This window comes from Tinamus guttatus, unplaced genomic scaffold, assembly GCF_059628265.1.
Source record: "Tinamus guttatus ecotype Peru unplaced genomic scaffold, ASM5962826v1 Tinamus_guttatus_pri_ptg000836l, whole genome shotgun sequence".
Classification (NCBI taxonomy): Eukaryota; Metazoa; Chordata; class Aves; order Tinamiformes; family Tinamidae; genus Tinamus; species Tinamus guttatus.
The window spans coordinates 105971-250149 of record NW_028289370.1 but is presented as its reverse complement, the minus strand read 5'-3'; the positions used below and the strand labels follow the sequence as shown (position 1 = coordinate 250149).

The 144179-nt window shown below is 41.0% G+C and overlaps 1 protein-coding gene across 1 annotated transcript; it reads left to right on the top strand.

The window, feature by feature from the left end:
- The first annotated feature begins 37740 nt into the window (after positions 1 to 37740).
- LOC148591392 (CUGBP Elav-like family member 4) lies at positions 37741 to 127113 on the top strand. Its single transcript, XM_088537656.1, has 2 exons — positions 37741 to 38337; positions 126980 to 127113. Exons 1-2 carry the CDS (start codon positions 38058 to 38060, stop codon positions 127111 to 127113), a joined length of 414 nt encoding a protein of 137 aa, XP_088393782.1. The 5' UTR covers positions 37741 to 38057.
- Positions 127114 to 144179: the final 17066 nt, after the last annotated feature.

The following is a 144179-nucleotide window of genomic DNA, read 5'->3' as shown; positions in this document are numbered from 1 at the left end:
TGAATACCATTAAGAAAGCTAAAAAGGGAAGGGGAAGAAACGGTGTATGGAGGTAATTTATAGAGATTTCCACATCTAAATCCAAACAAAGAACCAAGCTGTGTCTTTAAAGAGTAGGTATGGGCAAATGGTAATATATTAATGGCACCATCTCAGGAACAGGTCTCAAGCTATCATGGCTCGTGGTTCTCCATGGCTTTTTCCTTACTTTAATATAAGGCGATTTCTTTGTGAACCTACAGCAGCTCTGAAGAAGAGTGGATAGAGAGACAAGGCCAAGACTGTATCTATTCCCTGTCAACTGTATTGGATTTTGTTTGTCTTGAGTACATCCAGCATGTGTAAAAGTATTGATAAATAAGAACCATATATCCTAAGTCTCCATGAAGCAAAGGGCCATACTGATAGAGTAATCTAGAGGCATGACTGTGACTTGCACGGTACCTTTGCTGCTTTTTCACCTGGTGGGCCAGAATATTGGTAGTCATGGAGTTCACCCCAGGTCTGCAGGTATGCTAGATTTGGTGGATTCACATGTGCTATGCAATGTTTGTATTACTGTTGCTTAATTTCTGCCAGGATACAGGAATACTTGATCAAAGCATATTTGTTTTCAGTGAGCTGACCCCATTCCGTAGTCAAACTGAAGAAATCCCTTTTTCTTACACTCCTCCATGAGCACAGGAAACAGGAGAGCTAGATCTGGGTATCCTCAGTTGCTTTTTGAAGGTGTCTCTTTCCATCTCTCTCTCCATGAACAAGATATCTAGAGTAACTGCACTCCTAAATTAGATGTCTGAAACTGGGCAGGGTGTATCAGCCCCAAAGTCACTGCCATTTAAAGATGCTCACAATGACATTGCCAGGATGCTTGCTTGGTGATGAAAATGGCATATTTTAAAATGTATAAAAATGTATTGTTTTCAAGCAAATTTCATGTGAGACTGAAAAAAAATGAAACAGAATGATTATGACAAAATATTACACAACAATAATTTACGCCCAGCAGAGTTTGCTTTTAATTTCAAAATAACTTTTTTTAAAAAATCATCCAGTTCATTAAACCAGTTATACCTCGCTTTTCTCTGAATCACAGCAAAATATTTGGACTGACCTTCACTTCCTTCAATCTTTCTCTTTTCCTTCAGGGAATTTCATCTTTCAATCAGTTTATTTGTTTCTTCTCAGGGTTTGTTTATTCTACAAAAATGGGCCAACAATCAGTTTTAAAGTTTCCTATCTCACGGAAATATCTGTATGTTCTCTGCCCCTTGTTCTACTACCATCTTATAGTGTATCTAAATGAATTTCTTGCCCTCAATTTGTCTCCCATCAGACAAAAATAACATTCAAAGCTGTCCTGATATTCAAGAGCAGGGAAAAGCAGCATTTGTAATTGCATAATTTGTGTTCCTTACCTGTGTTGCACACAGGAATTCCCATTGTCTAAAGAGGGTTCCATTTGTGAGTGCTGGTGCAAGCAGATAAAAAAAAAATTAAAAAGACAATTTATAGTCTTTATAGTCAAGGTTCTGGAGACAAAAGGATAGGGTAGGTGCACAAGCAGGAGCAAGGATAAGAGAAAAAAGAAAAGTCACACTTTAGCTGTAAAATAGAGAGCTTTTAAAGCTGTTTGCATGACCAGTGGAGTTACAGATCCTGAGTCCTCTTCTGAGGCCATTCTTTCAGGTTAGAGCCCATAGGACAGGAGAGATTCTTGAGCTGTCATTAGCTGAGGCCGGAGATAAATACATGAGTTCAATTACCAGAGCTGTCAATCTGATGCATCTCATCAACACTAAATTTACTTTAAAGAGAGAAAAAAAATGCACGTAATTTATTACACCGAGAGGGTGAGGAATGCAAGCAACATGAATCTCAGCCCAAAGCGCAAGAGATAATTTCCAATGTGAATAAACAGAAGGTTTCTGGAGTGGAGGTGCATTCTCAAAGTGACTTTATAAAAGCTTTCTCCTCGCTCCAGCCTTCTCCCCCGCTCAGCAGATCTCATGTATCATTGTTTTGTGCACACCGCTTTCCATGAGATGAGTTTAATAGCATTATAAAAGTCACATTGTGCACAAATTGGGAACTTCAGCGCCTCGGTAACTGCTCTGATGCATACACACTTGCAAAGTTTTCAAAGCAGAAATGTTGAAGGCACTTCAAGGCACAAAAACATCCTTGGGTAAATTACTTCCTATTAGTATGTCACATATATCTTATATATGACTGTGGTTTCATGAAGTGACAGCCGCGCTTGACAATAAAACTTTGCACTCTTTTTTATTTATATTTTTCCTGATTTTTTTTTATTTCTTCCAAGTATATAATGTCTGATGCTAAACCACTCATCTTCCTGCTACCACTGAGACCTGAGCTGCTTACTTTGCTTACCAATAAGCTAGAGCATTTCCACCCCACCCTCCACCTTAACTCAAGGAGTCACTGTCTGAAATATTAAGCAATTCCAATCACTACAGGTTATCAGAGGCAGTAGAAAGCAGCATGGACAGCTTTAAAAGGTGGCAGGTTCTAATCCTGTGACCCATTTAACATTAAAGGGAAAGAAGATGAAAGTAAAGCTGAGTATCTAAAAAAGAGATGTTTCCTTGTCTGGATATATTCCTCCTTAGATCACAGAATCTCAACCTTTTCCAATACCAGGAAGCTACATAGAGAAAGCCAAAAATATCAAGACTTCGGTCTCACTTACAAAGAAAAGATTAGGTAGAAGGTTTCCTTATAGCAGTCCATCAAATTTCCTACAATCTCCCACAATTCTAGATAGTGACAGATGTGTAACCTAGTTGTCAATTTTTGAATGAGAAATCTGATTTTTTTGTTATGTTTTATGCTTCTCTGTAATGTGACATGGAGATTAAAAGGATCTGTTCCACCTCAGATTTGCAATCTATTTTACTTCCTCATTTCCAAAAGCAATTTTGGAATATTTTGTTGTTTGCATTTCAGATATCATGTGGTGATGTTTAACATATTAGATCTAGCAGGTTAAATGAAGCTTTGGATGCACTGTAGAAACATTTAGAAATACATTGAAAATGCAGGCAGAAATCCTTCTTTTCCACTTTTCTTCCCCATTGTCCATTTAAATACCACTTTGAAACAGAGAAATCCCATCTTAACAAGTTTTGGTCATTTTAATAGTCTGGAAAGTATTTCTTAAATTTTATGTTTGAAGTATGGATTATAGATAGCTAAATTGCAGAAAATAACCTGTGCATCAAAGCCATACCTTAATCCTGAATTAAGTTTACGAAGTCCACTTAACTGCATTGCTTTTACAACTAAGGGAAAGGTTTCCTAATTGGGTATGCTTTCAATGCACAGATCTGAAGGGAGGGGAAGATGAGAGAGGAAGTTTTCTCAATAACTAGCCACAAAGTCTGGCCTTTCAGATTCTCAGAAAGAGGTTCAAATGTGGATTTAGAACAGAATTTCACAACTATGTTTCATTTAAAAAAATACCTTTTTTTTTTTTTTTTTTTTTTTTTTTTTTAGGAAGTAGGCAATGATCCAATCCCAGATCTTGATATGTAGCAGAGCTGGGTTTGGGTTTTTTTTCAAGATTATATAGCATCATAAATCATATGTAAACCAATATCTGAAATATAAAAAGTCTTCTGTAGGCACACCAAACAATATAACTTCTTTAGATAAAGCTACAAAGATTTAATTTTATTTCCTTTTTAAATGGTGACTCTTTAAGTAAATCTTCAAGAAAATAGTGGCGAACTTAGGAAGGAAAGAAGGCAAAGAGACTAAGGAAGAAAGAAGAAAAGAGTAAAGAAGAAAAAAAAACCCAAAAGAATGAAAAGAAGGAATGAAGAAGAAAGAATGAAAGAACAAGAAAGAAAGAATCTCAGAGGCATTGCTGAATCCAGGGGGATTGCAATGGACTATAAGGCTCAACCTCATCAGAGAAAGTCTTATTCCCAGAGGGAGCTGCATTGAAAGGGAATAATTGACTACAGAATAGAAAGAACTGATTCATATTCTTTGAAGTCAAATCAAATTCCTCCTCCTGAAAACTTCCTTTCACAGATTAAGGACCAAGTTTTCTACTGCATCCTGTGAAGTACAATAAATTACCCCAATATGACTGAGAGGAGAACCTTCCTACAAACATTTGATTCCTAATTCAAGGAAACAGAATATTTCTATATCAATTATTCTGCTCACCATTTCAATGCAGCAAATTTCTATGTGGAAATATAGAAATCTACTCTCTATTTTTTTCCACACAGTTATATTGCCCCAAAGTATTTTTGCTCATTGAAGCAGCACTTAAGGAATATGTCCAGCAGGGGTAACTACCTGTGAGTGTTTCTTGCTCCCTCTTCTTGGAAGAAAATTGTAATTTTTTTAACTCACTATTTTGTATCAGGACAGAGCCAGTTGTTTGTCAGAAGAGCAGTAGGTATTTAGAACTGGACTTAACACACGAATTGGAAAGTGTTATGATCTATACAGGGGCTTTCTTCTTGCAGAAATTTGTTCCATATCAAAAAAAAAGTGCTGTACAAAAAAAGTACAAAACAAGCTTCACAGTATGACTCTATCTCACTAAAGACAAGTTTCTTTTTTTCATAAGAAGAGTTTTTCACTAATCAGCTCAGAGTGTTTATTAGTCCTCAATTTACCTTTCCAGATTTTATAATATAAAGCTCTTTGAACTTAACTTGACATTTGTGAGAAAGCAGAGTAAAAAAAAAAAAAAAAAAAGAGGACAGAGTCAGTTTTCTTCCAGCAGCTAGGGAATGGATGGTGTGGTGGTAATCCTTCTCTGTGAATTTAGGAAGTAACTGTCAAATAAGCTAGTTGTGCATTTGAAACAAGGCAGTGACTTTCCCATGGTGAGTAATGACATTTCCTGCACTGACTTTAACAGGACATCCTGTGGAATGAGACATTGCTCCATGCAAGCATGTCAAAATCTGGGCCAACACATCACAGCAAATGAAAAGGGAGACAACTGGCTTGAGCAAAGCCAGAACAACATTACTGAGCTCTGGTCTTTGGGAAATTAAATCCTTTTCCTATTGTTTATGTGGCCTTTGATATTACAGGCTCACCTTTGCAAAAGGCATTTTGCAGCAGACACTTCAGGTTGCCGTCCTTTTAAATCCAGACATGATAACCAGCTGGACATCCCACAGTAACCTCATCCATGGCATAGTAGAACAAATCAGTGACAGAATGCTTGAATCACTGCGAGACCAAAAGGGATCCCTCCCTCTCCTGCAGCCTGTGAGTATTTTCATCTCTTTAGATGGAATCCAGTTGTCCTGACTTAGGCTGCTAAAAGTGAGATATCTTAGGCTGGACTCATCATTTAGTATTCCTAAATAGTCAACATAAAGAAATATATACCCCCAGCAGGGCAGTTCACCTCATCCTAAAATAAGCCCCTGGAACGAATCAGCAGATTTGTCCTCTAAATTGCTACTGTTTTTCCAATGACAACAAGGGATGCTTGGGGTAAATCACATCTGTGAGGTTTAGATATCCATATTTATATATGAAAAGTTCCATTTTCCTGATGGTATCCCAGTTGTCATTTGTGCAGAATTATTTATCAAAGAGAGGGAACAATGAGGGCCACATATTCAAGCTTTACCTCTTATAAATACTTGAACAGGTAACATAATCACAGTATGAGTTGAGGACTGATTTGAACAGAAAAAAAAAAAAAAAAAAGACTTATGTTGGTCAACTTAGTTATTATGAAAAAAGTATACCATAAGCATAAAGCAACAATATTCATCTCACTTTTATGTTCACACACACAGGACCATACTCACACACACAAAGAAAAGGAAACAAGGTAAATTTGGTCTCAATTTACGTAGATGGATAATAAGACTTTCAATTATTGTTGCATTATTTGTTAGTATGTGGATGAAAGATTAGGTGACAATATGCAAAATATATTTTCTGCATATTATAATATTTAGTAATGTCATTTGATTTTTTATATGTTTCATTAAATTGTTTTGTGGCTTTATTATCTACCCAGATGCACAGCTCAGAAATACAATTATTCAGATTTAGAAGCTATAAAATTTGGCATGCATTTACTTGTATTCAGAATTCCTGCATGTTAAAGAGAAATTACTGCATTCTCCCCACATAGCTCTGTTCTCATGCCTTTGCCGAACCATTCATTAGGCGGAGCACATTATAGAAAATACACCATTTATGTTAAGGAACCCTCTGATAACAGATGTATTTGTACAAAGCAAATATTTCAATATATCATAGCCTTTTGATCATGACTATAATAGAAGCAAACTTATACACATTTTCTGTAATGCATATCTCTGTTATATGGTTATTGAGAGGGGGGAAATGAGTGCTATAGATTATACGTTGTAAGAAAAGGTACTTGCAGACAGAGGTTGACAATCCTTTGAAAACATTATTGAGTACAATACAAATTGTTCTGTTTTATAATAAATGTTTTGAGGCTGCATTTAAAAGCATGTTTCCTAGCTGAAGCACAGGGAGTTTTCCTTTGGACAAGTTGTTCCAGCTTTGGTTTACTGTGGCTGTCTTTCATAAATCAAGCACTCAAATATACAACACAATGTCCTGCAGTTGTCCCATGTCCCTTGCATTTGAGGTCAAATCCATTACTGATGGAGAAGAGGGCAGAGATCAAATCAGGGGGTCTGTCTCAACAGAATGGGTTTGAATTTCAGCATCTCCTACCCTCTGCAAGGCCACCCTACAGCTGAGGATCCAGGCTGGACCATGAGCAACAGTACTGAGCCTCAGACAAGATAAAAGCATCCCCACGTTACATGGGATATGCCTACCAGGTCCAGGATTCCTACCAAAAGCTAATATGAACCTCCACTGCTTATGAATGTGGAAATAAATAGGCAATGGAGAGTGCTCCACTTGCATCCCTTTCATCTTGCTGTCTCTACTGCAGGAACCACAGCACCACTGTGCTTTCCTTTCATCGACACATTCTTCCTCGCACCATCCCTGTCAGGTAGATGAATGCTGCAGTCTGTGCTTTGCAGCTTAGGGGCTGGGGTGCAGACTGCATCGCGCTGCGATGCCTGGATCATTAGCTCCATATTCACTGGGCCATGGTCCCTGCTCCCTGCTTTCACTTCAGGTCCAGCTCTGACCCAGATGGCACTCCTACAAGGAAAAATCCACATTTTTCATTTCAGAGAGTTCCCAAAGGCACTCTTGAGGACTACACCAAGGAGTGCCCCAGGGCTCTGGTCCTCTGTCTATCACAGCAAGACTATAATATGACTAATGTTATTGCAGATTATGGGTCTCTGAGCAGCCCAGCTGTCTCCCATCCTACATACATCCCCCGCATTGTATATGCTGGCAGACTGCACAGTGTAAGTATATATATAAGCAGAGACAAGGACAACCTTTGTGAGTGCATTTTAGGCTTCAGGCCACACAGTAGACAGATAAAAGAGGTGCAGGGTAGTCCCCAAGAGACGGGTCCTAGTGATGAGATAAGGTTATGGAGCATTATGAGAATACAGGAATTGCTCATCTTTCTACTACTTTTTGCTATAAGTAATCTGGCCTGCAAACAGTGAAGTTGGACTGAATATCTCTACTTCACAAAAGGCAAGGATTTGGTCCTCCCTCTTCTTCTTCTGCTGGAATTATTAAAATGTAGAATAGCTTTTTTTTTTTTTTTTTTTTTTTTGGTAAATGAATAACTTCTTCTTCTTCAAGGTTTCCAATTGGGGTATAAGAGCTTTATTACATGAATGAAATCAGTATAATATTTTTTGCCTCTTGTACACATGGAATACAGATCATTTTAATTCCCACTTCTGCAGAGGTATAGAATTTTTTTTTCTTTATCCTAATAGATAGAATTTCAGGCAATTATGTTGTTTATATTTCATAGGCTAAACCATATCTTTTTTTATGTTAATTTACAAAAACTCTATTGACTTCAACACAGTTACACTGGATTTACATTATATAAATGGCAATATGTGTTGGTCCTTAAATGACTATGGGGACTTTGGATTACCCAACGGATTTGGAAAACCACACTCAATAATTCTGCTAAAAATGTCTTTATTCCTGAGGCCATTTAATATTTATGCACTTGTTTCAAGCTTGTTTCTACACAGTACAATGATTTATTATGAACCAACACTTGCACAATAAACTATAATAACACAGCTATTTAGGTTTGCTTATGTTTACCACAGAATCAGCTCAAGGCATCTGAGAATCTTCTTTGGTTAAAATCAAGTATATCCAACATAACAGAGAAATCTGACTTGGTATAACCCACAAACATGAAGTACTGACAAAATAGCTGTTCTGGGCTGACTGACGCTGGTGGACAATTTTTGCCATCCTTTCCTTACTTTGTCTTTCCTATCTTTCCTTTGCTTTCCTTTCCTTAGGATGTCCTATTTCTTTCTCTCCTTTCAAATGCATTTTCTTTTGCAATTAGGGGTAAGGCTTACCAACAGTGAAGATGAAGGGATCTCAGCCCAGAGCTGAGCTATTTGACTCAAGGTTTTTCTAAACTGTGAGAGAAGTAGATGTCTCTCATATCTACATTATATTCTTTCTATCATTAATTAAAAAAAAAAAATCCGAACAATCCTCAGTGTTTTCAAACCATGAATCACCTTTTTCAATATCCATGCAGGTTTGTCTTATGAGAAAAGAAGCCTTGATTTTCATGCATGCAGTTATCCTCCACTTACATCATCCAATATTCTCCTTTTTGTGCTGCTTAACTAACTGAAGGTTGAATGAGGCCCTTAAGCATTAGTTTTAAAATCCTGTTTTTTCCTTTTTTTTTTAATTAAGAAAACTATGAACCTAAGTTCTATAGTTTCAGGAGAATATCATCCTGATGTATGAAATTTAAACTGAAAGCTGAAAAACTAAGAGCTCCCAGGTTCTAAATGTGTTTCCCTACTGATGTATAAAGTCTTTCAGGAACTACAGATGTCTCTAATTTAACTTTTCACCATATTTTATTCACCTTGGTTTGTTCTACATCAAAAAAGAAAGGTTAGTCATCACTCTATACCACATAAAAGGTGGATAAAATAAATGGTATATCATATCATATACGGCCAAGTTGCCTTGGTATATCATCAGCCACTGTTGTTCTTGTTTTAAATCAAAAGAATGACATTCCCACAAGTGTGCTCAGCCTTACATTATAACATCTCTTAGCCCAGGGCTACACCTGGGCTTTTCAAAGCCATATCATGGCATAAGGCCCATGGCTGGCATGAGAGAAGAAAAACAGGACTATTTATTAATATCTGCATGATGCACACACACTACCTCCCTTTAGCTTTAGAAACAAAGATCAAAATCAAAACTGGTTAAATTTGCTAAAAGAAGTGCCGTGGTCCAGCAGTAGGTGTTTAAACTCAGTAGAGCAATCACTGAGAGAAATTCTCCAGCTTCATTCTATGTAGTAAGACCAGCTGGCCATAGTGTAAGTTTATGGCCTATAAATCTATGACTTATTATTTCTGAATTCCTGTATTGCAGAATGAGAGGGAAGAATTAATAGAGACTTAGATACCTGGTTTACCAAAAGGCCTTGGGATGATGTAACTTCCTGTTCCTGATATATAACTGCATAAATAACAGCTATTATTGTTATTATTACTACGTAAGTGCATTGAGCTACAAAAAAAAAAAAAAATTAAAAATCACATACTGTCCCAACTTTTCATCTAAGTACTCTGCTCTCCAGTTGCCACAGAGGCACACAAGCATCTGGTACCCATGTTTACACAAATATCACATTCAATATTTAGCAGAAATCTGTGCTATACGATTGTCATACGCCCAGGAAAAAAGGCCCACTGATTACTGGGCTTAAAACTGGACAAGAACTTGGAGTCATCAAGAAGATACATGCACCATAGGAGGAGGAGATTAAAAGAACTTTGGAAGGAAACAGAGCTTTTTTGTTAAACAAGAGGAAAACTGAAGTTATTGGCCTGAGATGGCCTGAGTGAGTAAAATTGCCAAATTGGAAGACTGGGGAAGGTGACACCCTTCCTGTTCATAGATGCTCCCAAATGAAATAAAAACTGTAAAAGGAAGATGGCTCCTACTACTCCCAAAGAGGAAAAAATGCTTTATGTTAGGGCCAATGCTGAATATTTTCTACTTGAAAAGTCAGAGTTTTAACTTGTGCCTTTGCAAGAAATTCCACACATCTCTGAATGTTTTGCAGATAGTGTTTTCACAATCTGCCATTTAGGTTGCTTGACATCTGAACTAGCTCACTACAAATGAATCGCACAGTGGCCAGCAGAGAGGTCTGCACAGACAGCAATGATAACTCTAGGAAAGGACAGTGGAATAACATAATTGAAGGCTGGGGCATCCTCAAAACAGAGGAAAGTTTTCCAAGTTGCAAACTACGTCCCACAAAAGCAAATATATGAGTTGGATTCAACAAGATTTTTAAGCCAATCCCAGTAAGCCATCACTAGTCATCCTGTTGCAAAAGAGAGGGAAAATATAAGGATGTGCAATATTGAAGAATATCTGCCAATCTAAGTATTCAAACGAGTGCCAGGCAGAAATGTTCCATGAATATGTGATGCAAACCCCAGTAAAAAATTGCAGACACAGAGCAATCATTTAAAAGACCCGAGCCATAAGGTGCTATTAGAGTAAGTGTAGAATACAGTTGCTCAGGGATGGCACTACTATTATTCTCTTACAGCAACATGGTCAAAAGCAAAGGTGAGTGGCAATGGGTTCAATAGTGCTAGCAAAGAATATCACTGATGCACTTAAATGGACAATAAGACTTTAGTTTTTGCCGAGAGATGTAGTATATAACATGTATTTATTTATAAGAGGCAGTTATTCTCCATCTTGACCATAAACCACAGGTAAACATTTTGTGGCCTCCCACTCCCATTCTGAAAATAGTTTTCTCTTTTTGATATGATTTGCAAGTTAAAGACAGACTTGGCAGATAGCTAAAAGCTTCAGTGCCTCTCTCTTCAACATATATGGGAAGTGCAAAAAAGCAGAGTACAGAGGCATGATCTGAGCTCATTTTTTGATTTAGCACAAGCAAAGACTGACCGTCAGGCAAAATTCAGACCCGGCTTGTTAGATCGACCACGCAGGATGAGATCTGGGGAGATACAGGGTGATATCCAGTCCTGAAGAGACATTACCAGAATGACAGAGGAAGCTGAGTTGCTTAGTAACAATACCTAATGAGGGCCATGTAGGATAAGAGTAACTAGTCCCAAGCATTTCCTGATCCTTCTGGATTGTGCCTGCATCCAGATGCTGCAAGTAATTCTGGTCTGATCAACTAAGGCCAGTTAAGAATTGAAAAATCTAAGAAGAAAGAGAAAAGAGAAAAAAAAAGTATGCTAGACAAATATAAAGTGACATTTAAGAAGTTGTCAAGACTCACTATATGTGCCAAAAATATAAGCCCAGTCCAACTCAGAAAAAAACAATGTCAGTGACTCAGGAAAAAAAAAGAAAAAAAAAAGCTCTCTGGAGCAAAGCCGACATTGGTCTGATTATGCTGACAGGAAAAAAAATGTACTTGTTCTAGAATATTATTCTCACTTCCCTGAGAGCTTACTAGGAGACACTATGGCTAAACAGGTAATCAGGCATGCCAAATCTATTTTTGCTAAATATAGTACATCTGCCATCATAAAGTCTGACAGTGGGCTACAGTTTAGTAATTTACTGATGGGAATTAGTTGTCTCAAACAGTAAAGACGCCCCAAGCGTCCATCCCACGGTTTAATGAAGCTGCCACCTCGGGAAGACTGAGCAGGAGACATTTGCAGATGAAGGGGACAGGGGCTGGAGGGGAAATAAAAGGGACATTTTGCCAAAGAAGGGATCACACAAGCACCACACATGGCAAGACAAGGTGAACCCAAAGATGCAGCACTCAGAGCAGCTGCATCAGATCTCTCAGCAAAATGCCTCGGTATGTTGAAGAAGTCAGTCCCTGACATTAAGGGAAATTGGCAAAATAACACTAGTGAATAAACATACTTTCTAACTCCCAGTGACAATCCTAGTAGCGCTGGCATCTCAGGAGAAACTTAGTAATTTAAGCAACTAGAGATGAATCAATTAATTTAAAATTGTTAATGAGCGGAATATTATGGTTACAGATGTTTTTGATTGTATGTCATTTGCATACTCTCTGTCAAGTCTATTCTTATTTTTTGATTAAGAAGGGAAAGCAAATACTGTGTTGGGAACTGTACCTTTCAATGACATCAGGGGAGTCGATCATTCCTAAAATTAGGTGCCAAAATCTAAGATAGTAAAACAAGATCTATTTCTGGTCAGTAGAGAGGAACAGACACCTTCACAGGGGGATTCATTTTGCCCAAAAGATGGTATCTAAGCTAACAAATGTTTTTCTTTCTGGAGAGGTCTCCACCTCCCTGCTGGCTGTATGTGGGTCATGATGTCCAGGTGGTGTCCAACTTCTAGACATTTAAAGTCAAAAGGGCTGAATTCCGTCCTTAGGTTCAAGGATGATGTTAGATTAGAAGCATCCATAGTAGAGGTTGTCTTTGTGTTTTTTTTTTTTTTTAATGACCTTAGACCAGGCCTTCGATAAGGAAATTTTTATTGAGTTGCCATGGACTCCTATGCACTACAGGGACATGTCCTCCCGCCCTTCTGAAACATTAGATCCTTTTCCCGGAGAATTTCTATTGCAGTTAGTTTCCCGGCCCCAGATTAATTTCCTTGCTACTTTTATTCCTGCACACCTCAGAGTCCTTCTTTGCAGCTGTACCAACCCAAAACTTAGAGAATAAAATCAGGGACAGGACATCTGCGTTTCCCTTGGGCTTCATCTGTTCCCTCATGCATGTGGCTATTGGCTACAACTCTGTGCATATAAGATCAGATAGTTTTACATACCGTCTACCTCAGCAATAAAGCTGTGATCTGCAGCTTTCGTGTCCTCCGAAATGCTAAGATCAGAGCACTCTGGAAAGGCAACTGGGTGGTTGAAGGCACTGGCAGTAACGGCCTTCATTTCTGCATCCCGCTTTGAAGTTAGTGCATGGTAGATAGCAAACAAGCATTGCTACCATCTGATGGTTGCTTGAGGAAGTGAGTTTAGATGCTGCAAATGTTCATCTCAGAAAAAACTATCACTCCATTGCATCAAGAAGCATCGTGCTAGCAGCTTTCTGACTTGTAAAGGAGAAGTTTCCTAGGCTTAGTTTTATTTCTGTCTCTTCCCTTGTGATTTTAAGGAAAACAGGCAGAAAATATAACTAGAATTGAAAAGTAGAGCCTTTTGTGTAATAAAATATTTGTGTGAAGAATAGAGGTGTACTTTAACTTAGTCAGAGGCTTTTCTCTGAGGGAATTTAAAGAAGCATTATATTAAAAATTATTTTAATAACAAAATTAACAATGCTATTATTTTAATAAAACAGTTTTGCTGGAAAAACAAAATAGAACACTTTCATTTTAAAACCTTTAAAATAATTTTGCCTTCATTTTCAGTGCATGGCAAAACAGATATCACTTTACAGCCCTTCAGTGTTTTGTTTACATTGTCTATACTGTTAGAAACTGAGATACTGAGATATTAAGTCTTAAAATGTACTCTGTTGAGATAGCCAGTACCTGACTTTTCAGTGAGGCTCACTTTATGTGAGGTTTTGCATCTTCAGAACCTAACCCAATGAATTCACTGAATTCTTTCTTCACTGAATCCTCAGGAATTTGATAAAAGATATTAATTACCATTTCAAATATTCTCTGCCCACAATGTGTTTTTTTTTTTTGTCCTCAGCATCCATCCTTAGCCCCCTCTTGTCTCCCTGCCCTATACAATCCTAAAAGTTGTTATCATATGCAGCTTCACTCAGGTATCTAGTTTGCCCCCAAATTCAAGGTGTTTTTGTTTTGTTTTTGTTTTGTTTTTGTTTTTGTTTTTTTAACTTCTTCTGCCTCCCTGTCCACTCTCCATTCTAAAAATGTTTTGTCCTAAGCTATTTAAACCATTTGGGGGCCAATTTTTCTCTTATCTGCATTTGTATCAAGCAATTTTCTCCTCCAACTAGATCCAGGTAAGGAGAGCATAAAGGAAAGAGAAGCACAGGGCAGACAGTACTGAAATGGCAAACCTGTCCCAGCCCACAGTAGCTCTGACCTGCAACTGAAGTTAAAATTGAACTTCTCAGTTGAGATTTAAAGTATCTCTAATAAGCAAAAGGAATTTGTGAATTTTAAAAGTCTGTAGCTCAGTTAAGTCCTGAGCATATAAAGGGGCACATCTCCCAGACAAAGGTCTTTATCTGAGGTCTTGATTCCTTACATCAGCATCTCATAGAGTTGGAGATTAATTAACAAAACATTAACAGGAATTTCTAGGTAGGACAAGTAATATATTTTTCTGTAGTTATGTTCTCAGGAAGAGTTAGTGCTTTTAGTCAATATTTTTCTACAAAGGCTAACACCCAAGATGGAAAAGCTAGCAGGCACAGGATAGAGGGGCTTGTAATGGGAAATGTCATGAACCTTAACAGGAAACAGAGCAACCAGAGCTGCCTTTCTGAGAGAAAACGACCTACTTTTTAGATGCGACAAGATCCCACAACATCTAATGAATCCATTATCTGGGACTATTATCTACTGTATAAAGTGCCAACCCCTCCACTTAAGAAACGTTTAAAGTTGAAACTTGGCATCGTTTGCATAATTTACAAATCATATAGTTTAAAAATCTTAAGTAGTGAAAATGTGGAGACTCTCACATTGCCCACAAAATAGATAAATGCATGAGTCATGTTAGTTATCAAGCAATGGACATTCAAAAAGGTGCAGCAATAAAAACTCTGACTCAGGACTTGCTTTATTACTCATTATAATTTTCATAGCTATGTAATTTATACAGTAAGAAACAAAGGAATTTGTACGGTATAAATTAATAATCAAATTAACATATATGTGAAATCTCATATATAAGAGAAAACTTAATGAAACCAAGTCATGCAGCTAGCATAGAAGATGACCAAAGCCAGCGTTTTCAATGTAATGTGTCTATGACAACATGGACCATGATCGTTCTGTTTGCATAATGTCTAGAAACAAAGTGATGGGTTTACCTCAACACCTGGGATCCAACACCTGGGGTCCAGCAGTGACCATCTTTACTGGATGATGAACTTTTGTGGCTGAGACTGTGTAACTATCTCCGTCCCGTCTCATGTAACTATCCTTGAAGTAAGCCTCCACACAATTCTATCATGGAAAAGTGACAGTCCCTGCACAGGAGCCCATAAATATTACAAACTGATGAAAGTGTAGTTCTGGGAGACCCAACAAAACACTGGTGTTATCGAAAGAGCTGGTACTTGTTACCTTTACAAAGACGATCACTCTAGGTATCATATTCTGTAGTGTCTTTCATAAACTACAGTCAAACAGCAGAGGGAAACCCAGAAAAATAGGCAAAGTTAAAGGTAAAATCATTTCTATTTACAACAGTATGTGAAATAAACTTTCCGATACCTGAGGACGGCTGTATGTTTCATGTATTGTGATTTAAACACTATTTCAAGATTTTCTTTCTTTCTAGTTTACACTGTCATTACCTTTTCCTTGTGTTATTTACAATCAATTATCTACAATCAATCATAGATAGAGTTCAACTTTTTGATTTTTTCAAATACTGTTTTTTAAAATTTAAAAATAGGATTTTTTTACTTTTAGAAAAGAAAAAAAAGGTCAATACTGAAGGTTTTCTTAAAAAAAAAAAGAACAAACTCAAAGTAATGAAGAGACCCCTATACTTCATAACCCAACTACTGAAGAATTGTTCAATTACAATTTATGTCTTCAAACACTGCAAACACATGGATTCAATGAGGGATTCAATAGTACAGGATGTTAAATGATAACAGTAAACAAATTTTTAAATGGAAAAAGGCAGCAATCTCAGACAAAAAGCAGAAACACAACAACAGCTCCTGCTTTCCCATTTTCCTTCCAAAAAAAATTTTTCGTTTTCTCCCCATTTCTATCATATTAAATCTGAATACACTAAGCCAAACAGTATGCTAAAAGTGAAAGTGTTAGAATTGTAATTAATAGAGTAGCTGATTGGATTCAGATTTGTGTGAAACTCCTGGAGGAACAGCATCAAAGGAAAACTGAGAAAGAATTTAAAACACAAATATGACCCTAGAAAGCAAAGAAAAGTCAAGGTTTGGACCAAAAATAGTAGATCATAGCCAAAGCACTAGGCATATTGGCTGTTTCATTGTAATGCCATACATGTCCTGTTTGTTTTCAGAAGAAAATTTAAGGAATGGGTGCAGTTTGACTAGAAAGGTGGAAAATACCATGAGACAAGTTAATGTTTCTGCTGTTCAAAAGCTGCTAAGAAAGACAAGTGTGATGAATTGTACTTCAGAGTCACTGTGGATAGGAAAAGAAAGAATGGACTTAAATTACAGCAAAGCAGGTTTAGATTAGACATCAGGAAAATGTTCTCCTGACGGAGAATAGCTAAGCAACTGAGTAAATTGCTTAGAAATCTTGTAACATCTCCATTGTTGGAGGTTCTTTAGCATGCGATGAACAGCTATCAAGCATGCAATAAGCAGAGATAATCTGAGATTATTTTATGTTTCTATATTCACTAACCCTGAGCCACTTCCCAAGTATTATTAACTGAAGTTATCTTAGCTTTGATTTTCTTCTCAAATAACATAAAATCTCTAGAATATACAGAACTTGAGAATAAATGTATTATGGACACAGAAAGGACAGCTGCTCTTCATCAAACAGTATCTAGTTGCTTGACTGTTCTCTCTCCAAACTACTGTTCCCCAAAGTAAGAACCAGCAAAGAAAATAAAGCAGCCACTTATAAATAATGAAATAATCTAGTAAACTACAGACCTAATTTAGAAAATATTCATAAGATTTCAAGGCTGGGATATCTGAGGCAAAAATAGAACCATTCTCTTCAATGATTTATAAGATTGCTTTAGAGAGACAGGGTAGAACATACACAGTGAAGTAGTGAGTGAAAACGTCAGTAATTGTTGACATGTTGCATTTTAAAGAGTAGCAGCACCATTTGCCCTCCTGAATTTTGTATCAGTACTTCCATGAGCTTTCTGATCAGCACAGATGTGACTTTGGTAGGTATGGGAAAGGCATGACCTCAGTTATTCCCTTGACCTAGAAATGTCAGGGTTAATCTGATCTTCCACTTAGTATCTAGGTTGCCTGCCCTTCTTTCTGGGAGTACAACTTTGAAGACAAACACTAAGGAACAGTGATCTAACCACTAAGCTTTCAATTCAAAACTCTCAGCTGCTGTCTTGTCCTCTTTGCCAAACTCATGAGTTTTTTATGAATGTAAGTCTTACTTTGATTTTTGCCTACTGCATCAAACCCCTTGAATTAAGGGCTACGATTTCATGAGTCTAAAATAGCCCCAGAGGAGATAGGTTTCCAGGAGCATAGCATAAACAAAATGGCAGCTCTCCTTCAAATGCCCAGTAAAAGACATAGACTTTCTTACACACGCTATTGTAAGATGGTTGTCAGACGCTGGGTGATAAAGTTAGGTACTGTTTCATGCCATCTGAAACAGTTAAGTGAGTTTTTGGATTTTCCCCCTAAACTTATGGGTTTACCTCCACCTACGTTTCTCCTTTGACCTCTGAACAGTGCTATGGAAGTTATCACTAATGAAAGTCAATACTATTTATGCTTTGGAAGCAATTGGCAGCTTTTGAATACCACAGAACTAGTAATTACATTTCTTCACTCTCGTTGTACATAGTTGTATATAAGAGACCTTCAGGATTTCTGAAAATCTTTGCTAAGGGACCTTTAGCTTTCTGAGAAAATGTTATGCCAATGTGAATGTGTGGGAACATTCCTTCCCTAGGTCCCAAAGCAGTACAAGAAGCAGTACAATCATGTCTCACGTCTGGAACTAAAACAGGTCCACCACTAACACTTTGTCCATTCATTTGAAAAAATGGTACTGGAAGAAAATGTTTTCTGCTAGTTCTGCACGACAGTTTGCATGATTCTTGTTGAGCTTATTTTGTATGAAGAAATCTATGACTCTTTGAGTGTCATAAAAGGTCCATTTCTGTGGGGCAGAATAGGAAGGAGGGAAAACAGAGTATTAGTTATTTTCCTATAAATGCTAAATCCTACTAGTAGTCAAATCCTTGCAGTGCTCAGAACTTCAGCTTTTTTTTTTTTTAGTCCATTTTTCTTCACTGATCAGTTAGTCGTATTGTGCCACTGTCCTTCCTCACCTTTTCTTAATTCTTCCATTTGCACTGCCTGAGACCTATATCAGCATCCAGCAACTGAGATAGCTCAGTCTTGGAAACCCTTTCCCGTGCTCTTAGAAAGCTTTCAAGCACCCTTCTTGGGTCAGTACTTCTCCAGCTTTTAGTTCTATCTTCCCTCATCTTCCCTTCAGCACTCCTGATTTTCATCAAACAGTATTTAATTATTGCTTTCACAGCTCTGGGAGAGTTTAACCAAGAGCTGAACTTCTTTGTGCTGTATGAACACTTAAGAAGAGTTTCTGTTGCTGAAAAACTTTATGTCGAAAAGAGACAAAGAGTGTGGGAACACAGTATTTTTGTCATATTTTACTGAGGGTGAGTGGGAACATCAAACTATTGCCTTCTGTTCACACAAGAAATCTCTGATGTATTTAAAAACTCTGAGTGTCTGCCTAGGGTCTAAAAGCACCTTCCATTTCATCAAGGTGTCATATTATGCAAATTACATATATTTTAGAAGTTCCTTTTAATTCCCAACCTTTAACATTTAACAAATTTATTTGCTATTGTTGTTGTTGCCTTTTTTTTTCCTCACCTTTCAAAAAGGTTTGCTTTGATTTCATGGTGTCAAAAAATCTAGAATCACCTTTGCATAAAATTGGCCTGCACTCATGGTTTGGTTGTATTCTTTGTGTGTTGGCCACTAGAGGGTAGCACAAACAGCCTCCTGGAGATCAGGACCAAGTGCCCCAGCCGAAGTCCATGGGACATAGATCAGGCCTGGCAGAGTGATAGAACTCTACTGTGGATGCATGTACAAAAGACCAAAGTTCATCCCTTGCTTCTGTGCATTTCAACAGCAAGGCTGCCACTGAAGTGGGCAGATCTAGGACATGCATGATCACTGCCCATTAACATAGCTATAATGCCTCAGGGCTAAGGAAAAGTACATATGGACATATATTAATGAGATGCAGCAGATGTTTGGCTTAGTTTGAATGAGCAATGATATATGTTTAACACTTGGAGCAGCACACATGTAGGCCTTAATAAGAGCACACAGATACATCTGCGATATTTACAGGAACAAACTGGATAAATTCAAAGATGATTGAATTAACCAGCAGCGTATTAAAAAAATATATGTAAAAAGTAGGTATAAAACAATATGCCTTCATAAATTAAAGTCTACAATGGTCTAGGTACTCTGAATTGTTTAGAAACCTAACTCATACTGTTATGCCTTTGTCTCTTAAGTCTCATAAATGCTACTTGACTTTGCCTGGAGAAAGATGCAGTATTTAGACCTTTAGTACCAGATTTTCTGTACATGAAAGGTTTACAAGCCTACCTAACCTAGGCCTGGATAGCAAAAGACCATGGAAAAAGACAGCAGACAGATACTCTGTTGATACAGCACATTTCGTTTGCAGATACTAGGAAACAGATCAGGTCTACTGTAGCAATTTCCTAAATCTTAATGAAAAATAAAAGCAATAGAATTTCTAATAACCCACAGCATTTGGAAGTTACCTTGGCTGTCCTGACCAGAAAAGAAGGCAAAGAGGGTGAAAATGCAGCACAGTTATATGATGCACACTGACCTCCAGATAACACATTAACTAGAACTGCTGCACAGAGTACAGAAGGCAGCAGCAAAGTACTCAAAAGTGATCCAGTACAGAACAGGATGCAACAGCTGAGGAAGGCCTATTATAAAGCAATTTTCGTAAAGTCTCTACAGTAGGCCAAGGAACTGGAAAAAAAAAGATAAGAACGACAGACGGGAAAATTATATAACAGGTTGTAGATCATCAGTGATTTTTTTTTTCTTCTCAGCAGTAATGAATCTGGTAGTAAAATCAGCAGAAAAGCAGTGTACAGGTCCACTGAATGCAGGAATAAAGCAGACCCAGGGGAAAGCCTAAATGGACAATAATTGCAGGTTATTATATACTGTGCTACAGTGCAGGGGAAAGCTGGTCAGCTATTAGCAAGGTTGGAAGGAATAATCAAGAGGACAGGGAAGAAAGTTTATATTCTTTCAAATACTGCAAGTCAGAGCAAGGCACTGGAGCTGAGAAATGGTAAAAGAAGCCAGTGATGTGGAGAAGGAACAGCATTATACAACAGAGTCGTATCTCTCATGATTAGGGAAGAATTTGTAGGAGTTTCTAAAGATAAACTTTTTAAATACTTTGACTCCTATGCATCCTATGCAGCTTTAAACTAGCTGAGGTGCCTAGTTCAGGTGCAGAGGCATCCTAGGCACCTCTAGAGGGGTTCAGCCCACCATCTGAACCACTGTCTGGATCTCTCTGTCTCTCTGTTGACTTTACAGGAAGCTTACAGCAACAAGGCTATTAATTTCAGTTTCTTAAAAAAGATCAGCAATCAACTTAGCTGAGGGAGGTGCTCAGAGGCAAGGATGACCACAGATGCATCCACAGGGAGACAAATATGAACAACGTCCACAGGAAGCACCAGACAAGTGGGATTTCATGACATTCACAAGAATGATCTCAATTTTTCTGTATAGTATCTTTGCTAGCACTCACAGAGGCTACTGCAAGATCACACATGTGCACCCTCACCCCTTCTCAGTGGCACAGTAATATCTTTGAGACACAAATGAACACCCTGCACACACAGAGCAGCTGCCAGTCTGGGAGCAGAGGTATAGCAGACACTGTGCCTCCATGTCTTTCAAGACCAAGAGCACCTAATGGCCAGAAGCTGAGAGGAGGGGAGTTGTGTGCCATATGGTCTGCAGTGATGTCAGGAAATGCCACTTCTCTAATACTCCATTGAATAATCACTGTGTGATATAACTTAATCTTACCCACTTGATTTTTTATCAGTCCTTACACCTAACCAAGCTTATAGCTAATGTTGTTTAATTAAAACTGTCAGAAGCTAAAAGCTGAAAAAAGAAGGTGGATTGAACAGGAAAGATAATTCCTATGTTTGATACACTTTCCAAGATATGCACAATGTTTTCTATCAGCAGAAGTCTTCAACAGGGTGTTACTATGTCTAACTGAAAATCCCTTTTCAATTCCTAGGTGGCCTTCATTTGCGTAGTCCTTGAGGCCGGATGTATTCACCTATGTTAGACACTGAGCAGGACTGTGTTGCCTACAGATAGGCTTACAATGCCACATTAAAACTGTAGGACATTCCACCCTGCCTCTAGTTACCACTCCAGAAAGCTGCAAACCTCCTGAAAGTCCTGTCATATCTACCTGCCCCATACAAATGTTGCAGGGCATCTGATTTATTATTAGATACCTCTGTTCAGACAACCATATGCCATCCCTAGGTACATAGTTACCCTAGCTTCAAAAGAAAAAGATAAACAGTTCCTGTAGATGACTCACAACTCAAGCAGGCTGAATTGTCTTCTGCAGATGCCTGTCCTTCTGGCTTGACTCTATATAGCTTTGCATAAATAATCTTCTTCTTGGGTACCTCAGATAGGTGTCAGAGTTAAGTGGGATGAGTCTGGCCATGAGTACCTCCCAGTCCCCAATGTATTTATCCTACCAACATTCCTGCAAGGGAAAGAAATGCTATAATTCTTCCCTGACATATGGAGAACTAAAACAGTCACGCGGAGAGTTTGTACTTTAGGAGGAAATCAACTCTCCATCTTCTAGATCCTAGCTATTGAATTGTTCAATTTTATATTGTTAGAATTGGTTCCCTCACAACTGCCAGAGGTCTAAAAACAATATTATTATTAATTTGACTCTGGTAAAATCATTTAGTTTAACAGCATAGCCTATTTGTAACTTTTCTTTCTGCATCTTTGGCAAGTGGCTCATTTTCCTTGGCATATCTTGATTCAGTTATGACATTAGGAAAAAAAAAAAAGACAGAGGAGCCTGACTTTTCTGCTGATTATTTCAACTCCCACTGCACAGCATATGACTGAGAAATCCTAAAGATGAGTCAGAGGGTGAAATAGGAAGCATGGAGAGATTGTCTTAAATTAATGGGGACATTGAAAAAATATCTAAGAAAACAAAAATAAACAAACATATTCACATTTTTAACAGAACTGTCTTTAAAGATTTTCTCAGTAAAATGCCAGAATATTTTATTTTGTTTTTGAAGACAGAAAAAAAAAATAGAAAGCAAATATTTCTTTTGATGAATTTGTGCCAAATTTGGAGAAAGAATTCAATCACTCAAATGTAGTGCAGAGGAATTTACATTATAAGGTATCACAACCCAGCTTTAATTATGGCATTGCCACTAATGCAACGTTACAACAATGTTTCGATGGGAGACCTGCAAGGGAAACCCGAGTGACTCAGGAAATGGGAATGAGTCAGTAAAAGACCTCATTTTTTTCCACTTCATGCCAGTTAAAAGCAGGGCTCCGCTGAGGTCACAGAGAGCATCATGCTTCTGCAGATGCTGTCTTTCAAATCAAGATAACAAACCTTGTCCTGCCTATTTACAGTTATTGAAGTTCCCACAACCATTTTTGCTTTGTTGTCCTACTCTAATTCCAGCTAATATAATCACATTTTATCTACATATAATATTGCTGCAGTATCACTGAAGGAGAGATTTTTTCCTTCACTTCCAGATCTAGAAAATTGTCTGGTTGCTAGCTGATATTAAACAGATGCTGTTCTCAATGATCCCTGGCCTCTTAGGACCACAGTTTTGCATCTTATCTGAAAAAAACTACATTTTGCATTGCACTGCCAGCTAACGCACTGCTGGGCTACTGATTCAGCACAGAGAACTGAAACTTCATCATCTTTTCTACTGGAAGGAAACTTTTCTTGACAATTTGGACACCTTTCACTGAGTTCTTCCAAAGGTCCTGGCATGCTAAAGCTGGTGTTTTGCATGCAGAAGTTGAACATTTCAAGATGTTCCTTTTAGATAATAAAAAGAACAGTAGTTTGGTGCAAGATTTTAGTTCAGGCTCAGATGAATGTAGCCCTAGTTGCAGGGTGGGTGAGAAATATTGTATTATTCATAGGAAGGAGGCACACAGGGTACAGTTTGCCAAAGTGTTCTTTATCAAGACAGTGTTTTTCATCAGTGAGCACCTGGAAGAGTCTGGTAGAGGCTAAGAAGTGGGAGGCTTGGAGGATTTTGTTGGAAAAGTAGTACAAGGCTTTGCGGCAAAATCTTGGAGAGGTGACTGCTTGTCGCATGACTTGAGTGAAAGCCTGCCTGGTCTCCAAGCAGAATCAACTTCCTAAACCTTTTTTGACAGGAGTGCTTTGAAAGGTTTTGTTTTGGTTTGGTTTGGTTTGGTTTTTTTGTGTGTGTGTTTTTATTTACAGAAACATCTGTCATAAGCTTTGAATTTGATTCAGAACTGCCCATTCCAAAGAGGACAGGAGCACCTTTGTCTTTGCTGTTGGAATCAAAGGAGTTTTGCTTGGGTGAGGACTGGTAAGATAAGCTGATAAAGAGACTAGATAACTAGATTAGAGTGAATAGGATATAGCTGATAATGACAGTAAGTGAGAAAGCTGGCAACTGGGCAGGGATAACAGGATTTATTGGGGAAGTCAAATGTGACGACATATTTTTAGCTACCCAGAAGAAAAGAGAAAATGGGAAAAAAAAAAAAAAAAAAAAAAGCACAGAAGTCCTGAGTTAAAACAATATGCAATGGACATCAAGCCTTGAGACAACAGAATTACTGAGCCCAAGATGACAGAAGAGAGGCGTAAGATAAGAAGGAGTGGGAGAGCAGAGAGATGAGAAGTGATGCAAGGTGAGCAGGAAATGAAGAAGTGGAACAAACTCATTTACTTAGGTACTAGGCTAGGTTGTGCAAAATGGGCAAACACCATACTGTTCAAATTAGAACTGTCCATGCTTCGTTATCTGCATTTTCCCTTGACTACCACAGTACTAGAAGCAAAAGACTAGTGTTTGCGTATTTATTTAATTATCAACACATAAATTTTCAGTGATTTCAGTGTCCCCTTTTGGGTGAAAGCTATACGAATCTTACAATTGCAAAGGTGGTAAAAAGCATATTCAAGGCCTGGAAAGGCATCCAAGCTCTCCTGTTCAGCTCTGCACAAGTGAGACTGAGGGTGACCCAGGTGCACTGGTTCTGGAGCAAGAAGAGCTGATTCTCTGGCATAGAGAGGAGATGATAGACTGCAACACGCATATTGTCTGTATGTGTTTGTGCTTTTGTAGGAGAAAATAAGTTGATAAGTTGATTTGCTTATGGATTATTTTGTAGAGGTGAGGGTTGCATGTTTCTTTTGTAATGAAGAGGACTTAAGCATAGGAATAAGATGAGTTAAAGTTGAGAGTGCAGAAGTGAATCCAACCATACTGCTGAAGGAAAAAAACCTTAATAACAAAAGAGCTTTGCCACTCATGAGCAAGCTTCTCTTCTCAAGCTCATATGCCCAATAGCTTGCCTACATCTTTTTTTTTTTTCCCTAGACCCATCTGTTGGTCTAACATAATTTGCTTTGGTTCTAATGTTACAGGGAAGGCGAGAATACAGGAATACAAATTGCACCATCACATTCAGAGGGAGCTTTTTCTTTCTCTGTGGGGGGTATAGGATCACCCTCTTGAGACAATCAGTGAAATTCCATAGGCAAACATGCAGCCTTGAAAAAGACAATGGTTTTCTACTGAGTTTCATTGAACGACTCTGTGTGTGGCAGAGAGGTAAGGGCGAAATAATACTGTTCCCATTTTAGAGCTCATGAAACACAAAGCAAAGTGGCCTACAGCCACACCAAAAATCAGGAGCGAGAATGGAGTCCAAATCATCACACCCCAGGTGTGAGACAATAAGCTAAACTGCCTTGCCCTTTTGCTGAGACTGTTTCTCTGACATCATTCTCCAATGTTAAATGCACAAGGAGAGGATAATGAAGAGCCTGAGTGGAGGGACATAATGAAGAGTTGTGAGGTTTTGTTCAGTTATAACAATCTCACATGTTTATTAATAGAAGGTTGCCATGTATAAATATATAATCTTAGTTGGATATGGGCAGCATCTCTTTAATTATCTGAAGAAAGAGGGTACTTATTATGTAGATAGTACAGGAACATCATTCAGTGGAAAAGCAATGGAAAATTTCTAGCAAACAAAAGCATGAACTGATTTTTTTTTCATGTCTCCTGGTTTTCATTATGAGCATTATGAGTAATTTCTACAGACTCTATCTGTGTGTATGTATGGTATATATTTATATATGAAATATATAATATCTCTATGATATATGTAAAATCACCTGTGCTTCCTCAGTAACTCTGAAGGCAGGCAGAAACTGTAAATCCAGGAAAAAATATGTGAAATGAATGCAGAGCTGACTCAGCTCAGTGTGTGGTGACTGTGGATAGAATGGAATTTGGTTTCACAAATTGAACTTCTTTTCATAGCCAATGTGTCCCAAAGTGCTTTACATACAGTACAATGAGAGTGATGCCGGGAGTGGAGGCAAACACAACAGTCATTGTAGGCACAAAAATAGCTCACATGTAGCCTTCTGTATTAAAATCTGTTTCGGCAGAAGAATGATGGCCTTGGGAACATTATTAACTCTATATTCATCTGTTTCCTTGTTGACAAGGAATTCTGACCATCCCCCTGGACAGTCTATGGGAGGATGGATTCAAGGAAGAGTTGCACCTTCCATTCTCTTTAATAAATCCTGCTATTATCATGCCCAGGCTCCCATATTCCACCCTTCATTTCTGAAGGTATTTGTCTTTACAGTTTTATTTCATCTTGGACCTTGTCTGATTGATCAGGTAGAGGATTTCAGACTGTTCTTAAAACAGAAACTGGTAGTGGGCCAACAACAGCATTATGTTCAGTCCTTTGCATTCACTGTAGCTACAGAGCATTGAGTCCTGTTGCAGAAAAGTATTTCATTCTGCTAAGGTTACCAAGGACTTCAGTCCAGTAACTAAATTGTCTCCTAGAAAATTATTGCTAACAGGGGAACTCCTATGAGTTACACAGCATTTAGCAACCATAGTGATCTTTATTCTGTGCATTCATGGATCATTTACGAATTTTGGACTGACACCATCCCACCTGGTTTTAGGAATTCATTAGATATCTTAGGAGTCTAATCATGATAAACTTTGTATTTCATGGAGAGGCAGAAGCATCACCACTGGCCAGTTTTGACAAGTCAGGAATAGTCCTGACTTGTCAAAGACTGAACTCCAAAGAGTGAACTGAAGTTTCACCTCCTAACTTGTAAGGTCTTGCCACTTGTAGGAGGCAAAATATAAATTCATTCACGTTAAAAACACAGAATGACTCTCATTATTCAATCCATTGTACAGAGAGGAAACTGAAGGTCATCATATATAGGTGAAATCCCTATTAAGATTGGTGTTCGACACAGGGTTGAAACATAGTCCTCATCATTCATATCTCTCAATTTTAGCACAACACAAATGTGGGAAATCTTGAAAAGTCTACCGAGTGCTTTAGGATTCAGGGTAGGCCAACATATATCAAGACTGGGTCCAAACTGACGAGCAAACAAATATTTTTTATTACAATGTTGTGGCTCTAATCTCCTCATTGCCCAAATCAGAAGAGTCTAAATACAACTCACAATAATTCCCATCCAGGCTACGAGTCTCACTTTTTTTTTTTTTTCTTTTCCATGGAAATGGTGACATAGGAGCTTTGATAGAGTCCTGAATCTGATCCTGGTATGAGTTCAGGGACCTGGAAACACTTGGCAGTTCACAAGTCCTGTAATCTGTTAAAATTAGGAACTAATAGCATTCAGCATAGTCCCTACTTACATGTAAATTCATTAACAACAGCATCTTCCAGTTTACACAGGCTTAAGTAAAAGGAGAATATTATCCTACTAATGTCACCATAGAAATCAAGAGCAGTCAAAAGCTGCATGTGGCAAAAAGTGTCCCAGAATATTAAGGTCAATATTAGGGAGTATGCTGAGACTGTTCAGCTGATGAACTGATTCATCAGAAGACACATTACCCTCCCCAGCCCACCTGACTTTATTGACTTTTGATTTTCAAAGCTTTGATATGCTCTATTGCAAGAATAGCAAAATCAATGAGATGTGATAACTGGGGATAATTTGGTATAAAATCTACTGCTCACCAAGTCAAGTGTTTTGAAAGGATGGAAAGGGGATATGGCAGCTGGAGGAGTTTTTTAAAAATATATACTTATATATTTTAAATGTCAGGGAGAAAAAAAAAGAATAAAGAATTCCTGGAAACTTTCAATGCTTACAAATATTTGAGATGATTTTCAGTGTTTCAAGCAAAGGTGAATGCTGAGGGTTATGGTGGCTTTGGGTCTTGTGTGTTAAGACAGGTATTCCCACCTCACACATTTCCAATTTTAATAAAGAAAAGAAATAAAGGAACTGAAGAGTATTACAGTTTCTTATTCAATTGTTTGGTATGAAGGAAAAGATCCTTAGCTAATATAGGCAAAGATCTTTTACACAAATCAATGGAGATAAAACTCATATTTGCTTTAAAGAGCTTTCTCTTCAGATGAAAAAGCTGAGGTTTCCTGGGCTGTAATCCTCTGTAATCTGATCCAGGTTTTCTGTAAAGCTCAGGAGATGCAAAGAGACTGGAAAGTGATGGCCCTTGGACAGCAGTATATGCTCTCTTGGGAAGCAAATTTCCTGCAGAATACAATACCAAAAACTGCATTCCCATCTTCAGGCCAGCACAGACTCCTGTGTGTTCTCCAAACAGACAGGCCCTCTGTCTTTAATGGGGGCGTACAAAAAGAAAGCCTTAGTTTGACCCCTGAAGATGACTAGAGAAGACAATGAAGCTTATAAAATCTTATAGATAGGCTAGATCTAATGTAGGTCAGACTAAGCTTGCTTGGGCCTGAGAAACAGGAGACCAGGAATGTTCCAAAATCTCCATCTACATTAGCTGTGTGGATGCAAAGAAGATCCCTTGGTGCACATATCTCTTTTTCAGGACTGCTCTTTTTTAGTAAACAGATAGTAAATATGTTATGTACAGAGGAGTAATCTCATCAACTGAAGTTTTTCACAGATATTGGTCCAATGACCTACCTAGCTAGTTGCCTCTGGCCTTGTTCTAACTCTTCAAGGGAGCAGGGTTAACACCCACCCAGGCACCAGCAGACGTACAGCATGAGCCAATGAATGGAAGGAAAACCACTGGACAGGCACCCCCAGTTTTGATTCTGATTCTTAAATGATCCTCTTTGGGATACGAATAAGCCATTTGATTTTCTTCCATGGGATTGAGATGACTTTCCATTTGCATCTGTGCCTTACTGCCTCATACTTTCACACAAAAGGGCTGAATGTTGACTGTACATGCAACAGTAATATTGGCATTTCCTAACTTTCAAGTACTAGGCTTTTCATTCTTCATTGCATTATTTACTATTAAAATGTTAATATATGTATGCAAATATTTGTGCAAATTTCTCTGTTCATCTTACATGTTTTGATTTGTGTGCGTGTGTGATGTGCATAAATTCACATGGGTCATGACATCTTTAGACTCATTGCATTACTTTCTGTCACAACATTTCACACTGTAGACAATAGCAATAGAAGGCTTGCAGTCTATATGAGAAACTGCTCTGGATGGAGCTGGAACATTTTGGCAGTCTTCTACCTGAAAATAATGACAGTGTAGATATGACAGGAGTCAGAGACTATTGTTCCACTATGGAATCTGGAAGAGTCAACATATTTTTGGACATTTATCTCCAAACTCAACCTCTTTCATTTTATGCTTTTACCCTTCCAACCTATCTCATTTCTCATATCAGACTCCCCATCCTAATCCTATGAATCTAATTGACCTAATTGTTCAGATCTTCCTCAGAAAGGCTTCACCTTCTTGCCTTCTTGCCCACCTAGTTCTTCTCTGATAGCTCTGGGTTTTCTATCCTAGATTTTTCCCTCACCAAGACTTTTTGTTAATTTTTCCAGGAAACTGTAGCTCTTTTGCCATCTTTTGCCTTCTCTGTGAATCACAGGTTTCCTTTTACCTCTACATTCCCTCTTGATTTCCTCTTCTTCCCCCTTCTCCAGGCTCTTTCACTTCTCTCAAAACATTTTGTCTCACCTGCTGCCTCCTAGAAATCTGGCACTTCTTTCAGACTTCAAATCCAGCATTTCCTCTTCAGATGGTGGGAATGTGTGGCCCTTAACACCACTTTGATATCTTTCAGCATCAACTACAGGCATGACTGGTGGTCTTAAATTAAATGGATAAATGCTTAAACCATAAAGGGTGGGCAATCTCTGTTCTAACTTCAGTGCTGATCCAAGGCCCAGAACAAACTATCAGAGCTGAAGCTGAAAATACTGGAAAAGATCTGTTCAATTTCCTTTTACCTGCCTGGACAAATGGAGTCTGAATCTATATTCTGCCATCACTTATACTACACCTATCCTTTAAGAAGATTCTGGGGAGGTACACACAATATACAGTTTCGTTGAGATGTTAGAAGGATGTCTGAGATGAAAACAACTCCCAGCTGCAGCGGACATTTTAAGGTGACCAAGATTCTCCCCTAGAGAATTCACACTCGAGTAGACACAGAAACTAGACATTCTCCTGTGTTCATTCCATAAGCTGATTAAAGTTATGTTAGCTAAACAGGTAGCTAGAATCACCAGTAGTTTGTACCTTTTCTGTTGAAGCTTTGGGCAGTTTATATACCCTTTATTATTTCCTTTAGAGGTTCCATTTGCATGTCTTGCCTTTAAAAGGCAGCTGAAAGTATCAGCAATTTACCATTCTGGAAAGAAAAGGACAAGAGATATAAGAAGCAGAAATTAAAAAGGTAAAGAACCAGATCTAAAGTTTATTACATTCATAAATTCTAGAAAATTGACCATTAAGGAAAGTGAGTGTATTTGTAACAAAAATAACTAATAATACAGGTAGAGATATTAGACATAAGACAGCAGAAAACTGGCTAATAGGTAGATATACTTGCAGACAGAGAAGAAAAGAGATAGAGAGAAGTAATATAAAATAAGAAAATATTATTTTTTTAAGAATACAGAAAAATGCTAACAGGAAGCTGATGAACGTTTTTGCACACTTGGCTGTAGTGTTCCCTTCTCTGTCTACAATACTACAGTATTTCCATGCATGAGTATCCATGCATGCATACCTACACAAGGCACACGTACACACACTGTCAACACTTGGTCATCTGCCATGCATCGGCATTAGAATAAGGCTGCATGAAGTTGGCAATGTTGTTGCTGGACCCTGAGTGACAATCCCTCCGGCTACTTTCAGAATAAAATGGGAGCAAGAATAGGTTTAGTAAAACAAGTATTTATTCATGCAAGCAAATCCAATATTGAGGCTGTGCCTTCAACATACATTCTTCAAAGAAAGACTCAGTTTCAGAAGTTAAATATGCGACAGGATACCAAGACGTTCTGGATTTTGTCACTGACTTTGCCATTGTTTCCCTTGAAGTTGTAAACCCTCACTTTAAAAGTGGCCTCAGACTTGGATGGTAGTGATTCACACCTATTCTGCATGCTTGGTTGTCTGTAAATTCAGTGGGTAGCAAAAGGCCCAAATACAAATTAGCTGCTATGTTTGTTGCAGACATGGGCTTGATTTTCAAGAATATGTGCTGGCTGTGACTACAGTTATGGGAGGGCAACATGCATGGCTTAAATCCGTCTTTGACCTAAATTGAGTTAAAATCCTCAAATCCCAAGATGAAGATAACAGCAGCAGCAACAAAAGGCCCTAAATAGTGAAACTTTTTCTCCTTGCAGCGTTCTATCTCATAGTTATCATCTGGATAAAAAAGATAACTGCAAACACACACATAGATGGCCACACACACAAAAACATACATGTAAGCCCTAATTAGGAGAAAAGAATTCTGGTTGCAAAGGCAAGCACTTAAACATTAAGAAACCCCAGACTGGAGGTTTTACGCACAGCTTGAATTTGCCTTTGTTGTACAGATGCATCCTAATTTAGCCTTTAATTACATGATCCCTCACAGAAGGGATAGTGTGTGCAGTTCCGTCTGCTGACTGCAGAGGATGGGGGGGATCCTGCCTCCTATATGGAGCAGGAATGGATTTTGTTGGGCAAATATTCTCCTTGAGGCAGGAGCTCTTGTGCTTCTAGTTCATCCCTGTGCATCTCTTCCTCCTCCCTGCCAAGTCCTCTAGCTGGTTTCCTTGGGCCTCTCTCAACCTGCCTTTTTGTCTTGTTAATGCCTTGTCCCTGCGTTCTCCATCCTCACAGGCTCTCAGTTCCGCTGTGCTTTCCACTGTTTGTTCTCTGCCGTTTTCGTGCATTTTATCACTTATCCTGATTTTTCTCTGGCCCCTGTTATTCTACCACAGTCAGTTCTCCATTAGATATCTTCCTTCCCATTTCACACCATTTTTCCAGTTTTTCCTACTGAGAAGCACACTGATACACCTCAGCACAGCCTTCCCTCCCAGTCTCTCCTTGGCTAACTGTGTCAGCAGAAATAAATAATTGGTGATTTTTTTTAACCCTGGGGCCAAATGACATGGCACAGCATGCCCATATGGCTAAACTCTCTTTTTCCCGAGAACAGTCTGGCCTTGCCCATATTGCCTTTTGGGAATACCCTATTGGCCTGGGATGACCTCTAAATTGCACCCAGAGGGTGTCTGGGAGACTGATAGTTTGCATGGACCAAAACTATGCCAAAAAACTGCTAAGACTGGGCAATCAGTACCGTTCTTAACCCTGTGCTCCAGACCTGGTTAATTTGCAAGGGTAGATGCTACCCCAAGCCTGAACACCAGTCTCTGCTCCGTCTCTGTGTCTCTGGCCCCAGCCCATCCCAGTGTACTCTGACCTCCTTTCCCTTTCCAACTTTCCTGAATCCCCCCAGCTGTCTCTTTTCATATTCTGCTCTAGTCACACTCTTGGTTCTGCATGATGGTCCTAAAAGCAGAAGAAAGCCCAGCTCCCTGCTTATCTTGCAGGTATCCAGGCCCCAGTTGTTCCTGGCCTGTCCCAAAGCAGTGTTGCAAGAACAGGAATAACTCTCCACTGGCATGCACCCGGTGACAGCAGAGGCATCAGGGAATCTGCCCTTGGAAATCTGCATCTCTGGTGAGCATGTGAACATTGCCATTTTCCCAAGGCTTTTAATTGGCCACTTTGGGGCAGATTTTTCCAGAGATAGCAAAAGGACTCGAGAAAGAGCTTCACCTCCTGTCGGCTGCTGGTATTATGCTGTAAAGCATGGGGACAGGAGAGCTTTACAAAGCATCTCATTTGACAGAGTGCAAAGCAGCTCGCTCCTCCTCTGGGTTATTCTCAGGAACAGACAGATCACTCCATCTGAATTTTTCCCCAAATAAAGAATCTGAGCCTAATACAGGCACCCAACTTGGAGAATTTCAGCTGAAATCTGCACAGCTTATCAAAGCTGAAAAGGATTTTATTATAGGACGTCTCCGGCACCCTTTATAATTGGCAGCGCTACCAGCTCCTATTAAAGTAAAATCTCCCTTCCTCACAGGGGCGCTGTGAGCATTAATTTGTTAATGATTGCACAATGATTTGATGATGAAAAGGACCATATTAATGTGAAGCATTATTGTCCCTACAATACAAGCTTGCCTGCTTTCATTACTGATTATGTACAGAGACATACACACGATGGAAAGGGAATGGGGAGATAATAAACCTGATATTCTTTCCAAAGGACTATTACAACATGTTTACCGTGTTCACAGCATGAATAATAGGAATATTCTGGAGGTCTCTGTTTAAACAGGAGAATCCATTGGGTGGAATTTAATGACGTGTGTGTATGTATCTGCACAAATCCTATATCTAAACATACATGCGAACACACAAGCACATGGTCCTTTCTATTTTTCTGTCACCTATTAACCCCAAGTTCATACACAGCCTTCCCTTTATCACCTGAAAGGAACCAATACTCCTTTCATAACCAAAAGCTTCGATAAACAAAGCTCCTTTTTGTTACAACGGTGGCTTTTGTTGCTTATTTCATTGACTATAGTAAGCTCCTTTGGATGCAAATAGTTTTTCATTTCTCTCCTCAATCAACCTCCCTGATTCTAACTAATGCAAAAAAAAAAAAAAAAAGAGAGAGAGAGAGAGAAAAGAAACACCCACACTGATTCACACATTAATTCAGGGACAATCTTGCAAATGTTCACATGAGTAATCCTTCCTCAGATGAATAATCCCTCTGACCACAGCAGACTGATTAACAACAACACAGATTAAGTTTTTCAGGATTGGGCCTATCCCCGATGCTTGGGTTCTCACCCAAATTCTAGCGGATGATTTTTTTCCCATTTTGTTAGATGTACCAGAGGCCCCCTCTCAGATATTTTATCTGATTACCCAGCTAATAAGGCCCGATTCTGCCAGCACTCTCTAGAGAGCCTAACAAACTGAAGTGAAAAATCCCATTTGGGATGGAAGACTTTGCAGCATTGGGCCCTTTCATAGCGGTTGAGAGGCAGACCTTTTACTTGTGACCAGGATGTTTGTCTTTTCTGAATGGTCTGATATTTTATTTGAAAACCCTCAAAATAAGATGGTAGAGAGAACTTAAGAGACAGCCAATTTAGCTACTGAGGTTTAAAGATGGATGATTTTTTTTAATACCTGTTTCGTCTGTTTATTTGAAATAAAACTTCTCCCCGATGCATCTGATGTCATTCAGTAGCTGATGGCTCTGTGTGCTGAGTGTGGGTCCAGGGTTTTGAAGTTCTGCAGAAGAATCCCCCCTCCGGCAGCCTCTCAGCCTATTCCTGCCTTTCTTCTTTACTTGCTGGTTTCCGGGAGAATGAAGATATTCGGGACTGATGTATCCCCCCCCTTCCCCTCACCAAACAGCATTCATTAAAAACTTGCTGCCAGCAAGGGCCTGATCCAGCCCTCCTGGAAATTGGAAAGCTGTCTCCTGACGTCACCGGGACGAGGAGCATACTAATGCATGCAAGTACCTCTTCTAATGCGGGCAGTCCTGTTAACAACACCGGAGTTGTTCGCGGGATTAACAGCAATCAATCAAGCTCTTTGAAAGGCACATTAAAAGCCAAAGACGATCCTGCAAACCCTTTCTCCCGCGAGTTGTGCATATACCTGTGGCTGGTCCCATCGTATCTGTCTCTTCCTGTGTATGGCCTAGCCGTGCCGGTGCGTTTTTCCAGCTGTGCTGAATCGGCGCAGCATTGCTTCCGAGGTACTGCAATTCACCGACAGCCTATCCCAAAACAAATAGTGGGGCTGCTCCCAAAAAAGGCAGGGCTCAGAGTGAGGAGAAGGAGCAAAATGGGACCACAGACAGGCTTGGAAGGGATTGCTCTTTTTTTTTTTTTTTCCCCTGCAAGCAGATGCACAGAAAAGCATTTTTAATAATAATATTGGAATATTTCTTTTAACTCCTTTATTTCTCTTGTGAGCAGATAAATGGTTTTCACTCTCTGGAAGAAACTGGAGTCTGTTACTAAAGATCTTGTTCTTGAAAAATTCCTGTGGACTCCCCTGGTTATGGATTGTTGGACTGGACCCACTGTGATTACACTGGAAACGTTTCTCACTCAGGAACAGTTTGGCAAAGTCCAGTTTATATAAAACTCTATCTGTTTAAAATCCAGTACAGCCCCTTATACATGGAAAAAAGTGAAAACATAAAAGAAAAAAAAAAAAAGTGCTTATGGGGTATAGCTTGTTTCCAGCCACGGGAGCAGCTGTGTTCATCTCAGAGCCCTTGTAGCAATATTTGTGTCCATATTATTTCATCCTGCCACCCCTCACAGCTGTGCCTGTTCACCAGGGGGCTGTACTGGAGCGGCATCCATTTCCCAAAGCCTGCACTCCCTGCGCCAGGAAACCGGGGCACGGACCAGCCCGAAGTTTGTAAAAATATGTATCTAGGTATCCAAAAGCCACCCTTGCTGAGCAACAAAATGACTCGTTTCACTGTCTTGCTCTTTTAATTGGTTTTCATTTGGGATAAGCTGTGATTGCAGGCAGAGTGGCCTGCTTGTGGACAAGGTGTTAAGAGAGGTGGAGGTTTCACTTTCGGCTATAGCGAATACTCTTTTTAAATTAAAAAGTACTCTCTGAGCAAGCCTCCGGGCTCCATCGCAGGGGTGCTTTTAGGATTTGGAAGAAGCATATAATAAGATTTTCAGCGTCCTGGTTCAGGGTGAGGGGCGGGGTACCAGGAGATTTTTGTTCCATTAAAGCTTTTGTTGCTGTTGACGATTTGTTTTTTTTTTTAACCACAGCCCAAAGCAGGATTTGCAAGCGGAGGAGTCGCAGGGTTGAGAACGTAACAACCTTCCCGCAGCTCCCGGGCTGTCAGAGCTCCCCTCTCTCATCTTTTAAACGTCGGTACCAAATGCCCAGAAAGGGAGGGCAGGGAGCGCCCGGGCGGGCGCAAACAACGCGCTGCGGCTCCGCGGCCGCGCACGCGGCGCCTGGCGGCAGCTGCTTCCCCGCCGGTGTCCGGAGATCCTCAAAGAGCCGTAAAAAGCAGCGAGAGGCTCCGGGGCTGCCGGAGCAGCACCCCCAGGTGGGGGGCCGGCGTCTCCCACCCTTTCCTTCTTCCTCCCTCTCCCCCACTTCGGGGCCGCCCCCTCGGGACTGCCCCTGCCCTGCCGCCGCCTGCGGGAAGCGGCTCCGCGGCCGCCGCCGCCGCCTTTATCTGCCGAAGGGAGGAGGAGGAGGAGAAGGAGGAAGGCTGCCCCCTGCCCGCCCGCATCCCCGCACTCCGGATCCGGCCCCTCACAGGGGACCGTCGCTGGTCCGAGCACCGCAGCCGCGGGAGTAGTAGTGATATCTGCGCCGCCTGCTTTGGGTGGCTTTTTTGTTACAATTTTTTTTTTTTTTTTGGAAGGGAGAGGAAAAGGCAGGACGCCGCTCTGTTGTTAAAACGAAACCCCAATACATTTGAGAAGTGGCCCTCGCTACGTACAAAGATTGCTTTATTTTATTTATTTTTATTAATTTTTAATAAAAATAATAAAAAAAAATGCATGCCGGCCCATAGAGCATGCGGGAGCGTCGCAAATGTAAAGTAACAGCCACCCTCCTGCTGCTGCTGCCCCAGCCCGTCCCCGCTCGCACGAGTTAACGTCGCCCTCCCCGGAGGCACCGGCGGCCGCAGGGGGGGGGGGTCCCGCTCCCAGCGCCCCCCGCCTCGGGCCCCTCCGCCTCCACAGCCGGGAACAATAGCCCGGAGCCCCCTTTGTGCCCGCGGGGTGGTGCGGAGGGGGGCGCCGGTTCAGGCCAGGTAACTCGGAGGCTGCCTGGAGCTCTCGCCTGCCGCTGCTTCCCCGAGCTCCATCCCCGCACAGATTGAAGGGGAACCGGGGCGGGGAGATGCGGGCGGGGAGGCGGGGGGGTTGCTCTGAGCACACGCAGCGCCTTGTTTTGTTACCGTCCGGATTACTGTTATTATTATTTGGGGGACAAGGGGCAGTCGTGTCCTTAATCCGAGCCTGCCGGCCCTCCCCAGCCCAAATGCTGCTTTCCTCCCCACCGCACCGTGCACTTTGTCTGAGAGCTTTGTTAGGACAAGGGACTCCCGATCCCTCATGGCTACAAAATACGATTTATGTTTCCATCAGAGAGAGGCAGAATATTCTGATGTCTTGAGAGTTGGGCAAGGAAATCTTATCTAATCAATCCCTTTCCAATACACACATACACACACACACACGTAGCTAGCATAGGAGATAACGCCCGCGCTGCTCGTATGTAAAATAAATATCGGCAGTCTAAAAATTAACAATAGCCCTCTCGATTTTTTTTTTCTCTCCCTCTAAAGACCTACAATAATACAATTTGCGCCTTTCCTAGCTTGATGTCATTATCATCAGCGTAATTAAAGAAAAAAGAAAACATAAAGAGCATGCATTTTTTCTTAGATGCAACAAGAACAGATGTAGTAAAGAGAGCTTATAACATCACCACCACCACCACAGCAAAAGCAACCTCTGAGCCCGAGGATTCGTCCGTATCTGAACTGCTTTTATTATCAATTGCGAAACCGTATTAAGAGTAAATAATAAATAAGAGGCACCATCATAATAGGAAAAAGTCAGAACACCTTGCTTTTTTTTCCCCCCTCTCAAATAAAAGGCAGTTTTCCCGATGATCACTGAAATTATAACGACAGCGATTGATCGGAGGGCTTGCAAAGGAAAAGGAAAAAAAAAATCATCATCATTGGTCCTAAAAACGCAACCGTTCCCCTTTGCTCACTTGGCACAATAGGAATTGACTGTCTCTCAAAGAGCCATGCGCCTAGTGCTATTTATAGCCAGGGGCTGTGTTGGAAGATACCATTAAGCTTCTGGCAGGCAGGCAGACGGGGGGGTGCTGGGCTGGGAGGAGGGGGTTTCGGCAGAGTAGAGGCAAAAGCAAATCCCCCACCCCCAGCCTCCCTTCCCCGCACACACACACATCCCCGCACTCACACCCCACCCCCTAGTCTGGCTGGGAATTTGAACCGATCCAGCCTGTTTAAACGGAAAGGACACAGATCTTCAATGTAAAAAAAAAATCAGATCAGACCCAGAGCGAGAGAGAGACGGAGAGGGAGGAGTGTGTGTGTGTGTGAGTGTGTGTGTGTGTGTGTGAAAGAGCGAGAGAGAGAGAGAGAGAGAGGGAGGGAGAGAGAAAAGAAGAGGGGGGAAAAAAAGGAAAGAAGATTTTCTCTATGTATATAAAGATGGCCACGTTAGCAAACGGACAACCAGACAATACCAGCCTGAGTAGCAATCACAGCAACCCCAGCACCAACGGGCATATGAACGGATTAAACCATAGTCCCGGAAACCCATCCACCATCCCAATGAAGGACCACGATGCCATTAAGCTCTTTATTGGGCAGATCCCCCGTAACCTGGACGAGAAAGACCTCAAACCGCTCTTCGAGGAGTTCGGGAAGATCTATGAACTGACGGTGCTGAAGGACAGGTTCACTGGCATGCACAAAGGTGAGTTACCTCCTGAACTTTCCCGGGAGAGCTCGGGAGAGGAAGGGATCCTCTCGCTCCCTCTCTGCCTCTCTCTTCCCTTCTTTTCTTTCGATTTCATTTTATTTCATTTTCGGCTGCCCGGGGGCGGAGGCGGCTGGCTGGGGCGGAGGGAAAGAAATAATAGACCCTCCTGGAAAGAAAAGAGAGAGAGGCAAAGAAGGGGGTCAGTTCTGTTTTATTTCTTTATTACTATTTTTATTTATTTTCCCCCGTCCGTCTTTTTTTTCCCCTCTTCACCACTTGACAAAACCCCGAGAGTCCAGGCGCCAGAGCGGGAGGCTCGGCTGGCAGGCAGCTGTCCACAGCCTGTGGTGCTGAAAAAGATTAAGCCGATTTCTTTATTTATCTTCGGGAGCCGCACATTTTCCAGCGAGGTGTGTGTGTGTGTGTGGATGTGCGCGGAGCTGGGGAGCCCCTATTTTACAACTGTTGTGTGTTAGGCACTGCCGCTTTTTTTTTTTTCTCCTCCTCTTCCTCCTTCTTTTTTAATTTTTATTTTTCATGTCGTTCTATACTTTCAGTCCGCTCCAAAGGGCTGGAGGACAGTGAGTTGCTCAGGGCGTTCATTCCTTTTTCTTCTTTTTTTTTTTTCCTTCAGCGTGGGAACGGGGATATACGAACAGCAATAAAAAGCTCAAGCTGAAGTGGGGGGGAAGATGAAATTGCAAAGTATGTGTGTGTGTGCTGGAGGGGGAAAGCTAGGAGGCACGGGTTGCAGTTCAATTCCACCGGGAGAGAAGTCTCCAGGCAGGCATATTCAACGCGCTACTTTAATGTGCCCGAAGTCCATCCCGGGAACTTTTTGGGTTTCCTTTCAAAGAAGTGGAGACATGCTCCCCGTGCAATGCCTCACTCAGTTTGTGTCTGCCTGCTCCTCTCCCTGCTTAGGCTCTCCGGAGAAGCATTTCAGACCGACGATGCAACCTTTTAAGGGGTGGGTGTATGGAGTGGAGGGAGATGCTTGGATTCCCGGGTAGGAAAGTAGGACTCATGGGGAGGAAGTTGGATATAATTTGCATGGTAGCCCTTCTTAGGAGCAGGAGAGACCTGGGAGCAAATCAAGCCACATTATTAACTCAGGTTCTGTAAATGTGTGCAGCGATTTGTGCATCTAGTTCATTAAAAATGTAGTGTTTAAAAATAATACTAAAAAGAAAAATCAGACTCCAAAGTGAGTGGGGTGTGACTGCAGATTTAGTTCAGGAGGAGATACGTTTTTTTCGGGGGCTGCAGGGGAGTGGAAGTTGCTCTGTTAACGGAGAGGTTCTCTACAAGCTTCTACTCTATCCTGGTGGACTCCTGGCAGGGATAGTCACTGGGAACAGCATTATTGGCTTCCCAGGTTTCCAGCTGCCTTGGTGAGTTGTAAATCTTTAACTTAACGGCATGTTTAGAAGGCATCTCTTCCCCCTTTCCACTCACTCCCCTCCTCTCTCCCATCCTCAGGAAAAGCAAATGAAAATACTAGGCTGTGCAAACTACCAGTATCTCACAGGCTGGAGAAAACATCTAGGAATTGGAGACTGGGGATGCAGTCCAAGTTATAGGGTATTTCTTCCATCCGTCTTTGCCGGTCTCTCCAAACACCCGTCTCGTATTTGCAAGGAACAGTGTAACCCTTCAGAACCTCATTTTCCTTTTAGACTAGCTTCCCAGAAACAACATTCAGGTTGGATGAATATCACTTAAACAAGATATTCATACTATAATAATTATTAATAATGGCAATAAAAATAATAGTAAATAGAATGAGAAAGGAGAGGTCCTGGGAGGTTCTGCCTAATACGTGAAGCATAGTAAGAGTAGCCACTGAGCCTCTGTGTGTACGCATGTGTTTGTAAAAATTATCTCAGTTCTCCTTAAAATAAAAATAACAACAGTAAAAGCTACATCGAAGAGAACCTCCTCAATACAATGTAGCAGAAACCTCCTAACTAACATCTAGATAAGAGATTTCTTGGTGTGTGTGTGTATGAAGGGGAGATATTTTGCTTCACTGATGAGATTTTGTTCTTTTGTTTTGTTCTGTTTTAAATCTGCAATTAATCAAGCTATGCGCTAACTTTAATTTCTATTTCATTGATGTGATTCTGCTTCTTGCAGTTCAGTTTTTCTTGTACTGTGTGCCTGAATTCATAGATACAAACTCAGGAATGGGGGGAGGGACAGATAGAGAGAAAGAGGGGGATCGTTTATCTTGCTTGGATGTGTTTAACACATATTCCTGAATTAGGCAAGATCCTAACTTCATTTCCCTTCATTTCACTCTGCTTTAAAGCTGCAGCCTAGGAAAAAAGCCAGGTGGAAAATCTTTTCACCTCATCAAACCAAATTGCGTAAGTTCATCTTGAAAGAAACATAGTCATTTTTAACCTCCTAGAAGTTCTGGACTTTGGAGGGAAAAATGATGATGACGGTTGTTACATTGCAGGCAAGTGCTTGAGTGAAGCTTCAACAGACACCGAGTTGCCAGTGTTTCAGAGATCGGTTTTATTTAGTACATCCGAGAAGAGTTTGAACTCCTTTCTGGTGATGCTGCTGATTTATTAGCTAATCCTGATAAAAATGTGCCTCTGGCTACCTGGAAAAAAATTACTTTCTTGCCAGTAGTGATTAATTACTATTAAGTCAAAAAGCATGATGGGGCTTTGAAGGATGAGGTTTGTATTTGGCTTTATTTTATTTCATTTCATTTCTTTCCATTTTTAACACATTTTTTTCCTTTCCCTTCTCTAAATTCAGTCATGTGAAGCATAGTATTTTCTCAGATCTTATTTTTTGCTTTTCTTTGGAAGCATAGTTGAAAAAATGCATGAATACAACCCAGCTTGGCTCAAGGAGGGTAGGATAGCAATGTGAAACCCCAAGATGTTTCCATAAGCAATGCATAATGTTTATACATTAATTGATCCATCACTCTCAGTTAATTTCATTCCTAATCCAGGGCATGAGTTAGTGGTGTATCTTGAAGGGTTAATACTGCTTAATAGTTTATTTAAGTGTATGGAGAACTAGATGGTGTGTAGCGGGGAGAAGGTATGCTGGCATTGGGGGTAGAGAAAGGAGAAGGATTCACTCAGAGTTCAGATATAATCAGAGTAATTTCAGGTGTAAATCCACTGAAATGAGAGCGCAAGTTGTGCATGCTTCAAAATATTCTGAAGAGATTCTAGGGTGATGTTTATGTATAGCAAGAGGAAATTCAAAATTAAGAACCTGAAGACAAAGTAAAAGATCATTCTCCCCGCCCAAGAAACTACGGAAAAGGGAGCGCCAAGTCCCAGGTTCTGCCACCAGCAGCCCGGACCAATTCCAGGCCAGATAGCAGGGAAGAGGCAGGGGAGCTTGATCCTTCTGCAGGCACATGAAGAGAGAAAGGGGTGCGGGGGAAGCAGCCTGCCAGGGAAGGCGGGAGAGGATTGTCAGATCCCGGAGAAGAGAAGCTTTCCCAGCACGAGCTCAGCTGCTACAATCTCCCCAGCCCTCACTTCTCTCCACACGGGGCAGGGACGCGCTCCCGCTGTGGCACTTTGTTTTAGTGTTCGGAAGAGCTGCGATCCACGGGTAGGGATCTACCGGAGCTGAGCTGACCCACCCATGCGCTTACACACGCGCGCACACACACACACATACACGCACATATACGTGTGCGCATGGAGTTAACTAATCACACTTGAACAATTTAGCAAGCCATTCATTCATAACTTCCCCCCTTCTTATATCTAGCAGTGGAGTATGCTTAAAGGCTGAGTTACTGGGAGACATAAAGGTTAGTGCTCTCAGGACAGCCATATTACAATGCATTATCTTTGAAGTCATTTAAGGCCAATTTAAGTGGTATTTAGTATAATATTTATGAATTAATGCAATCTAAATATAGGACTGTCCCCAAAGGTTTAAACAGCCTTTTCTACTGAAGCACAATTGTACCCAAGCCCTGGAATTTGTTTTAATTTAAAACACACAGGTCTCCATAATATTCTATTTAGGAAGTCGGAAGAAATCAGTATTCCACACTTAACCAAGATTTACTGAAATGCACACGGGTGAGTACACTTAAAGAGTGGAGATAGCGAGCAGTGGAAAAACAGGAGTTTTTCATAGACCTGAAAGCCACGACATTCTTTCCACCCTTATTTAGGAGGAAAAAAAGGTATAAACCCCATAAAACCTTTGCAAAATCCACCACTGCAGCCCCGTGGCTAGGATGGTGTACCTATCTGACCCAAGTCTCACGCGACGGGCAGTCGATGCAGCTAGAAAAATGCAGTACGAGAAGAATAGTTTAGTTCTTCTATTGCCTATTCTTCTTGAAAGTATAAATAATTCTGGAATTTAAGACACCTGGAGGCAGGTAAGCAAAGCTTCCATTCATTATATTATATTGTGTTTGATTACAAAGGTAGATGATAGATAGATTAAATTCTTGTTAAGGCTAAGCATGATTATGAAGATTTTAGATACCTCAGAAATTCTAAGGTGCAGTGACAATGAACATTCAATTAAGAAGATATATTTGTATATACATATAAATGTATAGATTTGTGTGTGCGTACACATACAGAAAAAGAGGGTTGTATACATATTCATGCATATAGCCTTTGGGAAATGGAAATTTAGTTGAAAAGGAGCACAACGTAATACAGGTGCTGAATAAACTCCTCCATAATTGAAACATAAGGCTTGCCTGGCTGAAAGCAACACATACTGCATTTAGTATGGTAGTAAACCAAACAAGTTTTAGGGAGGTAAATGCACAAATAAACTAGAATAAAACAGAGGAGGTTTTATGCCTTAAGTCTGAAGAACAACCCCTTAAAACAATCAAAATGTAGTTGAATATCTTGATGCGAGAGAGAAAGAGAAAAAACAACCCCCTGTACATTTATAATCTCCCATACAGATGAGCATCTATGTATATTTGATAACGTCAAACAGCCCAGATTGCTTCATAAATTAGGAAGCTATATATTAACTCTTTTTTTTTTTCAGGGGTCTGGACATGAATTCTGGTATCTAAAACCAGCTGCAGCCAGTTATGATGCTGTTCTTGCGGTTATGTCAGCATTTCCAATACAAACTCCAGTTTTCAGGGATCTCTTGCTTGGCTGTTAAGTTTTGCGCTCAGCTGAAAGCTGTTCTCCAGCTAATCCTGCTACCATATCAACTAGCCATCCCTACGAGAATGTGTTTGTTTTAAAGTTACATAATGTGGAGGAAAGAAAGAAATTAAAGTTTGTGTTACCAGATCTTTTGTTTCTTCTTTTACTTTTGTTAGCTTAATTTTTCATTTCTTACACATTTATAGATTAAGATTATTCCTGCCAATCAATATCTACACATACTGGTGCCTTTAGCCATTTTATGAAAGGAAAAAAGGATATCTTTTCTTTTCTTTTTTTCTTTTCTTTTTTTTTTTAAAAAAAAATGCTTCTTTCTTCAGAAAAGAAAAACAGTGAGGACAACCAGGTCTCAGAGCATTTACCTGGTAAAAGAGGGTTTTAATTTGAGGGTGGAGCAGGAATTTACTAATTTCTGAAGAATAACAAATTAGACACAGGAGAGTTCAGATTTGTTTGTTTATTTGTTTTATTTTTTATTTTTTTCATATTCAGCCAGAAGAAAACAGGAATGACAGCACTAAAATAGGCGGGGGGAAATCAAGGATCCTTTACAACTTGGATGAAGACCTGATTCTGTATCCTGCATCTGCCAGTAACTAGTACTGCAGAGAGGACATTCTTTAGTAGAGGATTCACATATTACACTATTCACGTAGCATTATAAAAGTCAGGAAGCTGATGGAATAGTTTTTTTAAGTTGTCAGATAGTAACTGGAAATTTTGCCTGGATAGAGAGCGAGTAAGATTGTGGAAAGCGTTTTATTTTCAACGGAAGAGCAGACTGCACCCATAAGGAAAGAGGACATAGGACTTTCTGTGTGTGGTGTACAAAAAAGCAAGGAGAAAAAGTGGCTTGAGGACCAAAGAAGGCCTCCCAGAGACTTAAGGTATGGAAATGCATAGCCACATTTTTCAGCAAGATGTCAGGGTGTTTTTTATCATGCATACCCTGTGCACATGCATGCCAGCCGCACCGACCCAACAGACCATAACGACACTAAAGGAGCTGTTACCATCCTTCCCGTCAATCAAGTGTGAACTGAGGCGGGTTTATGTGACAGGAGGTAACGGTTCCAGAGGAGCAAAAGTCGGGGAGATGGTCTAGGCTCTTAGGGCAGTTACCTGCATCTAAAATAGAGCAGAAGAACATCGGGCATCCAAAGACACATGTAAGTGTTGGCTATAGCTTTAACAACAATATTCCGTAACAGCAGGAGGCTGTGGAGCCCAGTACGACCTGTCCATTGAGCGTTGTCAGGTCGGTGCCCTGTAAGAGTTTGCACTAACAGGTGAGATGTTAAGTGAGCTGAGTTGAATCCCGGCCTTAACAAATAGTCTGGAGTTTCGTTAACTGCAGCCTCCTCCTTCCTTAGGAAGAGAAGGCCTGCTGCCTGCTTTCGGGGCTGAAAAGGTGCAGCCACCACTCTAGTGGGTTCGTTTTCAAATATCCTGATGCGGGCCTATGCTTACTTACTCAGTGGCTCACACCTCCTTTAAAATTTGGGATTGTGGATTTACGTAGTGAAGCGCTTTCAGTTTGTGCTATTAGCTTCTACGCTTGCTGGCTCGTCCGCTGAAACTTAGCCTTCCTTCAACAAGAGAAACTAAAACTGAAAGTGTAGGAACATAACTATAAAGTGATACCCCTGCCACATTTCTCACTCACTTAACTGCTTCACCGATGCCTATACGATTGTTGCTGGGGCTTGTCATGGCGGACTGACCCTTATGTATTAAAATCCGCAGCAGATAGAGGGAAAAATAATAACCATGGTGAAGGAAAGTTATAGCTTTTCTTCCACCCTCGCTTCACTGGCTGAGCTGGGGTATATATTATAGGGACCTCTCTTGCTCGGCGTAACGCCTTGAGATGCATCATGGCATTCGGGGGATTGCAGGATATATCGAATCACTTTTTGCACGCTCTGTGCTGCATAGTTTGGTATGGGCTGGAGTCAGGACGTCACCGCAGAGATTGCATTTGTTTGCTTTTGTCACTGCGAGCCACAGCCTGAATGCACACACAGGTGAACACAGCTTTTAATGTGCATTTATTATATCCAACTGACATCACCTAGAAGGAAGAGAAGGCTTATTATTGTCGCACCTTAAAATAAAGATGGATGAGAGCTCTAAACCTCTCAAATAAAATGCCTGACCATACATAGTAGCTAAAAATAAATCATATACGGCCATCTATTCCATGTAAATGAATGGCAAGGCATATAGATATAGACATTGTGTTAAGTTTGTCAAGTAGAAGCAGCCAAAAATATTGATCAAGGCAAGGGGGAAAAATTGATAATGAACTGGACTCCAACAAGACTTTAATTGACAGTGACTTCTGTGAACCAGCTTTGGACAGTATATATAAACTGACCACGATGTAACTTTATTGCAATGCACTCTCCTTTAATTAATTGTCACCTTTGTTAAGACAGGCTACAGATCAAAGGTTTAAAGATACTTAGCAGGTTCTTAGTAACAAACCCTTCAGAAGCATTAGAAATATCCGACAGCTCAACCAATGAGGCATGCAGATTTCGATCTACCTCGCCCTTATCTGTTTATTTCTCCCTCCTTTGTTGAACATGGACAATCATTGTTTAACATTAACTATTTCATAGATGGCTTTGCTGGTGACTTTAACACCTCTGGGATCATGCAGTCGCCAGTGAGAGGGGCCTTCTCTGCAAAGTCTGTCACACTATTTTTACTACCAGAAACCTGTTTACAGTATGATAGACCGAGGTGCAGTAGAAACAGTGTTTGTATTACAGGCTCTCCTTTCTCTGCTCCATTACTGAGATTTGTAATTTCCTTATTTAAATTTGGAAAGCATAATGAGAAATAGCTTGCATGAAAGGTGCAGTCGAGAATGAACTTTTATCAGAAAGGTACATATGGAGAGAAATACAAGTGTGTCTGTCATGTTTCTCTACCACACATGCATACACATGCTTTCATTTACTATATGTGCATACTCACCAAAACATGCATTCAGTACAGCTATAGAAACGTACAGGTGCAAATATGTCTCTAAACACCTCCTTTCTAAAGGGCAGTATAGAAATCATATTCTTGCATGAAAGTGAGAGGTAACTTGCAGGCTATTCCCGGAATTATTTTAGGCAGAGTTTAATAGGATACATAGCCATTTGTTCATTATAGTAATTTGATGATACCGTCACACTTAATTAATCCATGTCTGGTTTATTTGCACATTGTGTCTGAGTCTCCAAAATATTTTGGAGACAACCCGACGGACTTCCTAGTGCGCTGGAGTAGACAACGCCGGACATGAAACTTCTTCAAAAAGAATAAAAATTTGCAGACAGAGTTGGTCTGATGAGATCTGACTGCATATTTTTCCTGTTTCTAATTCAAATACCTATCTAATACTCAGAGACTGTATATGCTTGTATGTATAGAAATGGCAGGCTTACATTTGCGCATAGTTCCTCTCCTTTTTAGTCCCTAAGGATAGATTCGCATCACATAATATGCATCACTCACTGCAAACGCACACAAATATCTTTGTCGGATTCAGTAGCTTTTTGCAGGTAGGTGTATAAAGCAGCATCAGCCTAATAATATCCCTATAAAACAGCGCTTCCTTCCTAGGATCCAGAGGGATGAAGGTTGTCAGAAGATCAAAAGATATATCACAGTGTGCTTGTAGAAATCCCCTGATTATGTTTCCTCTCTATAATGCTCTAATTCACTATTTGATCAATTGTAAAAGGGCCAATGCTTTGGGAAGCAAAAAAAAAGTATTAGGTTACTAGATGCTTGAGGGTGAGAGAAAATCACACCTAAAATTATATGTAGCAATACAGTAATGAGCTTATCAATACTTCTTTAAGGAATCTGACAGTCCTGTAGGAGAGATTCAGTTCTGTGAGCAAAGGTCACAATATAGATATTGCTTATTAAGACTATCGATAGCCTGGTTGACCAGTCTAACCAGAGACTCTATAATGTACCTGCTGTTAACAGGCAGGGAGGAGAACTATGAAGAATTTACAGAATTGCCCACATGTAATATTAATAATATTGATTGATTCTAATAATATAATAAGGTAAAGATGCACTTCTTTGAAATGGTGCATGAAAGACAGGAAAAAAAAAAAGAAAAAAAAAAACCTTAGCTGAGTAGACTGAACTGGCTTGAAACTCTTTGAAAGTCAACGCAGAGAAAACTCAGCTCTATTGTCTCTTACAGGCAGGACTCTGCTCCTTGCCCGTTATTTTACCTGATCCAGACAAAAATGGGATTCCTCTTTTTCTAGGATCATGTCTTTATCTGGCAGCTGCGCAGAAGCAAGAGGACTGGAGATACTGAACGGTCATTTTGGTTGACCGGTTCAGCCCTCGTCAAGACAGGATTGATCCCAGGGATCATCTTGCTAAAACACTGCAACACACGAAATGCTTTATTTATTTTACTTTTCCTACTTTCAGCAGCATTTAAGAAATAGGGGGAAGAGAAGGTAGAAGTAAGCGTATTCTATGATATATATAGTTTATAATTGATGGGAAAGGACTTTGTGAAGCACCTAGGGACTTTTTCCAAATGCAGCTAAGTCCTTAGTAAAACTGTGCCTTGTCTGCATCAGGTCTGGATTGGGCCCTAAGTAACGGACAATCCTGCAAGATATTGCTTGCTGAGACAGGACCTACCGATAATATGCAACGTGACTGCCTTAAGGTTGTTACCCGCATAAATCTAGACACCGAGACCTGCTTGCTTCAGGCTCTGCTAACTACTCCCTCTTCAGCAATCGGCTGCCTTATCTAGGTTTGCTAGTTCACTCCTTTCGCTATACCATTCAGCTTCAAGTGTTTCGTTCCATCGCCATACGGTAGTTTCAAGATGGTTTGCATTTCATTATTCCTTCTCTCAGTTTACAGGGCAAGTGTTTTTCTTTTATGAGCATTTAATTGCTTTTAAAAGCGATTTATTTGATCCTATTCTGCCTTCAATAATACATACATGGAGATGTGTTTTTTTCACCCTCTTTTATAAAGATATATTATGCAGTTATGCTGTTCTGCGGGTTTTGTTCTGTTTTGTGTACTCAAAGGGAGACTGGTCTTTTTTTCCTTTTTTTTTCTTTTTTTTTCTTTTGTTTTCTTTTGTTTTTCTTTGCTTTTTTCCTCTATTTTGGATGATAGTTTTTTAAATTTTTTCTTTTAAGAAAAAGAAGTCTCATTCAAGATACTGCCAATAAATTTAAAAAGTGGGAGCACAGAGAAGGAGCAGGCAAGACAATCAAAAAAAATCTTTAGACAAGGTCTTTAAAAGAATACCATTGCTGCAGAGTCTAATTCATCTGATTTTGATATCAAAGAAAAAAAAGTATCTTACAAATTATTTAACTCTAAGCTCAGTCATTGATAGAGAACAACAACAACAAAAAAAACCCCACAACCTATAGGTACACTGGAAGTTAATTTACACATAAAGATCTTGCAGGAGATAAAGGTGATAGAGTAGTGCTAGGTGTTACATCCTACTATTTGGATAATAAATATTAATACTAAATTAAACCAAAAAAAAAGAAAAAAAATAGCATTGCTTTTCCTGCTGGATTATTTGCTAGTGGTGAATGTACTTCAGAGCTGCCCCCTTTAAATTGCTTCCTGTGCTTGCAGTTTCATTCAATGGAAGGATATTACCTAGTGGGTGAGGACCCGCAGCAAGAGAGCCAGGATGACTGGGTCCTAATCACAGCTGGGATAATTACTCACCAACACACTCTGATGGAGTCACTTAAGCTCGGTGCCTTCAGGCCTGATCCAAAACCTGTTGAATCAATTGAAAGATTCCCCATTGGCTCCAGCGGACTATTGATCTTTCATTTCATCATCTGCAATATTAGACTGGTCAGATTTTTTTAGGAGAGAGGAGTTAATAGTATAAGTTTGACGTTTATTTTCTTTCAAGAAAGGATTTTGTACATCTGTGGTGATGAGTGAGTTACAGCTGAACACTTTTCAGTGCAGATCAGGAAAATGTGGTGAGGAGGTCGAAAACTAGTTTTGCTGATTTCATTTTTTAAATACACATTTGGCTCTGCTCTGCTATGAAAGGGTCAATGGCAATTTTGCCAATTTTGTTTGCGTGAGTAGGATTCAGCCTTTGTAATTTATCTGTCTCCAGGAATATCATTCACTGATTCAGAATCTTGGTGTGTTCTTTTTGTTCTTTTTTTTTTTTTTTTCCTTTTTTTTTCTTTTAGTGAATCACATACATACTCTGCATTGTTATGGCAACTGAGGGAGCTGCAAGGCTTGAGGATTTGGAGAAGGGCTGCATCGCACATTTCTTCTCTAAGGGCATGATCCAAACCGATTGTTTTACAATGTGATTTGGATCAGGATGAAGGTATCTGAGACAGTAGAAAGAGCAAATTCTCTCCAGACAAGGGCATTCCTGCCCTTAGTGTGGGTAGATGGAAGTAGTAGCTGTTGCCCATTTGCTGAGGGCTGACCCAATACTCCATGAAGTCAATAGCCTGACTCTGAGCCAGCTTCACGAACATTGGGCACCACATGAATCCTTAAGTACGAATGTGAATGTCCCTGACTTTGGCCAAATAAGAGAGGCTGCTGCCTCTGTCGACAAAGGGGGACAGTTTAGGGGCAGCTTTTGCCCCTAAACAAGCAAAAAGTTGATTCTTTGAGGGAATAAACAAGATGCAAGTATTCAACCAAAACAAAACTCATTCAGAAGACATTTCATTTGAAAGTTTTTTTTTTCAGCTTATCTTGTACAGTAAAGAACTAGTCATCAGCAAGGAAATGAAAGAACTAGTCACTGACAAGGTTCCATGTTTTATTTCTCTTTTAGTTTAAGTTGATCCATCAATAACCATGTATGTGGTTTGTTTTTTTGTGTGTTTACATCTGGTCTGTGCTTATGGCTTTTGTGCTCTAAATGGAGGAGCCGGAGTGTGCATATGTGTAGTTGTGTGTATATAGACGATTATCTAACCCCGCGTCTCTCTGAAATCATCACAGTGCACTCAGGTCAATGATAGTCTGTCAAAGGTGGAGAGGAAGCATGTGTGCAGTGTGAGTGTGTGAATGTGATGCTGTTTGATTGCCTGAAATCCAACTAAGTCTCAGTTTCAAAGGCCTGGGGGCAGCAGGGAAAGTATTTGTTTGTTTAATTATTTATATATTTACTCAGCTTTACTGACAATGTTTGCAGATGGGGGAAAAAAATGAAGGAGGAATGTTGGGTTCTTGTTTGGAGGGGAATGCGTGTTGCATTAGGCTCAATCTGTTCTCTCATATAACAGCTGCTTTGTGCTGTTAAATGATCATTTGGTACTGACCGGCTCATCGAAAAAGGTCAGAAAGGTATTGGTAGAATCAGATTTTACAAGTTTATTCATAAAAGAAGTTGCACAATAAGTGTGTCATTCCTCTATCTTCTCCCTGTTCTGATCCAGGGACAGGATTCCTGGCAGCAGTTTCCTAACGCAAAAAAAAACGCTGAGCTGCAATCTGCAATAGTGACCCTGCTCTGTGCTCCCAGGCAAGAGAGCTTGTTCTCGTTGCTGGGCAAGCTGCTTCCTGAGTTTTCCAGCCTGGCCTATGGGCGCTGAACCTTGGCTCTTGCTGTCTGGCTATGAATCCAAGCGCTGCTCCTCATCTTCACTTACTTAGCTTCCTCCCCAGGTAAAACTTCTAGATGCAAACGTGGGTGGAAATATATATCACAGACTCAAGTCTGTCTTCACGGTCCGATCTCTTCCCCGGTCTCCCCTCCAGACGCGCATGCCAGCTTCATATAATCTCCTTCTCAGGCTACATATGCTCATGAACTGTTCTCCATAGTCACCCTCTCCTGCTACCGACTTGTTTTCCCTCTCTCCTCACACTCCCATTTCTTCAATTCAGTTCTGCAGTGACGTTTTGCCCCCACTCCAGCACATCACTGGCTGTCACTTCCGTAGAGCCCTTCACTGGTTCAGGTCTTGAGTCAGCTCTCTGATTCTCCCAGTGTGCATTACCTATCTTTTCCTTTCATTTCTCAGCTCTTCCCTGAAACAAGAGAGTTCAGGAAAAGGGAGTCATACTGATCATATCACGATTTGTGCTATGGCTTGTAACAGAAAGACCCACACTCTTGGAAAGTATACACACACATGCAAACAGATATACAAATGAGTATGCCTCTGTACATTAACCACTGAGTGCATTGAAAGAAAAGGTTTTTTTTGAGGTTCAAAGCTTGACGTCCTCTTCCAAAGATAAAAAAAAAATGCACCAAGTCCATAATTTCACCTTTTTTTTAAAAAAAAAAAAAACTTTTCTTGCTTCATTAAATCAGCAGCTGATTTCTCACACCTGAGCAAAAATCATGCATACATTTTCCTGTGAATTCTTAAAATCATGAGCTTGTTCTTAACTATTCCTGGCAGCCCCTTCTGGGACTACAGCTCAGCTTCTTGAAAAAATATTTTTCCCCGCTATTTTGAAACAGAGCTGCCCCAAGCCCTCAGCTCCGCGACCATTCTCTGGCAACTTTAAATTAAATCAAGAAGCTGAAACAAGCCTTTAACGTAGTGCAGCATCAGAGTCTTCTTCATTCAGAGAGGGGCAGGAAGGGATTAGGAGCCCGTTTCTATCCCAGCCTCTTACTAGCCTTCTGTGCCATACTAGATCCTATTCCTAGACCTTGCTCTCCCTCAGTTCTCTGTGTGTAAAGAGGAATTTGTGATATCCAGCTTTGCAAAGAGCTTTGTGTGTATTTAAGGTCTAAGTAGTGCTGTTGCGGTAGCAGTGATGGTCTAAGGTTATAAATGAGACAACATTTGTAAAGAGAGGTAATATCTTTTATTAGTCCAACTGATGTAGCTGGAAAAAAAGAAAGGAGACAGACTTCCTCGTGCACTTGATAGCTTGCCTATTTTTTTCAGCTATATCAGTTGGTCTAATAAAAGATATTACATCTCCCAGCAAGCCTTGTCTCATTTGAGGTGTAAAGCATCTATGATGATTATTTAGGCCGTTTTTCTGTCTGTGTTGAGGGATTAGACATTTGTTCATCTGAGCGGTCAGGATAAAAGAAACCTCAGCTGGGATCCCCTTCTTTCACTTTCTATGGCCGGCAGCAGTGGCCATCTCATGCGCTTTAAAAGGCACTGAAAAACTCTGACAGCCCCTATTTTCTGATCCTGGAGATGTCCCTCCTTTTTTTTTGCTGTTCTGCTCCCTTGTGAAGCACCACATGCCCTCTCCTCACCCCTATGACTGTGATTTATTTATAAAATTGCTGTGTGTATATGTGTGTATGCGCGTGTGTGGGCAACCACACAAATATCCCCAAGCTGCCGAGCAAGCTGATGAGCATTTTCTAATGTATTTAGCGAGTAATAATGCAAACCACAAGCAAAAAGTACAGAAGGGAGAACAGGTAAAATACTTAAGCCAGGAAAGACTTTGGCAAGAAGGGATTTTTTTTTTCTCGATTACTAATAAATCACATCCCCCTTCCTGGCTATAGGAAGGATTTGGGGTATTCTTTTTTGATTTCATAAAGCAAGGCTGAAAACAGCGAGCAGCTGAAAAGAATCCAGAATCAGGTTTTTAGAGATGGCAAAATCCGACTCATATGCAAAAGGTAGCAATAGTCAGAGGACAGCTATTACTTATGCTTGGCTTTACTACCAGGGAAAGAATCGGATCATCTATTCAGATCAGGATAGTCAGCTATGCCAAAGGTTTAATCAAATATTAAACATGGTCAGTAAACTTAAACCAACGTTGGATGTGCAGCAGTTCTCCTTTTCAAGCAAGCACGCTAAAGGAGAAAGTTTTCTTCCATCTAACTGGAATTTTTTGTGGCTGCAGAGATACTATTTCATGTAGGGACCCACTCCGCTGTATGTCTACATAAATACATGTGCATGCAGGTGTTTGCATGTGTGTCTTTTACCTAGTTAGGTAGAGATTTTTTTTTTTCCACACAGTTTCACATCTTTCCCTTTAGAATCAACTCCCGTACGCTTCTAATTGTCCGTTCTATATGTTTCGCTATCTATGTCTGTCTGTCTCTCCCTGTCCAAATGTAATAATTACTTTCTCTCTTATCATCTGTTCAACAGAGTTAGCAAGGTGTGCATGTGTAGAGGTGTATGTGTACTTGCAAACCTGTGCAGGTATTTAGACACGCATATATACCTGCTTATTGATACGTAATACACGTACAAAGCCACAACTGCCTAACTCCTACATACACTTGGATTGTATTTACACCCTCCAGCCCTTATTTATTCCAACCAGGGGCACTCAGAGACAGAACATTTTGCTTGGAGCTATGGTTTATGATGTTACCTCTCCCTTCTATTATTCATCCTCTCTGATTTTTATCTAATCTCTCTCTGATTGTTCTGGTGCAGCTTAAGAGACAAAGTGAATTTTTATTACATCATCAATATAATCTCCAGCTAATCAGCATCTGTGTGCATTACCGTGCCCTCTTTGGCTTTTCGTCTGTGTTCATAAATAATAAGAATAATAATTGGGGCCTTTTTGCGTGTGCCTGTGTGTGCGTGCGTGTGTTGGTATCAGGCGCAGAGTCGCAGCTGCACTTTTTCATTTCAGCCAGCTTGTTTTAGCAACATTGGACCCAGCTTTGCGCAGATTGTCCTGACTATTGCCCAGATTAATTTCCTGGTGCCTAACACTTAAATCATGGAAACAATTAAGGCAGATGAACCCATACACATCTTCCTGTAGCAACTGAACTTTGCCGTTAACTTGTACACACATTTTCACAGCTTTAGAGGTAATGTGTCCACCCAGCAGAACGTGGAGCAGCTAACATATCCTGTTATATGAGTGTTTAACCTCTAATTTTCTAGTGTATAAAAACTAATCTTTCTTGGGTAGGAGGGTAGTACATCCTATGTCTTTGAATGGGAAGCTCGGAGACCACGTTTTCGTCTTTTAATTGCTAATATTTTTCAATGGCGCTGTGCGGCACTTAGCCTGCCACTCAGGTCTACAAATTCTGCAGGTTGAGCTCCTATATATCTTTTCTCCTCCCTTTTCAGCTCTGGAAGAACAATGACAATAATATTTCCTCATAAAGTAAGACTTGTGCCATACTTTGAAATTCTCATCCTCGGTACAGATGTCTCGTGCATTTTAAACAGAAATGCTCTGTTTTCTCTTTAAAATACCCTGATTTGGTGAAGCAAGGAAATGACACTGCCTCTTTGTTAAGCAGACAGATTTTATACTGGTTTCCAGTGGTTTAAGATGAGATTCACATCTCATACATAAACTGTACTGCTTATATCCGACCCTGGAATGCCAGAGTTAGTCCATTTTTGAGTTGATCAAGACTGATCACAGACACTGTGCCGGACTTGAATGAGATGCAACCAAATCTTTGAGAAAAAGGCACATACACACATAGACAAATTTCTAAATGATGTACTAGACAGCAACGAACTTATACAAAGAGCTTCTATTTCTTCTAGATGAAATGTAGTCATGGTGTAGAGGCATTCGTACAGCAGCATAAACCTAATTCATATTGTGGAAATCGTCGTATAAAGCAATAGGTTCTTAGAGTTGAGCAGGTGTTTAAATGCTTTTCTAGATCTGTGGAAATCTGTAGTTTGGATGAAATAATTAAGTGTAGTGATATTACCAAAGCAAAGTGAAAAGTATAATTCTGTTACTCAGAAATGACACCCTTTCATAGCTATGTCAGAACATTTTAACCATGAAAGAAACACCAAGTGTCTTGAGTATCTTGCAGTGTGAATGGGACCCTTCTCTTTATTTCAAAATATATTCATTATGAAACTTCTTATGGATAAATTCTGATTAGAGTTGACCTGTGAATGGGATTTTCTCTCAGCAAAGAGAAAAACATTGCATATTTTCAATTCTCATCTTAATTTTTTTTCACTATTTATACCACACCCTTTCTGCTGCTTCTCCAGCTCCATTCCGAATTTTGACAAACCAACTCATTTATCAGACAGAGAAAGAGGGAAGGGAGGAACAGGAATATTTTTGGTTGTTTCTGCTTTACATGAAATAATCTGCCTTTCTGCTTACTCTCTCCGGTCCGAAAACAGTCGTGGTTTACGGCTCGCAGGACTAGCTCAGATACAGCCCCAAGTCTCTGTGAACAGTGCGAGAAAGAGAAAAGCTTTATTTTCCAGACAGATAAAGATGACGCTTTGCTTAACATCTCTGTATTTGTCTAGTACCAATATTATTTTGCCTTCTGCTTAATTTTGTTTGTTTGTTTGTTTTGTACATGTATTGCCAGGCTCCTTTTTCATTATTTCGCTATATATTTATGCCCTCCTGCCCCTACTCACACCCCTTGATGTCCAGCTTCACCGAGGCCAGCGGCTGAATCCCCTGGGCAAGTGGGAACCCAGTATCTTTCCTGAATTAAAATCTACCTTGAAGGATGAAGAGTATCCCCCGTTTGTAACTGGAAGGCATGAAAAAGAACACATCACTTATCTGAATTTGCTGTTCATCCAAGCACTGTTTATGGAGATTTACAGTACCTTGCCTGTGCAAAGAGCTCTATTGCGTGGCGACTGCTGAAGGATTTTAGGTGGCGGTATTAGCTGCGGTATTAAAAATGCATCGGAAGGCACGGGGTGGGAGATTAGTTGGATAGAAAGACCCATGAATGAAGGGTTAATTACATTCAAAGAGGCCATCGTATGGAGCAGAAGAGGCAATAGGTTTCTTTTCTTCAAAATTTACTAAATAGCTGGAAACACGGTTTAATGAATTTTAATGGGATCTTTCTGAATCCTATGCATATTGCATCTGCTGACTGTAGGAAGTCAAAGTATTGTTGAAAGGGAGGGTATTGCCCTACTTTAGGTTTCACAGTTCAGTATTTAAAAAAATATTCTGCAACAAGCACTTTATTCAGAAAATATATTTTTTCTCCTTATTTAATTCCCCCCCTTGCAAGCAGAAAAGACTTTCAGGATCTGTGAGCCCTCAACACCATAGATTATTCTGCTGTTATATAACATGTGCTTTACATTTATTGAGCCATCTTTTGCCGTCAAGATAAAGGACGCCTTAATATTTTTCCCTGCTTAAGAGCCATCTATGAAGACGTGTTGATGAATTCTGCTCTCAGTTATACCCATGTAAATCTAGAGGAATCAACTCCTGTGAATTTCTTCCAGGATTATTGCAATATAAATGAGACCAGGATTTGGCCCAGTCTGGTAGGAGGAAGAAAAGAGAGAGAGTTACAGCTCTCTTTTTTTTCATGTGCGATGTGCTTTGAGTGGGATCATATACTGCCCAACTCATTTCCATGCAGGCTCCAGCAGGGGCAGCAAAAAAGCCTTTCCCTTCGGCTCCATTGCAGCACAGATGAGAGATTCACAATTTAGAGGGAGCAGGTCATTTAACAGTGTGTCAGAAATCTTGCCTAGAATATCTCTATCACGCCGTCTTGCGACGAGCCAGCGTCTTCATCACCCTTTAAGACAAAGGGAAACTGAGGCAGGAAGGTTATTCAAGGTGTGTAGTCTGCATCAGAACAGAGGTATTTGGCTCCTGTAATTTTATGGCTACATTCACAGCGTTAAGGTTGCCCATTTTCTTGGTAACTTGAGCTCTCTCACTCTTTCTGGGCCCCTCTACAGAGAAAATAATATAAGACTGCCCTACAATTTGTTAACCTGGGACCCGTTCTCCACCAGGACCTAGGGTGACATTTGGGAGCCCTCTCAAAAGATGCTTTGAGATTCCCTCAAAGTCAGAAGGAATTACCACTTTGCAGGACCGTGTTTATGGTCTGTTGAAGGAGAATAGCCACACTCCCTTAACCGCATTAGCATCGTCCAGATGACAAAGCTTCTCTACTAGGGGCGTTATAATACCTGTACAGAAGCGGTTATCCTGACATACACATGCAGATCAGCACACTAGTGAAGGGAAGTAAAAGCATGCTGGCACTAGGCATCTTTACACCGGTGCAGCTGTGTCTGCACCCCAGGGTCTCCCGGGACGGTGCTTTCTGCACCAAGGTGATGTTGCGTCAGCTCCAGGCTGCAGACCTAGAGGGCTTCCCAGCAAGGGAGCCAGAGCTCCCTTAAGAAGAGAGACAAGCTCAGATCTCGATCTGCAGTGACACTTTCCAGACTGAGCACAGCAGGACAACTTTGCATCAGGACTTTCGCAGAGAAGAAAGCCAGCTATTTAAATGCACTTCTGCAGGACTCCGGGCTGCACCGCTCGCCAGTATGTAGTTGCTGTTGCTTTTTCCCCTTGTCTCCCCAGTCCCTCCCTCATGTGTTTCAGATCCTTCTCTCCTTACAAGCAGACAGTGTGATGCCTGCTAGAACGGCACAGATAAGTTAGCCATGCAGCTCGGAGCGCCAGCCCTAAACTGCCTCCCCTCCCTTTGATCTGAAATCAAAACAAAAGAAGGCGGCATCAAAACGATCCTTTGCAGGTAACGGTTACTCTGTGCGCATTGCCTAAATGCAGCTGGAAGGCGCTCTCATCTCTTCGTATCGGGCCCAGATCTGCGCTCGTCTTAATACTTTATCAATGTGCCAGCAGGCTGCTTCTGCCGTGGATACAGCTGTGCAGAAGCTGTCAGCATTTTTAAGCTAAGCGTTAAACAATACTTCAGGTGGCAGCAAATTGTTATTTCCTTACCCCAACTCCAATTCTACCCTCTCCTCTCCTCCTCACCAAGCTCAGATGTCGAAGCCCTTATTTTTATGTCAGCTTCGTGCTTGAATTATGCAACCTAAATGCTTTTTTTTTTTTCCTGGTGGGAGCCAGTCTCTCTCTAAGGGGTGGAGAAAGAGAAGCACAGAAATCCTTCCGAGGAGCCACAGACGAGGCAAATCTCACGAGCAAGTGGCCTGATTTTGGTGGATTATTCCCTTTCCATTTCGGGTGAGCTGCCGGGCTCCCTGGTAAAGCCACCCCCTTGCTCAGGTTCTGCCACGAAGACAGGCTTTGATTCTCAACGCTGCTGAGATGTCTAATGCTTCATTACAGCGTTGTTGAAAGCTGGGAGTTTGGAAAGCTGTTTTTTTTTTTTTTTTTTCCCCTAGCTCAGCTGCTGGTTCAGTCCACAGACGCTGAGCAAGTCATTTCTAGAGAAAAATTAAAACTGGCTGTCATTTTTCTGTAGTGCCTACTTGTTTTGTATACTTGTTTTGTTAGTGCTTGGGAGGTTGGTGGGGAGAGGAGTCCCTGCCGTAACTGCCTTTTCAAGCTGAACACTGCAAATTAGGGGCTGCTTTTGAAATCTGTGCTATTTACCGCATCACTCTGTTTCTGATCCTTGCTCTGCAAAATGGGGAAAATGACAGTTCCCAACACCAAACTTTGAGATCCTCCAGGAAGTTACACGGTTCCCATTCACTTAAAGTCCTAGGGATTAAGGCTTGCGGGACCCGCACGTACTTTTTTAACAGACATCTCCTAAAAGATAGAGCTTTGCTAGACTAGGGAGGTCAGCTTGTTTTGGTGAATAATAATTAAACCACACACTTCTTTTTGCTCCTTCTTCTCCTCCTCCAGCCAGAGGTAATTATGGAGGCACCAGTATTTGCGAACAAACTTTTCTCCTCAGATGTCTCCTTCAGGGCTGACCCTTTCCTAATAAATCAGCTCGTATTTGATACAGCAAGGACCAAGGTCAGCCCAGCGTGACTCTCGCTGTCTCTTCGCCACACCAGATACAATGCTGCCACGTTGTGGCTCCTTCCTCTCTGTTCTGTTCTGCCGCACACACTCGCCTCGCGCTTAGATCCTGCAGGAGAGCATTTTACCTTTCTCTCCGGGGAAGACTCGGGGTGCTCTGACTCGAATGCCTCGCACTCAGAGATGTCACCCAGCCCTGTTTGCCTGCACAGATGCAAACAAGACCCCCATGCCAGTTGTCATAAATTACAAGCCCCTTGCCCACTCCCATAGTTTGCTTTGGCGTGTAGGCTCATGCTTCATACAAACATGCTCCAAGTTGGAAGGGAAGGTGTAGAGATGTCAGATTTTATTTCTCTGATAGACTATGTCTGTTTTCATTTTTGCTTCTTCTCTCCAGATCCTTTTGGTGGTGGCTGGTCCTTTAGGTTCAAGTAAAATGTGCACCTGGAAATGCTGGCAGGATTGGGCCACTCTTTTCCTAATCTCCCTTCTCTTCACTCGGAAGTTTTCATTTCTCTTTGTGTTTATTTTTTTCTCCCATTGCTTTTTTTTTTTTTTAGTTTCTTCCTTCCTCTGGTAAAAAAACAAAAACAAGACCAAAAACAAAAGCAACCATAACAGGGCAGGAAATTAAACCTTTCCACAAAGATGTTTTGGTGAGTTGCTGGTTTTTCACTTATTTATTTTATACTGATTACTTTTTATAGCTGAGAAAGGAAGGAGTCAGAGGGAGACAGCTGACAGGGAGAAGAACTAAGTAGAAGAAAAGAAAGTCCTTCAATTTAATTGGAGAGACTGTCATTGATTGTTACTTTTTTATTATTATTTTCTGCAAACAAGAAGAGCTTTAAGGCCATCAGCAACACTCACATGAATTAAACGCCAGGTGGAACTGCTTCCATTTTCTTAGCTACTATAAAGATAATGGCCTCCTCCTAGAGTGATGCTCCCCACTTCATCCTGGGTAGGCAAGTGTTAGGTGTACTGCATTACCACTAGGCATTTGAATGCTCCTTTTTATTTCAGGAAATAAATTAATTGCTTTGTACTGAAAGGTTATTTTAAAGCAAGACTTGCCTCCCCTCAAAACCCTCTTGCTTTTTTTTAGGAAGATGTGAGTCCATTAAAGACAGGAGGCACTGGATGTCTCTGCGGTTCCCTGCTCATCTTTGGTGCTCCCCAGACAGCATGGTTTGCTTACGTGCAAACCCTCAGCTGGGATCTGGCCTCTGAGAACTCTGCAGTTCAAAGAGCATGAGGGCAATGCCATGAATTACACCCATATGCTTTTAAAAAGAGTGTTACTGTTTAAATAGCTGCTGTTTCTTGGGAGAACAGAGACCAGAGCTCACACATGACCGTGTCTTCTTGGAAGCAAGCTTAGATTTTGAAGTTGACTTTTCATTTTCAGGAGTGATAACATCCAACCATGCCAACGTCCCCAACTACACATGCAAACTCAGCCACCAACCATAGCTGGAGAACTTCTCATGTCCTGCAGCTTGGGATAGATCAGGAGAGTGAGAGCAGAACAAACTATCCACCGTTCCTCCATCTTTTCCTGGTGGCAATTAGAAAAGGGTATAACTGCAGTCCTCATGTTGTGCAGATACTGCCAGACTGTTTCAGACACACCATCAGGCGTTTAAACCCTGCACAGCAAGCACAACCTTGCAAACCTTGCACCAGCAAGGTTTAAACAGTTTCTCACTCAGAAAGGCTCCCTGACCCATCCACAACCCGCAAAACAGTTTGTTCTCTGTGGCTGCTTGGTTTTATGTTGCCATTTGCATAAAATCACATGAAGGACCATACATTGCCTGCCTTTACAGAGGGGGAGCAATAACCTTAGAATGAAGAATGCTCTTATTAGGGAAACAAACCTAGTGAGGAGGAGGAGGAGGAGAAGACAGAAAACAGTGGTTTAGTAATCAGAGGAGTGGAACCAGGACTTCCCTCCCCAGAGAGCTAGTTAAAGTTGGGAGGCTCATAATTCTCACCGAAACAAGGGCACTATGAGTCTGTTTCAAGTCAGCATATACTGGCATGTTTTGCTGCACCAGGACCTAGGTCCTCGTTTCTTCTTTTTATGTATCTTCTGTTTCAGGCAATTTCTTTTCCAGCTCTCAGTGGTGACTCAGTTTCCTGCATCGCAAAGCGAGCAGGATGGGATCCAAGGCCTAATTCACATCTATCTGTAAGATACTCAAGATGTTTTGAGGAAGGGTCACTAGAACAGACAAGAAATTTGTCTCAGGAGACAAGGTCTCAGGAGATTAACGTTTGTGTGCAAAAGACATCAGTTTTGCTAACAATTTTTATAGCACAAGAGCACAATAAAAAAAGGAGTGTTTATTAAGGTCCTTGCATTATTTTACTGCAACTTAGTCTTCTCTGATTTTTTTTTTGTTTTACTATTGTCATATATGTATTTTATTTTTCCAGCAAAAACTGAGATCAAGACCCCACCATGCTAGACACTGTGCAGTCCCAGCACCTTCCAAATGGACAAAGACAAGCACACAACCAGTGGGAGAAAAGAAGTATCAGGTCGTGATCTATTAGGTCTGGTTCCTGACCCTGAGAGGTGCTAATACTAAGACTCAGATCCTTAAAACCATTTAGAGCCCAATTCCCATTGACATCAATGGGTGTTAGATACCTAAATAGCTTTATGGATCTGAGCGTGAGTGACTTATCTGAGGGCAGAGAGGCAACCTACAGCTAAGTTGGGAATTAAATACAGATTATACAAGTTCCAGTCCAGTTTCTTAATCACAAAATCATCTTTCCTCTCCATATTTTGTGCAATACATCCCTGGCATTCACATCACAACATGGATACCTAATGTCCATCCTATAAAATCACTGGAAGTCTGCAGTGGTACAAATGGGCTTCCTCAAACCAAGCTGAGCTGCAGATGCACGTGTACACTTCATCTAGGTTTGGGGTTGGGTTCTGCTCTCCCTTACACCATGGAAACTGTGTTGCCTGCACAGGAACCCCCTAGATTTCCACCCAAGTGACAGAGAGCAGAATCCAACCGCAGCACTACAAGTTCAAACATTTTTCACCTGGCTCTAGGGAGGGGATGGATTAGAAAAACTGAACTTTCTGAAAAGATCAATATGGAACATCTCTTTCAATTACTCTCCAAGGTACTAAGCCTGTGAAGTCAGTTATGGTGCATTTATAAATCTTTCCAGGAGGGATTGTCTGAAATCCTCTTCTTCCACCTTGACTCCTCATGAGCAATCCCTTATGCCATTGGAATGACCAGCAGTGCGTCGTGGTTCACCAAATCCCTTGAGATCAGGGCAGATGGGGACCTTTCTGATCTCTGGATCCCCAGATGCTGGTGTCTGTGTAGTAAGCAGAGACATAGCCACAGGGCCACAGGCCGGGCCAGATCCAAACCTGGTGGTGAGGGCCACCGTAATGTTACTGAGGCCAGCAGGGATCTGTGACATTGAATGTGTAGGCTACACGCTCCAGAAAGATCCCAGCCATGACAGATGACTAGTTGGGATACAGCTACATAAGCGGATGAGGTGGGGGAGTCCTTATGCCAACACGGCTCCTTCAATTTTTCGAAGGTTTATAGCCAGCCCACAATGTATATGCTGAGGATCTGAACTTGGGCATCTCCTCCAAGCCTGCAGGCTCCTAGCTGATGCTGCTGGCAGGTGTGAGGCTCAGGAGCAACCAGGAGAATTTCGGACATGGGCGTATGCCACCGCATAGTAGCGATAGCTCTCCGTACATTTCCCTGCCAGGAAATCTTGGGAGTGTTAAGAGCGACAGAGTCACTTGAGGTGCAGCCTGTGCCCCTAACTGTTGCAACACCCCGAGTTTGAGATTAAATAGCTCAAAGTTTCGGTTAGCTTTTGGCTGTGCAGTGAGGGCTTGCTGCTAACGAGTGGCTCCAGACATGTCGTCTGCCAGTGGCAGCAGGCTGGGGCAGCTTCGATGTGTTTTAGCTTCAGTTGTTGCTCCAGCTAGGCTTTAGGATTAACCCCTGTGAATCCCCACCTTCCCCATCCCCTGCAGACCAGGCCCAGAAGGAGGGCGGGCAGGATGGCCCTGGGGCAGCGCCTTGGCCGGGGCACTCGGTAGATGGGGAATGAACCCCTGGCTGCCTCCACCGGGGAGCCGAGCAGGGGACGAGAGATGCCCAATGAGCAGCCAGGAGAAGCGTGAGAGGACACTGAGATGTCGCCTGGCAGCCATGTCGGCCCAGGCCGCCCCACAGGGTGCAAGGCAGAGGTGAGGAGGGACGCGCAGGCAGCGGGCACTAACAAACGTGCCCAGAGGCTCACAAATCCAACGCAGCTAGGGCTACAAAAAAAAAAAAAAAAAAAAAAAAAAAAAAAAAAAAAAAACAGCAGGGAGCAAATAAACCCAGATGAGGGTAATGAACCCAGCTGAGAGCAATAAATCTAGGCAGGGGATGGAGTGGGGAGGGCGGTAGACAAACCCAGCCAGGAGGTGATGAATCCACCTTGGGTTGGGTGCTAACGAATGTGGCCAGGGCTAACGAACACAGCACCCTCTGACAGATGCCTTTCTGCCCAACATTTATTTTCCTCCCTTGCTTCTTTTTCGGCAAGGGTGCCAGGGTGGCTGTAGCTGAGGGCCCACCAGGTGCCAGTTGTGTTGGAGTCCTGCCGCTGCATTCTTGTTTCCTCCCTCCACATTTTGCTGCCGGCAACCCCAAGTGGGCCCCCTGGCTGCTTTTCACCACTTTCCCCCCAATTTTGATAGCCAGCAGGGGTGATTTTAGACCTCCCTCTCCTGCCAAACTTGTTCTGGAAGGGAAGGAAACCTTCCAGCACAACAGCAGCAAGAGAAACCGCACCGTCCTGATGCTGACTGCGGTGCCGCTGGCCAGGATCAGCATCCCCGGTGATGGTACCTGGCATGTGATTTTATCCTGTCCGGTGCCACCAGCGAGGGGACAAACAGGCACCGGGGACGTATTTGCAGGCAATGGCTGCATACGGATTGAAACTTGCAGAGTAACATTCCTGGTGTGAGGCAGTCTGGGCGTATGTTGGGAAGAATTTATTTTATAGGTAGTTTATAGTTGGGAATTTCTACACGGAGGTGCATTTCCATTTCTGGAATATAAGTTTTTAAGAGCTTTCCCCCCCAACCCTAAATAGAAATAACTTGTTGCTATACAGCATGTATTGTGAAGGGGTAATTACCTTTTAAGTGGCAGGTATTTGTGCAAAGGCGCACATAACAGATGTATTTTACATTGCAGTGGTTACATTATATAGAAAGAAGCAAAAAAGAGAGAGAGAAACACGCACATGACTACATTAAAGATTTAGGGCTTTATCCTCCACCATTTAAGTCAATGGGAGTTTGTCACTGATTTTAATGGAAACTAGATAGGGCCTTATACGCCAATGTAATGCAGCTGCTAAGGAATAAATATCGACATACATAGGTCAATATATTGGTGTCTTTTAAGTGCTAAAACTGTACATTTTGATACCTCCTACATTTTTTTTTGCATGCTCATTGTAACCGCAGTGCAGCCATAGTGCTACTGAAGAGCGGGACGTGGCGGGTATTTGTATATATTGTGTAGTAGTGACACCTTCAGGTTGTGCCTAAATTCAGCCCCCTTTTGTGCAAGGTGCTGCACATCCACGTGGGGAGGAGGAATTCTTTAGTGAGAAACGTGATGAGTTGCCCAAGGATATGGGACACAGCAGTGACAGAGCTGCAATGAAACCCGGGGACTGCAGCTCCAGGGAGAAATCATAACTCCAGCTGTGCAAACAATTAATGAATTCTGGCTTGAGAGGTTTGGAGAATTTCTTTTTCATGGACGAAGAAAAAAAAAAAGAAGGCTTGACCTGAAATACGAATTTGTTTAGTTTTTAAATTTAAAAAAGTGATCAAAGTGTTTTACTTTGAGTGCTTTCCTACTGAGGACCTTGCATCTATACCCTTCTTAAAAGACAATAACAAGACCATGTCCTGACTGTATAAAAATAAAAGGAAATCATTGCACATATATTTTACTAAGACAATCAAACAAAAGTATTTTGACTTTGTCTGCTTTTTTTTGTCTTTGTCCTGCTTGAAATAATTTGTCACTTTTCCACCAAATCTCTGAACAGCTTTCTCTCCTGCTAAACTATTTTTCCTCCACAAATATCAGCTGACAAAAAATAAATTAAAAAAAAATGCAAGGCTAGTCATCAAGCTAAGAACCTACGCACAGACTCTCCAAACTAAGCAAAAAGTAGACAAAATAGAAAACAAATTAGGAACGAGACAAAGGGCTCAGAACAAAAGCATAAAGGATTTCTGCTCTTAAAGCGGCGGCCTGGAGTATTGGGATATTACTCCAAGATGCACGAGAACCACTAGAAATAGCCACCTTCATATAAACAGAGAGAGTGCTGTACTCTGCCTCCATCTAATACGTGAGATTTATAAGTGCTTCAGGTCCCGCGAGGCATTCAGGCATATTGCTATATATAGGCCCATTCCCAGATTACAGAATGCCTTCCCTTGACTGTAGCATTTCAGACTGCAGGGATTTCTTACTTTTTTTATTTCCCAAGCCATCTCATGCCGTGCTGTTTTCCTTTGTTCTCTCTGTCACCAGGGTTAATAATTGCATGGAAATGAGTCCAATGTCCAGTTCCAAAGCAGTCCTAGGCAAATATAGATAAATACCTGCTCCTGGGAAACGATAATATTTGTGCAACATGTAACGCTGAAAAAAGATGTGTTTTGTGGAAGAGTTAGCTGGAAAATCTGCTAGGGCCCTGCGTGGACGCGAGCAGGGCTCCGGCTGGGCAGCCGCACACAGAGCTCAGAGCTGCCGCGGCCTCGGGGGTACCTGCAATCCCCGCAGGCTCTGGGCATGTTCCATGTATCCCAGTCATGCCAGATCCCTGTGGAAAGCGAGCCTGTCATGGCTCCCAGCTACTAAGTGAGGCTGTTGAGCTCGAGAAGTCCCTGCTTTAAGCATGAGCGGTCGCTGGGATGGCAAGCGTCGCTTCTGCAAGGGCAGTAAACTCTGCAGGGCCTGTCGGTGCCCTCACAGAGGATATGTTTTAAACCTGCTCTTTTTAGGGGGAGAGGGGAAGAGCGGGCTGACCCTGCAAGGTTGCTGAGTCCCCTCTGACTTTCCTTTTCCACTGAGCTTTTCACCGAATTTGGTTGCTTGGCCTCCTTCTCGTTTAAACCTGCAGGTGTTTTCATGTGGTTCTGCTTCCACCATTGCCGGCCCCTCCTCTACTTGTTACATTTTTTTCCATGCTTTCCTTCTCTGTCATTATTTTTTGTCCAACAGCTATTTGTTCAGTAATCTCCCCCAAGAGATTTTCACACTAATAGGCAGTCAACAAAACAAGAAAGAAAGAAAGACATAGTACTTAAAGGATGAATACTTGGGAGAGGGCATCCATCTTTTGATGTCCAGATTCCAGTCGGGTTTATTTGCTATATATATGCCTATAATAACTATACATCTTGGTACAGCTGTCCTACTGCTCAAACAGGGATTTGCAGCTGCTTTGCAAACCTTATACCTCCTCGGTGCTCTGTGAAGGAGGAAAGAGGTAGCATTTCCATTACTCAAAGGGGGAAACTGAGGCACGGAGAGGCTTATGCATTTTGGGCAGCGCATTGTCATTCGAACCACTGCAAGTTCCTGCCCTTTGTGTCAGCAGATGCCATCCTGCAAATATTATTCCCCTTTTTTTAACCACACAATGACTCCCCTCCCAGGCAACAGGAATCCTCATTTCCGGAGAGTCACGTAAATAACACCGTGCAGAATTGGGGCCCACTCTCTAAACATAGATGTTTTATTTCTCTCAGTCATGGCTGGCTGAAAGGGTATCATCTGATCTTTAATGACCCTACTGTGCTGAGTGGATAACAGCCAAGCATTTAATGCACATGCCGAAAAAGATAGGGGAATTCTAGGGGCTGTAACTACGTTGGATTTTGTGGCATGGTCTGGCAATGGCAGCGATTATGTGTTTTTAAAGAAAGTCTGGTTTTACAGACATGTTCCTTCTTTGGTAGTTGCTTTTCCTCAGCTTTTCCACAGGCAAATTCTTCTTTTAAACTAGCAGTGAAGACTTACTTAGGACTGCATTAGGGGCTCCTGAAAACAAGACTTTTTTTCTTCTCTGGAAATTGATACCACACACTTGGGCGATTTTATTTTTTTTAACAGATTGGTAAGCATTCTTTTCATTTCCCCCTTGTGATTTTATACAGAACACTTTTTCAGGCAGATCTTTTTGCACCCTTCCAAAGCAGTCAATGAAACCATTCGCGTGCATACAATTAAGCACAACAGAGAGGGAAAAAAAAAAGCCACAACAGCTTAATAACTTCAAATAACTTCATCTGAGAAATCCTCTAGGTTTTGAATTCCATTCAAAAGGATTTGTTGCTTCAGAATATTAACAAAGCTATGCATGCCTCTAACAATCATTTTAAATATCCATAAATTTGGGAACATATGGAAATTAATAATTTTAGAATGGTAACAATATTGTACATTCTGCCCTCAGTTAGGCCCCAATTCTGCACAATTGAAGCCAGCAGGAGCTTTATTATTGACTTTGCTGAGCGTGTGATGAAGTTCTTAATCTTGCACAGCCTCACGTCATTCAAGTGTATTGAATGGGTGTAGCTTGTGGCAGAATTTGCCCCCATAATTCTGGTAATTTGTAGCAGAAAGAATGCCTAGCAGACTGCAATATTCAGAATCCTAACAGGAAAAATAGCTGGATGTGTGTTTGGGGAGTGAAAATAAGGACTGTGGACTAACAGGAGTAAATCTCAAATCTTCACAGTTACAGGAAAGCCCGTAGGACCTCCTCCCAAAAGGCCAAGGTACCATAGTTAAATCCTGTGATTCTCAGCGTACACAGAAAAGGGGGCTGCTATTAGACAGGTAGGTTGTGGAGTTGCTACTTTTGATTCCAGGGATTACAGGAAATTGAAGTTTAAAGGTACTATTGCCAGTTGTGGTTCTGGAAGACTCTCCAAAATTATGAGATGGGCTTAAAAATGCTCAAACAAAAGATATTAAAACGCTACATCTGAAAACAGCATGTCTAAGATCTCTAATTTTTGCTCTACTGCAGGATAGCAGTCTTTAAAATTTAGGGTTTTTTTTTAGCTAACATACAGGCTAGAAAAAGTACCTAAAAAAAAAAAAAAGAGATTCTCATGCATTCTCACATATTTTGGAGCTGTGTATGAGCAAGCACAGCAAAGAATACCAGGCTTGTAGAAACTGGAAGAGGTAGCAAGACCAAAAAAGGAATAGCAAATTGGTTATACGAGTATGCACATGGTGCACATAATTATCTTGAGGGTCAGCTATCACAATTATCTTGCAGATTGGCTGTATTTGCTATTCACTGCCACCTTCTCCCAATGAACACGTCTCAGCTTTACAAACAAAAAAGCATATTCTTTACAGAGTTGCAGAGAAAACCTTGCAAATATTAATTTTAAAAGAAAAAAATAATAAAATGGGAAGAAAAATGATGCTTTGTTAAGAACAGAAGTACAACCATGCTGGTTCAAAGCAAAGGATATCTAGGTATGGAAGTAACAGATGCTTAGAGAGAGGCAAGAGCAGGGCAAGCATATATGCTATTTCCTTCTTACATTCCCCCAGTCTTTTGCCATTTTCAGCTCAAGGGATTTCCTGAGGTGGTTGTGGCTAATTTTTCCATGTGCTGAACCACAATGAGCAGTTTTGTCATTGTGGATAGTCTGACCCACAGCTGATGAAACTTCAGGACCATGTGTGAGCTGCGTAGTCAATATGGAGGAGGAAAGTAATTCTGAGGACATAATGCCTTAAGCAGGGAGTCTTTTTGGAGGAAACCAGGACGAAATAACAGCCCAGAGACCTAACTGCAACACGTAAGGTTTGAATATGCCTTTTAGGATTAGCAGTAAGGATATATGCCCCTTGTATAAGGAGAGGAAGTATCACATAATTCTTCAGAGGAATGGTGCAACTGGAACCAGATCAAATGCCTGCAGTAAAAGCTGAACCCATGTAAAATTCACCCTCGTTTAACATTTCACTCTAAGCTTCAGGCTCAGCCAGATTAGATTTAAAGTCCATCCAACCTTTCAGAGGAGCCTGCAATTTGAGAGATACAGGACACACTTGTGCTTTTGCAACATTATTCTGTGGATGAAAACACTGATGGGTCTTTCTCTTAAGACTAGTCATAAAGGATAAATAATATAAATAAATTTAAATAAAATATTTTATTCATTTTTCTTTACAGTGGCTGTCCAATGTTTTCCAAATAAAATGTTGAGTAGAGTGACCAAACTTAGCAATAGTGCTTTTAGTAACAAAATCTTTATGCCATCCATCATCCTGTAAGGAAAGATCTAGTTCTATCATTACTTTTGACAGTCTAAAAGTTTAATTCCCTCTTTGTGCTGTGAATGATGCAAAAACATCATTGCTATTTGGGCTTTCTGGCCCAGGCCAACACCAAAGGCTTCAGTATGAAATTAAGGAGTGCTTTGGATTTATATTCAAACCATTCAGTATTCCAATCCCAAGCCCCTGTCCCCCCTCATCCCAGGTAGACATGTGCATTCTTTAAATGATCTTGTTTATTCTATGTGTCGGAATATAGTTATCTGAATATTAATTATGGTTTTAGTGAAGTTCATCGGTTGTGTGCAGGAATTGAGAATTCTTCCTTCAGTTGCAGCCACCTGCTTAGATTTCTGTGTTTATCTGCTTCACTGAGTTTAAATCAGTTTCTGTAAGTGAAAGTCTGTTGCTTTGAGCAGATGTTAATGCTCAGAAATAGTGTACAGTCTGCCATTAGCATATGTAGCATAATGCTAATAAATAGAGGCATGTACCACCCTTGAAGGTGATTCTGATTTCGATGGAAGGTCTCCCCCCATTCTGCCAGCCTCCTTCCTTAGGGAAGCCTTTGGCTTATACAGCTGTTACAAGGAATGGACCTTCCTCCCACCCCCTGCAAGACCTTAGTAAATGGTCCATTCTGTTTATGCTACATTTGGATGATTAATGATATTGTATATTGTAACTAAATTGTACCGCTATTATCATCAGGTCACTGCTGACAACTAGATATATCATCTCCTGGGTTCATATACAGATAACAATTTTAACTATGTGGATAAGTAAAGGCTTGATGGTGTCCTAATGCTAATGTAAATATTACCGCATATTGGAGTCAGTACATGGGGATTGCATTACACAACAGAAGCCTTCGGGTAGCTGAGGCTGGTGGGGCTTGTACAGCAGTGGCTCTCTGCTTTATCCTCCGTGTTAATTTTTTCTCCCCCCGGCTATGGATTTGGAGTAATCCCTCTGTAAAACAGGACAACCATTTAGACTCAGAGGGACCCAGCAGCTTTGAAACAAAACTGTAATCAGACTGATTTGGGATGTCTTGGGTGCTGCGAGGTGGGAGCTTGGCTGACTCCGAGCTTTCCCAGCTCCCTGTGCAATCCGGTGCATTCAGCGCTGAAGCAGATTCATGGGAAGAAGAGTTGTTGTTAGAGCATGTCCAGTTTAGCAAAGATCAGGAGGGCTGGAATCTCCTGGGAAAAGCAGGTCCTGAGAGTGTCTTCATGTTTTGTCTCAAGAGTAGATCAACACTTCTAGTCCTGACAGCTACAAGTAACCATTTGAGGGAGAAATCACATTGAGTCAGGATGAAATACTCGAGTGAGAAAAGACTTCTTGCAGAATGTAACGCCACAGCTTCTGGCTAAAGTTGGGAATAGATTGAAAAGGTTTGGAGAGCGAGAATTCAAACTGAGTAAAGTATTCACCCTTTTTGCTACTCATCCATCAATAAATGGCACATGTCATATTAGGGCTCAGAACAGAAATTAATTATTCTTGTTAATATTGAAGAGTTTTATTGTACTAACCCTTATCTTCATAAATCCCAAGATACACCAGGAGCAAAGAACATGGACGTCGCTGCGATGGTACCAGCAGAAAAGTGGAGCATGATAAGAATCAGCTTTACAGGCTTTACATTTCCATGAATTTAATTCCCATTTCATAGGGAAGAAAACACAGCAATCTGCAGTCAAAAAGAGAAGAGAATAGCTGGATCAGAACCCCCAACTGATTTATACTCACAATTTTGTCCTAAGATAGCAGCACGGGATGTAAAAAGCAAAATCTACCAATAATTTTATTCTCCAACTAGCGTGTGAAGGGAAGATTTTCCTAAAACCAAGAAATTGCTACAGTCAGATTTAATCACACACTAGTTATTTTTAAGTGTTTGAGCTTCTGATTTACATCATTTCAGGTAGGCAATGTTTCCATTCTTCCGCAGAGGAAGATGGAGAAAGTGTTTGCACAGAAAAAAGAAAAAGGTATGCAATTGAGTTCCTAGCTCAGAGATTATAGTGCATTTTGTCTGCTAATTAGATTAAATTTTCATAAAAACCACAACAAAAAATTGCATGGTAGTTCACCTTCTTAGAGTGAGCTGAGTTCATGCTGCAGCAGCCAATGTCTTGTAGGTAGATTTTATAGATACTCAGAGCCTGAAAACCAGCCCAAAACAGGTCTCAGAGTACCCAGGACTCTGCTATATGAACAGTGAGGTGGCAGTAAATGGAGCCGGGTGATATTAGCTCATCACGAATCGCCACAGACCAGTGGATCTTCTCACTCGGCAGCCTGCACCTCCTGGGCAGGAGATTCATCATCCCGACAGTGCGCGGGTCTCTGGGCAGGAACACCAAGTGTATGTGGCGCCTTAAAATAAAAAAGCCAAATTGTTCCCTCCATGCCTCCGCTATAAAAACAGCCCATTCAACACTTTGAGAGACATAAAATAGGGAGTGAGCTGTATCCGTTCAGTTTTATTCCACTAATGTTCCCCTGCCCACAGTTTGCAGAATCACAGAATGGCTGAGCTTTGGAGGAACCTTTGGAGATCCTCTAGTCCAACCTACCCTGGACTTACTCATCCCCAACTAAGGGAGAAGACTAGAAACAGGAAAGAATAAGGAAAGTCCCCAAATTGCTGCTATTCTAGAGCAGCATCAAACATGAGGTTTGGAGGCAGCGGAGGGACGAGGAAACACTACTGCAAGAGAAAAGGAGGAGAGAGAAAGGAAGAGAGAATTAGAGGCAGCGCAAACAAGATTAAGTTTCATCTGACTTGTTGGATGTGCACAAGGAAAGCAAAAGGCAGGGAGAGGAAGGGCAGGGGGAGAGAACATGAACTGCAGCAAGCTCTGTCCTGAGGCTCCATGCAGTGATTTTGTCAGAGGCTCTCTGAGGCTGGTGCCACTTCGTATGATGTGTAGCTTTAATGAAAGAAGGAGGGGGGCTGGAGTGGAGGAAAAAAAGAAAAAGCTGCTGAGACTCTCTGTCTCTTCCTCAGTCTCCGTTTGCAGACCTATTGGCCATAACTCTTGCAGGGCAAATAACAAGCGTTCCCCATCCAAATGTAAGCACATTGGCACTTAATCCTATTTTATAAAGGTTATAGTTTTACATAAATCACTCGCTCTAAATGCACTTTAGTCATCCTCCTCGTGTTAAGTTTCCCTTTAAGCCTAACTAGGCAAGGAGGATTTCTCCCACTGGCCCTCTGGACATGACGCCACCAAGATTGAACTATGCTCTCCATCTTAAATATCCCTGGAGGGATCCGTCTATAATGATGTCAGGGGCTAAGTATATTCCCTTGTCAGGGCGGGGGAATTAAATCCGTCCTTCCCCTGTCTCAGCCAGGTCCAACAGAGCTAAAAAACAAGTTCTCTGGAGAGCAGGAAAAAAAATGATGATGCCTCAGTTCTGCTGTCTCTGTCTCCCATGTAGATTCCCTCATGTCTACTAAAGGGTGAGCTGAGCAGCTTTTTCTTCAGTGATTTCACTCTCAGTCACCCCTTTAATGTAGCTGTAAGAAATACTCTCCAAGATCTCTCCTCTCTGTCAGATTACACTGATTTTATCCAGGGAATTTCAGAGTTGCACAGGAAGGACAGACTGACAGACAGAACCACCCTTAGGTAGACTGGCAGCATAGTTGTTTAAGAAGATAATTTCCTTAAGAAATCTGCTTAGGAGATACCCACTGGAATAATGACTGCAAGTCATGATATGCCCATTTTCATGCAGACATGCCACTAATGAGGACGGCCTGTTCCCTACCCAGTATGTTTTTGTATCCCGTTCAGCGTTTCTTTCCTTGCTTGGTAAGCAGGGCGTGGAATCAGACACCCAAGGAACTTTCTGAGGCTGGACTGAGCTAGACATGGTGATTTTAGCAGTCTCAAAGTAGAGGTACACTGCTCTGGTTGCTGCCTTTGTTCTCTTAATGTGTCCCTCACGGTGGGCAGAAAGAAGCCCTGTTGCAGATGCCGGATCATCACATGGTAACTTGGAGTTAGAGAAAGAATTAAAAATGTCGTGAGTTTCTTCAGCAGTTGAACTTGGAATTTTCCTATGCTTCTGTCCTATGTTTATTTTTAAGTGCATAACAGTAGGGTTGAGTTATCAATTTGGTCTCTCTCTAGAGCATCTTTAATTTAAATATCTCTTTACTACCCAAACAGCTATTTTCACAAAACTTCTTCTAGTTACTCACTCAGATTTCTGACACTGTCAGATTTATCTGAGGTTGGCTAATAGGTTCAGAAGAGGAAAAGGAGGAAGGGTGGAGGCAACAACAGAAGCATTGACGCCACCATCACATAGGCCTCATCTTCTTTAAACTAAGCTAAAAATACACAAGGGATAGCCGCCTTTTCATGGAGAGAAAATAAATGAGTAACACCAGCTGGTAGGCAGGATGCCCCATTCAAGCTCTCTTGATCCACCTCCCCCTCTCCACCAAGAGCAGAGCTTCTGGCAGTCTGCAAGGATACACATAGCCCTGAATTCCCTGCAAGGAATCCAAAAGGCTTTTTTAGCTCTGCATTAGCACAGAGAGAGTCTAGGTTTAAGATATGATTAGTAAGGTCTGGGTGCAAATGAGTGCCTCTGTCAGCATTAGCAGAAATGTTGAGATATAGCAGGGAAGCAGCAATCTTGGTCTTTCAGGCCTTATACAAGCAAGAAACACTATGTGACTTGCAGTGAAATGATGCAGAACCAAGTCACCAACCTAAATTCCCAGCATCTCATTCAGGACACCACAGCAAATAGATGATGCTCCACTGAAATCGATGTTTTTTTATAGCTCTTCACACCAACTCTGATTCTAGCTTCCAACTCTAGATGATTTGAACAGACTTCCAAAATCACCAACATACCTCATTTTAAATGAAAGATGAGAGGAGATGAAAAACTTGAACCCCTCTGTAAAGAGAAATTGCATGCCTGTGCACTCCTTAAGCCCCCTAAGTCAGCCTCAACTTAAAAAGCTACATAAGCTTATACAGAGAGGAATGAATTTCACCCATAAACAAGCATGAAGGGAAATTCTCCTTGCCAGTCAGTGACGATTCAGGCATTTGCAAATTCATAGGAAGTTCAAAGCTCCCCAGTTCTGTCACCAGTTCTGCACAGCTGGGAGAAACTACTTCCTTGCAACAGTAATGATATTCTACTACAAGAGTAGGAATAAATTTGTTTTCTATCAGGCAACCAATAGAAATAATTCATAATTTTGCATTATGCAATCTGGCTGTGTTTAGAAAGCTCAGCTGCGGTCAATGCCTCACAGTGCAAGGTGCTGTTTGTGCTTTAACTAAAATTGCAAGTGGGACGAAACAGAAAAAAGGAAGTCATATGCTCAAGGCCATATAACAACTCATCAGCCAAGGAGGAAACTGAATTTAAATTTTTTGACTGCCAGCTCAATACCTCAAATACTGCTTAATGCATTATACCATCAATGGGATCCACAAAAGTCTCATATTCTTTCACACCTCCCACCATCATCCTGCAAGAACACCCCATAACTTACCTATATCCTTATTTTTCCCCTAGGAGTAAAGCAATACAACTCTTCCCAGTTATATAAGAGGATTTGAAGATAGGCAAAAACTTGGAGCTACATTCTGCCCCCCTCCGCCTCCCCCCCCCCCAAAAAAAAGTTCAGATTATGATTTGTGGTGCTAATGGCCCAACCTCAAATGCAGTGTTTAGTCTCCATAACCATATATTCCATCAACATTAAAAACAACAACAACAACAACAAAAAAAAAAAAACAAAAAAAACCCAAACAACAACAACAACAAAACCCTCCACTAACAAACCCTTATTTTGGAACAAGGCCTAGATCTGAGGTCTCCTGTGGGTCATGTAAATGCCCTGACTAGAGCATCCTTCTTTCCAGTCTAGGAGCAAAACACAAGAATCAGAAATATATTCTTCCTTATGCAGCATCCAGAGCACCAGCTGAGCTCCCTTTGGTGTGTATCTTTTGTTTTAGGATCTAGAGTAGATCTGCAAGAACAAATCACTGCCATGTGATTTGGCAACGTGGTGCATACTCCCCTACTCAGGGAGCCACTTCCAGTACCAGCATCCCCCAGCTGTGCTCAGCGCACCCAAAACAGCTGCCTACCCTCTCTGAAGCCCAAGATCCCTCTCCAAAGAAGCCCCTTCTGATGCATATAAGACAAATGTTCACCTGAAACATTCAGGGTTTTGTTTTCTTTTGTTTTCTCTGTTAAAACCTTCTTGGCACCAAAGCCAGACGAGGTCACAGGAACAGGCTAACGAAGAACCAAAGTGCTATTCTCTAAAACACTACACAAGCACGCCTTACACTTAAAAAATAAACAAAAATAGAAAGACAACAAATCGTAAGAAGGAATCAGCAAACAACAAATCCATCCCTTAAAAGCTATTTTACAAAAAGCCTGCATGCACTACATTCACTTCCCTCACATTAAGGATCTCCTGCTGAACAAGTCTTGGAGGATTCCTCATCTCGAGGGGATGACGCAGTCGCAAGGTTAGCATATCCCCCTCCTGCAGCCGTCTCTGGAAAGCATCCCAGCTGGAAGTTTGACCTAGATTTCGGACAGACGCTCAGATGGGACTGCTCACACTGAGCCTGTGTGGTTCTGGTGGCAATTCGCGCCTGCTCCCATTTTGCATCTGCAGGGCCCAGACTGCGCTCGAGCCACACGGAGCCACTTCCATTCTCTGCTCTCTCCTTCAGCTGGTGCTGCCCACAAGGCAGGGCTCAGCAGTGCAGAGCCTGCTTTGAAAACAAAGCGACAAAACCCCACAACTGTGTCAGAGAAAGGCAGGAAATTCTGCAAAGCAACAGAAAGGGTAGCAAAGGGGAATCTCCCTCCTTCCCTGCCCAAGACAGCGCTGATGCACTCCACTGTCCCACAGCTCTAGAATAAGGAATTTTCATTTTACACAGTCACAAAATAGACACAGCTTCCAAAAAGCACCAACAAAAATGACATTGTCCACATCTGATCAACAGTTGTATCATTTCTACACTCCTCCACACTATGAACATCTGCATAGGCCTCTCCCATCAGCTGTCATCTCCAACAAGCTGTAATCAAAAGTTAGGGTCAACTTTGTACAAACTCCTATGCCTCCTGGGAAAGCATCAGTCAGGCAACATCTCTCTTTGCAACAAGCACATCCCATTGCTCGCTCTGAAAAACAGCAGGATATTTTCTGAAAGGTGCTATTGGGATGGACTGAAGGAAGGAGGACATCAGAGGGTTAAAACAAAAGAGGTTTACTGCATGTAGCTAGGAGAGGGGATGCACATGTCTCCCACTGAAATGAAGGCCAAGTTGTGAGGATCTGTTGTAAGGATGTTTAGCCAAGTCCTGCTCCTGTCCTGGACAACTCCTCAAACTGAAGCAGCTCTACCTGGAAGCAGGAGCTCGTTACAAACTCTGCCCTGGTTCCTACAGCTGCTGCAAATTAGCATTGCTTTACAGAAGCTAATCAAGCTACCTGCAGCTCATACAGCTGAGGATTTGGCCGTAAGGATATATATATATATATATATTTTTTTTCTTCCTGAGCTATGTTTTCTAGAATATTTCACATTAATGGACCCTCAGGAGGTCAGTAGGCGTGACGTGGAGTTTCATCTCAGAAGTTACTGAGATGTTGAATCTTCCTTTCAAGCCCCTTTGGAGGGAGCTTTGGCTTTGTCTCTGAGTCGCTAAGAAGTGAGTACTTCCTGTTTCTTTGCTTGTGAATGTGATATTTGTAACCTAATTATGCTGTAGAGAGTGTAGTATTTTAATTATTTTCTTTTAGGAAGAATAGGGACTTTCCTTAGAAATTTAAAACTCTCGGGAAATAAGTCTTTAACTGTTTGAGTATATGCTGTCTTTGAAATTTGTTTTTAACAATAGCAAACAAGAATCAGAAGTTCACAAAAAACTCCATGCTATTTTACTGGGAGGAGTATTTTAAAAATCATGGTTACTTCAATAGTACAATAGTATCTGCTTCTTTTCCACCCCTTTATTTTTTTATTTTTATTTATTTATTTTTAGGTTAAAAGTTAACAGACACTCTTGAAAGTGCTAGTAATCAAACAAGCAAAAATGAAACAAATGGTTAAGGTCTCCATATAAGCTTGATGGAATCATTTGTTCCTTGAGGCTACTGAAGAATCTATTTCACTAAGAAATATATTTTTAAGGAAGGCTCAATTGCAAAAAAAAAAAAAAAAAAAAAAAAAAAAAAAAAATCCTTCTCCCCCTTTGTTTTTTAGGAGTAATAGGAATCATAGCAAATGCTTTCTGAGTGCACTTAGAAGTCATTTCTCCAATACTTATTAATTGTTTATATTTTATATTTATATTTAATTTCCCCTAAAGACACTTAGAAAAGCAATTTACTTAATAAAAATAATAATAATAACAAAAAAAATAGAAGCACACCACTTTAGGACAGACCCAGAAGTGTCACATAATAGCATCTAAACAAGCCCCAAATGTCCTCTCTTATTTCTGTCCCATAAGTTATATCTTGTTAAAGCTTCCCTTTAAGAGAAGCATTTTCCTAGCCTGCTTTTTTGGGGAGGTGACACTATAAGTGAGGGACAGAAGCCACATGAAGGCCCTAAAGGGCCCATTTTGCAATAGGCAATAGACTTCTAAATCTTGCTCCAGGTGGTAAGTAATCTTAATTCTTGTTTGTGAGCTTTGAGTTGGATTGTGTATTCTCAGACAAAAGCTTGTTATGCCTTTTTCTTCTTTTTTTAAAGATGAGAAGTTCTGTTTTTCTTTCTTAGCTGATTTTTTTCCCCTGAAAATTGTTCCAGCCCACTTTCCTAACAAATCATCTCTGAGCAGACTTCAAACATGGGTGTTTTGTTTTCTGAAAGCTATAGATAGACTGTTCTGGCACAGGAGGCTGAAAGTAACTCTCCTTAATACAATATGTTAAATCCTCATCTTATGAAGACTACTTGATATTTGGGCTTAGAAGCTCTTCATGATGGGATTTGGCCTTTCCAGAAGGTTTGTTTGGGGCAATGAAGGGAGGGGATCTGTTTTGTAAGAAGCCTTTGCATGTCGAGGCCTGGAGCTGTTAGTTTAAACACAGGTAATAAGATGAGGTTTATTCCCGTATGTAAGCCTATATATAGGACCACATTTACAGGTTTATGCTTTTACCTGTGTAACTGCTTTACTCCTAAATCCCCATGCCTTGTACTCGCACAGTTCTGGGGCACTGTTTTCTCCCTCTAGGATGCTAATAAGCCTCACTGGCAAGGAACAGAGCATTAGTCTTTGATGGGTAGGTAGATTAAATATGCACGCATAATAGTAAATATTTATTTAGGTACCTGAGCTATTCTGATTAATGGCTGCATTTTTCTTTTAAACGATTTGAGTACTTTTTAATGGCAATTAATTAGTATTTATGGCATAATTATTTAATTTATTTCACTCTTCTGCTGCTAGTACTGTCAGTGAAGCTGGAAACTCCAGGTTTTCACCATTTTTCAGGTTGGTAAATATTGGAGTTTGCTTCTGTCTTCCATGTGCCTGGGGATGCGCAAACCAGCATGTCTCTGCTCTATTTCCTGGCACTTATTTACCAGCAGTGCAACTACCATCCAGGGAAATAGGACTCTGATCCTGCAAGCACTTCAAGGAGTTTTTTAACTTCTAGTACACAAACTTGTTGTGGTCAGCAGTGGCATAAGGATTACATGCGTAAGTTTCCAGAATTGGGATCTCTAGGTCTCTCTAGTGACCTGCTTAGCTTGCATTAATAACAGGGCAGCTCTCAGTAGACTACCCCGAGAGATACCTTCTGCCATAATTTGGCTTTGTAGGCCCTATGTAAATAGTGGCGATGTTTTTTGTTCTCCTTCCCCCTGCCAATAGATTAAAATATAGGAAAAATGAACCAGTCTTCCGTGGAAAGTGAAACAAACACAACCAAAAGCACTGTATCAGCCATTAGTTGTGGCCAATGCAGAAACTGTGTGCAAGGAGAATATAGCAATGTGTACTTCCTTTCTGTGCCTGGAAAGGTCAGCTATGATGACTGCAGACCTCTGTTGGAGTCCTTATACTGGGCCTTAATTGTAAAGCCTGAAAACTATCCCCAATAATTTTCTCCTCACAAAATTGTAGTGGGGTTGGAAAACATCATTGTTCCTAGTTTGTGTTAGCACCTGCAAGACAGATAGGTTTTGCCGTAGGTCGCATGGGAAGTCTGAGTTCTCCCTTGGCTTGGGAAATGCTTTAGTAGTTTGCTTTTACAATCTGGGCTTGTGCATTTGTAAGCTAGACCAATAGGCTGTCAAAGCTTCAGAGAGGCCAGTTCTGATGCAGATGACTTCAGAGAAGCAGGGCTTTTGAGCTGATTTGATTACAAAAGCTGGTAGCGGCTGCAGGAAGACTTTGCCTCCTTATGAAAGAGGTAGAAAGTAAGGAGGTTCTCAGTACCTTGGCTGGCTTCAGCAAAGCTGGAAGTTATTAACTGAGAACAAGTTGATGGGGCTAGGTTTTAATAAAGGAGTGGGTGAGACAATTAGCATCAAGGGATAAATCTTACACAGACACATCCCTTATTTTCTCATCCTTTGCTCCCCCTTTCTCCCCTCTCCTCTCCTGACCGCATTGAGTCAAAGAAAAGCAAACAGATGGGAAAATACGATTAGTTGCAGAGCCACCAGAAATCCAAACAATATTCCATCACGGGTTCTAGGCCAGCACACTAATTTATCGAGTGCGCGGCACTCTTGGAAGTGGCCCGGTGTGCTAACTCGGCAATAGATCATGATAAAAAATGTAAGTGATCCGTTATCGCCAGGTTAATGTGCTTTACTATGCAACTCTGCCAGCTCGACAGAAACATCATTGCATAATGATAATGATGCTTCGCAAACGGGAGCCGGAAGAACGGGGGGAGGGAGGAAAACCTTAGGCTCTGGGAGGAGTTGACATTAGAGAAATTCCTGGGCTGGAATTTCAATTCGCTGCAAAATAAAAACAGGAAACTGAAGCAAGTCAGAGCTAGGCAAGCAAAGATGTTAAGGAATCATTAGTTTGAAGTAATGAATGCTTTTTTTTTTTCCAGTTCATCTGCCTGATTAGGAGTGTTGATAACCATGAAATTCGCCAGATATTTGCTATTGTTTCATTTCTCAAGAGCTGACAGGGCTGTTCAGATCTGGATGCACTTTGCTGATAATGTGGATGAATCAAAAAACGGTCTTCCTGCCTGGCACATGGGTTCTTACAAGCTTGGAAGGGAGAGGGATGTAGACAGGCAGGAAGAAGAGAGAAAACGCAGCTGTGTGCGGTGCTGGGGATGCGGGCAGAAATACAGCAGCGCCTACGAGTGAGGGAGGCAGCGTGTTGAACTCCAAGATGGTGACACAAGTGAGAGGGAAAAGCAGCCCCAGCGCACGGTAGTGTGTGAGGAAGGACGTGCGGTGCTGTGAGTGGGGAGGCCTCGCGTGAGGAGGGATCCGTGCGGGACGGTAGAGGCCTTCTCTGTGGGCCCTGCCATCCTGCTGGAGCTCCCTCACAGGGAGCAATGGCCCAGGGTGGTGCTGGGGGAAGGCAAAATCATTGCGTGAGCAGGGCCCAAGAGCCAAGTTCTCTGTTTTTTTACCTTCTCCTTTGTTAGGCCTGAGCTGCAGGGTGCACTGCTTTACTCTCCCATCTCTTTGCAGTGTCTGTGACATGTTTCTCTGCGGCATGGTGGAAAGCTCTTGCAGTGGGTATGCTTGCCTGAGTATTTTTAGCAGGTGCTTTGCATTATAAATCCTGCTGGCTTTAACACTGCTGGTAGTTTGATATAATTTACTTTTGGTTTAACAAGAAATAGGAGCTGACTCAGGGATTAAGGTGTGTCAAGTCAACACAAATACAAAATAAAACAGGGGAGGATTAGTCAGAGACGGATGCAACACAGGAGCGGAGTGGGACCTGAGAATAGTGCAGGGGGAAGAAGAAACAAAAACACAATCTGTGTCTTAGGGTGAGGGCTGTCCCTTGTGGCCATGGGTGACAAAGACCATTTTCAGGTGTGATTTCCTGTTCGTCCCTGCCTGGATGGTTTGTGGAGATTGTGGCCCTTTCCATAGAGCTTTTTTCTTCTTTTCGCTCAGTCTTCAGAGCTGCTTCTCAGCTCTGGAGTTCCTGATTTGTTTCCCAGATGGCAGGTGAGGTGGCAGCTCTGCCCTCACTGCTCATGGGACCCAGCAAGGCTGGCTCCCAGCAGGCTGGATCAGGAGATGTCTTATTTGACACAGATGAACAAAAATTCTGCTGTTAGAGAAGGAAGTCTCCAAAAACCTTAGCCGTGCTGGGAAATAGTCTTGGAAACACCCCTTCTCCAAGCAATCCTGTGCTGGGGAGAGGATGTTCTTGAATAATTAGATGCTGCTAAATAACTTCACTGAATGACAGGTTGCTGTGGCTGCAAGCAAATGCAGCTTGTCATGTGACTGTATTGGAAAAATCTATGGAAAAGGGGGACTGGTCTTCCCTGACCAATCCTACTCCTTTTTTTGAGAAGTGAAAAACCCTGGGGGGTTCAAAATATGAACAGATAATAAATCTTCTCTCTTCTATGAGGGTGAAGTCGGTTATTCTGTTCAGACTTGGGGTTTGTGCTTTTGCTAAATAGTAAAGGCTGCTATATAGTAAATATAACAGCTTATTCCATGATCATCAAAGGATAAAGCACCATATCCTGTTCAGCAGAGCTGCTATGTGAATATGGGTAGGTGCAGGGCAGCAACTATCACACATGTATGAACCATTTCGAACTGTTTAGGCTCTCTCATGCTATTCATGTCCCACATCTGCTGGCCAGCTTGGGCAGAAGATAAACAGAAGTAAAGATGGTTTAGCATTCTCTGATCGTTTGCTCCTGTTCTACCTGTGCCCTGCCCTTGTCAGGAGTAAACAGCTATAATGGACCTTGAAACTATAAATTTCATAGCCTTGGGTCAGTTTCTCATGAATTGCTATCCTCGTTGAAGATCTCTTTATTTCCATTCAAGTGTTTTTTCTATTGGTAAGAAGATGCAAGGATTAATTTAGAAGGAAATAATGAAAGCAGTTGTATATGCACAAGGATGTGTACACTTTCTTAAGGTGGTATAAAAATTGTGATTAGTTGTTTAGTTATGCCTCAAATTCCCAATCAAAATTAGATGCTTGTGCTAGTCACAGCATTTCTGCGTAACACAGTTCCTGCCATTACAGGATCTCTGATCAAGGACAATGGAGGTACAAAAAGATGGTGGACTGAGGGCTGTGAGATGTATTAATGGTAGCGCTGGTTAGTCAGACCTGGTTATCTTTGCTCCAAGTGTCATGTTCCAGCCCCATGACTGGTGTCGCCTCATGCTGCATGTGTGGAGTCCTAGCAAGAAATGACATGGGAAGAAGGAAAGACCTTGTTACCAGAGTTCTGAGCTTCTGTGAGCGCAAAAGCTTGAGATGTCATACACAACATCAGAGGATGGAGAGGCTGGTCGTGGGCTGGTCTGGTGGGGCTATTGCGCAAGAATGGCCAGGGTGCCGTTAGGGTAGCGATTTCTAGGTTCTCCGCTCCGAGCACGTGGTGACACTGGTTGGCAGTGAAATTCTGGCAGTGTTCAGGACAATTGGTGACCTGTTTGTTCATTCAAGTCCTCTTCAGGGTAAAATCAAGCCTTGCTGCTGTGAGCTACCTCCTCAGGCTGACTATGAGAGCCTCAGGGGAAGCATTGCTAAGAGGCCTTCCGAGGGTAAAGGAGTTTTTAATTCTTTTCTGTTGGAAGGGCAGAGAAAGGCTTTGGAAGTATTTGATATTTTTCTTCCCTTTCTAACATGGTGGCATGAAGAGGGGATGGGAGGAGGGCTGATGATGGTGCCAAAGGAATATGAAGTCCCCATCACTGCGCTTGAAGACTAAACCAATGAAACCTCAGTCATACAAAATGCTTTATATATGATCTTTCATTGTAAATGTCATATAAAGAAAGGATCTCTCTGATATTTCAAGGAGCAGCAAAGTCTGTGATGACATGCTGGTATCAAGATTTGCATATTTATTATAGATAAGCTGTCAAAATGTATGTTGTCAATTTCACCTTATACGCAGAATTTAATGATGCACATAAAGGACAGAAAATCTTTAATGTTAATATTAATATGATTTTAGATTATAAGACTTCATTGTGGGTATCAATCACCTAAACCTTAAGGACATGTCACTCAAGTTGATATAGTTTATAGAAAATTAATGCAATTCATTCTGTATGATCTATTGCAGGATTGGGGGGCTTGGGAGGTGGTACAAAGGCCAGGTGGAGGGTTGTCCATGATTAGTTTGCCATACTTCAGGTATGTTAAATTCCTTGAGTAAATTAACTCTTGCTGCCCTAAGGTGTATAGTTGTTGTCTTTCAAGTGTCTGCTTAGGCAAACTGTATATTTCGACATGAAGGAGTTTCCCACTTTGCTGGTGGTGATGTTGCTTTGTCAGTGTTTGCATAAACAGATTGTGTTTTGTCAACAAGACTTATTCTTGGAGAAATATTTGCTTCCACTTGCTACTTAATAGCTTTAAAGGGGATGGCCATTATACCTTCTAAGTGCCTAGTGGGGAACAGCAAGGAGGAGACTGCTAGAGCAGTGCAGAGTAGCTTCAGTGGTTTGTAGGGCCAGAAGTAGCAGCAAGAAGGGGAACCTAGAAAACGGAGGAGTGAAGCCAACAGGTTTCTTACACTACCTCCTACATATTTTATTAACAATTATGTTTATTTGTTGTTCCTGTCCTCAAACTCCTCTACCTATGACAGTTGACAGCAGTAGTTCCAGTGGAATCCACATGCAGGATCTTTAGGAGAAGACAAAACTTAGGAGCAACATGGTCCAAGTTGGCTTTGCTTTGAGTTGGGAGGCCTGGAGAAGATCATTGCGTGGGGTCTTTTCCAATTCTTTTGGCTACAAGAACAGATTTGTAGATAAGCTGATCTAAGTCCAATTTGGAGCTTTGGTGATGACTGGGTGAAAATGAAATCCCCTGGCGGTCCTTTTATGCTCTGTGTACAGCTGGGTCCCAGAATCCCAGAATGGTTGAGATTGGAAGGGACCTCTAGAGATCATCTAGTCCAACCCCCCTGCTCCAGCAGAGACATCCAGAGCCTGGGGCACCCAGTTGCATCCAGGCGGGGTGTGAAGATCTCCGCAGAAGGAGACTCCACAGCCTCTCTGGGCAGCCTGTTCCAGGGCTCTGTCACCTTCACAGGAAAGAAGTTCTTCCTCACACGGAGATGGAACTTTCTGTGTTTCAACTTACACCCGTTACCCCTTGTCTGGTCACTGGCCACCACTGAGAAGAGTTTGACTCCATGCTCCCTGCATTCTCCCCTCAGGTACCCCATATTCTCCCCTCCAGTCTCCCTGTATTGATCAGATCTCCTCTCAATCTTCTCTTTTCCAGGCTAAATAGGCCAAAACTGTCTACCTGCACTTTTTTTTTTTTCCCAAGCCTTATACTCAGACCATGAAGTTGCTGTGGCAGAACTCTCTGTTATTGAAATTATGCACAGCACCTAGCTGTTGCCACTTGCTTCTATTTTAACTTCCTAGTTAATTATATTGCATGTCTGATCATCTCCCTGACCCTCTTCTCCCTTGACATCAGTTCACAGGGAGATGAGTCCTAAGCCTGCTGATGTAATCATGCCTTCAGCTTGTTTTAGCATCACTGGATCAATTCCTCTGTGGGCCAAGAGGAAGCTGCTCTGTTGTTAAAAATGATCTTGTGTTTAGAATTAAGTAACTCTGATGGTGTCTGGGATTTTAGGAAGCAAACTGGAAAACACACATCTTTTTCCAATTATCTTCATAAACTGTAAGTTGTCCAGAGGACATAATTTGGAGAATACCTGGGCTCTGGTATCATGATGGAAAGACAGGGAGAAGGAACTTGGCATTTACCACCGTAGTAGTGCCAGCAGCGATGTGCTCAAACATGAAATGAAGGTGGCATGGGTCTTCCCTCTTCCTGCTTCATAATACCTGCAGCAGACAGGTAGGGGAGCTCTTATTTAGCATCTGAAAATACAAGGAAAACCTGACTGTGAATACTGGATCGATGTAGTTAGTTACTGTTGGAGTTTATATAAATACATACTCCTCTTATCTCTGAGAAAGACGGTCCACACAGGTTCAATAAATCAAAATAAAAAAGAGCAGGTGGGGATGATGGAGGGGGAAGAAGATGAACTGAAAGAACTGTAGCAGCAGGACTTCAAAAACACCCTCCTTTCATCATGAGTTTTAATGGAGCTGAGTTTCCACAGATCTTGCGTTCGTGGTTTGATTTCTCTCTGATGTGGGGGGCAAGAGGAGGGGTTGAATTGCCTCTTGTTTGTGTAAAGCAGTTGATGGGTGAACACCCTAGATGTGTTTCATTTTTTAAAAGAGTACCAAAGCTTTACTAGTAGAACCTTTTTCTGCACAATACCAGAATGCTGAATTAAGAGATCTTTCTCAACATGTTCATGCCTTTAAAGCAACCATGAAAATGACAAATTCCAAATTCTGTCCTGTTTTATGACTGCAGTTTACCTTTTCTCCCTTCCCCCTCCCTGCCCCTTTTTTCTTGCTTGCATATTTAGGGCATTTATTCATCTGTGTAACTGTCTCATCTATTTCCTGTAGGCTTTTTTCATAGTCATATAAGCAATGAAATAATCTAATCAGCCAAACACGTGTGCTCTTCCTTGCCTTGTGCATTTTCTTGTGGTTGTATCTGTGTATCTCCTTGCCTCCAATATCTGCTTTTATCTATTAGTATGTCTTCTTCCCCATGTTTTATCCGTTAATACCTCTTGTTCAGCTGAGGATAAACTCAGTAATAATTGCACTATAAAATGAAGAGTACACTACATGTCTCTTATTGCTCAGGGGTCTGTTAATTGGAATTTATAAAGTTCAATAAACAGTAATCCAATAAGACCTAAACTCTTATTCATTTATCTTAGAGGTAATATCCAGGCTGCCAGCAGCAAGCTGGAAGTGGCTGAACCACAAGCCTTGGTAGCACATGCAGGATGGATTTGTCTTTTTGCCTCTTAGTAGCAGTATCTGCAACTGTCAGTCTCCCAGCAACCAAGTCACCACCAGGCTGGTGGGAGATGGTTTCCTCTGGAAGGCTTTGAAGGATGCTCTAATAAGCAACTCTGCAAAGCGGAAGATAATGTTGTTATCTCCACCTCTGGGTTCAGCTAATAACACCCATGAGGTCAGTCCTGTGACTAGGCATTTTCCCCTCTTGTCTCAGATGGGTGCTGCTAATGTGAAGCTCTTTGAAGCTCCATTTTATATTATTTTTTTTTCCCTCTAAATTCCATCTTTAAATGCTACCAGTTTACTAGTGGAATCTGGTCTCCTCCTTTAGTCTGGCCTAAAACTGTTGCAGAATGAGGCACTGTGAGCATCACTGCTAGGTATCAGCTCTGAATCTCCATGCTTTAAGGAAAAGTGAGACCGTGTAGCTGCTCTGATGTTTTTGGATACTGTAGTGAGCCCCGCATGTACAAATGTTAGGGTTCCTGCAGCTTACTACAATTTTGGGTGGTACCAGAGGGCAGAAGCCGCATTTCAAGGTTTCTTTTTGACTAACACAGGATAGATTGAGTAGCTGTGCGTTTTGGTAGAGAACAACTATGTGATGTAATGCAATCCTAGCGGATGTTGTACCAAATATATCTCAGTGATAATGCAGCTTAAACAACAATGTATTGACTGGGCAAACTAAATAGATAATATGATACCTCATTATTGGATAAGTGTATGAATGTGGAAATAAGTGCAAGAACTTGAAACTGTTCCAAGGGGAATGCTGGGAATTGTAGGCGCAGTAAGGGAGTTGTCCGACCAGCTGGCTGTGAGCCTTTTGAGGATGGACATGGCAGCATGTGCTCTGCTACTTGAAAAGCAAACAGTGGAAAACATGTTTTGTCAAACAACTTTTCCTTAAAATATTCTGTTCCTTTTATGTAATAATTTGAGCTGTCAATCTGAGAGTATAAAGCTAAGTATGTTGTTTAGAAAACCCTTTCGAAAATAGTATTTCAATGTAGCACTGTTTCCCAGGATTGAGAGAAGTGATTCCAGTACGCACGTCAGTGTCTTTCTCCTGACATGTAGTTACAGTAGTCTGACTGCAAGGAGATGTCTGCACTGTGGATAACTGCTAATCCAATCTGAGGATTAGGAGTTTGTGGCTGTTTTCTAGCTTCTCTAGGACTTGGGACAAGACATTGAGCCCCTCACCAGCAAAACAAGGCTAATGCTTGTGGCCTCCCTTGTCAGAAGTGCTTTTACCTGGGTTACCTGGAGGCTATTAAGATATGTTGATATTAGTTGTGTTGCATTTCTGTTTCTGATGCCAGAGGCATTCCCCTGAAATTTTTTGTATGGTTATCTTCTCTTATCTTGCAGTGGATAAGAGCATCCTGCAAATATTTTCAAGTGGCAATATTATGGCAATGGTTCATACATCATTGCCTCAAAATGTTTATTTGCACTTGCTTTGAAGAGAGTCCTATTTCGTCTTAGCTGCTTTTGCTGACGTAAGTTAATCTCATTTGTTCGCCTGAGTTGGGCTCCCACAGCAGTTAATAGAATGGCATTGCCTGAAGATGACTAAAGAGTTTAATGGTTCTGGATTCTTGATCTCAAAAGAGACAGGTGAGGAGCAGGAGGGAGGGAAGGGGTGATCAAAACACAGAACAGCACAGGCAGAATGCCTGCATTCACTGGGACTTCCCTGCCTGGCAATTAGATGGCAGGGTTGGAGGCTATATTAAACATCTATAAGATCTTAAGTTTTTTGGAGAAGATGATAGGGAAAGGATCATTCCTGCTCTGTTATAACTTTGTTTAGTGCCCTCTGGTTCTTATATTATTAGGTCACCATTCAAAAATGAACTGAAAACCTTAAAGTGGGTAGTTAAACCATAGAGCTCTTTGAACCATGGCAAAAGTCACCCAGCACTTCAAGTGACTGGTCAGATGTTCATATACCCTATTAAAGAACTTCTAATATAAGGTTGCTCTGCTGGAGTCAGCAAGCTCTTTCAGATGCAGATAGCTGGAAGTTGCAAGTATACCAGGAAGACAGCATCACGTATTTGTTCTGTTCCTGTGGTTTTTTACTTAGTGTATCTATTACTGACCTCTGCCACAAACAGTTTAGTGGGATAAATGGACACTGGACCTGACCCAGCAGGGCTTTGGTTGAAAACACCCCTCCAGAGACCCCTCTCTGCCTTCACTGGCTTCATAAGTGACTCTGGGCCATGATGTTCTGCTCCCAAGTGCTGCAGTAATGTATCTAAAGTGAGGTGAGATGAATTCGTGTCTCCAGGTCTCTTCCATGCAGGTAAAAACTAAAAACAATGCTGGGTGACAAATGCTCTCCAATAACTGGGTGCAATGCTAGGCAAGGCAGTATATTTATTGCTTTCACCACTATTGGTAATGGTAAGCTATTTACTGAACAAAACCAGACTTAGATGAATGCATTCTTAGCTCATTGTAGAGTGTCAACTGTAGCGATATCTTTTTGAATATTTCAGTGCTGTAACAGCAAAATATTAGGTGTTAGACCAACATATGTGCTTGATTCAAGAGTACTGAGTCTTTTTTTAGAGCTGTGGAGGAAAACAAAGGCTGTGTAGTGAGAAGAGGGACCTCAATTTGGGCAGCTTTAGTATGGAAATGGCCAAGTACGGAAACTCTGAGGTAGTGCACAGCAGCTTTTCACCTGTGTTGGGCATTATATTTTAATATTGGCTGCTAGCTAACAGCATATGTCCTGACTTGGAAAAGGAGGAAATAGTTTATGGATCGTCATAATATTGATATCTTTTTTAGTAATATAGGCAAGGGGCTTCCATGTTCAAATCTAGTTCTTTCATATGACCATGAAGTGTATCAACCTGAACGCAGGTAGGTCCAGGTGTGTTGTGTGTTTTGTTTTAGCTGGGAAATCTGTTTTCCAATTCCCAGAGTTCATCAGGGCATGATGCCCAGGCCAGGCTCACATAGAGCTCCATGTTTTGAATAGGACCTTCTTGCCTGTCTTGTCTGCATATAGCAATTTACACCAATCCATCCACCAAACCTCCCTCCCTGTCGTGTTGTTCTGACCATGTCAGTCTGTTCCTGTAGAAATCTTCTGCAATTTGGTTAATGTTGGTTTGTGCTGAGCTATAGTGAATGTTTTTTCAGTCAGATTAAATGTTTTCCATGACTGACGCTTTAAAAGCTTCACAATATGAGTGTTCTGAATATTGTCATTAGATGTATTTCTTGGATAATCTTGAGAGTTGTTTGTGGTGCGGTGTTGTTTGCTAATTGCTATGATTTGTTGAGGAACAGAACAGCTGATGGATTTCACAGTGAGCTAGGGGAGGCAGGAAAATGGTAAATTTTCTTCTGAGAAAACTGCAGGAAACAAAAGTGTATTGCAAATTCTAATGGGATTTTTATCTAATAAAAATATTTAGTTTGAAAAGCATCTCATCACAAGAAACTTCAAAACTTGTAAAAATTGCTTTAAGGTTTAGAAATAACAAAAACAACCTTACTGAAAGAGCCCCTATAGTTGCACTCTCTTAAGGATAAGAGGTGCCTTTAGAGGGAGCTGGGGTTGCTTGATTTATGTATCCAATATTTGGTGATGGGACCTTCTTTCAAACTGTCTCATATGATAGAATTTTTGGTATAAAATTATTTTCCTCTGGAAAAAAAAAACAGTGCTCAGTGATTTCCAGAACTGTAGTTAAACATCTAGGTCCATGGCAGGTCAGCTACCCTCTGCAAAGCTTAAGTGAACCTGTAAGGAGTCTCCTGTCCCTTGTCTTCTTGAGAAAATCTTCCTTCTTGTGTACTTAGTGACTTCTTGTACTGACCAAACTGTCAAAATTGTGCCTGATGCCAAGATTATTCTCAAAAATATTTTTATTTCCATCAATTATCAGAAATCTGTGCTCTGATATGTTTTCTCTCAATGGATCTGTATTCTTAATGTCTGAAAGATGATGGCTTCTGACTGGAAGTTTGGGATATACTCTGGATTATGGTGCAGTGAAATTGGCAGGAAAAGTGCCATTTATGGAGCTCTGAGATAGTGAGACTTTCTTCCAAATTCTGGGGAAAGCAAACCTTGTATGTTCCAACTGCTGATAGTCATAGAGATCATGTACATAATACAGATAGACATGGAGTTGGATATCCGAACTGTCCAAAATTTCAGTTTGGCAGATAGCATTTTATTAGTACAATTTTGAAATTTTTGGTCATGTTGTTGTCTGCTTGATGTAAATTTGATAGCGTGCATCTTTGTCACTCTCTGTAGGCTCAGGGCTGCTGCTGGTGTGGTCAGGGTGATGCCCTGCAATGATGCTCTGGGATGGATGCTCTTGTGCAGTTGATACTTTTTAGTCTGTCAGCAATTCTTGATGTTCTTGCTCTTGGCTTCTTGCCGAAGCTCCATGCTGAAATACCAGCTTCATTCAAAAACATGTTCATCCACAAGCCATTGTCTGGGGCCTATTTTGCTGAACTGTGTTGCATGAGCACTGCTCACTTTTGAGCAAGTCTAAGCTATTTTATGGGCATCCCCTTTCAAAATGTGAGAGAGAGGCTCGTTCTGCCGTTTATGGCACTAAGAACAAAAGATGTTTAACTGTTATAGGCTTTCACACAGCCAATGCATGTCAAGAATGGAAGGAATGGAAAGTGGGAATCCTGTTGGGTTTTATGCTTTGTTTGGCATGTTATAAAGAAGGTTACTCTAGACTGCCAGTTTAAATAAAAATATAACAGCTCTTCCTCTTCCTCCTCCTCTTCGCAAGCCCCCTCTAGTGTTACCAGGTACGTATCACATCTATTGTTTACTGCTCAGGTAACATTTGTTACACTGGAACAACCTGTAAATATCAGCGATGGAGTTTTGTTACTGGAAGAAATTCCAGTGCAAGCACGCTGGGAATACAGTGCCAACCCGCTTTCCCTTGCCTCTTCCGTACACCTGCATGCAACTCACCCTACCCATACCCAGATAATCTGCAACTCAAATCTCTTTTGTGTATCTGGAACAAATTGTGCTGGCCATTTGCCATACAGTGAAATCACGCAGTTTTTCATTACACTCTCAGAAGCCTTAATTAGTGAATAAGGCAGCTGTATGCTCTCAAAAATACATCTATCAGTACAAACTGCTGCCTGATGGTCCAAAATAAAGCATGCCAAAATTTCTCTCATGCTTTCAGTTCTTTTAGAGCTCGTGCACAGGTAATTGTGGTGGGGAGACACATGGTTTTGTTACCTTTGTGTTATATGTTCATTCCCAGTAATGAAAAAAGACAAAATGTATCTTTAAATTGACTGTCTGATTAGAATGATCTGTCTCTGCATGAAATTACATTCTTTTCTGTCTCTTCTAGTTACTCACCTGGTACTCTAACTCATGGCTTCGTGGGCTGCCTGTACCTATTTAGATGAAAAGGTTTTCACTCTTCTCCCATTCATTCCACTGTGCTATTTGTGAGCAGCGTGGAAAGGCAGTGCTGGTCTTGTGGTATCTCTCAAGAGAGCCAGGCTCTAAGGGTGGCTTTTACCTGTCTGAGGAAAATGACGAAAATGCACTGGATTTTTTCCCTACCTTCCCCCCCACTTAACCACAGACAGCAAAAATGAACTTGTGCTGGTATATCTTTCTTAATGGTATTTAATTTTATTTTTTTTTTTAAATATAGAGGATGGTGGAGGTGAAAAGGCACAGAAAATACTGTTTTGGGGGAACTTTTTCTGGAATTTTTCCTTTCTTTCTGGAGCCACCCTCAAAATGAATGTGTTTTACGCTGGGGAGCAAAATTATTTCCTCTAGTTCCAAAACACTTCTAATGGAAAATTTCTACCACTTTTGAGTGTAAGCTGCTTAAACATCATGGAGTTTTATCCTGTCCAGCTTCCTGTGGGGTAAAATGAAATGCTGTGCTTGTTTAACAGGCAGAGGGAAAATAGGAACTGCTTGTCACCTGGGAAGCTTGTGCCAAGGATGGGAATTGAACCCTGATCTTCTACATCAGCAGGCAGCGTGGTATTCATCTTGTGCCTTGTTTGACTGGCACAGCTTCAAGGAGGGAGAGGGTTGGTTTAGGTTGGCATCAAGGGGATGCAAATTTACACTGATCCCTCTCATCTCCCCTTGCCAGGAAACTACCTAATGATGCAAGCTCAGAGAAAGTGACAGAAAGCCCAAGGGAGAGGTGTAGAATTGGTAAAAAAATTTCAAAGGTCTATATAAAGAACTGAAAGGGTGGGGAGGCATCAGTCATATTCTGTGAATTTTGCTTGTCTCATATTGTTTTTTTTACAGTGGAGGCTGAAACATTCCTTTTGAAGGGCAGCGAGGAAATAAAAACAACTCTTGTTTCTGTGGTAGGCAGCAGGGTAGAGAGGTAGAGGGGAAGGATGAAATTTTGCCCTCCTGCTTCTGTATATCAAAAATGTTCCAATTTGCTAGGTCTTTCAGGAAGATCCACAGATCTGTATTTCTTCGGACATCCAGGTAATGTCTGATTGTTAACAAAGTTCTTGGGCTCTTGTCAGTTGATCATCTGGTCCTCAGTTAGGGTCATCTGGAGCAGACCGCTCTAGTTCAGCCCATCAGGCTTGCAGGATTCAGGTGTGCCAGGATGTCCCAGCTGCTCTGAGTCTCTGTTGCCTTGTTTGGAGACCTGTAGTGAAAATAAGCTCATTGAGAGAGCTGCTAATAACTGTATGGCAAGTTCAACCATTTTTCTTCTCTTTCCATCTGTGTTAAGTGCATATTTCCTAGCAACTTCTAACCAAAGTGACCATAGAGTGAGGGAATCCTCATGTTCTTTTGTAATGCAGTACAGGTAGAAAGATATCAAGTACCTCAATGTGAACAGAGCATCTTGAACAAGGCCAAACCTTGATTCTTTTTTTTTATTATTTTATTTTTCCTCCCCACTGCCATTTCTCATATGTTTGATTTCTGAACAGTTCTTTAAAGTTTTAGTTATCTTTCCTCATATATCACCACAGATAACAGGACTGATGAAAAAAGAATGCTGTTAATTGTAGTGTTCCTACCAGTGAATTAATTGGTGAATTAAATTCCGCTCATCTGAACTTCTTAATGTGAAAAATACAACCTTCTGCTCTGCTTTCCGTCCTAAAGGCCTTTTCCAACCATAATGATTCTCTGCCTCTGTGCAGCATCTCTGAGGTGTTACGTTCCTGGTTGGAGGTCCTCATGCTCCAGTGATACTGGGAGGTGGTCTGCAGGTAAACTTTACATGCCTTATTTTGTCTGCAAATGTGGATTCCTGAAAAAGCAGTAACAAAACACTAGTTATTTGTTATGACATTAGTACTATTAACTGAAGCCTTGGTAAATGAGGAAATGAGTGGGAGTGTATCACACTATTCATGGTGAGCAGGGACATGAAGAAGCCTTTGACAGCTCCAGTGGCTCCTAGCAGCTTAAATAGCCCTTAGTGTGTTTATCTGACCTCAAGATGAACTGTTTGGAGTAAGAATAGAAGGAAATCTGTTGTTTTCTACTATGCAGAGGAGGAGTGGATGAGTGGGACAGCAGACTGAGTGCAGGTAGGTTGCACACGCAGTGTTGCTACTTCAGTTACTTGGCCTTGGGCAAGTTGCTTCTCATTCCTGCAAGCCTCTGTCTCCTCATCAGCAAGTGGCAATAATGACACTGACCTCCTTAAGAGCTTTGAGATTTATTGAGGTAAAAACACTGTCCAAGAGCTGGGTGGGGTTTCCAAGAGAGGTATAGGCAGACATGATTCCAAGTTTTCTGGATAAAAAGGATGTCATTCAGTCAGGCTGTCAATACATTAGCTGTCACTTGTCAGAAGCACTAAATTCAGATGCAAAAAATATAAAGGAAAAAAGTAAATGTACCAGGGTCAAAAGAAGGGGGTGGGAGGGAAAGGAACAAGTTCTTTGTGTAGAGGGAAGGTGTGTTTGTGTGTGTGTGTTGGGTGTCAACTTCATAGACTACCTTTTTCCCATTTCTGATGGCCAGAATTGCTTTATGTAAAGGTTTCAATTGCTAGCTCCCAAGAAGCAGCATTAGCAGTAAGAAAAGCAAGAATATGTATTATAGACCTGCAGCTTCTGTAACTTTTTGAGAAGCACATTTGTAAACACTTCTAAAATTAGAGTTCAGCATCAGAACAATGAGTGCTAGCTCTTATTCTCCGCTCTTAGAGATTTTAATGGTTTTCTTCCCCTCTCTGGATCATCATATAAGTGTGTGTGTATATAATTTATTTATATTTTTAAAAGGAACTTTCTATATTTCCATCTGTTCCAATTAAACTGAATGGAACAGCTTTTGTAAGTAAATGGAAGGAAGGGGGGAAGAAAAAGGAGTAAAGAAGAGAAAAAGGTTTTAAACACAAACCTTAAATGGAAGGGAAGGAAACATTTGTTGCTTAGCACTAAGATGAAAAATATTATCTTCTCTGTGTTAAAATAAGGAAGAGAATTTCCTTTACCTTATCTCCCACCTTCTTTTCTCCTCCAAAGCACTTCCATCCATTAGCAAGGAATTTGGGTTAAGAGCCTTGAACACAGCATGTCATGTAGGGCCTGTAGCTTTGCTTTATGGCAGATGGGTTTTTCCTGCATGGTGAAGCCTTTAGAGTTAGAGCAGCCCCTACATCACTTGTTTGCCTGGTGTGAGCTAATTCAGATCAAAGATGATGCTCACATGTTGGTTTCGAGGGGCTTTAGTTTTCCTCCCTGTCTTGGTGACTTGCTGAATCCACTCTGTGCTGTGGAAATTCCTGGCTAGAATCTGTCATTTTATGGAAAAGCTTCTGAAAACCACTCAGTCCACCCAGCTTGTTGGGTGAAAATAAGAGATGGTCAACTGGTTCTCTTTTTTTTTTTTTTTTTTTTTTTTGCAAGTTCCCCCCACACCTCATAGAATGCTCTTGAGCTGTTGTGATGAAAAACTTACACTTTGTCTCCAGGTTTTTCCTCCTTCGTATCTGCAGACCTTGTAGCATCTCCTCTGGATGTATCTTCTTGTTGAAGGCTTTGGCAGGGAGCTGATGTGGATGCTGCTCCGATCTGGTGTCACCCCTGGGGCCCTTGCCTTGCAATGGGAATCCCAGAGGTGCCTCCATGCCAGCTCTCCCATTTGGCACAGGAAGAGGCCAGTCATCCAGGCTGTCCAACAGCCTTTGTCACCTCAAAGGCCGGAGCCTCCATAACAGCCACACGGCGCACATAGGTGGGAACCTGTGTGCATTTTAGGTCTGTAGCACCCTCCTCTTTCCCCCCTGCTCTTCCCATGTCAGTATTTTGTTGCCATGGAGGCAGTAATTACTCCGGGAGGTTTCTAGACTCTGCTGAAGCTCCCATCAGTCTCACCTCCCACCTGGGGAGCTTCTGACATTGAGTTAAAGGTCAAGTCCTCATGTAAATGTTTTCCTTTCTAAAATGAAATATTTTACCTATTTTGGGTGACTGTGGTGGCAGCACAGAAAACAATTTGTCAAATCACTTACAAAGCCAGAGCTGGGACACTTAAATTCTATTCCCTTCAGGTACATGGGAGTAGGGGTGGAAATGAGCAGCCTCGTAAGTCATATTTTTGTCCAAGTCAAATGCTTGCTTTCTCTGCACCAGATATGGAGTGTTTGCTTTGTCCTTCTTGCCTCCCCCCTCCCTCCAGCTTTTCAGAGCTTCTTGTTCTCATTAATTTGTTGTTTGCTCCCCTGCCTACACGTAAAAGCTTGGATGAAATCATTTTTATTGACGTTAGTCATAGGCTGACAGAGCCCTGGAAAGGACCCCCTGGGTCATGGAGTCTGCCCAGCCCCCCTGCTGCTATTGCAGGGGACCACGTCATTTAATTCCTTTCATAACCTACCTGTTAAAAGCCAGAACAATCTCTTTTTAAGTGATTTTGAGGAAGGAGGGGGAGGGGGAAAAACCTCAACCCCTGATGTTTCTAATACAGGCGTACAAGGAAATGGAGATGCGGTGTGAGAGCAGGTGGAACAAGAAGCCAGAAGATTTGCCATTTTTGTTTGTTCCTTTCCTCCTTTCCCCAGTTCCACCCTTGTGGTGACCTGCTATTGGGCATTATTTTGAGGTGCTATCTGTGTGTGACGCTAGTGAGTGTCAGTCACAACACCTGACATGGTATTGCCTGACCATGGCAATACATGTCTTCTGCCAAGAGGTAGGCCGGCGTTTAGTCCATGCAGGGATTCGCATGACCAAGGTGTCTCTTCTGGCTTTGCCCTGGTCTCTAAGTAACTGCAGATAAATCATGTTCTTGTTGTGGTATATACCTCTAGTCTTGCTGCAGGTTGCCTGCAGCTCTTCGTGGGGGCCAAGGCAAAAGACGAGCCCCAGCAGAGCCCTCAGGAGTGGCAGCTCTGGCAAGCAGCAGTCCTCCATGGAGCTTGTGCTCTGTGCTGCTGGCGGGAGCGACGCTGAGGTGGCCTGCACTCTCCTCAGAGGCAGACTGGAAAGCAGCAAGTGTAATTTATGGTGGCTTGGCACGCAGTTAAGTGTAAAGTGATGGAAAGTGTGGTGGATCACTGCACTGGTGCACTTGACTTGTGCATCAGGCACCCATCTATGTAAGTTCACATCTAGTTCAAAGCCAGTCCTGAAAGTATAAAAAATGGCAGCACTCACAGCTCCAACATTGTCAGCATCAGAGGATGCCATGGGGTTTTGCTCTTGATGCCTTTCAGAGCTTCCCAGCAAAGTTCACAGCTGTAATTAGTTGACAAACTGGCTGTGAGTAAAATCTGGGCTTTCATAATATCCCTGCATTTCACTGGCACCTTTGATCCTGAAGTGCTTTACAAAACTGTGTGTACACACTGAGGAAACCTTTAACCTGGGCGCTGACATTCAGCTGCTGCTGGGGTGACGCGTAGTAGCTGTTCAGCAACAAGCAGCAACGTTACCTGCAGCCCAGCGTGGATGCTAGAGAAGAAAGCAGCAATACACAGAAGTAGTAAAGGAAAGTTGTGTAGGAAACCCAGATGACTTTGGCTAGTGTGCCTGAGGATCCTTCATCTTTGAGAAAATAAAAGGAAGGTTTGGATAATGTTAGCACATTTAAACTGCATTTGGAGCTAAGAATTTTATGATCAGGAAAGGTAATTCTGGAGGATCAAGGGTATTTGGCCTGTTTCTCTGAGACAGTGACTTATGGGCTCTGTTAAACTGCTAAAACACAGGACAAAGCATAAGCTCAGGCAGAGAAGTTAAGCTGATTGAGGAAATATGACACTTCACAAACAAATCTGGTCTGGACTGTATAGAAAATCTACTCTAGCATTTGCTGAGTTCAAGATATGCTGGACCAGTTGAGGAAGGAGAAAATAAAAAAGGCACTAAAAGAACAGCTGTTCAGATGATTTTTCTTAATTAGGACTACTGCCCTATTTGCTGTGATTTGTAGTATAAGGCCAAAACTGTGGGTGTTTTTGTTGTGTTTTTTGATGCTTATTTGGTTGAAGCTTACCTCTGAACAGAGCCTTCTCATGAAGGAGCATCTTCTCTCGAACAGAGATTTCTACAACTTAAATCCCATTTACATATGCATGTCCATGTTTTGTATTCATTTGTTCTGGGCACAAATAGACATGGTACGAAGCTGCTGGAGTGCAGTGTCTTTCTTGGAGCTGAAACACAACTTGTCCACAAAAAGGGAGCATATGTTGTCTAAGGTCAGGGCTTACTGGCCCAGCCTAGCAGGCTTCATGTTCAGCATGGGACAAACCAGCTGGTCCCCCACTGCTAACTCTTTTTCCCTGGTCTGGCTATATCTTTGAGGCATGAGGGCAGCAGGCAGATGAAGCAGCTGTGGGCTCACTCCCCTGTAACCTCAACTTTTGCATGATATTTAGTAAGATTTTCAATTAACATATCCTAGTTCTCCTGTTTAGGAAATGAGAATAACTTCTTGATGTGCTATTATGTTTTCTGGAAAGGAGAAGGACCTTAGATGTGAACAGTTGTCTTAGGCTTGTATTGCTGATGGAGACCATCCTTCAGCTCGGTGGAGAAAGTCTGCATTTTTGAAGCAGGAAAGAGTTTTAATCCCTGTTCTTGGTGACTGTCTGGAGAGTGAACCATAGGCTTTGCTAAAGACCTAAACATTTGCAGAGTATTGCTTACGTGCTTGCAGCTTACATGGACCTGATGACTGTGGGAGGTGGGTGAAGAAGTGGACTGAGCTGCACAGTTCTGGAGGGGATAATCAACAGCAGTGCTGGCTTGGAGATTTTTGGGTTCCCAGAGCTGCGCTCTGAAACCATGGCTTTTCCCTAAACACAGTGTAAAGTCATTGGAGTGGACACAATATTAAACTCCTGCTTTACAAACCATGATCCTCTCTGTTGTGTGGAGCCACAGGGCACCACAGCAGCAGGCTGCTGTGTAGTAAATTCATTGTGTATTGTGCAAGGGACCATTAGTTAGCTTATTATTAATACATGTGTGGGCTTTAATATACCGGTACTGTATCTGTCAGCATCTCTACCAGGTTTGCTTTTGTCCTTTGTGTTTTCCCCAAACAAGCTTATACAATTAGTTTCTTCTTGTTTCCTAAATTATTTTTGCTGCTCCTAATTATTTCACACTCCATATAAAAGAGTTATTGGGGTGGGTAATGGGAGACAAGGGATCACCTCACCATTGTACTGCAGGCAGTGTGACATTAAGGCAATTTGGATTTGTTTTTGTTCTTATTTATATTTGGTTGGCTGCCTAAGAAATAGGGAGAAGTTGGGATCTGCTTTTCGAGGTCAGGCTTTGGGCTTTGTGATAGAGAACTAGAGCTTTGTGAGGTCCCCTTGTTCTCTATACTCAAGGAGGATATTTGTCGAAATAAAATTGGACTAAATCTGGCAGCTCGTTCTCGGATGTATGTGCATGTTTAAATGTGGAGTTATACTTTATACTTCTCTAGCTTCCATTTTTGTATATAGCATCTTCATCTTTGGTTGTATTTAACCATGTACATGTTGATACCATCTAACCGTCATGGCTGTTTTCCTCATGGTCAGAGGAAAAAGACAGGAGTCTGAAGGTCTTGTCTCATGCAGGTAGTGGAGAAGAAATGTGTGAGGAGGGTGAGGATAAGACGAAGTTTGCAGTTAAAGTAGATCTAAATTTCTGGCTGCTGAGAATCCAGTTAGTGCTTCATAGGTCGTGCTTGACAGCTTGCTTGGGCTCAATATTTCTTGTTTCTCAGAAGTTGTTGCACCCCTTCACCCACCCTCCTTATGATACAGTACATGGTTGATGTTGAATGCCCACCTGGTGAACTCATGCACTGCTGGAGTTGGGATTCTTCTGCCTGTCCATGGTTGAGTTACCCTCCCCAGCACCTACCTGTGCCTGAAAATTTCTACCAGAACCGAAGTAGCAGCTGTCCTGTCCAAAGCTCTAGGGTAAACAAGACCTCCAGTATATTCCTTGCCAAGTCATGCTTGGATTGTGGTGGTTAAATGCTCAAACACCATCTGCTTATATGCTCTTGCTGCCTTCCACAGAGCAGCACCCTTGCTAGCGTTTGCTTTCTGGTGGCGATGAAGCTATGAAGTGCAGCCTGTTTGCCTGTATTGAGGAGGAGTAGCTAGAGCAAATGCATGCACTACTTTTCCAACAGCTGTTAGCATCACAGAGAGGCCTGCCTCAAACCGAGGAGCTCTTCCCTCAGTGATTCCTTCCATTTCAGCTGCTGCATCTTGCCTGCTTGTCTCAAGCATGGCCTTTGAAAAAGCTGGTTGCTGGGGTATGGGATCTGAGATGCGGGTCCATAGAGAACTTAGGATTTTCCCCCAGTTTAGCTTCATCCTGTGCTGAACACTGAGTGGGGCAAGTAGGGAAATCTGACCAGTGACAGTCTGATAAATTTGACTTAAAACCTCAGGAAAAAAAGCATGGCCAGGTTAGGTTTTAGTGTGGGGCTGGAGAGGCGTTTGCTAGGAGGAACATAACTTGCTAAACTGCTCAAACCACCACTGAGGGCTGTGGAGAGTGGTTTTGCTGCTGGCAGGGGATGGCTTGTGTTGTTGCAGAGCCCTTCTGCAGCAAATGAAAATAAAACTCTCATGTCCCCACTATGAATGAGCCCCTGCTCTGAGGGAAGGGATGTTTCAGAAAAACAGAAGGGGGGAAAAAGCAGCCGAAATCTGTCTAAATAGAATATTTGTCAGCTTTACATGAGGCACTAGTGGGTTTTTAAGCTCTTCCCAGCTTTGAGCAAATTAAGACTGAGTGTAAAGTGTAGATGTATTTATATATTTATTCCGTGTCTTTTGGGTAGGTTGAGGGGCCGGAGGAAGACTCATCAATTCAATGCATGTTCCATTAGAAACTTCTTGGGATTAGATCAGGTTAATGAAAGGAATAAATAGGGCTTTGACATGTTGTTTAGTTTTACAAGACTGTATTGTTTTATGGTGTTTTATGAGAAGTACTTCTAGTCTTCAGGCAAGAGATTATTGTGCCTTTTCTATTAAAGAAAACTTCCTTTTCTTTTTCTTTCTGTTGCTAAGTAGATCCTATGTTTGTCTGAGGATGTCATTTCCCAGTAGAAATGCTATGTTCTGGAATACTGCCTAGGAAGAAATGGCTTCAGAGCGCAGATATTGATGATGGTGGGTGGTACCCAGATCATCCTGAACAGCCAACAAAATCTTAGAGTCATTAAGTAGTCTTGGAGAGACAATGAGTGAGTAGAGCCCCCAGAGAAATGAATTCAGCCCCCAGATCCACTAAGGTCCCACTCTAATACATGGCTCTGATGATGCTTATGCTTTTTGTGTCTTTAGCACCCTTTGATCTCACCAACCCCATTTGAAATATTATTCCAGCACCAAGCCACTGACTCTGCAGAGAACATTTGTAGTGATGTCAGTGTTCAATTTGAACAGGCTAAACTAGGGCACTGAAGGTTTGTCACGTGCAGCTTCAGAGTTGGTCTGTAGGCCTTTGAGGTATCCTGTTTAAAATGGGACACTTAATCCTTTGATATGTTTCAGAAGTTTGGAGATTGCCATCCCGAATCAGCAGGGCGTACTTATTAAGCTGCTTTGCTGCTGACATTGTTCTGTTAGGGTTTTAATCTTTTCTGCTAGGATTTTAAATGAAGACGTGGTAAAAGTGTAATAATGCTGCATCTGAAGCTCCATTCCCTCTTGCCACTTTCTGCACACTTTAACTCAGCTGACGCATCCTGGTTTCTACATACAGTGACATCAGGTTTCCAGATGTAAGCCAGGACATTCCCACTTGGTAATATCCTCTCTTCTCAATGAAAACAATCCCCAAGCATCACTTTGTTTAACATACTAATCCTTCCAACACTAAGGAGATGCACAGGAGTCGTTATCCTCTTGTGGGTGGGCTGAAAAAGCAAGCAATGTGCCTGCACACACACACAGAGCTTCTGAGGAAGAGAACTGAGCAGGGTGCTCTCATAGCCCAGGATGTGTCTGAGCCTGGGTTATCCTTGCAGGCTGTCATTGGTTTCGCGATATGGAGAAATGTCTGTTAGGCCTGTGTGACCCACTTATGCTTGTAACCTAATGAAGCTTTGAGTACAGAACTTTCCTCAGAGGCAAAAGGCCAATGCGCTCGCCCATGAAGTCTCTTCTCATTCTCCCATTCACCTTTAATATTTTGTTGTTAATGGGTCATGCTAAAAAGGATTAGCCATTTCAATTTACATTCTGCTGCTTTCTGAATTTAACATTCTTGCTGTAAGTGATGAATTATTGACTATTTAAATGTGATTACCAACAGCCAGTAAGAGAAGGTCTGCCTTACTATTTGTGATGCTGAGATTGTACAAGTCAAGGTTTTCCCTTCTTTTTGGTTACTGTGGATGGGCTGTCTTTCCAGGTCCTACCTGCTATCCCAGTATCCCAGGCTGGTGTATGCCTGGTGCTTAACAGCCCAAGAAGAGGCCCCAGGGTTAAATATTGTTAAGCATATGAAATTTAACCTATATTATTGATATTGGGTTCAGACCAAAGTGTCTGCAAAGTGGCTTAAAAGGAAGAGTTCATTATAGAATAAAGCACTTTGGCACAAAACCAGTTCCACATACCCTTAAAATTGCTCTCAATTCCCCCTTTTTTATTTAAATGTACATAATTACCAAATCTGCCACAGTTCAGAAACCAAGATCTCTCCTCTGAAAATAAGTCAAAGGGGATCTAGGTGCAGCAGAGGCTGGTGCTGTATAGGACTCAGAACACTCTCCTGGCAGTGGCAGCAGTATGGAGAGCGCAGGTCGTGGGATGGGAAAGTGCCACAGAGGGTAGTCATGAAAGCACCAGGATGAGCAGTAACTTGTCCAGAGGCACCAAGATGAGCAGTGACTAGCCCAGGACTAGTCCAGAGTAGTCCTCCTGCAGGCAGCAGGAGTTTTGCATTCTGTGTGGAGGTCTGATTGCCCTTGGAGAAGGGAAGGAGTTGTGTAACACTGTCTGCAAATGGCTTCTGCAGCGTACAGCGAGTCCATCCTGCATGGCCTCTTCATGGGGCAGAGGTGAGACAGGACTTAGGCTTTCAACTCAAAGAGCTCAAATGTTGGCCAGAATATATATATATATTTTCTTTTGCTTGGAGGAGGGCAACACCAGGAGACACTGATCCAATTTCCAGGTAAGCAGGTCTGGGGAATAATAAATCTTTCTCATAAGTGGCCAGTTCTTACCTCGGGTTGATAGCATTGGAGGAGCTGGCAGAACTCTTGCCATGTATACGTGAGGCATCTAACATGCAAAAACCTGCTTTTATAACTTTTAATATAGGTAACTTGTGCACTGTGTTTTTCCAGCTGGAGCTGGGGAGAGATGAGGGACAATTATTCAAACAATTAAATCGAGAAAGCTCTTGGCTCAGCCACATCCGAAAGAACAAACCCGAATAGGGTAATTTCACTTCTCTCCTAACCATTCATGTGAAGGAAAATTTTCCCTTCCTGAATTCTGTTCCCACTTCTGTCCTCTAAGCTCTGTGCCATGGGACACTGCCAATCTCTGGGAGAACAGGAAAGCAGCCACCACAAAGACGAAGACCCATCCTGGGCAGACAGAAAACTGAAACGGTTTATAAAATAGGCTGCCTAAGCCCCAGGATGACAGTAAGAGGCAGGCATGTGTTGGTGGCGTAGGCAAGCTTTTACCCTCCAATGTATTCAACCATTTAAAAATAAAACATCTTTCCCCGAGCAAATCCCCCTGTCGCATTATGGCACTTGTGCATCTGCTGCTTTTGGAAGAGCTGTGCAAGGAGGGGTGGGGGCATGGGGACATGGGTTTGTCACAGCAACTTCTTGTTTTGCTTTTTTATGGCCTTGTGAAAGGAGCAGTGTGTAAACACATGCCTTGGTTTGAGATGGGGTTTGTAAGCCCTGTTCTGAGCATTGGGAAATGGGGAGTCTGGGCATGTATGGACTGGAGGGGAGAGGCAGAGAAAAGATACTTGCTGTGGTCAGAAGAGATTGAAGAAATGAGACAGCGCCTTGGTGAACTCTCTAAGCACAGAGCCTTTTCTGCTCTGATCCCTGCACTTGAGAAATGCCCTCCTGGCTCAAGCAGGAGGCAGCCCGTGGGCTGCTGTGAACAGAAGCATGAGTTAGCTGAGATGGTTGAGCATGACCTGGTGGTTCGCGCTGGGCACAGGGCTCCTTTACTCCTCTCTTTCCATCCGGTACCCGGTGCTCTGAAGCTTCCTTTAGCTTCAGAGACCTTTTCAAAATCTTTGAATAAAAGACCCTGTGTAAGCATTAGTGTTTTTGTATAATGCTGCATATCTGTGTTTCTGCACGAATTCATATGCCTAGAGTGTCATGCATATAAATTTGCAGGCATACAACATTACACAGTACTGTTAATAATAACCATGCGGATTCGTGCAGGGTCTTTTGTCTAAGGAGATCAAAACACTTAAAATGAAGAAAGCTTCTCTGCTGCACATAGGAACCTGATGTAGGAAGGCAGAAAGGTATTGACAGAGTTTGAAATAATTGGATTCGTCTCTGGAAAAGTTGTTTTTAAATTAAAGAAGCAATCCCAAATGAAAGCTAATAATGTTTCTTGAACCTCAATCTAATCAGATGTTCTGAATAAAACAAAATAATATCTTATATGAAAGAACTCAAGAAAAGGTTTTCTGCTTCATATTTACTTTTTAATGTTCTAACTTATTATTTGTTTTAATAATGCATCACCTGAAATAATTGGGCCTGCTGTACTAGCTACTGAAAAAAAATCATTATAAAATAATTGTGTAAATTGAAAAGACAAGGAAAGCAAGCAAGAAAGGTTGAAAATATGAGGTGATGTGACAATAGGTACTGCAATAGATCCATGGAAGAAAGGCTGTTCTTGCTGTGGGTTTGGGTTGACTCACAACTGTAACAAGAATAGGTGTGTTTAAATGGAAGGTAGGAATTATCAACATACAAATACAAGTACTTTGTTTTTCTCCTGTAGGAAGTGAAGGGTCTGATATCTACTGGAGCAGATAAATCATTATTTTAGAGAAATATGATGAAAAAAAAAAGTACATTTCCCTTTATTATGGCATTCTGGGAAAAAAATCTTTTGGTAATGGAAAACTTCTGATTTTTTTTTCAGTTGTGAGAAAGGAAGAATGACAGTCTTCCTCCCCCCTCACAAAAAAAGTCTTTTCTGGATCCTTTAGATTATGAAGTGTGTGGGTTTTTTTTTCTTACCATATGGCTACAGGAAGAGGGTCTGGGTGCACTCTGGAAAATCATTTTTCATACGCAATTGCCAACTTCCTGAGCAGAGACTGAAAAGACGCTTTCTGATTCTACTCAGGGTGTTCTCTTTAATGGAAATGTCTAACGCTCTGCAGTAAAGCTTCAAGTCCCCATGAAAAATTCATGGTGGAGAGAAAGAAAGCCTAGGGACTTGCGTAGTGCTGCAGGAGGGGACTGGTCACGGGGCAAAGTGACAGGAGATCCTGCAGCTCTGCCAGGTGGTGCCGTCCTGGAGAGGGTGAGGATCCAGTTCCCGTCGTGCTCCTGAGCTCTGCTGAGGTGGGAGTGACGTCCTGCGGGATGAGCCCGAGCACGCTGTGCATTTGACTTTCTGCCCTTTCCTTTGGTCTTGCTGTCTCAGGCCAACAGTGGGAAGAGCTCTATTTGCCATGGGTGGTTTATTTTCCTTCTGGATGGAAGCCAAATGTGGCTCCTAGCCTCTAGTCACAGAATTCCAGCATATTGGGAAGATGGTTGTCTGCCTTCCCTTCTAGAAAGTAATTTTTGATTCTGGATGTGCATTCGGCTGAAGAATTTCCTTTCAATGGAGAAGAATGGGAGAAATCCCTTTCTCTTCCTGAGGAGGGATGAGACAGTAGTTGAATTTGCTGCTCTTTTCCTTACGCAGAATGTGTGTGGCTTGCTGCTCCCTTAAAGAGAGCTGGAGTCTTAAAAGCTACATAATGATGCTGCAAGGCGCGGTGGGTAATGACATGCAAATGGCAGGAATGCAGTAAAATTGCCAGAGTAGCAATCTGAGCAGTATGACCCCTGCGTTAAGGAATTTGCCTTTAAAACTTCACCTAAAGAAAATAAATCTAATTGATGGATGAGGAGCAGTGTGAGGCTTGAAAGTAAGTTTAAAATAAGTAAAATATTTGCCTTTCACCTCCGTTTACAGAGAGTTAAGGGAGCTAAGCAGGGCTTGTTTAGGAGCACCAAAGTTGGGGTGGTCACAGACCCTGTTTCTCCTAGATGAGGAAAGGGAAGGTTTTTTCATTTGCCAGGGCAATACAAGCAAAGTTAAGAGTATCCCTAAGATCTGGTGATTGACATCATCAAATGCACTTGCCGTTCCTAAGCTCTTGTCTGTCTCAGGTCTGTTTGACAGCAGAGCCAAAGGTCAGAGAGAAATTAATCTGCTGTAAATGAAACTAAATGGATTGCAGGGTGCTGTTTGTGACAAGAGTAAGTGGTGGAGGACTTCAGCATGCAAAGGGCTGCAATTTAGACCTTGCCCGTGGACTGGGTCATTCATCTTTCTCATGTAAAATGAGATGACCCTAATCCTTCCTTTGAAATAAGGAGAACAAGTAAGGAGGGGAGTGTCTCTAGCAATTTAACCCTGGGGCAGCTACTTACTCAAATAACTAACTATTAACATGGCTCTCCTGCCCCCTACAAAAGAGAATAATAATGCTAATATGAAAAAAAAAGTTAATTGTTGTCATTCCAGATACTTCAGTACTAATCGAACCCCTGATAATCTCCTCTTTGTTCTCCAAAGAGACTGATGCTTGAAGGGCAACAAAAGCTGAGAGGTACCTTGGTTGGCTGTGATGTGACAGGAAATTGGGGCCCTGTTCCCTGGTAGGTGATCTTGGGTGGGACATCTGTTCATGTCGCAGCGTTAACAGGTGCAGGGATCCCTCAGCTTCTTGGGCTTGGTTTGAGGTCTAATCTCGCTTTTCAGTTCTAGCAGAATTCCCAGGTGTTCTCTACTCACTGTCTCCCTCTGGAGCATCACAGGTATCCTCCAAAAGGTGATAGAGGAATAATCTTTGTGTTAAGGCTCTCTGAATATGGCCCCAAGTCTGCATCCTCCACTTAACATGGAGAAAGTACCAGTTCTGGTTGGGTCTTTTAGGTGTTAGAAGGTATAAATAAACTGCTCTGGCAATGGAGTGCAATGAATCGCTGAGCATATAAGAGAAAGCTGGCTTTCTATTGAGAAATGTGTAATGATCCCAGCTTCTGCAGCAGCTGAGCCAAAATGCGTGTGTATAGACGAATGTATATATCAGTGCTTAGGTACTCAAGTGATGGATGCTCCAGGATAAGGTAAACTAGCCAGAAAGGTATGAATAAATGTCTTGCTGGTGCCTATCAATAGGCAGTGACTGCTGCTGACATGCTGTGTCTCAGTGGGCAAACTGTAAGGGCTTTAAGTAAAAACAATTATTGAATGTATGATGTCTAAGTCTATTAGTTGTATACTATTATTGACTGATGTTAGATTAAAAAGCATGTCCTTATTACTCTCTCCTGTCATTAACTTGCCAGGAAAGGTCAGTCAAGAAGTATATTATTACTAAATTGTAGACTCACACATTTGTAGCTGCAGTAGGAATAAAGCCATGGAGGGCTAGAGCCAAATTTTCAGTAGGTCCAGAGCCTAGTTTTGTTCTTACTCCCCATACTTTGTAACAAGGCCAGCTACTCCCCACTCGGATTCAATGTTGCTTTGTCTATATTCTGCGCTGGAAGCAGAAGGATTTGTCTTACTGCAGGTTTCTCAAATGCCTCAGGGTCTCTCTGCACTGTGCAAGAAACCTGGATCTAAGCCTGCACTTGAATCCCAACCTGCTGGCCATCAATGCAAGGCATATGCAAGCCCATGGTGTGTTTGATCTAAGGGGCAGAAAGAAAAGGAAGGGAATAAAGGCTTTTTGTTCAAAGCGCACACTTACCTGTGTTGTGAAGGGACTGGTCTTCTGTGTCTGGCCTGTTCCTTTCTGTTATTTAATGTTTCCTGCAGCCATGCTAGTTGATCAACATCAAACAGGGCAGAAGATGCTGCCAAATCCTTCCTGATAGAGTCTGACATCTACTGCTGCAAAGGATCTGTAAGCAATGTGACCCTAAGCAAATTTCTGTCTGTGCAGCAGGAGTCAAAGACCCAAGGAACAACATAGATGGTAGAATCGAAGGCAGGGAAGGAATTGATCATAAACATGTTTGCTAACCTAGGCACTGTAAAGGCAAAACTGCAGCTTCTGGTAAAGGGACTCAGTTTTACTAATTTCAGTGGAATCATAGAATCATGGAATGCTTAAGGTTGGAAGGGACCTCTAGAGATCATCTAGTCCAACCCCCTGCACACGCAGGGTCACCTAGAGCACGTGGCACAGGACTGCATCCAAGCGGGCCCAAAGATGGTTCCAAAAGCTAGGTTTTAAGTACATTAATTCTTTCACAGAAACATTGAACTTCATAGAATGTGACTGTGCAATAATTTAAATATTTTGCACATGTTTGTTTATAGTGTTGGCATAAAATTATAAGCTTAGGTGGATTGGGTAGGCTTTCTACCACTTATTTCTTCTCGTAGACTTAATGAACATGCTTTCTTGAGTTGGTCCAGTATTTCAGAATAGACTTGTCTTTAAAATATCAGAGGAATGTTCTATGACAGAAGTAAGAGAGATGGAGAAAAACAGGGGGAATCTGTTTGTCCTTCACAGAGAGTTTTAAATGTTCAAGAAGCATTCAAGCATTTCCCTGTTTCATTGCCAAGACCAGAGAGACTTGGCTGAGCTGCTGGATGGGGGCTGGTTGGGCATCCTGAAGATGTTAGAGGGCGGGTGTTACTGAGGAAGCCATTTCTCCCTTCTCAGTAGGTAAAGTTAACTCAGGGGAGATGGCAAGGGAAGACACAAATGTCTTCTAACTAACAATTCTGGCTAACTTCCTACTGTTTGTACCTCTCCTACATCTGTATCACTTCTGGCATCAAAACTTCTCTTCCTACGAAGCTTCAGCTCTGGAGAAGTTCAAATTTTTGAAGCTGATCTTAAGAAATTTTTACTTTTTAAATGTGTGATCTCTAGTCCTCAGTGTTTCCTGAGTGTTGCACCAACTCCTAAAGCAGAGAATGTGAACACCAAGCTCTGCATAATGCAGGAGCCCAGGAGAGCAGTAGGCAGACTGGTTTCTATAACAGCTTGTAGTTGTAGAGCCTCCTCCATTCCAAAGAAGATCCCAAATCACTTTATGGACTAAGTTGAGAGAAGGTAAAATGCACTGTGGACAAGTTGAGAGAATTTGGAAGAGGCAAAATAATGTCTTTAACTTAGAATTCTGGGTAAACAATCCTCACCTATTTAGATGAAGGGTAGAAGGCCAGTCTGCTCTTTTTTTTACATTGTTTAAACATCTGTGAAATGGGGATAGTAATTTCTCCTTTGTCTATAAGACTGGTTCAGAACAAAAAAGAAAAGAAATGCAAAGGTCTCTTCCAGTATGACAAAAATCCCTGTGGTTTTGTATGCTTAATACACAACGCTCATAGTTATTGCCTTCCTGCATGGAGAAAAGGGTATGTTAAGGGAAGGCTGAGATGAGGACTGACACCCCTGACCTTCTCCATGCTGCTCATTTTTCATCTTCTGGCAATGATAGAAGTGAGAGCTTTCAGGAACTTCTTGGGGCCAAGGTGGTCTGTATCCCTAGTTTTAATAGCCACCAGTCCATTGATCTAATTTACAACACTGAAATATTGAACTGTCCAGGCAAATACTCTCTGAATTGTTTAGCAAATCTAAGACGCTTGCTCCATGTTCTTTTCAGAAGGCACTTTCTTTTGCTGTTTTTTTGAGACCGTGTTGCATATCAAGATGCTGATCTTCATAGGAAACAGTCAGTTATTTTAAAATAGTGGCTAATATTAAGACTTTTTGCTAATTGCTGTTGGGGCAATCCTGAGATGGCTTTAACTTTGTGGAAACACAGCTTGAGTGTCTGTTGCTGTAAAATGAGGAATGACTCATTTCGAGGTTGTCTCCACAAGCCAGTTTTGGTGCTCATTAGAATTGAGATTGAGGTGATATTTTTTTGAGGTGATAGAAATGGATTTTATTTTTGGTTTCTAGGAATGGATTAGACAAGAACTTTAAGAGTGGTTTGTGTGACAGGCATTTTGGTAGCTGGTTGGATAACTGACCTCTCGAGCTCCATTTTGTTGCAAGTGCAGTGAACTGACAGTTCTGAACTTCAACTACTACTGCTGTGTGGCTGACAGTGCTCTTGATTTGTAAAGTAAACCAAGAAATACAGTTTGCCTAACTGCTTATCCATATATTGCAAACAAAAGAAAAGAATTGCTCTTTATTAAATATCAACGTAGTCTTCAGCTTGCATGAGTATTTCTTAGAATAATGTAGCGCTCTGCCCAAGTTTTCCATAGAAGCAGCCCACTGGCATTTCAATTGCTGTTCAAAGTGCGTGCGTTTTCTCTACAAAAAAGGCAAGTTCATATGCCCTTCTGCAAAGGGAAGCCAACCCTGCTTTGGAGCAGAACAGTCTCTGTGGTGCTTACTAAAACACTGCTCTGCGATTTGAGTGCTAGGAAGGAAGAGCAGCTTGGCAAACTGAAACTGCATAGAAAATTTAGGTGGATAGAATGCAGTTTAGAGCAAAGGACTGGAGGGGACCTGGATCACCAAGATCTGTTCGCTGCTACTGCGGGCGACAACATCACATAATCCCTTTCATAAGTTTATTGAGCCTCATCTTTAAACTAATTAGATCGTTTGCTCTCACTACCCTGTTGGAAAGCAGTTCCAGAGCATCACTCCTTTGATGGTTAGAAACCTTCTACTAATTCCCAGATCAAATTTATTCATGGTCAATTTATACTTATTTGTCCTTGTGCAAAATTGTCCTTTAGTTTAAATGCTTCTTTCTCCCTGATATTTACCTTGGTGATATAGCTAGCAATCATATCTATTCTGAGCTTTTGTTCTTGCTGGACTAAAAACCAAGGTCTTGCATAAAACATGATAAACAGGATCTCAGAATGCAACACCTGCAGCAGGGGAGAGATGGCCTCTTGTAACACAGGTGTGCAGAATAGGACCTAATGTTTCTGAGGTCTCACAACAGCTTTTTTCAATGGTAGTAGCACTTTATTCTCCCTGTCCTTGAATATTCCTTTTGGTACAAGCTTTGTTTTTGACTGCTGGAGGGAGCGTTTGAGCTGCACACTAAGATGAAGATGGTCTGCCCTTTCCTTTTGCACTTGAGGGAAGATCTTTAATGAGCAGTCTGGAATAACTGTACCTTTGTATGTGCTTCCATGTGTCATGGCATGTCCTGTTAGGTAATGATCATTGCATGATCACTGAAGACTTCAGTGTCTGACCTTGTGAATGGAATCTGCATACTGAGCAGAACTGGAAGGGGGAAAAAAAAGTAGCAGCAAATGGCTCTGGATTGTCCTCTCATTCACGAAATAGCTTGCAGCAGAGTCACGTGTGAAGGGAAAGACTGATGGTGTGAAGCCCTTCAAGTGGCAGGCTCTGAGCTGAGCCTCAGCCCTTTACAAATGGACTATTTCTGGGGAGGCAGGTTCATGAGCTATGTACGAATCATAGCCAAAGAGGTGCTGGTATGGCTGCAGGGCATTCACTCGAAACCTGTGAAAGTCTTAGACATGGTAATACAGGGCAGATGAGAGACTTTGTGGATACCTGGATGTATTCCACAGAGGGCAAAAACAAGAGGTAGGAATATCACAGTCATTATCTGTAGAGCAGCCCCCAGTCCAGAGCATTGGTGGGTTGCTGCTGAAGAATGCTTATGAGTTGGACAGACTTGGGAGTGAAGATGTTTGTCAAATGTCATGTTATTGCTGCCATGGTGCTTCATGCAGCATATGGATAGCAAAATACTATTGTAGGGATATTGTAGCATATAGGCGATATATGCTAGTTTTCTTTCCCTTTAGATCACAAATTAGGCAGATGCTTATAACTTGAGCAAGTATCTAAAAAAGTATCATCTGGCGATGTGAAGCTCTTCCAGAATACAGTCTCTCGTGAGGTGGACTATTCCAACTCGAGGTGTTCTGGAGGAAAGAAGTATTGCATGACTGAAGTCCACGATTATATGCACACAACCCTTCATACAAGAAGGGTGGGAGGAGATAAAGATGCCTCTGATACTACAGTTATTTAGTAATAGCAAGATTGCTATTGCTAAAGATGCTGCTCTTTTGCTCTTTTACCATTTCTTTAAGGTAAAGAATCCTATCTTCATCTTTGCTATAGCATAACATTCTATATAGACCTAATCTACTGCAATTAAATCAAGCAATGATCATATATGTTTTGATGCAAGTTGTGAAATGCTCAGTTACACTGCGGAAAGTGGCTGCAGGTATTTTGAGGATTCTTATCTGCTGGGATCTGTACATGCACAGAACAAACTACAGCAAAATAAGCTAGAGAACTGAAAATGGTAAAATAATGTATAATGGTATAATTGAGGCTTTTAAAAACATACATAATGTAGCTTTGCTATAGGGGTAGTTTAACTTTGAATGCTTCCTGACATCTGATTTGTACTTAACATAGAAAAGCTTGTACTTTTTTACCCTTATGAAAGCTGTCAGAAATATGCAGAGATTTTACAGGTTTCGCTTTTGAGTTTCTTTCTACGCATTCTTTTTTTGGTCGGGGGAAAGTGAGCAGTTTGTATAGGAATTCATCATTTCTGTGGATGTTTTTAGTATCGTATGGAAGTATTTTAGTATCATATAGAAAGTACCATCAGGAGAAAGCTGGGATGCCATCACAGCTAGAGCTCAAGAAGGCAAGGAATTCTGTAATTAAAGTGCTGCCTGCTGAACAATGCTGATTTGCTGCAACCAGAACAGTTTAAAAGCACTTCAGCTCAAATAAGGCCTCTGCCAGCTAATCAGCTTTGGTCACCGAAAGCTGCGTTGCCTGTGTGAAACAGGGTAGTCAGTGCTGGGAGCTGTGTGGGTCACACCACTGAAGCTGATGTATCCTGCTTCATCGTTTGGCCTCCATGGTGAGATGAAATCATAAGTGATGTTGGTATGGTCCATCCTTTTAAGACTGCAACTTGCTAAGATGGGATTTGCTGCTTTTCCTGGAAAGCTTATTTCCTGAAATTTATCTATTAAAAAAAAAAAAAAAAAAAAACACCTCTTAAAAGCTCTACAAAACAGAAATAGCGTTTTCTACACTGTTTTAACCAGAGAGTTCTTACAGGTTACAGGTCATATCAGTGATAAGCTCTTTTCAGATAGATTAATATGAAGTACAGAAAATATAAGGATGGGGAATATAAGGATGGAGTTGCATTATGGTTGCTTTCATGTGGGAGTAATAAGTGAAATTTAAGATATTTAAGACAAAGTTCTGGAAAGATATTTTGCTTAATGGGATGGATATTGTGCATAGCAAAAAGAATAATCTGCTTACAAGAGAAGCTGCATTTGAAATGTGAAGTCGTAATAAATGGCTGTGGTAATCATGTGAGGATTCAGTTTCATCAAATGATTGCCTAGTAGATAGGCCTCATGTTTGGCCCCAAAGTTCCAAAGCCATGAGGCTGCAGACCAAGAATACTCAGGGGAAGGGTCACTTACCCTCCTGCTCTTCTCTAGGCATCTGCCTTTGGCCACTCTTGGAGCCAGGATATTATACTAGATGGGCTTTATCTGACTTAGCACATCACTTGTATATAATGTTCTAACTCCCTCTTTTTGAAGGCAACAACATTTTTAACTCATTAAACTCCATTCTCCTCCTTTCTGACATAAGCAGAGATTCACTAGGGATACTCAACAGCTGGCTCACTATTTTTAGCTTCACTGAGGGGGGAAAAAAAAGCAAAACCACATCATTAATGTGCATTTGCTTGCTTGGGGGCATCTGCTGGCCAGTGATTCATGGATAGGAAACAAGAAGGGAAAAGTTTTGTTAGGTCATCAAGTTCGGTAATCCTAGGAAGTTGTGTTTTTTTTTTTTTTTTTTTTTTTTTTTTTTTTTTTAATCTTGCTTTTAGTGACTTGGGCATTGTCCTAATATTTTCCCATTAGGAACTGCTGGCTGTGATGTCTGTAGTTTCAATGTACATGGCTTTATATCCACACCTACTTTTGAGTTCCTCCTGTTAAGTCATCAAAGAAATGCATGAGAATCAGGGCATCATCTTAAACCTTAAAAAGAATGAGTAGAATTATAATTGCCCTTCCATAATTTGCTCTTGTTTTCTTGAAATTCATCTGTATAAGATAAACATCTCCAATACCTTTGTGGGTGTCTGGCTGCAGTTCAATCTCTTAAAGGTTGTAGAAAGTTGTCTAGCTGACCGCTGATGGATTATATTTTAAGTTAATGTCATCTGAGTGGGATGGGAAGTTCTGACTTGCTTTCACTGAGAAGTTATTGAGGCTGGTTTTCTAAATGCATGGCCTTTCTCTTGGGATAGAGAACGTGTTAAGCCGTTGGATAGAATCATAAAAATAAGAAATAGGGGGAAAGGAGAAAATGGAGGCTCTTTAAATGCCTTTTCTTTGATCAGCATTAACTTTTCTTTTATGGTTTTGGGTTTAGGTGACCAGAGTAATAAAACTGCCCTGAAGGACTGATTTGTTCTAATGGCTGGGAGACAGCGTTAATGTTTACTCTTACCTTCTGTACGGCCATAAACTTTCATCCAGCAACTTGCAATTGTCCTAGACAGCATAAGAATCAGTTGCTATGATTTTGTTCTTGGGTTAAAAGCCCTTCATCAGAGGGGGATAGTGGAAGAAAATCTATATTCCATGTCATATGGAATAATGAGAAAAATGTTAGGAATTTCTGACTTAAAGGTTGCATTCTCCTTTTTTTTTTTTTTTTTTAATACAACAACAACAAACCCTACAAAAATCTACATAGGCAAGCATCACACAGATGCATGTCAGCAAAGCAAGAGACTGCTTCTCTAGGAAGCATCTTCTTGACTGGGAGATTGGCATGAGACAACAGCCAGTGTGGGGTGGAGGGGTAGGAGATGCCAACATTCCTAATGGCTAGGGAAGCATTCCTGATGCTCAGCTTGAACAGTCAATTGTTAAATTTCCTGTCGTTATTTGTGGTTATTATCCTCTGGTATTACCCTGAACAATTCTTCTCCTTACTTTGTATTTACACCTTCAAGGCTTTGTAGCTGGTTATAGTCTATTCCCCTGAGTTGTCATTTAGCCAAGCTTTACTTATTTTTTTCTCTTAATCTTTTCTCATAAGTCAGTTTTCCCAGCCCATTAAGAATTCTTCTCTGAATTCTGCTTTTGCTTGCCTCCCCCTGACTTTTTTTTTTTCCTCTATGTCTGTCTTAACACTTCTAGGTGATCAGAGCTGACAGGATCATTTTAGATGTGGGTTTTTTATTGATGCCAAAGAAAGGAGATATTTTTGATCTAGCAGTGATGTATGCAAGACAAAAGAGGAAGCATTATTCACAAGATGTCCACTGTCACCTGAAGTGTCTTTTGACATTACTGCCTTTCCACTTTGTCTCCTGTTGAACATTCAGATGTTTTGTCTCTGTTCCTGTTCTCTACCTGTATTTTGAGCGGAATCATGCAAGGTGCTGTGAATGGTTAATCCTCTCCTGGAGGGCTTTACTGGGAGCACCCTCAGATCTATTGTGCTTTACTCATCATCTTACTCCACATGCGAAAATTTCATTATTGTGCTGTTTGTTTCCTATATCGATGCTGCTAAATTAGATCAGATGTACCTCTTTGCTAGATAGCTCTTCTGTCTTGATACAACTGCTGTTTATCCTTAGCATTCCTCCTGCCAGTCCTCCGTACTTCTGTTGCTACAGTGCTCATTTGAACCAATGTAAATTCATTTTCAAAATAAAGACTTGTGCTAGAAGATTTATCAAATATTTGACTGAAGCCTTGCTGTAGCCATCTATGACATACTCGATGTTCACTGATTTTTTAAGTCGATCAACAAAAAAAGTGATCAAAACCTCTCTCCAATAGTGATTACTCTTTAACTAGAGTTCTGTATTCATCAGGAAATTGTACTTCCTTCACTTCACATTGATAAGAGCCCTTTTAAACCTAGGGTGCTGACGTTTTGTAAATTACACAGATCTTGATATAATTAATCTTACTGTCTTTTTTTAAACTTCGGAGATTGCATCATTACACCTTTTCTAAAAATTAGAATTTTTAGACTCTGAATAGTCAAATTCCCATGCTCTTTATACTTAGCTTCTCGCCCAGGAAGTCAACACTGCAGTGGTTGAAGGGCATATACTCCTAAAAGTGTGCCACAACAGGGTTCTTGCACAGAATCACAGATTCTTAGAGTCCTTAGTCTACTTTGAGAGAATCAACTTAAATCATAACATATTAGAAATTCCACAAGGCGATTTGTCAGCACTTAAGCAGACCAACAGGCACTTGAGGCCCTGGGCAGAATCTAGAGAAGTTTTGGCTCAAGGCTGATCATTACTGCAAACTATTCATGTGGCTTTGGACAGACAACAAAATCTTCCAGCCTTGAGTGTCTTGTCTAGCCCCCAGATAGCTTGTACTTGAGTCAAGTTGTTTACTACAAGCTGCTGCTTGTAATGAAGGCTCAACTTAGAGCTTTTTTGCTGGATGTTGCTCATCGTTGAAGCTCCTTGGGAGCTTCAACATTGCCAGCACGTAAACCAAAGTGGCAGGTAATCCCTGGGAAATGCAGATCCCTGACTATAAGGGGAAAGATGCAGTAGGAGCTGTGGAGGCCCTCATATTTGGGACCTAGCTCTTTAGTTTCATTTTAAGACAGAAAAGACAAAAAAGACCTCTGATACCAATTTCTTTTTCTCTCATTGATCACAAAGGTTACTTTATCTCTCTATGGGAAAACCTGATCTTACTCGATGCTATTCTCATGTATATAGCTAATTGAACAAGTCATTTTGAAAAAGAAGGATAGGAAGAAAGAAATGGGAGATGAGGCAATACTTGTTTGCTTCTAACTTCACTTAACAGATAGAAGAAACAATCAAAAGTGGAAACATATGGAAAACAGCATCTGGTTATTGGAACTTGGATGTTAATTGTTCTGACAACTGAAATTTGTCTCCAGAAATCTTATGAAGCCAGCTGGTATCAAGAGTTTTCTCTGGCTTGTATTGTGACTCTTGAAAGTTTCTGGAGACTTCCAATATTTCAGGATGATCATCTTGTATGAACAGCTGCTGCTTTAATATTTTCATTCTTGCACTAACTGGAATCAAGAAATATATTCTTATGGGCTTGGTTCTGACTTGGAATGTAAAAGTCTTAAGGTAGCTTCAGAAGCACTTCTCTGCACTTCAAACTCTGTGGAACTTGTTAACATCCCATTTATATTTTTTATATAGGTAGGGAGGGAGAAAGTTTGATTATAGGTAATAGAGATGTCTGGAGTTTGATTTTGAGAAGTATCCAGAAGGTTCAGCTCTCAATATAAACTTCTCAATTTGAAAAATGTGTACTGGCAAACTTGGTAAGAACAATAACAATATTCTGCTTCTGAATGGGCCACAAGTTCTCTAATAATATATATTTTTTGCAATTGTTTCAGTGCCTTTTGCTTCCCCTCTGAGCTGGAAATATCAGAAGCCTACTGATATGTGTAGCCTGTCTCAGAAGAAAGAGTATAAAGCTGTTTACAACATATCTATGTTTGTATTTAGTACAAGCTACTTCACATCTTCCTGCAACTAAAGCTTAAATAGTGCTATTGACAAGATGTACTCTGCGTGGCCCCAGCATTATTTTAAGGATAGAAGCACAAGCTTTTATGTTTTTAAGTACAAACTGATTCCCTGCACACAGAGTTGATGTTGTTTTCCAAGGAGTATGTGCAGCTCAGCTTGGCACTGTATATTGAGTGTCATATACCCAAGCTTATATGGCTGCAGAAGGGCAAGGGCTGCGAGAAAGCTGCACATTACAGAACAATCTAGCTTGTTTAGAGAAGATTTTGATAGAGATGTATTTTGAGGCCCAAGTCACTTAATTGCTATTTAAAAATAGCATTTTGACTGATATTTGACATATATTGACTAATAATCAAAATAAAATCAGGAAAAAGTTTTTGAATCAGACAAGACTGTTCCAGAAAATACACTGAGTTATTCATATTTTGCTAACAATAGAAAGAACTCAAAAGGCAGGACCCAGAATAGCAGGTAGAGTTTAATTAATGCAGATACTCTAAGGAGGCTTAACTCATTACTGTCTGAATGTAAGTGATAGTGTTTCAGCAGTAGTGTTTTTTCTAGTTATATTCCTAACATTGCAGGTGAAACTCAAAATTCAATTTTATTAACTTTTCGATCTGAGACTGCAAGGGAAAATAGATAATCTACCTGTCACTTCAAAGAAAAAATCTAATGTGTTTGTATTAGTGAGTCAAACTTAGAGATAATCAAGGTTTTAACCTAAAGCTACTGTTTCTGGATCAGGTAGGAACTAGAACTAATTTATTTTGATCCACACTTGAATGTTCCCCAAAGTCTGGCCCTGACTTTCTCATTCGTGGCCAAGTTCTGAAATGCAGGCAATGCTGTTGCTTGGTCCAGAAAAGAATTTTCTCTTTAAGTCAATATTTTTAGTAGTTTAAAATCAAAAGCATTCTCTGATTGTTTGAGGGGCCAGGCCCGAGGGACATCCTTGTAATATAGAACACAGTTTTTAGGCAAAAAAGAGTGAGACCAGGCTGGTGTCTCACCCAGCCCAGAAACGGGTGTTCTGTTGCAATTCAAAACACCAGATACTTGCAGTCCTCTGCCTGCAATTTCTTTGGTAGAGAATTACCTTAACCAGTAAACTACATTCCTGTTGCTCTAATAGTAATCTGTCAGTGGCAGCTTGCTACTTGTATGGAAATTAGATGATTGTCTATCTCTTCTGGAAAGTAAAATGTTTTTGTGAAGATTTGAATGAATTTAAGGAAAAACCTTATGTGACTGAGCCCTGGAATAACTTGCCCAGAGAGGTTGTGGAGGCTACCTCTCTGGACATGGTCAAAACCTGCCTGAATGCTCTCCTGTGTAATGTGCTCTAGGTGACCCTACTTGTTCAGAGGAGTTGGACTAGATGATCTCCAAAGATCCCTTCCGGTCTTAATCATTCTGATTCTGTGATTCTCGATGGGCTGGACTTTCAGGGACTTCGGCAATGAGCATTAGGATCAAATGCATCTCAGGTCCATCAAGATGAAATTTAGAGATAAAAATGTTGGCAGCTATAGGAAAACAGTAGCTGATGTGTGCTGGTAGTTCACCCTGTCCCTTATCTCATCTTGAGTACTAGTCAGCACAGTAACTTGCAAAGAGCTTTCAGGGCTATGGGAAAATCTTTGTCTTGCATGGATCTAAACAGACAGCATTCATTCTGAAGAGAAAGTTAGTCAAAAGCTTTTCTGTCCAGCACTAGAATGGAGGTAGGCTACCTGTTGAGTTTCTCACAAAGAAATCCATAGAAGTGCTCTAAAGAGTACTCCTCAGGTAGCTGAAAGTGACAGGCACGTTGCTGTGTGTTTTGAAGTCCCAGGTTCAAAGACCCTTCTTGCCTGATTTGTATTAGAGTCTGGACTACTGGCTGCCCTGGAAGAACTTTATCCTCTGTAGGCTTTGGTCAGAAACAGTATCCTGGGCCTGAGAAATATCTTTTGACAAAATTCATTGAAAATATCTAGGAGTATTTTTAAAATTGATATTTTCACCAAAAAAACCTACATGTTATCAAAATAGAGTGTTTTGTTGAAAAGTATTTACACTAGCAGTTACTCAAATCTCTCTGTCTGCATGGGTATTGTTAAATATAATTAAGCACTACTTAGTCTGAGAAAGGACTCAGAATAATTTGAATTGTACACATCCACATCTCATTTTAGGGTATCATAATTGTGTTTTATGCAAGTTAAGTTTTTGTAAATATGATCATCTTCTGGATTTCAAGACCTAGCTTTTTATTTTTTAATTTTGGTACATGGGTTATGTATGAGTATGCATTAGGTGTGCTTTTATATATAGACCGCTATCAAGTTATCTATAGTAGGGAAATTACAGCATCATAGTGGTTAATGGCAAATAACATAAGAGGAAAAAGAAAATTAGCATTCCACTCAGCAGGGCATTTCGGATGTTAATCTGCCTTGCAATATAATTGACAGGGAAGCTGATATCTGGGAAGATTTTTATTCCTATCTTTTCCCTGTTAACAGTGTTCAGAAGATGTGTAGCATGGAAGATGGAGGAAAAGAAAGTTCTACCCAAGTGAATTTTCTTCACCTGAAAAGATGTTAAGTTACTTTAGAAGGTAGTTAATCACTATGAGAGCAACAGATGAAGAAATTGGATAAAGCACTTGCATTTCCAAAAGTTTTTATTGATTGTGTCCCCTGAAGAAAATTCAGCTCAGTCTCTAAAAACCTTGAATGATTAAAGCTTGAGCAGTCCACTATAGACAAAGCAAATGAGCATTGCTTCAAAACTAGACATTTAGAACTAGGATAGTTAAATGGGGGGAAAAAAGGCTTGCTTCTTACTTTGCAATCCTAGGTGGGAGACAGCTACTGAGATGGTGATTTGAAGGCAGGAGTGTTCTTAAGAAATCCTGCTCTGTATAACAGGTTGGTGTACTTTGGACAAAACTGTTTTATTTCAGAAGAAGTGCTCTGCTAGAACACAAACCTAGGGCTTTGAAGAGAGAGGATAGATCTTCACTCCACCAAGACTGCTTGTGCACCTTGGACAAATGTTCTAAATATGATGCCTCATTCTCTGTGCTCTAATTATAAATACCTCAGGCTTGTTACCTATGAGTGCCTGTTTCCACAGATGCAAGTTACACTCAAAGCAGCTCCTCTCCAAGGCTGTAATCATTAAGCTGGAGTGTGACTAGCAAGCAGTGTAAATTAGGAATAGAGAATCAAGGCCTGAGGAGTTGTGCTTGAGCTCTGTTTTGCTTTCTGGAACTTTGAATTCCGTTTGGGACTGCTGGAGTGAATCCCTTGGCTCCGCTTCCTTTGGGTTTGGGAAGCTAGGTACGTTAAAGGCAATAGGGAAAAAAACCCTACAATAGTAGATGCTGTATGATTGACTTTTTTGTTTTTCTTTTGAGATGCTGCTAACATAACAGTAACAGGTCACTAGTGCATGTGCTACTCAGACACCTAAGACACAGTAAAGCTGATTTTGACTCTAATAGTGGTGTTTTCTATGAGTATCAATGAAACTAAAACTATAAAGCTGTTTGTCTTAAACTGAAAAGAACGGTGACAGCCTTGTAATAGTTTTATCTTGGGTGATGATTCTTAATTTAGTTACACTCAGATATCAGAAGTAATGCTGTAATTTCAGAAGTTATCACCTGTCAGCTGAGCTTTGGAGGAAAAAAAAAAAAAAAAAGTGTGCATACTCTAGGATCATAAATATTTAAATTAAATGTGTTTGGATTAGACCACTGGAACCAACCTTCTCAAAAGCTACATTTATCCCAGCTAATCTGGATTACCTTTGTTTTAGTCTAGGTCGGTGTCTGAGACAATAATTCTCTCAGAAAAAGTATTAGATGATGGAGCAAATTATAAACCCTTGATTTATGTTTTGGTGCAACTGGATGGTATTGGGTTACATACAATTTATACCTGTGATCTCAGAATTTGTTATAACTCTTCTGACTTTCCTTCAAAACACTCAAAGCACCCAACAAACTTGTAAAATTGCTGTTATAACACCAATGAGTAAACATAGGTCTAGAAAGATTAAGGGAATTTTCCAAAGCCTGTTGAAGTATTTTCTCATTGAATTTAGGTCACATCTTCAGTGACTTGTTCAGACATACAGCAAATACCTGGAAAAGATCTTCATGAATATAGTGCAAATTCCAGGCAATGCTTCTGTATCCAAAAATACAGGAGAGTTGCAGGCACACTTCTTATGAGGTTATATAGTTCCACTAAATAGTATGTCACCAAAACACTTATCAAACAGACAAGGTCTGAAGTCACTAAATGCTTGTTTTTGGCCTAAACAGCAGGCAAAGAAAAGGCTGTGCCAGAATATCTATGGCTGTCTGCCAGATTAAAACAAGAAAGAGGAGAAAACCCTTAAATAGTAATTCATAGGACCAGTATGCATCACATTCATCTGCCACAATATAATAAGAATTAAAGTACAGAAAAAGCACATGCTTGAGGTAGCTGGAAATTTAGAGGTATTTGCTGTTTGAATCTGTTGCTGTGAATATACAACCTAAAATTGCTGAAATTCTGAGTCTGTGGTAGTTGTGTTGGAGTCTGCACTCAGTGCCAGGAAGAGGCATCTTCAGGGGTTTATTCCTGTCATTTACACCATGAAATGGTCTAATGAATTTCTTGCCATGGATAGTAGACATTTGAAACTTTAGCTAAACCTAAGATAGGTGAGCAGTTCTTTGCAGTATAGGAACTGCAGAGCTGGTTGGAAATGAACCTATTCACTGAAATGAATGCAGAGATACAGGGTGAAGAGATCCTGCCTTTGTCTCTGGATGAACTGAGTACTGGCAGGATGAAACAATTCTGCTTCCCCATGAATACTGTTCACCCAGAATGTGGCTTCTGACTGTTCTGCCTCTTGTTCTGCAAGAATCTTCTGGAGATGTACTCTGGGCTGGAGGTTGCCATAAATGCAATCGTTATCCACCTGTATTCCTTGCAATTATTATTTATGTTGTTGAATTCCCTGGAGGTAAAATTAAAATAAAGCTTTTTTTTTTTTTTTTTTTTTTTAACCTCTCCATCTCGAGCTCCTGTTTTTATTTCCCCGTTCTCTTTAACAACCTTGTTTCCCAGGAGACCACTTGATGTGTTCTCATGTTTCCAAGAGACTGCAGTTCAATAGGTTGAGAGTTAATTGCCAGCTGGGAGTTTCCAGATGTTTATGCGCTAGCCCAAAGAGCTGTCCATTGGTAGCAAATGAACATCTGGAAAAACAATCAAAACAAAGCATTTTTCAGCTGATTGACACATGTCTAGAAAACTTGGCATGTTTAAGAGAAAAGGAATTGAAATGAGGAACAGTTAGGAGCAAATCCTTCATTACCAATAATTAGTCAATTAGATTTTTTTGTTCAAATTCAGATATAATTCTCAAGCACTGTACTCACTCCGTCATTATCATCCATACAAGTAACTGACAAAAATAATGCACAGCCTTCTCTCTGTCTTTCCTTGAGATGTGCTTAGAAATGCTCATTATACAAGGCTGTTCCATAGGGCTGGATGGTGCAACTGATTTATAATGGAATACGAAGCCTTTCACCCAGGAGTCAGATTCATATCCAACACAAACAGCTGATGGCAAATGAGCTGTAAAGTTGAACTTCTTAAGGGTTTTCCATCAAGGTGGTTGTTCAGTGCAGTAGTTCATTCTGTAGAAAACCAAGCTTTCTATGGAGAAAACTGATCATTCTTAAACCTTTTCTATCAGAGAAATCCAAATGGAAATAAAAAATTTGTCTTTGTGAAACCTAGTAGTTGTTTCATCTGGTATTTCAAGACTCCACTGTTCAGAGTATTGTATACTGTGGTAGTAGAGGTTGAGGTTTGGTGCTCTGACCGTTGAGCCTTCAGCAAACATTATCTGTATCTTTTGAAAGGGGCATAACCATTCACAGGGAAAGAGGTGCTACAACTCTGCTTTCACGAGTCGGGAAAATGCTATAGACGGATTGAGGACTCTGATGTTTGAGGTTGGGGTCAGGGAGGTGGGGAACAGGAAAGAAACTTCTTGTAACCTAATGCACTGGGAGCTGAAATATTGGAAATTCTTGCAGGATTGAGTAATAGATTTCTGTGGTTTTATTGCAATCCGGGTGTTAAAGCATTTGAAAAATATTCTAGCTGATGCTTTTTTTCCCCCCATCAGCAATATTATGCAAAAAGTAAAGATCAGACTTTTTTTTTTTTTTTTTTTTTTGAAAAGCCACATCTACAAACAGACCTTTTTCAGTCCAAGTCTGGACTGAAGTCAACAGGAAAGACTAAGCTCTCTGTTTTTTCCAGCTAGCCATAGCTGCAATGGTACTTCTCACTAGCTCTGTTAAGCTCTGAAGATTCACTTGAAATAAATTAATCATTATTTTTCATAAATAAATGCCTTTTGCCTAACAAAGTCTGGACAGAGTATAATTTGTGTGCATGATGTAATCTAAAAACCTAAAAAAAAAACCTAAAAAAGAAAAAAACTGCAAACATGTTTTTCAGGGAAAATACTGCTTGTTTTCTTTGATGTCAGAGCATATGCAAACCTCTGACTTGATTTCCTCCTCTTCTTTTCATATTTCTGTCCCAAGTGCCTTGTTTGGGAGTTAGTGACGTTTGCTTGAAGTCTATTAAATAGCATTTCTGAGAATTTGGTACTTCCAGCACTTGCACAAACATCTTTGGAGAGGACTTCAGTCAGGTTGTTCCCTCCTGAGAACTTACTCCCACACGCACCTTCTGTGGATCTTGGAAGGAAACGTTGCTCTTACAAAGAGAGGAGGAGGAGTCTGCTGTCTACCCCATCTGAATTACAGTCACGAAGTGGTAGGAGTTGCAGGACTTTGTTACCCTGAACTGTCGTCATGGCCATCACAATAAGGAGAAATATATAGCTATCATTATGGGAGCTTTACACTGCATAGTTTATCTCTATAACAGTGCACTATGATGTGCCTAATTAGACTGTATCAGCTGTTCCACGTCTGCTACTAAAGGGAGACTTTCTTATTGTGTCTAGTCAACAGAGAGCGCTCAGCCTGTGATTTAGCACTGAAATTAAATTTAAGCATAGTTTCCCATTTGATTATCAAGCTATGGGTGACTTAAGGATCCTTTTCAAACCTCTGCTAGCTGTAAACTGTCTCTGACAGAGTTTTTGCATCTGGCAGATGCAAACAAACTGAAACCTCGTTCATTGAAAGCTAGAGGGGAATGAATCCAAATAAGTGGCGGGCACAAATTTTCACTGTTCTGTATCCTTCACTGATTGTTGACTTTGCTCACGAGACTTAACACGTGTTGATGCAAAATATATTCGATTGGCTGGAATACAGCAAAAGGAACCTCAGAAAGCCATGTAGGCTACAAAGTAGGGCAAAAAATAGGTGGTTTGTTTTTCCATACCCCATTGGAAAAATAATTCAAGTCGTCGTGTCACAGTGAGGGGAGTAGGGTAAATTCCATGAAACAATCTCTAAGAATTAGTATAAATTCCTATGCATATATTGATGTATTAAGAACACTGTGATGTAGAAACAAACAGGTTTGCGTACTTTTACTAATATTTTCTAAGGAACCCAAACTCCCAACCTCATTATCTAAGGATGAAACTGGATGTTGTGTTAACAGAAGGATCACAATGGTGATTTGGACTCAGGAGACTTCATGATCTAGTGTTTACTCACCTTTTGCATGTTTTATATGCATAGAGGAGAAGATAAGTGGGCCAAGATGAGGTTGTAGGATGGTACAGAGAACCTGCTAAGGAAACAAACTTGTGCCGCTCTTGAAAGGTGCTCACAACTTGAGGGACGTACTGCCTAGGCCTTGGAAGATGTGATACCCCCACTTCAAGTTGCTGGCGAGGTTGCAGATGTTCTGTAGTAACTTCAAAGAAAATGTTCTCTGCATAACAAGCACATCTTTTGCTGCAGGAACTGGCAGGTTTTCAGTATACTGCAGTAAGCAGGAATAATCTGATCACATCAGACACAAGTGATACAAGACATTGCAACATTGACTGGTTATACAAAAAGTGGGACATGAGGTTGGTCAGAGGAGGTGAGACAGAGCAAAAGCTCTGCCCTACCGTAACAGGGATTGAACCACGTGCCCTAGGTGTCCCAGCTTATGCAGGGGGGTTGGACTAGATGATCTCTAGAGGTCTCTTCCAACCTTAACCATTCTGTGATAAAGTAGCTTTCTGGAGGGACCAAAGATATGATATGTAGAGCGTTGTGGATGGATTGGATTATTTTTATTTTTCATTATTGTTTTTTTTTTCTGTGATCATCTTTGCGTGGCTAGAAACCAATGAGCTCTAGCAGCAGTGTGTGCAGGGGGGTGGCTTTTTGGTGTGGATGTAAACAGGGAGATTGCTTGTGGATGCAAGTCAGGCTAACTAATAGGCGTAGTCCTCTGCAGTAGGAAGTCCTAAGTCCTTGTATGCCCTTTATTCAAAGTACTTGGTACAAAAGAAGGGCATGAGACCTCCAGCATGTTATGGCAATAAGGGTCTTATTCCCAGTGCTGCTGCTCAAGGAGAAGTAGGATCTTATGCCCCACTTTGCCACCATGCAAGTTCTCTGAGATCATTAATTCTGTACAGTCCTACATATATGATACTTAAAAATCTATTCAAATAAAAATACACATTCATATTTATGCTGTTGCCCTCTCTTCACTAGGGCTTAGAGGAAGTGATGATGGCTTCATCTCTTGACTCTTTACTGCTGACCTACTAAAGAGAGTTTTATGGCTGTTTTACTGGGTATGAGATGATGATGATGGGAAGGCACATTGCTCTATATCCCAATTTTAAACTGGTCTGCTCTGAAATACTTCTCTAACTGAGATTTTTGCCTTCTGTTTACAGGCTGTGCCTTCCTAACGTACTGCGAAAGAGAGTCTGCTCTAAAGGCCCAGAGTGCACTGCATGAACAGAAGACACTGCCAGGGGTGAGTCCACATTTAGATATGTACACTTATATATTTAATAACCTAAAATAGGTTACACATGGAGTTTCCCATTGTGGATTTGAAAGCAGAACGTATCTGCTTACTTGAATGACTCACTGTTTGCATTGTGCATAAAACCAAGATGCTACCAGCCGCTGGAGTAATTTCCGTGCAGAAAAATAAAAACTTTTTGCAGTAATCAGGAAGCAGGTAGAAGTAATTAACTGGTTGTGGGCTGAATTCCACCAGCCTTCCTCAAGTGAGAAAAAGCCTTAGGCTTCTGACCACTCTAGTGAAATGTTAGAAATGCTTACCAGGTACTATCTCTCAGTATTTTTCTTCTCTGAGGCAAGGTGTGGCAGCAAGAAATCAAGAAACAGATCACATTATTGAGTTATCACAGAATGAAAACATATTCCTGATGACAAAGTGGTTTGACTCAGTTACTTTAGTATTCAAGCAGCTGTAGCAGATTGGAAAGGCGGTGAGACAAGGAGAAAAGAGAGAGAGAAGAGACGAACACAAGATAATGAGGAAAATTATTCACATGAGCAAGATCTAAGGTTCAGACAACACAAGTGGAACTAAAAATAGAATCAGTATTATGTGGGGAAGACCTGCCCTGCTGGGATGGGTTTCCAGTTTAGCAGTAGTAGGAGGAGGGAGGGGGAGACTATTTAGATTCAGCTGGGATACGTGGGCTAGAAACAGCTGAGTGCAGTACTTGTGGCTAGAAAAGAGCCGGTTTGACTCTGTCACTGAAACTAGTGATCGAATATTTGAGTGTAATTCTGAAAGTTTGATGTTGTATCTAAAATGAAACGTGATTGACCCCCGGACTGTCACATTAGTTGCTATTGAAAAACTGAGTCTGTATATTCACAATTTCTCCACGAAACCTGAGGGGTGTTGCACTAGTTGCTCTATGCTGATGAAGACAGTGTTGGTTCTGTTCTGCTTATTTATCATCCTGGGTCTATTCACCAATTCATTCTTATGCTTGCCACCTTGCTTCTTATTCTCAAGCTTGCCACCTTGCCAGCATAGGGATGTCCACAAACTTGCTCTTCTGTATCTATTCTTGCCTTAAATGGCATTCTTTATGTGAAATATATATATATATATATAAAAACAATATATATATACACACACACACACTTCATTCACTAAAAATACTCTTCTGTCATCTGACAACACTCTGATTTTTTTCTTAGAAAAAAAAAATATCCACAGACTGCTTGAGAGTGATTTGAGTTTTATTAGGATTTAGTTTTTCTCTTCTCAGTTTTTAATATTAACAGGTGATTCTTTCCTTCCATTTTTCTCCTCTGTCTGACGGAGCTCAATGTATAAAAAACACGTATTTTGAATAGGGATGCTTCGAGTAACAATTGCTTTTATTTGAAACTCCGACCTCTCCTGTCCCATTCATTTCCAATTCTGTTTGGCTCAGGATAGAGCCTTATTTTCCACTAGCAAACCCTCTGCATGCAGTTTTCTGCCAGGTTCCTGAACTCATCTTCTGAATGATGTCACTGTAGTTTATTTAAGGAAACCAGCCTTGTCTCTTGATAAACTAGCATGCCTACATACTGTTTTATGTTTCTTATGTGAGTAGCAAAGAATTATTTATGACTTACCTGACTGTATTTGATAACATACACCGACAATATCAAGCATAGTTCATCACCATAAAATAGGAAGCACTCATAAGGTCAGGGGTCTAAGTCCTCATTCACATGAGTTCACAAATAATACATATATAAGACCTTCTCTTGACCCTCCAGCATCTGTGACCCAAACAGTACTACTGAGGAACTATGAAAAATAATTAGTGAGTTTGGTATAGGAAAAAAGAAATGATACTACAGTGAGTTGTTGAATACAGACATTTTTCCCTCCCCCAGTAAACAGTATATTTGCCTGCCCTTGCAGTGTTGCTGTGTTCTTTCTATTATAAAACAGAGAATTGAGTCATTTTTAATAATATGCATATGAATGCTAATATATGGAAATGGTGAGGCATCAGGAGTTTTTGTCCAGATTCAGATGCCTTGCCTCTTAGCTATGTATCACTGTATTTTTAGTGGAGTGGCTACATGTACGTATTTTACAGTAATTACTTTCTGGATGTGCTTTGTAAGATGACAGAAATATGTGAAGCATATTTCTATGTTATATGTGGGACATAAAGTCATCCTGTGGAATAATCAAAAGACTTCCAAGCAGGTATGTGTTGATTAATAAAGTCTTTATTGTACTTTGTTTTGGGGTGGGAATACTTTGTTGTACTTTGTTTTTGGGGTGGGGAATCATGATAGATATTTTGTAGAAACTAGAATGGAATTTAAGGCAAAATTATCAGTTGAATATTCCTCACTTAAATTAATTAGGTTGTTTTGGACAGTTTGAAATTCTGCCTTTGCAAAAACTGAAGGTTAAGGTAGCAGCGTGTGTGTAAAGAGCACTTTTGTGAGCACCAGACGCCTCAAATTCTAAATGTTTTGTTTGTGATTGTTTATTTTACATATAATAGAGTAGCTGGATGATGAAGTATATTAGTTCTTTAATAATTTATAGAAATGCTTTGATGTTGCAGTAATTACATTAAAGGTCACATATCAAAGGTAATTTGGTTGAGCAGCTGTGATGGTTTCTCAGAAGCAATCAATATTGCTGTCCGTGGTGCAGATTTCACCGAGGGGACTGCCAGATTAAAGGAGGCTTATTACCAGCCAGCCAGACACGAGGGAAATCAAGAACAGATTGGAGAGATGCACTATTCTCTTTCTCCACCTATAATTAACACTGTTCACCATAATCTGTGCTAATCCTTCATAGTGGGAAACCACTTTTTTTTTTTTTCTGTCTCTCTCTCTCTGATATCAGATAAGGAAAGGTAATTTGGAGAGAGGTAAAGAGAAAGTAGAGGAAGTAAAAGTTGAGTCAGCTTTGGGTTTTTTTATCCTGGGATTTCTCTCAATGATCAAGTGCAATATCAGAAATGCATCTCATGATCTGGGGGAAAACACAGGGGAAAAAAAAAACGTGATCTAGACATTGACAGTGCAGGGGACATGAGAAAAATATCTGCCTGCAGATTTGGTGTAATATTATCTATTTGCCCCGCAAAGCTCCACAGGAAATGAAATCAGGGAAATAAAATTATGTTTTAAGTGTAGTCATTTTGATTACAAATTATAGTGAGGCCAACTTTTTCTCCCCTTTCTTTTTTTCTTTCCAAAGCGAATGGCAGAGGATAATGCTGAGAAATGTAATTATGCTATCAAGATCTACTTTTATTTATAGCACAAATAAACTGAGCTCATGTATGATAAGCACAGCAGCATTTTTTCCTCTGGTTCTTTGTGGCTCTCTGCGGCACTGGAAGTGAATGGATCCAGCACATGGATACTTGGTTGGAGGCACTGCCTTTTTGCATAGTGTTAAAACCTCCCTGTAAGACTCACAAAGAATAACTATGAAATTAAACAGCTAGGAAACTATTAACTTCAGAAATCTGAAGGTCTTATTGATGTTAGGAAGTAAGCAGGGTTTTTTTCCTGTTTTTTTTTTTCATTATATATTTCTTTTGAAAGGAAGAATAGTTCTGTGGATGTATTAAATTGCTCTGCATGTAATTAGTGTTTTCTTCCTAATAGTTCCTTGTCTCTTCAGTCACAGAAAATAAACATTCTGTCATATTCACCCTTATTCCTCTTGAAAAAAAACAGTCCCTTTAACATAAAAAGACAGGTGGGCTCATAAAACTGTTATTAAATCCTTGTTAAAAACTAATGAAACTGAAGTTGTGCTTAGTCTTCCAAAAATGTTATGGGTGCTATTGCTCTCATTCGGTTAAAGTTCATATATGAGGAAGTATTCCTCAGCAAAATCTAGCCTTTCTTGAATTCTTATTATGAGGTTTAAATGAAACACACAGAATCACAGAACATGAATGAATGAATCACAGAAATGAATCACACAGACCCTGTAAGAGTCCTGCGTGCATAACACGAATTTCACCCATGTAAGTGGTCCCTACTATAATTTGACAGCCTTAGTGTCCTTTCTAATGTTCCAGAGGCTTTTCCAAAGCTTTTTAGCTGTGAAACTGCATACCACCCCACACCCTGTGTTAAGTCAAAAGTGATATTGTATTTCCACACCTTCTTATTTCAAAAGTATGTGTTTTTTTTTTTTTTTCCTACCAATGTAAATTGCAATTTGGTCAGCAGTGGCAGCCTGGATGGGTTCCATTGATTAAAGTAGCCTGCTGAACACACAGCCTGCTTGCCATGCCCTTTAGATTTTGAAAGAAAACACATTTAATTGTTCCCTTGGGAGAAACATGTCTGTTTTCTGAAGTTGAAAATGAAGATGAAAAGGAATAAAAACAGATTTGAGGTAAGATACTTGCAAAAGCCAGTTCTGTAGAAATTCTCCAGGACTGTAAAATCTCTAGATGTCAATATCATGGTTAAAAAATTTCATCTGTTTTTTTTCCCCCTCCTTCTAACTCACCAGCCACTCAAAAGCTTTTTGGATCTTACTTTGGGGAAGGGAGGGGACAAGAGGATAGAGGGAGAGGAAACCATTTGCACTTTCCATTTGCTAAAAACCCTTGTAGTTTGACAGTGCTATTCTGTTCACCAGATGAGATGAAACACCTGGGTCCTATCTGCTTGGTAAACATTAAAGTTCCATTTCACTAGTTAAAGATTGACTTCTATATCCCTGTACCGCAGCCTCTGGAATATAAAGTAAACTCTCTGCCATCCAGTCCAAAGAGCTTTGGAGCAAAAGGATGCAGGGCAAGCAATGTGACAGGACCATTGCGTCGGATGCGTGCTGTTGTGTTTCATCTGAGACTGGTGTATTCATTGCATTTGTGATTTCCAACAGAGTTCAGATGTGCAAAATGTGACTTCTGAATGTTTTTTTTTGAGACTTCAAAAAGGGTATATATATGAATTTAAATACTAAAAATACTGTATTTTTTCTCCCTCAATTTGACACCTTTTTGGGCCTCAAAAGATAATTTCTACGTTATTCAACAAAAGCTGTTGCTGGACCTTCATTTGCTTTATGTGTTATTCAATGACAACTTTTCTCTCTGACGTGTCTGCCATAGGAGGATCAATCTCATTTTATGTACAACTGTAAAGATGAATGATAAGTAGAAAGGATTCAGGCAAGTACAAGCTGAATAAATTATAAAGGGCAAATGATGACAGGACTGAGGGTCCCAGGAGACAGTGATATGATAACAGAAACTAAAGACGAATTTATGATGGATGTAGTTAGCATGTACTGAGGCTGTTAATTCTTCAGGGTAGTTTTACAACTTCTTGTGATTGGAGCAATCAAAGTATTTCATTTTAAAGAGATGCTGTATATTTTCGCTTGTCTGTTCTGCATATTTGTATGTACAGTCTCATTTATATGCATAGCAGTAAACTCCCATAGGCTAGTCAAGCTTACCTTCCATCAAAGGGCCCCTATTCTCCAAGCCATAATGCCACTGTTTATGCATAAATAAATAGATAATGTGTAAAGATTTGAGAGCAAACCTGGATCTCAGAGAAAAAAAGTTTGCATTTTCATAGCACACAGTAATCATCTTAGAACCTGCAAGGGACTGAGCGCCTTCAGCTACCTTTAAAGCCAAGCCAAGGCTTGCCGAGTTACCTTGGCAATTTCTTATGAAAAAACTATATATAACAAGTTTCAGGTAGGTCAAATTTTGGGTTTAAGCTACTTTAAGAGCAGCTGATGCAGCATCATAAAGTTAGAAGCAAATCTGATCTCAGCGCAGTTCTTGATTGCATTTCATTCATACTCTTATTTCTATCTCTTGTTCCTTATTATTAAGGATATTTGCATGAAAATGATCTTTTTTTTCCTTCCTCTGAAGGGTTGTCTCTTGTCTGTGAGTAATGCTTACTCTGGCCTACATTTGTGCATGCCATGGGCTTGATTCTGACTTCATTTACACAAGTGTAAATCAGCAACGATCTGATTGAGGTCAAGGGATTTATGTGGCGTAGGAAAGAGCAGACTCAGCTATATTTGTCACTGCCGAAATGATGTCATCGTGAACCAGTACCATAGCTCGAAATGAGACAACAAATTTCTACGAAGAATCTTCCTATGAGGATATCTCATCTCATAAAATGCTGAGCATCCCTGATACCTACTGGGGCATTAGAGATCCCTCATGGGGCGCTCTGTTCGAGTGAGGTCCCAGCTCTGGACTGTAGCATCTGGAGCTGGTCCAGTCCAGGTGTTTCAACAGTATTGGCCATTAGACACTGCTTAGTCTGAACACTAGAGGTTTCTCACTAGTGATTCAGGTAATGACTGGATATACTCAGAGAATTCACGAGTAGACCACCATTTCTCATCCCTTGTTATATGGTTAATGTGTATCTGTACACACACTGACCAATCCAGGGGGCATTTTTCTAGGATACCTTTCATAGTTGCCTGTTTGCAATTTACAGTAATGAGGCATGCACTGACTCACAGTATTAATCTGTTCCTCTGTTATGGATCAAGGAAGTACTTGGATTCAGATGTTTTGTGGCTGTTGACTTGGCCTTACATCTGTGGCAATGATGCCTGTCTAAATGGTAGGTACACTGGAGGCAGCTCTACTGCTTCTGTCTTATGATAATGCGTGGCACATGTTCTCTGCTCTTTGGTTCTGTGTGATGTCTACACCTTTAAACCTCTTGGATATTCATGGTGATAGAAATCAATCTTAAAACCATACGCAAGAGCTCAAGTTGAGTGGCAACTGGGGTAAAAATGTGTATTGCCAAAATGACTTTGAATTGCTATGCCCGGACAGATGTGTCTTAGTCTGGTTTCATTTAGTTAGCATGTTTAATAGCAATGAAAACACCACAGCACAAACTTGAGCACTAACGAGCAGCCTCAGTCCATGACTGTATTTCCTGAGAGTGTACATAACAAGGACTTAAATGCTGCTTGAAACACTATTTCTGTTAATGCTTTTTACGCTAGCTAGGCGAGGAACATCTATGCACACTGAAAACTGTTTAGATGGACTGCAAGCTTTAACACAAGAAATGGAGGCACTGACTTACAAACCCTTTCAAAAAGCTGCGTCCCCTGCATTAAATACTTTCAGTGAATGTTCCATACATTAAAGTTAAAACCATGTTTAAAGTTAAGTACACCCACTAAGGAATTAGCTGAACTGAAATCCTCTGGGAGTGGCAAAGCCTGTCCCATCTCTCTGCCTGCGGATAACTTTTGATAGGACTTGACATAATGCAACCTATTTAGCTTCTGTGCTTCACTTCTGCTGTGCTCTTGTTTTGGCAGGGAGAAAGTGGTGGGGAATGACTGGCCATGAGATTGCACTGTCAGTTCAGACAACCAGATATCTGATGTGACTTTGCTCTGTGGAGTAGCTGCAGTGAGAGCCTTACAGTGGCACTGCATGTACGAGTTGCTGTACTTGGCAGTTTCCCAGCAATGTCAAATCTTTCTGATTAGTTTCTGTAAGTACAAGGACAAAATTAAGCCTAACCTATTTTTCAAAGAATAAATGTACATTTCCCATTTTTCTCATAAATGGGGGCCTTCCCATATCTTTTTTCTCATACTTTTTCTCCCCTTCCCTTTCCAGCAAGTAACCACTTAAAAGAAAAGTCTTCGTTCATTAAAGATCTGCTTTTAAAAACATATACCTTTAAATTCCTCTGATTTTCCTACCTAATTTTGACCTCTAGATGAATATATTTTCAACTCCAAATGAGCTCTGTGATACTAAGTTATTCCCTACCTTTTCCTCATATCCATGAAAAACTGCAATCCCCACAATCTGCTGCTTTAGATTACATATTTTTCTATGTCTTCCTGCAAAAAAATGGTTTTGGTCATTGTCTGCCTGGGCAGATCTGTCAGAGAAAGTCTTGTCCAGCTATAACAAATCCTTTCTAAGCTCAGATTGTCCATTCAAACCGATGGAGTTAATATAGTTTTTCTCTTGTGTGAATGATTTGTTCAAGTTTGTTACTATAAAGACTTCGCATGGTAAATGAGTATCTTATATATTACAATAATAAAAAAAGGCATGAGTTTCTGATTTCACTTATTTCTTTGATCAGTGTAATAGAACTTTGCTTCCAGGCTGATGAAACTGGAGTCGTGTGTTTTTTTTTTTTTTTTCCTGGGCCTTTTTGCTTACAGCTGAATAAAGCTGACTTATGATCAGTGCCACTGTCAGGATCTTTCCTGGTAAACACTGCAGAGCTTGCCTGCCTTTCACATTCCCTTGCAGTGTCCTTTCTCCATTATGTCACACCGTGCCTCATGTCTGGCTTAACTGCGTTGTCTCCTTTTCTCCTCCATCCTGTCCTGCTCGGTGTGCCTGTCCTTGCTGTCTCTTATCTCCTTTGCAGATTTTCTGGAAACATTAGGCAGTCTTCGCATAATGCATGCCCAATGGAATGAGTTTAGATTATAGCCACCAAGGCAGGAACCCTGTGCTGCCCAGCTGCTTCTGCCTTGGAGATCACATATTCTTTCCAGACAAGGGAGAGACCGCCGTTACTGTTTCTTCTCCCATGTTGAGACACGTATGTAAGCAGCAGAGCTACCTTCTAAATCCAATGTTTCTTTGAAGTGCTTTGCACATACTGGCAAATAGCAGAGGGCAGTACAGGGTTCATGCAATGTTCTGTGGTCTGTTCTTCCTTAGAGCAACTGAGAAGAGACCATGAATTTATTTCTTTGCTTATGCTGATTCTGCAAGGGGGGAAGAGGTTGGAGAGAGCCTGAAAACTCACCATTCTAGTGGTAATAACCTACTGCTTCGAGCTTATTTTTCTGGGAACTGCCTCCTTGCATTGCTTGATGTTGCATGTATTTTCACCTGAGAAGGGAGAGGCTAAGACACTCCTGGGAAATCTGGGCATAGCATGTCCCTAGAAGAACAACACATCCAAAAATAAACAGGCTGCTGCTGAGGGGATCCTAGGAAAATGTGTGTATTTGTGCATTCCATATGGTTGGTGGAAGATATAGTGTGGGTGCTACCAATGTGAATAAACTATGAATAGTGAATTGCAGATGTGACAGTCTTCAAACGGAATGTTTAAGGTCTCAATGGAGGTTCCAAATTTATCTATATTGTTGGGTGTTTCTCTTTATTTTATTAAGTCTTAAACCTTTTCCATCAGCACTATGAACGCAAGCTGCCATAGCACAGTGGTAATGTCTCTAAAGTGAGCCTGTCCAAACTAATTTCATTGTCCTTGTTGAGTGAAGTGCAACAATTAAGCAGACAGCACAAACGGGTCCAGATAAATTGGGTATTTACAATTATTTCACTTTGGATAATCTAATGTGATGTTCATTCTGCAGCTAAGAAATGTGCTTCCTACTGAGGGAGCCTCCCATTCAGTCCTCTTGCTGGGTAAAAATTAAGAGGAACTACTCAGTCTTGTAGAGTTTGAGCTGCTTTACATCACTGCAGCTCAAATCAGAATCTTATCCTCTTTAGATGCCCTGTAAAGCTGCTTCCCTTCAGCTGTGTTTGCACTTTAGAGATACAGCCAGGGGAGCTGGAAGGTCATTTCTTTTTTTCTTGGGCCAGGGTTGTGTTGTTGAACTCTTTCACTTTGGGGAATCCGGCTTTCTTTGAGTGCCTCTTTGCTCTCCAGCACAGGAACTCTGACTGACAACTGGAGTTGTTCTCCAGCCCTGGCATTACTGCTGACTTTCTGGATAGCATTGCAATCAGATTCCCTCATTACTAATGCTTCTTTTTCCTAGTGCTTGCACTTTGGGGCTATACTCTGGCTTTCCACCAGTTCTGATTGAAAACTCATAGCAATGTCAGTTGAATGGCAGGTGATTTGCACCAGCAGATTGGCAAGAAAAGGCAGATCTCAACTTCCTGCCTCATTTCTTCTGGAGGATTTATGGCTTGTCCTTCTCTCTTCCTGCCCCAAGCAAAGCTCTTCACCAAAAACACCAACGTAATCACGTTTGGGCCCAGCGTTTTTCCTGCAGACTCTTGCATGTGTGTACAGTGCTTAGGCCTTGGCTATTAGTTTACCCAATAAATGAAGTCCATTAGAGAGGATAATCAGAGCTCAGAGAAGGCCACCTTACTTGTTATCTTAGGAGGTTATGTTAAGCCTCTGTCATACTTTTCCACGCAGATAGCTGAAGATTAGGAGTCACATTTATCCTTTTGGCTCCTCATTCTTTCGCATTGATGTGCCTGCCCTCTTTATTTTGTTATGATGATTATTCATAGCCCATCCAGTCAGGCAGTCCTGCTGCTGAGATGTTACTTGAAGTCTTTTACCTCTCTGTAGTGGCTTGATAATACAAAGCAGAGCCACTGGAGGTCTCTCCTTTTATATGCCGGAAAACATCCTTGAGAGTCCTAGAAAGTCTCTGCTAGCTGTTATTGAATAGCAGTATCTTGTCCAGAGGCCAAGAGTTCTGAACAGAAGCCGACACTGTTAGAAGAGTCAGGTTTAACAGCAATCCTTTTGATGTCCCTTGCTTCATCTTTTAATACCAGCTCTAACCTTGAACTTGCACCAGAGGACATGCTACCTTGTAGCTCTTTGAAACCTAGCCCAGTACCCTTTTCATCAGTGAATGACCCTCTTTTCCTCCGTTCATTTTTAAGTGCTTAAATAAACTAAGATAAAAACAGATCTGTACCAGGTGTATTTAATAGTGTAAAAGAAAATGATTTAAAGAAAGGGAAGCATTTATTCCATCAAAGAAACTGTACTTATGTTTAAAATTTTCCCTAGAAATATCTTTTCATCACTTTTGCTCATTCTCTTTATTCATTTCTGGTAATCAAAAAAAAAGTTGTATTTTGTTCCCCAATTCCTCTCCTCTTCCTCAAAGACTTCAGTCATTGGTGATGTCCTCCAATGAAATAATGGTTGGAGCAACTTTTCAGCTAACTTTATTTAGAACAGTGAATGCGCCATCCAGTTGCAGATCGCTTCTTCACGTAACTGTTTCTATGCACCTACACACCTGTTCGTTTTCTTTGTATCCACATTCAGCTTTGTAGAAATTTACTCCAACTTTTTTCTTCCACATAGAACTGCTTTGTGAACTGAAACAGGGCCAGGTTGGGGATATGCACAGTCCTGAGCCAATAACTCCATAGTACGCAGTTCAAGGCGAACGCATTCTAAATCACTGGTTCACACAGTTGTTAAAAACCTGGATACACTTTTTCAACCTACAGTTTGAGTCACTGTATTTAGCAATTTAGCCATCCCCCAAATCACTCTTTAATCTGTGGAGAATGGCACATGACCAGAATTAATGGTTCATTCTTCTCTCTTTTGATTGATGTAAATAAACAGCTAATCTTGATTTCTGTGTAAGATGCCTAGATTTAAGCGGGTCTTTTCCTCTGACTTCTGCAATGATGACATTGATAATAGATTGATTTAGCTTCCCAAATGCTGTATTTAGATACTTACCCACATCTAGTAGAAAGGATCATTGATGTCTTGACTTGGAGGCCTTTGTGTCAGCTCATGGTTTGGCTCATCCTTTTTTGTCCTAGCCCAGACAAGGTGTTTGATAACACCCAAGATCCGGAGCTCTCTCACTGGGGATTATATTTGATTTAATAGAAGTGATTTTTTTTCTAGAAAATGCCAATTCAAGGTGATCCCATCTGAGGGACATATGGTTCTTTTGTTCAACTCTGAGACTGACCTATTGGATCTATTAGGGAATTTTGATTTAAATGAGGGAGCTGGAAAAACAGAAAATAACCCAAACAGGCAAGCAGGGCATTTGCTTGGCATGTAGAAACCATGCCCTACCTAATTAAGAACAGGTCTGGCCCTGGTCTTCCTTTCCCCACCTCAGTAAAGTTTCTTGTTCCCCTCCACCAATTTTAATAATTTAAAATCTTGGTGTACAACAGAAGAAAATACCTCAAATGATGACTTTTTTTGTTTGTTTTGGTGATTTTTTGTTGTTCATTATTATGGAACAGGTGAAAATTTTTGTATGAACCTCAGAGACGAAATATGAGGCCAGATTGATTTTCAGAGGACTGTAATCTATTGTGTCTTGACATACTGCAGTAAAAGGGAAGTAGGTATACAGTCTGCGAGTTTAATTTTGCTGATCTCAGGTATCACTAGGATATGTTGACAGTTACTAGGTTGTCTGTCAGAAAATTGGACTTGTCTGTTCTTCCCTAGGTGGCAAAATGGGGGTGTGATTAGGAACAGTGAGGAAACACTGGCCTGTGGTGAAGAGAGGGGGCCTGTGAGCCAGTAGCACTGATCAAGGGAGGGAGAAACCTGGATTCGGTATTTACCTGTGCAACAGAGAGTAGCCAATGGACTCGTGCTCACCTCCAAAATGGAGCTAATTAACCTTACCCACTATCACTCCTTTAATTATTAAATATAGTTCTCTAGAGTTAGACTTGTTTCATATGTGCCTGTGTTTGTGTACAGTATTTAGAGCTGACAGCCCTTGCTTTTGACTACAGTATCCTAGACAATTCTGTGATGCTCACAAAGGATAACAACGGTTGGGAGGGAAAAGCTCTTTTCAAATATAAGGTGATGGATCAGGATGATTCTTGCCTTTCAGAAAGGGGCTGTCTCTTTCCTCTTTTTCATGATTGACCTGAAAGTAAATAAGGGAAGAGTGACATTCTTACTATTACTTCAAAAAAAAAAAAAAAAAAGAAGGCAAGGAGAATTGCTTAGATGCATGCTATACTTCTCCATACTGTACTTGACATCTGTAATAAAATTTGGGTCAGATATACTTTTCAATAAAAAGCAGCATCCTACAAACAGCCCCACACTTGTATTAGGGTCATGTCAAGAATAATAGAGACTGTTGTCACTGCACAGAGCCTCTGCTTTGTATTAGGTATTCCTCGCTTCTCTCTTCTTTACTTCTTTCCAAGGCATAATATAAAATTGCTTATCATGTTCCACCATATCTCACCTAAGGGCACAGAGAGGGAAGCTGGTTACCAGTGAGAACAACTCCTCAAAGTTGCCCTTCTGCTCTAGTATCTTTGAGTACAGGTAAAAGGTGGAGCATTTGCATTATCTTGTTTGATCACATCTGTCCTCTCCTGCTCTCTGCATGAGAGATGCAGGAAGAAAGCAGGGCTTATGTCAAAGAGAGTTTAGTTTTCTTTGCAATTACTTCATGGGGAGTCTGTATGTTGGGGGTGAGGGGGAAGTGTATGTGTGTGTAATGAATATTGCCCTAAGGAGAGATGAGGGAAGGATACAACAGCTTACACTGGGAGCTGTCTGAAAAACACAGTCCCAGATAAACTTGGTTTCAGTACACCCTCAAGGCCTGCTATGTTGCTCACTGGTGTGCAGCCATCAGGCATCTGCCCAGATGTAGAGTAGGTCTCATCTGATTTGCTTTAGCACAGAGGGTCACTGCTGTGGCTTTAGGCAGCAGAAATAGGGGTGCTATCATGGACCAGTAGCTGTACACATCTAGTGGTGGGTCTTGGACTTGATTTGTCTTAGGCATCCTTTGTCCTGTCTGACCCCTAGCTCTGGGTCAGTGGCCACAGCAGTGTAAAGGTGTGTGGGTCCTAACCTGCACACCCTTTTATGTATCAGCGGCTTATTTTGGTTGTCAGGCATGTTTTGAGCATCGTTCCAGCCCAGCCTTGTCCTCATCTGGTGGACAATTGGGGCAAGGAGGAAAGACCACCAAATTTCCGTTGACTTTGCTTATGCCTCATGACAGTTTGCATAGGTAGGAGGCTTCTTGCGTCGTTCCCTTTCCATGCCCAGAGCTGCCCTTGAGATGCTTTTAGTAACTCTCCTCTTTTCTTGAATGATAGTCGCTGGGGTAGATGGCAACATGACATACAGTTGCTCTTCTCAGGGCTTGCTCTTCTCTGACCAAAACGTGGTTACACTTGCTGGCTGCTTCATCTCGAATTCAGAGCCTTCTGTTTGATGCTGCACACTTGTACTTGCTTTCTCTTCTCTCCCTTCCTTTTTTTTTTTTTTTTTCCCTCCAAAGCCTAGTGACATCCTTTGCTATATTTGAGGTGCTAGTGTAGATCAAAGTCCTCCCAGGATCAAACAACGTGCTGTGTGCAATCCTTACGGTTACAAACAACGTCTTTCGCTCACAGAAACACGTTTCTGTGCTGTATTTCCAGCAACCCATCAGGCTGGATCTGGGGGTAGCTTTTGATTTCACAGGGAAACTCATTCTTGCCCTTCCCCCCAGTTCTTCAGAAAAAAAGGACAGAGAGGAGAGAAGAAGAAATAAAAACCTCTTTGACTGAGAGGAAAGAACAAGGAGAAGGGAGCTTTCTTTAAACTTTAGAAGCATTTAACAGTCATGCTGTAGCTTTGGTTTCCTATGTCAGGGAAGCATCCATGAGGACAAAAGAAACCAATGCAAAAGTCAAGAAAGCAGGAACTCCAACAAACTTGTTTGAATGAGTGTGTTGCATGATTTTGAGTGCAGGCATTTTTTAGTATCTTTAAGAACTGTATCAGCCTTTGTTTTTTGCTGTTTAAAATGCGATTCAGTATAATCTCTGCCAGTTGAAGGTAGGTGGGGACAGAACACAATGTGAAGGGGAGATAGATGTCCTTCAATGCAGGCTACGACTTATTGCGGACATTGGCTTCCTGCATGTCCTTTATTTCCACAGCTCCAAGCATACCCTTAAAACAATTCGCTGAAAATATAAGTATTAATGTACTGTTTTCTGACTAGCTTGGATCTTTTGTATTCTCTCTTGGGACTTCTGGAAGGCTTTGAGAAAGCTTAAGTGACTCAGATACTTAAAACAATGTGAAGAAGCATTTTGAAATCTCAATAGTAGAGCTTTATGTTAGTTTTCAGAACTTTGAAAAAAATAAGTGAAATTTACTTTCTGTACCACATTTTTGTTGTTGTTCTTCATTTTTTTTTCAGAATATTGGGTTAAAAAAAATCTTACTTACTTTTGGATGACAAATTTGGTTTTTTTTCCTGTTTCTTTATCTTTTCCTACTAAGTTGGGAAAATGCAAAGGAGCATAAACAATAGGCAGTACCACTTTCCACTACATAATGCAAGAAAAATCCATACTTTTGCAAGGGAAAATAATTGCTAATTAATATTTTTCAATATATAATCCTGATACCCTTGTAATTCAAATTTAAAAATCAATCAATAAGAAGCTCTTTTCAGTAATTAAGTTCAGGCTTATTACTGTTTACTCGTAATATTATTGGGTTTGATGCTGTTCTGGTTCACCCTGATATAACTGAGTGCTTCTATCTATCACTGCATAAGTGGTCCGCAGATGAAACATGGGGTTAAAAAGAAAATTAGAAATCGTCCCTTGATGCCCACTTCAGCAGTGTTTGTTTTTTTGCCAGAAGAGTCTGAATTTCTTTGCAAGCTTGCATCTCTCTAATTTTGAGCATCCACTCTTCTTGGGCTACAAGCAGTTCATACAGGGGTTCTCAGAAGACAGAAAATGTTGCAGCTGATACCTTTTCTTGAGAGCAGTTGGTGGGGAAGGAGGCAGACCCGTTTCAGATTGTGATTGCTTGCGTTGCAGGATGGCCCTCTCGCCAACGACTTGTCTTAGTGGCCCATCTGCTCGTGTGCATGCAGGGCAAATAACTGTTAATTTCTCTTTGCATAACATCTATTTTCTATCTTAACTAAAGTGAAGAGGTGCTAGTCCCCCTCCAAAGAGTTTTTTGTTCATTTTTTGGGGGGTTGGGATGAGGCATTCAATAGGCAGGCAGCGCATATATTTCTGAATATCCATTCTGTGGATTACTATCCACCTCTCAGAATTTCCCATCTTTTTTTGTACAGCATCAAAGAATCACAAAATCCAGAAAAAAAAATATAAAAAGATACTGTTAAATTGGGTTAAAAAATCAAATTTTGGGGAAGACATCCATAGTTTTATCAGCATCTCTTTATCAAAGTAAGTGTTATAGAAACCTTGTTCAGAAGTATGCTAGATATATTTCATCTGATGAAAACAGCTTCATTTACATCAAAATACTGTTCATAGTTCTGATTAAGATTTAAATTTATTTAAAAAAAAGAAAAAAAAGGGAAGAAAAAGGACCCTACCAAATTGAACTGCATGAGGAAAGACTGAAACTTCATTCAACGGGGACAGGGAAAACTAACAGGAAGAGAAATTGGTAAAATCCTGTTTATATTAAGCTCTCTAGATTGTGACCCAGGCAGTCTAGGCCAGCTCAGCATAGTCCTCGAAGGGCTGGCACAGGAAGCCCTGATAACTTTGCACCCTGCGCTTATTCATCACTCCCAGCAAATCTTTCCACCGGTCAGATCTAAAACTGCTTCGCGCTGCCGAGGTTGCTGAAGCATCTTTCCTGCTGGCTGCCAATTTCCTTGCTGGAGCTCGGGCTGCCAGGCTGGGTGAACCATGAAGAGAGGAGAGTTTCGTAAGGCCTGGCAGCAGCCCCTGCAAGTCAGGGATTCAGATGCAGGAGCGCTCTGCTGTGTGCACTGGGGAGAGCAGTGTTGGGGAGGGTTGTCATGATATGAGGAACCGATGTGTCCATGGCGAGGTGGGCAGATCCGTGGCACTTTTGGGGACTGATTGCTGGGCTACAGAAAGGTGAAACCTCCAGTAGCATTTAGCTGGAGCATACTTGGTAGTGTATGTGCTGGTGTGTCACTGGTGCTTTTGCAGTCCATGCTTCTGTGCTCCATCAGAGAGGCGGCCTCTCCACGCAGTGAAGTCCCACTAGTGTCTGCTTGATATCACCTCAGTAGCCTGCAGGATTAAGCAGTTGTGTGGAAAAATGAGGGCTTTTCTGAAAGTGGGATTGGAGGAGGATTTTGGTTTTCTGGGAGAAGACAAGGAGAAGGCTCCTCAGGATTTGTCTGCTGGGGTTTTGATATCTCTCTGTGGGTTAGTCAATTAGAAATGACTCAGTTCAGTGCAGAGAACCTAGCTGACAGAAGGGTAGAGATTGGATTTTCTGGCAGTGGATAGAAGCACAGAGTGATGTTATTTTATACAAAATAGCCAGTGGGTAGATTTTTCTTAAATATATGTGCAGCAT

What these genes read in the sequence shown, in the direction of transcription:
- LOC148591392 (XM_088537656.1), top strand. Translation starts at nt 38,058, where the DNA reads ATGTATATAAAGATGGCCACGTTAGCAAACGGACAACCAGACAATACC. An exon ending in GTTCACTGGCATGCACAAAG is followed by an intron (nt 38,338 to 126,979) that starts GTGAGTTACCTC and finishes TTCTGTTTACAG; the next exon opens with GCTGTGCCTTCCTAACGTAC.